The sequence below is a fragment of the Ischnura elegans genome, chromosome 4 (assembly GCF_921293095.1).
Source record: "Ischnura elegans chromosome 4, ioIscEleg1.1, whole genome shotgun sequence".
Lineage (NCBI taxonomy): Eukaryota > Metazoa > Arthropoda > Insecta > Odonata > Coenagrionidae > Ischnura > Ischnura elegans.
In genome coordinates this window covers 9,408,128-9,531,349 of record NC_060249.1, presented here as the reverse complement: position 1 = coordinate 9,531,349, position 123,222 = coordinate 9,408,128, and the positions used below count along the sequence as shown (strand labels likewise).

The window sequence follows — 123,222 nt, the reverse complement described above, 5'->3', positions numbered from 1 at the left end:
TTCCTCTCCGTCCATTTCACCCTCTCCATTCTTCTCCATACCCACATCTTGAATGCCTCCAATCTTCTCTCGTCTTCTTTCCTCAGTGTCCACGTTTCCGCACCGTAGAGAGCTACACTCCAGATCAAACTCTTCACTAACTAAATCACGTATTAAAATTGCCTATGGTCGGAAAATTTCCTTCGTTTGATATGGTATTAATATTCCTTATTTTAACTAACCTGCTAGCAGCCTGCATTGTAGCGGCGCTCATAGCCTCGTATCAAGGTGGCCTCACACGGCAGCAGCAGGAACCAAAATGATGTCACATGGGCTTTTCCCAGCATTCATACTTAGCCATCGCATTTTCGTGCACTTGAAAACTTTCACTTTACATTTAACAGCGAAAAATTGATATCATCATTTAAAAATCTACAAGCGTGAAATACGTACTCCAGGAGTAATAATCTTTCGATTAAGGCAATGAAAAAATAATAGGAAACCACCCTATTGGAGCATGTGGACTACCAAATCCATAATTTTAAAATTCTGGTATTATTCATCATCATTGACCTAATATTGGTTTGTTGTAGCTCTCCACTCCTATCTCCTAGTCTTTCCATGTGAAAGTATGTCTTCTCTTTCACATCCTTGATAACTTGTCCCGCATAATTCATTAGGAGCCTTCCTTTGCTGGTCCTTCTGTCTTTCAGACTCCTATTCACTTCCCTCACGCAAGCATATAATTTCATCATGTTCATATTGTTTTGGTGGATCAACTTTACAATATAGAGGCTTGGAGCAGGATAAGTGAGTTCACTCATCGAATATGGAGTCTTAAAAATATTCTAAAAAACTACATTTTTGTGATGCAAAAGTTTAAGAACTAGGTGAAGGTCTAAAAACTGTCCTAAGCTGGTATCTGCCATAATTGTCCAACATTTGTTAATTATGGAATGGCATTTAAATTCAAGAAACTGAAGGGAAAAATGAAAAACAAGAAAATTGATGGAAAGAAGAAAGAAATGGTGTAATAAAAAAAGTGCCTGCATTCCAAAAAGCAGATAAGAACAAAATAGGGGAGGTTATGACTGAAAACTCAGCAAAAGACAATTAGAAAGGTACATATTAGATGTTGGGCAAAGTAAGCTATGTAAAGGTTCTTGGTAGAAAAAAGTAAAATCAAACAGGAATGGAACATGGGTGAAGTCTTAGACATAATTGAAGGACGTAGTAAATTAAAGAATACGAAAACTGAAGGAGGGCTAACTTGTTAATAGTTGATGTAGAATTATAGTAGTCACAAACAGGAAAGCTAGTAAAACATGGATAAAGAACCTCAACTAATATGTACGTGCAAAATAATCTGGTTCATGTATAAGTGGAAGCATCTCTAGGTTACTAAGAAACCAATTCAAGAAATGGGATGCAAGATGCCTAGTCCAAAGGGTGAGCAGTTTGTTGAAAATGAAGACAGTTGAAACATGGATAGAATATAAAGAGGGCTATACAATGGAAACAACCTCAGCACCAAGGTACTCAAAGAAGAAAGTGAAATAGAAAAGGATGAGAGCAGTAACTCTATCCGTCACTTGTCAAGAATTCGAAGACTGGTTTGAAGCAATTCTCCACTCCACCCTAAAAACAGCTAACCTTCTAATATTCAGCTATTTCTCTTCTATAATGTACATATGTACTTCACTACTAGTCCTCTATGTACCTCATATTCTGGGCTCCTTTCCCTTTCTTCCTGTCCACTTGTCTTTTGACAAATATCTTCCCAACGTAATCAGCCTCATGATGTGGTTGGTTACTTAAGTTGTCCTGTCTTATTGCAAGGGCATTTTAAGGTCATCGCTTAAAGGAAGGTGGTACATTACTTTCTGCTGCTCCTTGATGGTATGCAATACCTCTCAGTGATACTATGTCCAAGGTTTGAAATGCAGAGAGCTTTAAGACTTCTCTTTTCTCTCACTGTTCGTATCACTTGGCTTCCTTATCACTCAATCATCAATTGGTTGTTCCATCTTCATCATTCTTCAGAAGCACTACATTTCAAATACTTCCACTCTCAACTTCTCTGCCACTGTTAACATCAATTCCTTGCTCCCACTAAGAAACATGCTCAATACATATGTAGCATCTGATGACTTGTATCCTTACCTCTATGCTTGTATTGCAGCAGAACTCTTTCATCTCTTCAAGGATAGTTTAATGTCTGTCCTGGTCTTCTCTCTTTTGCTGTACACAATTATTTAAGTTGTCTTTATTTGAATTTCTTTTGGCCCATTTAAGATCACTCCAATTTATTTCAGATTTCTATGCATTCCATTCCAATCCAAGAAGTGTAAGACCTTAACCAAGTCAACACATACTATGAACATCAGTACATTACCTATTTCCCCTAAGATTGATATTTGGAGATGAAATAAAGAGACATGAAGCTGAATAAGACGTTGAGTTTAAGAGCAGGAGAGAGAACATTGACTCAGTTCCACCATAGCATCTGAAACATGAGCAGGGGAGATAACAAGTGAGAAACAAAAAAGGGCATCTCTCAACATAAAAATGACTAATTAAAGTCGACAACATTATGCAATCTATATTAAGCCTTTCCTATTGTTTCAACATATGTATCTCTCCCTGTATGTAACCCTGAATGAATATAGCAGAAATAAAATACTACTTCATTCATTCACAAGACGCCTTACGTGAAAATATTAAAATAAATTCAGAGGTAAGGAAAGAAAGGGATAGGAATATATCTAATAGAAAAAAGGACGAGGACAATGGTTCTATGGTAGATGGAAAAAGACAGAAATCAGAGGGTAAAAATGCTGTCTGACTGGCCATATATTTCTTACTACATAATGGAAAGGTTTGGGAACAGATAATAAGAAAAGTTCTTGATTAAAAAAATGTCGCTGAATTATAAATTCCATTGACAGATGAGAGCTATCATTATTCAAATAAAATAATGAAAATATACAAATCCTTAATAGAGTGGATAAACACAATTAGGGAAGACTGGTACATATTACTACATAGTATAAAGAAATAAAACATGAGGCTATATAAAATGTGCTGAAACATTTATTAAAGTTCATCTTAGTTTACAAAATGAAAAAAGTTCACAAAAATACATATAAAACTGGATTTCTGTTAGTTACCGATAAATAGTATTCTAAATCACCATATAAAAACTTTATTCACTCAGACATCCACAACCTCATCAACCTAACCAACAAAATATGAAATAAATAACTCGAAAAATACAAATGAGCACCTTTGATTACTATGATGAATAATTATTTTCAAGGCACTGCCCTGCCAAATAGAGTTACACGTATATTTTGACTCTTTGATGATGAAAGCGAAACTACATTTAAAGTCACAATCTGTTCATAAGATCCTGGCGACAGAGGGAAGAAACCAATCCTATAAGCCTTAAAAGAATGATCTTTCACATTTCCTATCTCAAGTGGGACAATGAAGGGGTCTGATGCACCAAACATGGACACCTGAAAATAATAACCAAGGAATGTAATTCATACTTTAAATAATTACACAAGGCATTAGAAAAAAAGAACTATGTAGTTCACATTGATTTAACTTACTCTTTGCACAGGTATTACAATTTAAAATTTATCAATTTTCCCAGGAATGAAGCTGACACACTCATTTTTCAAGTGAACAGCTCTTGCCAGCAATACATAATGGACATAATAACACTTGATAGTAATACAATTGGGCAAGGAAAAAATATAATAAACATCAACAATCAATGATGATAAAAGCAATTTCGATTTAATCCACAGAGTTTTACTTCAACTAGTAGTATTGATGTCACTGCATCATCATCACTACGTACAGTCGGATTCAATATTTGCTCTCATACAACTATGAATTTTCAAACTTAATACATATATCCCTGGTTCCTGGAAAATTCAATCATATGCATCACAGTAAGACGAGGCCTAAAAGATCCAGCCATGAATTCTTCCTCCAATTTTTTTTAATTATGCTTTTGACCACACCTCACCTAGAATGGAGTTTACCGTCGTCGAAGGATCAGTGAATGCAAGTGATAATTTGGGCATTGAAACTACTTGAAATCACTACCGCTTTGGTGGTATAGTGGGTCAAGTAGCAAGCTGCAGACCAGAGGTTCTTACTTCCTATTTACCACCACTGAGGAACAGAAAGTGGTGTGTTCCCACATGAGTAATGCTTCCTCCAACTACGAGTTGTTCAATTCAGCATAGTTATGGATCATAATATACATGTGAAAATAGGTGGGACTAGAGTAAACATGGAATCATGTTTACTCTAGTCCCACCTATTTTCCACCTTCCACACAATGCATTTCACCTCACATTAGCATAGTCATCAGCACTACCCTGGCTACTGCAAAACAGCAATAAACCAAACCCTCCACCCTCTCCCAAAACAACTATGTACCTTGATCTGCTCCTGGCAACAGTGCGGGGAAACGCATTGTGTGAGTGATAACAATCAAATGGATCGATCATGTGAGCGATGACAAAGTCCAAAGAAGAGTGGGAGAGAATAGAAGATAGGCAAAAATTTGAATAAGGAGGCAGAGCAACTTAACCAGTCAATTTTGAGGCATTATGGGCAGATGAAGACGATGATGGAGGGACGAGTGGATGGCAAGAACGGAAAAGGAAGACCTCGAACAAAATATAAGGAGCAGGTAAAGAAGGATGAGGAAGAGAAGAAATGCTAACGTGTGAAAAGATTAGCTGATATGAGAATTGAGTAGGACGATGCATCACACACATTAATCATATGACTCCATTATCATCAACATCTTTACATTTTTATGATAAAAATAGTACAACATTTCCACTTACCTTATAAGTTTCATCAGTGGGATTGTTGACAACTAGTTTCTCATATATCAAAGAATGAACTTTGATCACAGGAAATGTTATTTTATTACTTTCCAAATAAATAGAATTAATTTTATTTCCATTTTTACGCAGTGGCAGTTTCTCAGCTTTATCTTGGTCTTTCCTAGAAGGCATAGCTTTATTTCCAGCATTCAATTGTTTAATTAAACCCATTTTAGAAGCATCATTCATCACAAAACCTCTGTTAAAGACAGAGCTGTTTGGAAATAAAAAGAGAGAAAGAAATTAAATACTATCCCATCAGGACATGTACTCACTACTTCTTGACTACAACTAATCACTTAGTAAACCCTTTGATTGACCAGTCGCAAATATATTTTATTTTGTGAAACAGCAAAGTCTTTTCTTAACCTTTGTGCATCATGAAGGAGTTTCACCATGTTACGCCAACCACCATCGCACATTGATCCATTATTTGTAACACTGAATTGGCTGTTAGGGATTTGTCATGATAATGGTGGCAATAGGACAACCTTCACTTAAACCAATGGAATTATAATAAAAGAACAGGGTTTCAATGTGCGCGCACATCATTATCCTCCGGTGAATGACAAGAAAATAATCTTTTTACCTGATTACGCATGCATTAACCTGAACGAGTTCAAGTTTAAAAACCACACATGGCATATATTTAGTTCTCCCAATTCAAATACAAATGTTTCCACACTATGGAAGACATTTTTATAAGTATAGTTCATCTTTAAATTAAATTGCAATGGCACAACCTGCAACACAATTATGAGCAATATATAGATGTCAACTGAGGCGACCTTTTGGAGATGAGACGATGGCGTAGTACGATACATAACCATGTTGAAAGTAACTACAAAACCACTAACTCCCTCCCTCGGTCCATTCCCCTGACTTTTTTTCCTCTCCAAAGCCGAACACGCCATAAATCACAAGCTTTAAAGGAAAATATCAAGTTGGATGAGAACAATGGAAACAGCTCCTTCCTCCCTACTCTCACTGACTGACCTTTTTCAGCCTACCTGCTTCAAATTCACCCTGTTTCTGAAGGCAACTGGTATGCGAGTCAAAACTATAGCTTTTGGCAAGTGGATGACATGCATGAGATTCAAAAAAGATTGAGACCAAACACGACACATTTCTGACAGTATTTATATTTTTTTGAACTCTAATTGATTGACTCAAAGCTTTCTAGTTACAACAAGGCTATTCCAATACTAGACACTGTCCAAACAGAACAATTTTAGAATAAATTAGCGTTGCATGAGCACAATCACTCAAGAGGAGACTGACTGGAAACACAAACTGCTTATGTCACATAGCTCACTTGGCTTCGCCTTGAAGCCTACGACATCACAAAGTTGCAAGATCATGCGTGTTGATCCCCTGGGCTCCCTTGTTCATAGCTTCATAACTTGAAAGATGGAAGGAGCACATTCCTTCCCCTCCACTTCTCCTTTGCGCACTTCTGCAGCCCAACCCCTTGCTGAGCGTTCATCTCATTCCAGTCACCTCAGTTGACATCTATATGTTGCTCATAATTGTGTTGCAGATTGCACCATTGCAATTTAATTTAAAGATGAACTATACTTATAAAAATGTCTTCCATAGCGTGGAAACATTTTTATTTGAATAGGGAGAACTCAATATATGCCATGTGCGCGCACTGTGGCACGAAACTATCGCAAGGAAGTTTAAAAAATCCAACACACCATTATTGAAGCACCTGCAATTGAAACACAAGTCAGTATGCAATGAGAAATTGACAAAATTCGGGGGAAACATATGTGTGGAGAATTTGAATTCAGTCAATAATTTCTCCGAAGATAGAAGCCTACCTTCATGTCTAAGCACAAAATATATAATACATCCAAACCCAATGGGTTCAATATCACAGCCTCTTCATTAAGTTAGCAAGCAAAAAAGGACTTTCTGGCTGTGTTGTGAAAGACATTGAACTGCACTTTTGTGAACCATCTCTTCCGACTTCTCGAGCAATAGGGTATTCCTACTATTTTTTTTATTGCCTAAATCAAAAGATTATTACTCCTGGAGTATGAATATTACACTTTTAGGTTTTTAAATGACGATATCTATTTTTTGCGATTTAATGAAAAGTGAAAATTTTCAAGCTCGCGAAAACGCGATGGCTAAGTATGAATGCTGGGTAAATCCCGTGTGACGTCATTCTGGTTCCCACTGTCGCAAAGTGAGGTGACCTTGGGGTGAGGATGTGTGTGCCGCTGAGATGCAGGCTGCTTGCAGGTAGCCGAGTGCCCTGCTAGCAGGTAGCCGAGTACCCTTATTATTAATACCTTATCAAACAAAGAAAACTTTCCGACCATGGTCAGTTTTAATAGGTGATTATTAAGACATGTTTCCCTGAGCTCTGTGCCTCATGCATGCATTGGTAATCTCAGACGATGTAAAACTCCTATCTACTTGTATAGAAACTAGGTCCCTGTGACGTCACGTGGAGTGGTATCGCATGGTCGCCAATCTGGCCTTTTTCAAATGCGGTTAAAATTGACTGTTGCCATTCGTCTAAACTGGGATTTCTAAAACCAAATAATTTGTGTATTATGAATACACTAATGGTGGGTAACGAATCCCAATCAATGCCTTTCGTTTTCTTTCATGAAGGAAACTACCCTATTGAATATTGGAAGACTAAGGAATCTCTTCCAACACTTGAGAGGCTAGCAACAAAGTTCCTCTGTATTCTCCCAGCTTCTGTTGCCAGTGAGATGGCCTAAAGCACCACCGGCTTTTTATGAGATACTAAGCATAACCAGTTAGATCGTGAGTGTGTAAAGACATTAGTTTAAAAAAATAACTTGAAAGCTTATAAAAATGATTTTTAATTAGTAAAATATAAAAATGTGAATGACAAGCAAAATAGCATTCCTTTGATTGTGCCGACCCAGAAGAAACGTGATCAATTACTCCGTTTTACCGCAGGCAATTAAAAATGCATTTGGATCCATTAATACCTGAATATAAGACTGGAAATCAAGGATCTGATTTGGATTTTTAAAAAATCCTCGATCTGTCAATCCCTAGTCTTTTGGAGTCCTGGAAACACTGAGAGACTAAGGGCCCAAGTAGAGTTAAGTTTTCCATTTAATACTAGTTATACTAATTGTAGTTAAATTAAGGAGCACAAATCATGTGTAAGAACGAAAGATCCATCGTCTCTCTTTGTCACAAAAATCTTTGAGGAAAAACACCAGAGTGATTTTGAGCCAAAGATTCTGAGCTTAGAATGTAAGGGGCCGAGGCTGGATGGCATTGGCGAGGATGGAAAGTTTTAAAAAGATTATCGTCAAAACCAAGGTCATAAAATAGCTGTGCATTACACCGTGGAGTAATAGAGCACACTCTGATTACACATGTGGAATAACAATATTTTAGTTATCACTTTTAATAATGATAAGTAAATTCCACCCTGTCATGTCTGAAACGATGCAATTTGTAATTAAATACTTGGAGTATCACAAAGCAGTATTAACTTTTACCAAAGGAAAATCATAAGTAGTATGTATTGTTGCAAATGGGCAATCAAATATTTCGTAAAAAAGTTTCTCTTTCATCCATAAAACCCATTGGCATTTAAAAGCAACACAAGGTTACCAAGAATGTCAACTTTCAATGCTAACGATTTGAAACTATAGTAGAAGATCAATAATCCAGAAATATAAATAGCGGAATGATCTAAACAACGGTTTCAAATTGATCTTTTGGAAAATAAAGCATGTACCCCCAAACTGTGGCTGCCAGCCACCTAACCACGGAAGCAAGGGGCCCCTCCCACCAAGTTCGATCAAATTCTGCGGAGAAGCAAAAATGAAGAAAAATTTTGCATTTCTCTGCCCTCCCCAGGATTTCTGGAGTATCAAGCCTGGAGTCAATTGTCCTCGCAACACACCCAAACATCAGATCAACATAAACTAATGCCTCAGTTGCACCCTTTTAATGTGCTTCAACTGGCCTACAGCATGTAAATAACTCATTGCTTATTAAGTTGTTGACTCAAATAATTTATACATACATTTACATTCTAAAGATTGGCAAAGGATATTTAGGTCTATCAGATGATATGACACACTAGACAGCTTCGTCTGGTTGGAAGTGCTGTTCAGACATATGTGCATATTCCCATTAATAAGAGATCATAAACAGCAACTCCGGCTAAGAGAGGTCCTTAAGAGTTACACATAAATCATTACATACTTCACAGTGGACTTACCTTTTTGGCAAAGCATGCTGGCCATTTCCTTTGATTTGGACATTTACCTTCAACGAATCATTTTCACTGTATACCTGAGGAAGGATAAATTTCCCATTAGTTTTTTTCAATGTCACATATATTATATACTTCTTGGCTACAACTTATGAAGTACAGATATTATCTCATGGCCAAAACTATGATGCACACTATTTCTCAAATGTGAATTAGGCAATATTTCTTGAATAAATCTTCATTCTAATGTCCATTGGTAAGCCATAAAATAGGCTGACAATAGAAAAATATCATTGTAACCAGCTTAAATGTCTGGGTTTGGACATATAACAGAGATTCCGTGAAATGCAAGACAGAAAAATAAACTGTCATCATTGGGACTCAAACCTGAGTCACCCACAAAAAGTGACAAGCCATATAGGTGGCATGCTCCAACATACATGTCCATGAAGAAGACAATGCTGACTAGGAGTGACACTGCAGGGAATCTTTGCTTTCATTTTTCTCTCAAACTCAGGACTGCAGGGAAGAAAGCCTTAACACTTTCTCTACACTTCCTCTGTACTTTCGGAAAATGAATACGTCATTTGATTCCTGCACATCACTTTGGCAATGTCTCCTCGTAAGTAATGTATAAAATATTTAGAATACATTCATGAACATGTATGTACATTTAAATGAATTTGGTTGAGATGCATTGAACTTACTTCTTTGAACGTAAGTCCATGGAGAAGAAAAATAGCACAGATAATCCACAAATCGGATAATTTTAGGAAAGTAAATAGGTAATATTAAAAATGTATCCCACCTGCATGACACCATTCAGAAGAGGGTACTGTGATTCCCTCTGCAGGAAAAGCTTGAGGGGTACAGATCCAAATGGCATCAGCTGACCTTGCCATGGTTCAACCATTAGTAAGTTCCCTCCTGCTTGGGACTGCCGATGTGAAGGTGGAATCCATTTTAAACGACCATCGGACTCCATCAAACCAAGTCTTATCTCAAATATAATACTGCTATTAGAATGACTACGAAGAATTAAAGTGGATGATGGTCCATGAGATGATCCCAAACAAACTGTGCCTTCTGGCTCAATAGACCACATTTTTGGACTGTTGATAAAAAAAATGCCCCAGAATTAACAATACATGAAAAGCAGCCATGTAATTTAAAGTAATGTTCATAGAAAATAGGAGAATGGCTAAAAAATAATTTCTCTCCTAATGCCCAACAATGATAGTCTTAATAAAAATGCCAAGTTTAAGAATAATTTAATAACAAAAAATGAAATTTCTAAGGACAAACATAATTAGATTAAAATGTTGTTTAGTTCCTAAGATATAGGGCGATTTCCATATTATGTAGATGGTACGATAACAAAAATAACTGTGTGGGGGTGAGGCATGCAACACACTGAGCCACTAGCTTAGCCTTCAAAAGCACTGTCCTTAATCCAGGCCCAAATGGTTCACTGACTGGCATGGCACATCCAATTATCTAAATACATGCATACATAAATATGCTCTCTGTTCCTTTATATTGTTGACTTCAAATTATACATTTACATGAGAAGGGAAACATAAACTAATTGATAAGTGCTTGATTACAAACTGAGGGGTCTCCAATTTAAAGGCTGGGTGAAGCCTTATGACAACCTTACAAAAACTCTCTCGGTGTGAGGTAATCCAGGGAAGGGAACTGCCTCAAATTTGTGAAATCCACATTTTTAGGGCTGAATTCTTGAAGACTTGAGGGAAAAACAGTAGAGGTCAATAAAATGCCTATGCATTAGCAAAGCAGTCGCTCACCATAATGTCGCATCAACAGAGGATTGGTCAGGATATAAAAAGGAGAAGTTTCTGTTGACACAAGGGCTAGCATCTTGGTCATCCATGAGAGGGTGGAATGATTCATTGCCTTGACCCTGAGCAATTAATGTAGCGTTGGCATCATTCTCAGATTCTTTTCCTCCAATTTCTTTTTCAACAGCCAGAAGAACCTACAATTGGAATACATATACATATTGACATGTTTTTAAATACAGTATGGAGTCATTGGAACTTCCAACATTATTTGATATATACAGTAAAACCTGTATGTAGTGAACCTCTTTACATCATAAACCTCCATACTTCATACCACCCGTACGGTCCTGTCAGATTTACATGTAAATTTATAGGCAAACCTCTATATAGTGAACCTCTTTATCTCATGTAACCTGCACTTATCATACCAAGGGGATACCCCCGAGACGACCTAACTACCTCTGAAAATTGTACTGACACAACTAGAGACCATTAATGCAGCGCGATTACGTACATGGAATGACATTTTCAGCGATAAATGTTTCACACTTATTTTTTTTCTTTTACACCTTTAATATGCTGTAATTTTCACGTTAACCATTAGTTATGGCCATTTCGTTCCATATGAGAGCATACCTAACAGTAAATAAGAAAAAAGGTATCCAACTATCCTAATCATTTTAAGTGACTGTTGAATTGAGAGAGATCACATCGTTTTCTCTCGAATCATGGTAAAAATATCTATAGCGCTCGCTTTCCGTAATTATTAAATAATTAATACATGTTCACTAATAAATGCATGTTTACTTAAACACATAAATACAACGGTTTAAAAGACATTTGTGCCTTTCATTTCCCAAGGATGTGAAAAAACGGTGCCTATCACTGAAACCTCTCCATAGTGAACCTCCATACATCAAATTGCCCAAATTTTGGTCCCCTCCATTACCATGTAAAGAGGTTTTACTGTACATAAAATGCAGCAGAGTGAGAGAGACCAGCCACAGCATCATTTTGATCTATTCATTTAAGTATAGGTAGAAAAAAGTAGTGCATTTTGCCCACTGCAAGAAAATTATTATTAATTTGACCTTAATGACCTTAGTGTAGGGGTCTGATAACTTATTAAATTTTTTTGTAAGCGGTTATATTCTTATTCGTGGTTATTTATTCTTTAAAATTTACGGTAAGTCTTACGCTTCACATATCCGGGGAAGGGGGAATAATGAATTCATACCCTTCCAAACCATCCTTGAAATCAAAGAAAAACTCTTTATACTCAATACCATGAGTGCAGTACCTATACTACACATATGTGGGGGCACTAGACTCCCATTGAGTGTCTCCCCAGGTGGCGGATCAGGGGATGCTCTCTAGATATGATGAGTACCAGGAAAATAAACACAGATTCGACCAAAACCAACACTGCTACCTAGTAGGGCAGTACGACATCATAAAGGCTAGAAGAAGGAAAACCATCAACAAAAACCACAGCCCTCCAATTCAGCACCCAAAACAATTCTTATTTTTACACAGAAATATTTCTGTTTTTTTAAAATAAAAACCAGTCTTTGACAGAGATAATGGCTAAGAACTTTTTAGAATATCAAGGAACCACAAACTACAGATTGTGATTTGAAACATAAGCAAAATGTTGAAGAAGAGAAATGATCTAATAGATTTAGGAGAGATAAGATAGCAAGGATGAGAAAGAATAGGTAAGACAAAATTCACCCTGTAATATGGTGAGCTGGAGTATAGGGAAGGAAGATATGGTACTGGGTCCATAGCCTCAGCCAAAGGTAAATGAAACAGACCCCCTCTCATATATTCCAAATTAAATTCCAACCAAATGGCCAAAAACTGTGCTACAGCATGCCTCATACACCCAAGATTGTCACCCAATAGATTATACAGGAATGCTAAAAGATATTCTCTAAAACGAGCAAATCCATGGCATGTTTTCAATATTTTTATGCTGTTTCTTTAGCAACAAAAGGGACAATGTTGCACCCTGAATGTAAATCTTTCAGTTTCTGACCATTTTTAATTTTGGTTTGGTTATTGGAGAATCAAGAGATTACAGGATGCTTCCCCTGTGATAGTCGGAGAGGTAGAAAGGAAGCAACTACTCTCATTTGGCCATATTAATAGGACGGATTACAACATAAGGCCCAAGAAAATATTGGATTGGAGACCTCCAAAAAAAATGAAAAGACCAAGAGTGCATTGGAGACAGGGAATAGAGAGAGCGATGGAAACAGAGGAATGGGAGAAGAGGAGTGTTACGATAGGGAGGAATGGAAGCTGAGTGCAGGAAAATGACTACAATTGTAAACAATCTCCTGTATCTACATTCATACATAAATAAGTTCATAAATATGAGCCTATGAATTATAGCTCTCGTGAAGTTCACAATAACGAGTCTACTGTAGCTCAAGGTGAAAAATTTACCTTTTTTTGTTGACTACCACAGGATTTGCAAAATAAAGAGATCCATATTTCTTTGTTTCTTAATCCATTGATTACTTCTTGAGCTATTTGCTGCAATAAATCAATGACCTTAACGCTTTTGCAGATAAGTTGATTATGCCACATGAGTACCTGCATAAAAACAACTCCTCAGTCTTGTGCAACGGCCTCACCTGATTCGTGGTTGTTAGCATTCTTCCTTCAGTTGTTCTTGATCGAGTAAATGGCCCTAAACTCGATTGATGTCATTGTCTCCAGAAAAGTGAGCAGCAAATTTCCTGTTTTCCTATTTGAAACTTACAAGAGAATGGCTGAATGGGGAAGACTTTTTTCAAAGTTCCTTATCTTGCACTCCCTTGTATGAAACTTAAAATGAATTGAAATTTTGGGTCTTGCTATTTTGAATGTTTTTTACCCAAGTTGTTACACAGCAACAAAAATAGTCCCAGTATGATAATTTATGAAGTTTCATTTCAATATCATTCATCTTGTCCTACATTAACAACAACAAAAAAAACCGAAGTAGGTACAATCAAACTGTTGTTTTCACGCCAAAAGATGCACTTAGAAGCTTCAAATCATTAAGAGGTTTGACCCAAGGTTCTTAGAGTAAAGGTTGCCTCATTCGCGACTCGGGCTCCCATTGGCTTGACGTCACTGTAGACCCAACTTCCAGCGCCATTTCAAATTCTAGCCTTTCCGCGGGCATAACTGCTTACCGCAGCGAGTTCTTGAAGTTACCCTCTATCGAACACTATAACCCGAATTTTAAATTGAAGGCCGATTTATGAAAATAATGATGATAAGATTTAAAAAAAGATAAATTCGTGTATTCAGACGCTATAATTTCCTGATGAAGTGATGAAATGGGAAGGTGTGCGAGTTAATTCCGTGTCCACTTCCTGTAACTCTCAAAACACTGTTTTCCTTGCTACTTCCGCAATATAATTTAAACTTAGATTAATATGGCTGGGAGGAAAATACGCAAAGAACGAATAAGTTGCTTCAAAAAATTACAGTTCCGCCACTTTTTAAATAGAAATTATGCTCGTTTTCATTCCTCGCCGGGCTTTGAACATATATAAGATAAAGAAAATTATGCAAGAAGACATTGAAATCCTTTACTTCAATGGGAAGAAAAAAATAAGCATATAGAGTGAAAAGTTTTAAATTTACCGTCATTACCATTTTCAAATCATTCGTAATAGGAATTCAAAGTGATCATACGTTAAGCAAAAAATCATGGAGATGAAACTGAATTAACTTCAATAGTATGCTGAGAGAAATACGAATTCCCCGGTAAAATAATTTCTAGAAATGGAAAATGAACCACCAACAATTGCCGTTATCAAAACAGTACCATAGTTGCCCGCTTGAGTGAAGAACAGCCTTCGAATCAGAGGACTCTTCTCCATCTTAAATCCCACAGAAAGTTTCCACTGTAGCCTTTGGTCAAAAAATCTAAAAGAAAAATGTTTCATGGCACCAAAAAGCACTGCAGGAAACAAATTTGATACTTTTCAGTGACAATTGCTGAAACAAAAACTTAGACTAATGCAGTAATAAGTCTGTTGTAGACATTTAGCTCCACCGTCAAGTTTAATTTTGAAGAGGGTATAAATTATAAGACTCAAGAATTTATGTAAAAAGATTTACTGAAAAAATTTTTAAATCTTTTTAGTGGCACTACCAAAGTTGCTCTTCCTTGTTGCATTTTTTTGTTCAAACATTTTATTCTTGTGAAGACCCTCTGCTTGGCGTAACATTTAATAATTGCTTTGTCCAAGTTGGAGACACAGCGCAGAACATTGGTAATTTGTCGAATTAGTCCTAATTAGAGGGTAGAGTCTACTTCATTACAGTTTGCAGGTAAATATAAACGCGAAAGAGTACATAAAAATATTATATGGTTTGACTCAAGTCAACATTTATAAGTTTATAAAGGCTATTCTTAACCAATTTACTAGTTCGAGAGAAAATATTATGATTAAAATTAACGTAAGTTTCTTTTATGTGAACTACGATTTAACACTTGATTCCTGATAAATATTTTTATACACGCTAAAACTTTTCTGTCCCTAAATTAATAAACAATTTTGCGCAACCGTGGCCTGGAAAATTTCTAAATAGCTCTCAAAGGCACACGAAAGGACTCAAATTTACAGACTTAGTACTAGAAATTCGTTTACCTGATATCTTACCATTGGCACACGATGTTACTCATAGCATACGAGGTAAACGATGAATTTGCAAAATAGTGCCTGCATGAATGAGTGCGCAAAATATTAAGTTCAATTTGCCTTAAAAGGGAAGGATTCCTGATTTTCCAATGCAATAGGGGCATCTAAGTTCTTGATTACGAAATCTTTAGCATATACACTTAGTTTGTCTGACTGATTCACTTTCACCACTTTTTACACATGTGTTGGGGGCGAGACACGGTCAATGATTCGATTAGTTAATATATACAATAAAAAGATTTTTCACTTTAAGCACCCGCCTGTGATATGAGACATTCCGTCCAGCTTCCTTCGTTTTCGACAAGCTGTTGGAGCACGTTGCCACAGTACAACGGGAGCCTGGCATATACAACGATTAAAGGCGCTCTTCACCCACAGAAAGTTCGTCTTATGAGTAGTGGATTACAAAGACGATTTCCAGTGAAATTGCAGGAAATGTGTTCAGATTCGCGTTAAACACAAGGCGCCGCAAGGTCTCAGGAACTTATTCTCTCTCAATTTCTAGCATGCAAACAATGAAATGGCTAGGATCAGCTGGGATACATGGTCTACAGTGACGTAACGGGACTTCTGCTGGCGCATGCGCAGTTACGAATGAGGCAACCTTACAGTCTAAGAACCTTGGGTTTGACCAATGAATGGATCTTCATTAGTAAAAACTAATCAAGTAGCCTTTATTTTTCACTGATTTCCCAACTGCCTTAAAAGTTTTCGAAACATTAAATGCACGCTTACCTCCATTGACTTCATGTTCTGAACGAGAGACTGGACAGCATCTTTGGTTGCTGGATCACATAAAGACGTCACCTGACTGTCTTCTCCATCACCATCAGGAGAATCTTCCAGTTCACTCACTACTCCTTCCTTTGATTCCACACCAATAAAGCTCAATGATTCACCATTATGACTTAGAAATTTTCCAATATCCTTCTTCGCATGAATGACCTCTGCAGTCTTATATATCCTTCAAAGTAATGAAGAAAACTTTTTAGCATGGTAATACATAAATAAATGAGCAATACAAATAAAGCAAAAAAAGTGCACAATCACAGCTCAAGGATTTGAATGCAAGATTTGGTTGCCTGTCACCACTAGCTTGCAAATTATCTTTTTTTGGCATTAAGTTGCAGTATGAACCTTCATGCATATACTAAATGCCCCAACAAATGAAAAATTATATAAAGATAAGTGTCACAATTAAAAGAAGAGAAATAACTTCTGGTCATCACAGGGATATGATTTGGAATAAGATTTTACATTTGAAGCCTGGTAGGGGTAGTAAGAAATTACTTTCATTCCATTTTGGACAGGGCCAGCACTAAAGTTATGATCAAGGCAACACACTACAGTGTGTTCTCCATTTACAGACATCCTAATTACTAACTTTCAGAGATACAAACATTCAAATAATTATGTGCCCAAAATTTCACATTTGGCGCCTTTGTAGTATAACAATGCGATGCAGTGTGGCATACAGGAACTTCCACTTGTATGCGACTAATTCTTCACCGTGACAAATTATTTTCCACGAGGAATGTTAAGCATGTTATCAGATTATGTAGATACATATTACCCTTTGGAAACGTGTTCGGAAATGTTGGTTGATAGACAGCATCACTAAGTATGACTGATAAGTGTATAGTGAAATTTATGATCGATATAGTCTTGCTGCATTACTATTGTGTACTCACTGTGATTAATATAAGCATGCCACCGTTTAAAGCGAACAATTTCTGAAGGCACATTTTGCAACAGGTTGACTTGCTCAGCTAGTTAGTGGAAAAGACTGTAACAGTGGGCGGCAATATCCCACCTTTCACACAGTTATTTTATATCATTTTTGAACATAGTATGCATTAATGTTATTCGGCATTTTGGCCAAATGTTTGACCTGCTATTTCTTTGATGCTTATAAATGAAGTACCTGCTGGATATTATTTTTTAATTACACATTCATGTAAATTTAGACTGAAATTTCAGTGGGTAGAAATATTTTGAAATAGGGTCACACATTCACAAAGATAATTTGGCATGCAATTTTTCTGATTTGAATTTTTCCTTCTCTGCTGTGCATGCAATAACGCCATGAAAAACTTGCAGGGCACTCCTCGTTGCTTGGGAAGAACAGTACTAGGAGAAGTGGGAAATTTGGAATTCATGGTCACACGGCAGGATTTTTATGTAAAGGAACAAAGCAGGTATGATGACTGTAAACATATGTAACTACAAAGAATTGAAAAAACTATTTCCATAAACCACACACGGGATCAACTTATACCCCGTTCAATAACATTGATCGTTTTGTCTCTCTGCACGTGCGTAGACCAAAAACACCATGCGAACACATACCCTAGCGAAAAGGTTACCAAATGGGGATTAACAGTTCAATCAAGCAATCTATAAATACTTTCCCAATAAATGTCCAAAAGCATTCATCTTGGCACAAACCATCCTCCAAAACAGATCTGCTTCAGAAAATTTCTGCTCAAAACGAGCAATTGGTGACTAAAAAATAGAGTCTACAGAGCCATTTTTCGTGGTTGTACAGAACATCCTCGATGTTTTGGAATAGGCTCATATTTAAAAACTAAAATCTATCAATATTTAATTCCAACCATGCAGCGGCGTAGCCAGGAATTTTGTTCGGGGGGAGGGAAGGGGGGGGGGGGGTCCAAAACCAGGGGTGAAAATTTTTGAAAAACACAATACTGAGTATAGGGTTTTTAACAAATTTTAACATTTTTCGTAATCGAAAAAAACTTCATTTGTCAAAGAAATCTTTATTATAGTCATCATTTTTCAATACTTTGTTTTCTTTTATGAAGGAAAATAAATGCGTTTTTATATTTTGGGGAGAGGGGGGGGGAGTCTGGACCCCCTGGGCCCTCCCCCTGGCTACGCCACTGCAACCATGTCCTCATACTGGAAATAACATAATGGATTGCTAAATGTCATAAAATTTAGAAATAAAGTATCCACTCTAAGGGCTTTGGCCCTCTATGCATGATATAATGAAATTAGTCATAGGAAAAAGGTAGGATATGACTTTATGAGCGAAAGTGGATCAATGGCTTGAATACATGAGTAAATAAAAATGAGAGATTTGAAGACATAACATTTTCATTACTGCATTCCTTGCGACACATGCTGCACACAAACACAATCATGGCAAAAAAACCGGCGTAATGTTGCATAAACCTACAGTGAATTAGTTTTAGTTACTATTTATCCATTTAATGTATCAATTTAAACATTCTGAAGTCAAGATCTGTTCAGCATTTCACCTCTCCCTCCTTCCCATTAGAAGGACATTTTTTTGGCTTCAGGTCCCTGCATTGCACACACGGCTTGATCAGTTCGTGACAATCGTGAGATAACATTAAATTGTGATGCACTGCTGCATGCAGCAGGATGACTACCCTTTCTGATTATTTGCCTAGGTTATTCAACTTACTAACAAGGTCTCGGAATGCACCTCGTTCGTGTGTGGAGGACCTACTATATTATAGATTTTGCTTGGTTTTGGACCACAAGGCACGAAATTACCCATTTCGCTAGTGACTGTTGGGATTTATCTATCAACATTGTATTGACTGATATATGGTTCTTATGTTTGTTGCTAATGTTAGTAATATGTTTTTCTGCCACTAGTGTCTCTGGTGCCTATTTTTGAAATGAGTGTCTCTTCCAGTACTTCTGGTGTGCGTATATGTAACATGTGACTGGTGAAGCATAATTAAACATGTGCCGTTTTATATCTAAGTTTTATTTCGCTAATCCACCATAAACTCCAACAGTAACAAATATGGTCTTCATTGACGGTCATTTTCTAGTCTATCACCAAAGTTCCATAAAATTTCATTGCACTCATACAAGGGACCTTGAAAGGAACAGATGATATGTAACTCCTTACTAAGTGCACCACTGAAAATGGGGACCACCTTGACCTTGTAATGCAAACGTACTTGTACCTTTTACATGGCATAGGGAAGATTAGCTGGCTCACATATTTAACCAAGGACTGAAGTGCTAACATCCATTGCTATTTGTTAAGAGGCATTCATGTGACGACAACTATCAGTGACATGCCAGACAGGACATCAAAAACAGGTGATTTGCAAAATAGTGGTGACGAGCAAAAACATCTTGCACCCAAACCCTCGATTGCGAGTCTGTATTAGTTTGTCTGGATTCGTTAAAGCATGAACCACATTTAAGTTTCCATTAATTCTATTTTACAATTTGCTTTTTTGGAAAAAATAGTGTTTTTACTCTAAAATATATTATTATTATTTCTTCTTGACAATACATTGAAATGCAAAACCAGGCAGAAAATGTCACGGCTGGAGCTAATTAGCCTTGTTCACAGTGTAAAATTCAATCTGAAAGACCTGTTTCACTCTCTCCTTGTCAGTCTGCATTCAAAACTTGCATTGCATCGCTTTCCTTGTACCGAAGTTCAACACCCTTTTCCTCAAAATGCACCCACGGCATAACCATCTACATATCAACACTTGGGCCTCCACACCATCCTCATATCAATGACATGCACCCATATCCATTTCTGCATCTGAGCAGCAAACCTACACCCAAAATATGTCCACAGAATGCATCCTCACCCTCATCGTGCACTTGCAATCCACACTCACGGTTTCCCCAAAGCAGATCATTAACTAAGAGGGTGTTCCAAAGTCTCTTACTTATTCATCAATCACCATGAAAAGACAACCAAAGTGGCTAAATTGAGAGTAATCATCACCACTCTTTCTCATGAAAGCTTGAAAATTTATAACTAACAATAGCATTAATTTCAAATAGAGCAACTGCTTATTAGGTATAAAATTGAACTGTTATTAGCGGAAATTATTATGATACATCAACTACACAGAACCTAATGATATATAGAATATAGTTGATGGGGGAAACATAGGTCAAATGTAATTTAACTCGGTAAAAAAAGCATTATTCTTTCATATGTATTAATACTTCGTATGAAACTAAAATATTTAGATTTTTTAAATCAAAATATCTAACAACCTAAAAAAAACACTTTTTCACCACACCATAAATAAAAATTATGACAAAAATACAATCACTACAGCAAAAATTCCACTCACTTTCGTAAACGTGCTCTCGTTACCACCTCTCCTGACAGTATTAGCAGCTTTGCCACCTCTTCCAGTGCCCTCTCACCTCTATTACTTGGGTCTCTAGAGCTCTCATTTGCAGAAGCATTGTTACTGAGGCCATGGACATAGCTAACCCATACATTAATTCCAGTGAGAGGTTCTAGTTGGAAGGCATCTGGACGGACTGTAACAAAATGTTCCCTTCCTTCCTCAAGATTAGAGAGGCTATCGGATTCCACACCTAGAAAATCAAACAGCAATTTTAAATTAGATCATATGAAAAAAAATTAAGTAATATGTAATAAGATATTTGGTAATATGTATGCAAAATTAAATTTCAGATTCATAAGACCACTCATGTATACATTATCCTAAATATAAGTATGTGGCCGATCAAGGCGAACGAACAAAAATTGTACTATATAGGACATGGCTAGAAGAAACTTCCAGGTGGGGATTTCATTTGGAGGAGATGGACTTAAGACTGTACCTCCCAGACATTTGCAAGCATGTATTTCTTTCAGTAAGATCATATTTATATTTAAATGCACATATGTATTTGGCAATCTATCAAGTCTGTGCCACAGAAGTTATTTCCGAAATATTCATGGAAAATCACACACATGAGGAGATTTCTCAATATTGCTACAACTGGGATGCCTGTTAAACAGATTTTCAAGTTCACATATCTACTCTCTTTGGATGCCACTTCTGCACTGCTATAATCAATATTGCGAGCCGTCTCATCAAATTGTGTTCAGCTACATCTGAGAGGCATAGCTGTTTACCTCTCATCGCTCTTCGATCTTCTAGGAGCAGTAACTTCAGGGCTCTGCATGTGTCCCCAAATCACTACCACAAATGCAATTAGGTAACTTTGCATACCCCTCATCAGCTCTAATTGAATCAAAGTTAAGTGCAGTATGAACAGGGGAGTGATGAAGTTATAATGATAGAGAAACGGCTTCTCTTCTCTTGTCTCCAATACACCACCTCCTTTGGCTAATGGCACATGCTCATATCATACACCATTCCCTAGGTTGTACATAAGTCGGCAGCCATCAGCAAACGTCTACTTTTTCATTGGCTTCAAAAATGAAATGTTAATCCATAAGTCAATTTTCACAGTAAAACGACAACATTTGACTAAAGTTTTGACTTCAATTTCTAATCCTTACAAACATGTGCTTCCCATGGTAGCAATATCGAATCTATTTTCTAAAACTGCTTTCAGATAATCATTTTGTCATTTGTGATAGACGTACCGCACTGTCTTAAAATAACACAGGGAACTTTTGGTTTCCATCAAATGCATCAAGCTGTTATGTAAATGGTGACACTCCATGCACAGCCTGATGTACATTTCCATCTGGTACAGCACAAAAAATGTATAAGGACTTCAAACCATAATGTAAACCACGAGTAAATTAAGACGGTGCACTGTCTACAGCACCCCACTGACTACAGGTCAGAATGGCTGCAAGCAGCCTGAGATTATGTATAAGTAAAATTATTGCAGAATTGCTACTTCTAAAAGTAAGATAAAATTACACAAGTGCCCATATGTGGATATGATTATCTAATGTGTACCAAGAATTTCCTACTAACAGGAAATTTTTATTTTCGAAAAAGTTTTGTACACCAACAAATGACCATAAACACAAACTCTAAATGAGACGAGAGAAATATTCTTACCGACTTTCAAAGGTATAATTTTTACATATGCCGCTAAGGATCCAGCATTATGAATGAGTAGTCTACTCTTCAATGATGGAGTGGATTGCGATGGAGAAGATGACCGTGAAGTGTTGGACTTCATTGGAGTGCTAAAATCAAGAGCACCAGGTCCAGATGAGTGTGAGAAAATTAGACCCAAGTTGAGCCATGGGCGCCCAGCCATATCTTTTGGCAAGGCAATCACTTCAATTTTGCTGAATCCCCCATATCCATACAAACTCATCTGAAAGTAAATCACACCAAATGTTAAAAAATTGCTTCTATGTGTAAGAAAATAGGATTTCCACACAAAACCACATGAAATTCCCTTAAATTACTTTCATGCTTTCCCAATGGGTACAGCACATTCAAGCAAATTCTGCGTAAATTAAGGTCAAACTTTTTATGCGAAAAATCCACAGAGGAAAAAATCATTCGCCTTGACTTGGATTCAAACCCGGATCCCTTGATTTCCAGCCTAGTGCTTTAGCCAGTTCAGCTACCAAGGCGTCATTCTCCCCTGTGGAAATTTGTGGACCATACCGGACAACGCCTCGGTAGCTTAACTGGCTAAAGCACTCTTTTTTTATTTATTTTTTATTTTTAAAGAACTAGGACCACATACAGCATATACTTGCCATTTTATAGTGGCCAGGTAACGATACATAAATTACAGGACTAAGGCGCAATATAACATGTAGAAAACAATAATTACATTTACAAAAACAAAAGGACAACAAGAAACGGCAGTGACAGACTACTTCGGTGACAGATAGGATAGGGAAAGGCTTATGAAGGATTTCAATGGAAGTGCAAAGGGGTCGATGTGTGGATAAAAGTGAGTTCAACACAGAAGTAATGCGGTAGAAAAACGAACGTTTAGTGAGTGAAAGTCTAGGAATGGGCATGTGGATTAGGGGATGAGAACGGGTAGGGCGGGGTGGAACTTTAAAATTGATAAAAGAGAGCAATGCAGGGCAGTCGATGGTGGAATTGAGAATCTTATAAATAAGTTTTAAATCAGCTGTGAGCCTATGAGTAGTGAGATTAAGGATGAAGAGGGAGGAGAGAATAGCATTAGTGGACATGTTGCGTAAATGCAGTATTCTATTTTTTACTATATCGGCAAAGAAATTGCTGACACAGTCCAGGGATGAGAGGTTGGTTTGTGAAGAGATAGACCAGATGGGACAAGAGTAGGTAAGAATTGGAAGAATGATAGATGAAAAAAAAGTTCGAAGTGCTTGGGGGTCTTTAATTTCAGTGAAATGGAACAGGAGTCCTAAGAGGGACATTGCTTTAGAATTGATGGATTGTATGTGCGGGGAAAAATTTAATTTATCGTCAGTGATAATGCCTAGGTCCTTAGATGTTGACACACGTTTCAGAGAGTGATTAAAAATACTGTAGTCAAATTGATGTGTGATCTTCTTTATGGAAATGGACATCACACTACATTTATCTGGGTTTAATGCAAGATTCCAGACATTACACCAATTCGATGTCTGACGTAAAGCATCTTGTAGGTCATGGCAATCAGATGGTTTTTGAATTTCCTTGAACAATTTACAATCGTCAGCATATAGGAGAGTTTGAGCTTGGGAAGAATGTAGCAAAGAGGCAAGATCATCAATATACAAGTTAAACAGATAAGGACAAGGACACTCGGCCGGAAATTGAGGGATCCGGGTTCGAATCCCGGTCAAGGCGAATGATTTTTCCTCCGTGGATTTTTCGCACAATTTGTGCATTACGGGTGACACCGTAAAAGTTATCACAGCGGCTAGTCCCAGTACACTTAAATCAAACTTTTTACTTACCATTTTGGATGCAATTTTCCTGTTTGTTTCTCTGCCATCATGAACAGTTATCTCCAGCTTCCCAACAGAGGGGCCTACCTTTTTTGGGCGGAAAAATACTCTAACCAATTGAGACTGCTCAGGTAGTAGGTGAAATGACGTCTTTCTCACCACTTCAGATTCATTATTCAAAAGCTAGAAGTCAAAAAACGTTGAACTCATATTAGAATAAATCAAGCTGAGCTACTGATCGCCTGAAGTCTGAAGATAGAAAATCCAAATTAAGCAAAACACACATCAAGAGACTCAAATGACTGATTTATGGGAATGTTACACATGGAGTCACTCTCAAACCTTTGAGAACCTTCCCCAGTTGGATGTGCTGATGTGAGCACACCCAACCCTTCAAATGCACACAACTCATCTGTAGCGCAACATCATCATCATCAGGATGGATGGGAATCAAGCCCATCACCGTTAGTCCAGCCTCTAGTCTAGGGGTTAACACCACTTCTCCCTCAGGTGGATAATTACCAAAGACCAGAGGTGTAATAAGGAGAAGGCTTGGAGAGGAGGGAGGGATGAATCAGATTGTAAAGCACACCAAGACAGAAAATAATCACTGGGTAAAGCAAGGCCTTGGGTTATTGATTAAAGAAACTTATTAGAATATTTTGAAAATACGTAATTACATAATTTGAAAAAAAATTAGAGAGGCAAAATTAAAACTAAAACATTTATTAACTGTATTTCAAACTGTAAGAAGGATTGATGAGACACAAATATATTTTTTACCTCTAGAGTTCTGGGCGGAGGGAGTAAGGGATCCATTCCCCTCATAGTCATATCACTACCTAAGACAATCAAAATACCAGTTTTGGAGATATTTTTCCCACCAAATTTAATTGCCATTTGGATTTCCTGCCTTCAGATTTATAAACTCAAATGTAGGATCAAAGCAAAAACCGTGCATGCACAATTCTATGACTGGATTTGACACTCACCTTGTAATCTTCACTGCCTGTTATAGTCAGAGACACTTTTTCAAGCACTTTAGTTGGATTCCTTAGCATAAACGATGACTTTGAGTACTCTTTGTTGAGAGGGGAGCATCCCCATACAAGTGCAGTGCGTGTCGCTTGGATTATATGAGGGGTTGAGTCCAACGATGGATTTGTTTCTTCTACCCTCATTTCCTCAGGCTGAATTGCTTTCTTGGCACCTTCAACCATCCAAGAATTACTAATCTTCAGTGGAACACAAACACCTTGCAGGTTGTACCTGATCATTGGCCCATTTGGATTCAATCTTAGACAAAGAGTCCTGAAATAAATAATTTACATTTTTTACATTCAATAAAAACATACCAAATAAAAAATAAATACAGTAGAATCCTGATTTAAGGTTTTTCAGGGGGGACAAACTTTAAAACACTAAATGCGGAAAAACACTAAATGCGGACCTGCCATTTTTTTCAGGTTTTAGGGTCTGTAATGATTGAAATGGTTTTTATGAATAAAAAGTATTATTTTACGTAACTAAAAGGTGCTGCATGCAGCAAAAAATTCATTGATTAAGTGTTTTCAGCCCTATGAAGGTTGGATAATACTTTTCAGGAATCAGCTAAAAAAAATGGGTAGTAAAAATAAGTAATGAGAGGATGACAATAGGGTAGTTTCCTTCATCAAAGAAAACGAAAAGCATAGATTGCGATTCGTTACCCACCATTAGTGTATTCAAAATATACAAATTATTTCGTTTTAGAAATAGCGGTCAGACGAATGGCAATGGTCCATTTTTATCCTCATTTGAAAAGGGCCAGATTGGCGCCTATGCGATGCCACTCCACGTGAAGTTTAGTTTCTATACGAGAAGATGGGAGTTATACATCGTCTGAGGTTACCAATGCATGTATGAGGCGCAGAGCTCAGGGAAACATGTCTTAATAATCACCTATTAAAACTGGCTAAGGTCGGAAAGTTTTCTTCATTTGATAAGGTATTAATAATCCTTATTTAAGACAAGCGCTACCAGCCAGCAGGGTACTCAGCTACCCGCTAGCATCCTGCGTCCTATCGCTATCAAGGTCACCTCACAAGGCGGGAGGGGGAACCAGAAATGCGTCGCACGGACTTTTTCCCACCATTCCTACTTACGCGTCGCGTTTTCGCGCGCTTGAAATTTTTCACTTTTCATTTAATCGCGAAAAATGGATATCGTCATTGAAAAATCTAAATGCGTGAAATATGTACTCCAGGTGTAATAATCTTTCGATTTAGGCAATGAAAAAATAATAGGAAACCACCCTATTTTTTTAAAGAAATATTTTAAGAAAGTTTTAATATGCATCAACTGAAAAGCATTCCCACACGGAATATTTTATGGACATTAGTGATTCCATTTTTACGTACATTTCAGTGGTCTCGATGAAATTTTAAATTTTTTTCTGTAAAAGTGACATGTAGGTGACTATAGCATTTCTAATATAATAAGAAAAGGTGTAAGTAAGTACTCGAAAAATCGTCATTGCATCTATAAAGATGAGTGAAATAAAGGGACAGCAGAAGATCGCTAATCCCGAAATCTAAACTACCGAATATCTAGTAAAAGGGAGATTTTCTGGAATTATACCAACTTAGCGTTTTCTGTTGCCTCGGCGAAACGAGGGATTTATGAGCCTTTAAAAAAGCCTCCCGTGCGCACATTTTGGATTTCGAGGTCATCCAAAAAAGGAGAATCTTATTTCTAGTATGCGTACAAGTCGATGGTGATTCAACTCGATGATGGCACCAGATTCGTTGTCATATATCCGCAGACTCATGCAGGTCGAATGGAACCAGGAGAAGTTGTTTACGCGGCGCGCTGATCACCTTGACTCCGACTCACCTTGTTTCTCTGCAGCTTTTAATGAAATTTGGTTGGACCTTGAATAACGATTAGCTAAACTTTAAGTTAAGTGAAAAGGTTTAATCTTCAACAAAACTGGATCTCATCAGAAAAATTGTCAGTGCCTCTGGAGTTTGGCAATTTCGTCAGGGTTATGATGTCGAAGTCAACCACCAAGGGATACCTGCCGGATTTTCGTATTTTTCCGCGCTCATCTATTCTACCGTGAGTATGCGGTGATTTTTTTCCAGTATGAGCGATTTATTTTGAGTCATGGACCGTGATAGTTCGTCAAAACTCCGATTGTCATTCTCTTTTGACATTAATTAGCACCAGATAGATATTTTTGAATCGACATCGATATCAATCAGCCGCATGTCGGTAAATTGGCTCCGGGATATGTAAATTACGATGTAAAATAATGTTGTTCCGCATGGAAAGAATGCTCTAACTCACGGTCATGACAGGGGAAACGCTTCCTCTGCTCTTTCGCTGTTCCTCCGTGGAAACTGACCTTGGAATGGATTACAGAAAGAATCTTCTAGTGAACTGCGCAATTGATATTGGGCCTCCTCTTTTGAAAAGAGAAACTAGCCGACTGGAAAAATATTGGGCTAATAATGGACTGCCCGTAGGGAGTAGAGTTGAAAGGGGCATAAGCCATCAATTGAAAACATTAGGTACGAGAAAACATTATTGTAGCGACCCTCGGAGGATAACTCGTGTCATCAGTCGTCACGTATCATCGAAGTCAAGTTCAAGAAGTGAAGGATAAGGTAGTTCGAGGTTATTAAAGGATGACTTTGCTCCATTAGATCGGATCTGATACAAAAAGTGCCTGGTCTTTGGATCAGAAGGGGAGCGAAACATTACGAGAAGACAAATCACCCAGCTTGCGAGTTGAAGGTCGCAGCGCTGCGCTCGCGGAAGAAAGCAATTGAAGAAGCGTTCCCGGTAGATTCTATCGACTCTTGGTAAACTTTCATGAGACTGTTCTTGTTGATGACCATAAATTCGAAGATTTGGATGAACCGTCATGAAAAAACGTTAAATCGAGCAAAAAAATCTTGAGCGGGACAAATTTTTACGACCATAAATGCGGAAAAACGCAAAATGCGGAAACACTAAATATGGATAATTTTTACATTGTCCTAATAGGGAATGAATCGGGACCCAAAAAAATAAACGCTAAATGCGGAAAAACATTAAATGCGAAGACGTTAAATCAGGATCCGACTGTACTTAATTACTACTAAGTACTGATTCATCAGCTTAGTTGCTATTAAACGACAAATACATGGGGATCAGGCTGGTGCAATGGTTATTGTGTTGGCTACCCACCCAGTAGGTTCAGCTTCAAATACCAGTAATGGCAGAGATTTTTTTAGGGACTGCCCAATCCCTGCTTGAGTGCTCGTAGAGGGCACTTGAAGGTAGACAGTTTGAAATGCCAGGAACAAAAGTGTACAGCAATAGAGTTAGCAGTACATATTTTGAATAGATAACTACAATATAGACCCCTTTGCTTGACTTAGTGGAGAGCTCAGTACTTGGTCCGTCACATGGAACAGTTAACCATGGTGCTCTTGGTGCCTATAATTATAAGTAGGCCAATGCCAACTCTGGGTTTCTCTCCACCCTTCCCTTTCTATTCTTCCCTCACGGCGCTAATGACCTCAGCTGTCGGTAGACTCCGCAACACACTATACTACCACAGTAATTACTACAGTGGAGCAATGATTATCAGAAATTGAAATAACTGCTCTTTTGATTATAGGTACATCAAACAGTCTCAAAAAAGTTCTCATTCTCATTGGATGAAAGTAGCATAAATGTACACTAAGTAATCACACTTGCCAAACATATCGATTGGGGTAAACCCTTCTCTGGATTCCCATCAGGTTAAATTCTCCATATTAGCCAGTGTTTCAAGCTCCGATTCGGGGCTCATCCTCAGGGCTACTGAATGTAGTTTTATTTGTTTATGGTTACTAAGTCTCATTGTTACACTGAATTTAGTTACTTAAACTATAAAAAAATAACTAAAAAGTATGATACCATTTCCTTAACAGCAGCTATTGTATTTTATAAAATTATCTATCTCCTTATATGACGTTTTGTAAAATCATGTTCTTTAACTGGATTAACAAGGAAATTTGGTCAATTGCATTACAATTGGCTAGCTCAGTACACTGGATGGAGTTAGTTCCGGATTATTCACCGCAAAAGCATCATTCATATTTCAAGTTGATATGCATTAAAGATATAAGTTACAGCTAAAAAGTAAAGGAGGTCTGCAGCCAGTGCATAGCACCTGGTAGACTACAACTTTTGCTGGTCAGTGCTCAATGTATGAAAAAAGAAATATTGGCTTTTCATTTTTTTCTATTTTTTCTCCCATTCTATACTCAAGATATCAGATTCCAAGTCAGAGCATAGCTTAGGGCATGTTGGGGAAAACTCATTCCCAATCAAATTCCCCAGAGACAGCTACAAAGAGGATATAATGCAGTGGATAACGGTCAGTTTTGTTCTATATTTCTCAGTTACACTGGTTCTTCAGCTTAGAACCGGAAATGAGACTGAAGCAAAAAAAGAAAAGGTACCAAAGCAATTCCTGTAAAACCCTATTTGAAAAGTTTCTTGAGCAAAATTGATGTTACATATTTCTTATTGAGTGATGTTATTCACCCAATCGCTTGCAAGATACCTTCATGTGTCATTTTGAATAGCTTAGATGACACCCCAACAAAACCATTGAAAGTAACTGAAAATGGAGAAATGAAATTGGAACGTATGGTAAAGAGCCAGAGCCAAGAACTGACACCAACTCATCCTCACCATGTGTACAAAAATATCTACATCAACGAGTGACTTTTTTGACTTAAAAAGCATTCATTACCCTTACTAATTTGAAAATAGAAGTCAAAGTTGGCAAAAGGCATGCCCTTCAAGGACCACATCCATACTTCCAAAATTCCTCACAAAATTAAAATTATTGGCTAAAAAAGACTAATTTTTCCTTCAATTCTTACATGTTCCATTACTGAAAAATATATACCCAACCTAACATGCACCACCATATTTTACTAACTTTTACTCTGAAAATAAATGCTTTCTTAAGGTATTTTTCAGGCCAACAATGTTTCCATGAAGATATTTGGGTGTAAATTATTGTAAGAATGAGACACCAAACAGTAAAGCAAATACATACATAATATATATTCTAATGGAACTAGCATTGATCAGCAACAAAATCTTACCGATTGCACTTGTACCCTGTGTCTGTTTTAGGATGATATGAGATACTGAAGGAAGAACGCTCCCCTGGTTGCAGATTTAGGCTGTCTGGAACAACAGTCATCTCATCATTACTATCCTGCAGATAAATCATGAGAGTCATGATTAAAAACACAAAACAAAATTTAAATGAGATAATGATCATTATTATGATTTCTCTCAATCTTTGCAATGGGTGACTGACTTCATATACATAAACTAAAATATCAGGAACTTCTTTTCCTATTCCATAGGCATGTTAAATTTAATTCATAATGTTCAACACAACACAGCATATATTTTTTTATTCTACCAGTACTGAGAAACCTCCTCATATCTGTGATTTGTTATGCATGACATACAGCGCGAAAAATTCATCACACTTACCTCGATGTTGTCATCATTGGGTAGAGTTATGCAAACTGTTATATCCAATGGAACAACTCCTTGATTCGAGATTGGAACAAGTTGACTCACAGGGGGATAAATGCTGGCAGAGCTCTGATGATGCATTGACGTGGCACATCTACCATCAGTGCTCTGTGGTACAATGTTTTTCTCCTTGGAATTGAGGATTAATAGATCACCTTCAATTCCAACTTCCAACTTGGTCATCCCCACACAGCCAAACAGACCAACTTCCTTCAGAACTGTTAACTCTGATGAACTATTTATGGGAACATCCAATTCAACTTTCAATTTGGCAGAGAGCTGTTGCATTTCATTATTCGCTAAAAAATAAAATTAAATGAAAAATAATAATATTTATGAAGTTACATCATAATTTTGCATGCTGTTTTAATTTTATCTCATAGCTGAAAATTTTTGGAAAACAGACATTGGCTATTTAAAATTAAAGTTAATGGGTATTTTACACAAATAATAAAAAATTCAACACCACACCAGAAAGTCAATTGGAGGAAAAGTTCTGCATATATTCTGCATTCTGTGCTAGCATTAAAAATATAGACGGATGTTTCCGGCTCCTTCTGGAGGAATTTTAACATATTGGCCAATTAAAAGGTACAAGCAATTTTCCAAAAATACATTTAAGTTGTGGAAAATTGACACAAACATACGATTTACCGCTATACATGTTTCAATTTCATCAGATTAACACTAGAACTACCGATGGAGTCATTTTGACTCCTCGCGATTTTTATTTCTCTGCCCTGACTAAAATTTTCCAAATTCCGGCCTGAAATTTCGTGACTTTTATTCATTTTTGACATGAAATAAAACTTTGCGATCAAAATAGTTCTAGAAAGTAAAATAGTACTTATTTTTTAAAATTTACCTTCGACTACCAAAGGGAGTCATTTTGACTCCCTATTGTATTTTGCTCGTCTTTTCGCCAAATAGTAATATTTGTTCAAGAGTTTATTTCTTCTTATGTTAATAATTAATTTAAATCAACCGATGGCTTAAATATATGTTGTGATTGTTTTTGTTTGAATATGGCTGGTAATCTCCCAACTATCGTATTACTGTATTCATTTGTTTTTGTTCTTCACCGGAAGTTGGTTCTTTTAATAAATTGCAGTTTCGCCATGTTATTCAACACGTGTGGTCGTGTTCATTTACCACTCCTCCTGAATCTAAAACCATCGTCCCCCCAGTAACTATTTACAACAGGTTATGGGCCCAGCGCACTTTCCACTGCGCTGCTGAATTCAGATTTCTTTATTTTTGTGGTAAACCGTGTGGTAGCAAAGATGCAAGAATCTCAGGTCACTTCGCAGGCGTATGGTTTCGAAAAACTCGTTGGGCGGGAAAACTATTATGACTGGTCGTTCGCGATGACGAACTATTTACGTCGTAATGGATTGTGGAGTTGTGTCCAGGGAAGTGATAATGGCGAAGGTAAAGAACGTAGGGACGAGAAAGCTTTAGCAGACATTTGCCTTATGGTGCAGCCTGTGGTATATCCCCATGTAAGGCCAGCTAAAACGGCAAAGGATGCCTGGAATGCTTTATCCAAGGCATATGAGGATAAAGGCAAGTGGCGGTATGTATCCCTGCTTCGTTCTATGTGCCAAATGAGGCTCGAAAAGTTTGAAACCATGGACACTTATATCAGCGAGGTGATAATGTTGGCACACAAGCTCGAGGGTATCGGTGAGCCGATGGCGGAAAACTTTGTTGCAGCAATGTTGCTTCAGGGGCTGCCAAATTCGTATGACAATCTTGTCATGGCCATCACGAGTGGGGAGAATGTCTTAAATTTGGATCGTGTGAAGACGATTTTGCTAGACGAAAGCTACCGGAAGAGCGTGAGTGCCGGTCAAAATGCGAGTGTTCCCGAAACCACTGCCCTGTATTCCAAGGGCAAGAAGTACAACTCTTCGACCATGGCTGGGAGTTCATCAGTTGTGAAGGCGTGGAAGTGCTGGAACTGTGGTGAAAAGGGGCATCTTAAAACACAATGCCCGCAGTCGCAGAAGAAGAGGGATCCGAACGAGAACAGAGCCGAGGTTAAGGGAGAGAAGAAAGGAGAAAATAGGAAACCGCTGAGAAGTCTTCTGTGTGCCCTGTCGGCTGCATCGTGTGACTCAGATTGGTTTGTAGATTCCGGAGCATCCGTGCATATGTCACCCCATGAAGACCGTATGCATGATTATTGTCGTGACGTTGACAGTCATATTGAGATTACTGTCGGAAATAACGGTAAGCTTAAAAGCAGAGGTGTTGGATCTGTGAACCTAAATGTAAGTGATCACATTTGTGAACTTAAACATGTTGTGCATGTTCCTGGATTGAAAGAAAATTTGATTTCTGTAAGTCAAGTTGCCGACAAAGGGATCACTGTTGTTTATGATAAAAAGGGTTGTAAAATGTATGATGATGACTTTGTCTGTAATGGTACAGAACTAGCTACTGCAAGTAGAACGAGTAATGGGTTATACCGTTTGGATGTTAAATCAAAGCAGGCATTTGTGTGCAATATTAATGATTATGAATTGTGGCATCAAAGAATGGGTCATTTGGGTATGCAAAATATGATATTGTTGCGGGATAAATTAAGTGATTGCATTGATTTCAAGTATGAACCTGCTGATGATTGTAATGCTTGTGTTCTTGGAAAACAGCACAGAAATCCTTTTCCTAAGGAAGGAGGTACTAGGGCAGATGAGGTACTAGGTCTTGTTCACTCTGATCTGTGTGATTTTGGTTCTAATGTAAAGTCATGGAGTGGGTCAAGGTACATTCTTACTTTGATAGATGATTTCTCTCGCAGAACGACTGTTTATTTCTTAAAGAGCAAGTCTGAAACCAAGCAGAGAGTGATTGATTTTGTAAATATGGCTGAAAATGTAACTGGTAAAAGGTTGAAAATTTTCAGGTCTGATAATGGAACTGAGTTCTTGAGTGATGAGTTACAGAATTTCTTTAAAAGCAGAGGAATCACACATCAGAGAACTGTAAGGTATACTCCACAGCAAAATGGTGTAGCAGAGAGACTGAATCGCACCATTCTGGAGAAAGTGCGATGCATGCTCTTTCACGCAGGAAGTCCTAAGGCGATGTGGGCAGAAGCAGCTAACACTGCTGTGTACTTATTAAACAGAAGCCCCCACAGGAGTGTCCCTGACAATGTCCCTGAGGTCCTGTGGTCAGGTAAGAAAGTCAGCTATGATCAGCTCAGGGTGTTTGGTTCTGATGCATATGCTCTAATCCCTGAGGAAATAAGGGGGGATAAACTAAATCCTAGGAGCAAGAAAATGGTCTTTGTGGGTTACTCTTCAGCTTCCAAGGGGTATCGTTTGCTTAATCCTGAAAACCCGAGAGAAATTCTTGTTGCTCGTGATGTTAAATTCATTGAAAATAGTTTCACTGCAATTAAGGCTATTGGTAAAGGGAAGAAGGGTTCTTTCAGTATGCCTGTGCCTGTAAACTTAGATGATGATTTGCCATTTACTTCAGTGTGTAATGTCAGTGATGATGTTCATTGTCGGAGTGAAACAAATGCCAATGTCAATCACATTCATGGAGCAGAGAATGATATTGAAAATCTGTCTTTTGCGGATGCAAATGAGGTGCAAATAAATCCTGGAAATAATGTCGATGAAGGTGAAAGGAGGTATCCTATGAGGGAAAGGCAAAGGAAGGAATTTCCTGGTTTTGAGTTATATTTAGCATGTGATGAAAAGGTAGAACCTACATCAGTTACCGAGGCATTAAATGGTACTGATAAAATTCATTGGAAAGAAGCTATGGAAAGAGAGATCAGTTCTTTTCAGGAAAACGATGTGTGGGATCTTGTAGACAGACCTAAGGGTGGAAATATAGTGCAATGCAAATGGGTTTTTAAATTGAAGCGGAATGGGGAGGGAGAAGTGGACAAGTATAAGGCTCGCCTGGTAGCTAAGGGTTTCTCTCAGCGTTATGGTATTGATTATCTTGACACTTTTGCTCCTGTGGTGAGACATGATACCTTACGATTGTGTTTTTCAATTGCTGTTGCTCATGGTTTGCATGTACATCACTTGGATGTTTCCACAGCCTTTTTGAATGGTTCACTAAGTGAAGACATTTTCATGTACCAACCGGAAGGTTTTGTTTCAGATGCAAGTAAAGTGTATAAGTTAAAGAAGGCCATTTATGGCCTGAAACAGGCTTCGCGTTCCTGGTATGAGAGAATGGATGAAGTCGTATTAAGTGTTGGTTTTAAGAAATCTCAACATGAGCCTTGTGTTTATTTTTGGAGAGATGGTGCATCCATGGTTATAATATGTGTTTATGTTGATGACTTTTTTGTATTCTTTAATGATGAAGTTCAAGCTGAGAAACTGAAACAAAAGCTCCACTCTTGTTTTAAGGTAAAAGACTTAGGATCAGTCGTGGATTGCCTGGGAATGAGGGTAGAAATGGGTAATGGTAAAGTAAAGTTGAACCAAAAACAGGTAATTTTGAACTTGCTGAGTAAGGTGGGGATGGCAGAATGTAAATCTGTGTCAACCCCTATGGTTCCTGGCACTCGACTGACCAAGGGTGAATCGATAACGTGTGATAGTGTACCTTACCAACAAGTGATTGGAAGTTTACTGTATTTATCAGTGTGTACCAGGCCTGATATATCCTATGCTACCAATTACCTCAGCCAGTTCAACAACTGCTATGGAAATGAACACTGGCAGTGTGTGAAAAGAGTGTTAAGGTATTTAAAAGGAACAATTGATGCAGGAATAGAATTCCGAAGGACTGAGAATAATCCGGATATTTGTGGTTTTGTTGATGCGTCATTTGCTAATGACGTCAACAGAAAATCAGTGACTGGGTATGTTTTTGTGTCTGCTGGTGGACCAATCTGCTGGGAGAGTAAAAAACAAAGTGTAACTGCCTTGTCTTCAACCGAGGCAGAGTATATTGCCATTGACTCTGCAGGTAGGAAGGCCACTTACTTGAAGGGGTTACTCTCTGAATTATGTGGTAGGAAGGGGCCAATTCTTTTATGGAATGATAACCAGAGTGCACTAAAATTAGCCTCTGACAATGGATTGCATGCTCGCACTCAGCATATAGAAGTGAAGTTTCATCACATCAGGGAACTTGTTAAGCATAAGAAGGTTGTCCTCAATTACATGGAATCTGAAAAAATGATTGCCGATGTGTTTACTAAGGCACTTAATGTGACTGCACACCGCAAGTGCATTATTCCTCTGGGTATGGTTAATTGTAAAAATGCAATGTAAAGTTGGTAGATTAAGGGAGAGTGTTGTGATTGTTTTTGTTTGAATATGGCTGGTAATCTCCCAACTATCGTATTACTGTATTCATTTGTTTTTGTTCTTCACCGGAAGTTGGTTCTTTTAATAAATTGCAGTTTCGCCATGTTATTCAACACGTGTGGTCGTGTTCATTTACCACTCCTCCTGAATCTAAAACCATCGTCCCCCCAGTAACTATTTACAACAATATATAATTATTTCGCTTTCAGGCCAATATTTGCGAGAATTTGAAGGCATTTCTAATTTTATGGGTCCGTGTTTGGAACTACAAACCATATGAATGTCCTGATATAATTTTATCCTGCGATAAAGCGGTGAATATGCTATTCATATTGAGCATTTTCAAATTCATGTGTTTAGAAGCCGTCGTGTCTTGCCCTCATCCCTTACCCCTCCCTTCTCCCCGCCTATCAGGCTCGCTACAGCTCAATACTGTTACACAGTATTGCACTGCAGCGCTTTTATTTCACCCTTGATCTTGTGGAAGTTCATTTTCAAACCTGAAAAATTACCTTTGTATCCTTCCATTGATACAAGGATGAACCAGGAAAATAAATCAGTAGAATGAAATAAAGTTATTGTCCTAGCATTGTCGGCTCTGACAGCGCTGGCTGTCGTGCGCCGCACAGGAAAATCGTGCGCTGTCCTTCGCATTAGTAAATCCAGTGAACTCTGGAATGGACTTCAGAACTCTAGTGAAGTAAGGCTTTCATTTTTCCTGACCAGCAGTATGACCAGAAGAAGTAGGCTAATGCGTGAAGTCCTTTCTATGTTGCATTCTATACCGGAAGGTAAATCGGAATGCGAAAAGGAACATCATTTCGTCTCTGACGAAGTCAAAGATTTTATTCCTCACAACGTTTCTAGCTAGTCTGAAGATTCAGACATAATACGTGCAAAAGATATGCAGTAATTTACATTTACTTTCCCTTTCATAAGGAGTTACAAAACAAAGATATTATCTACAATTATTTTTCGATTCGTGTATACTGACTCACATAAAGTGATGTAAAATTGTGGAAGCACGCAAACAAAATTATGAAGATTTTACTCTTTTCGGTGGGGAGCTAGATGCATGTATAGCCATATTTTATACCATTGAATATGAGGTACAAATGATCTCTCTATTGCAAGTATTTGGTCAAACGACTGGGGAATACCATTATCTAAAATGAACGACTGGGAACCGGTTTGTAAAAATTTTGCATTATCTAAGATTTGATGAGAAATCTAATCAATTCCAGCGGCTCAAAACTGTCATTTATGCCATCTTTTCAAGAGTGTAGGATAGATTCACAGATAATTACATTCCTTGTTAAAAACCTGGTCCATACATCACGGTTGTTGAACGAATTCTCCCCAGTAAAATCAGGTGTATTTTACTCAGTACATTCCATCTAAGCCGGACAAATACGGCCATGAATATTGGCTAGCTGTTAACAATGATAGCAAATATTTTGCAAATGCCTTCCCTAATGATGGAAAAGATTATTCACTTCATGCAGATTGCCGTTTAGTAGTACTGAAACTAATGCAAACGTTTCTGAAAAAGGCTGAAATGTTACTGTAGATAATTACATTACCTCAGTCAAACTCGCCGAACAGCAAAAAAGCTAGGGTTCTAGCATTATGGGAAAGGTAAATAATTCGAAGAGAAGTCCCAAAAGAAATGAAATCACATTATTACCACAAGAACATATACTCAGCGATGGCCTATCTACTCGTTGGAAAATACTTCCGACTTAGCAGGTATTCATGGGCAGTGTACAAGGAGACTACCTAAAACATTTCGCGCAAGACGCTTTTGAAAAAGCTCGATACAGAGTCGGCTGATACTCAAATTAGATCTCGACAAAAGCGTGGCGTGTGCAATGCTGCATATTCTTCTGATGGGATTCTGCAAAAAAATATTTCCAGGCAATACCAAAGTGCAGAAAGAATCGCTTAGTTTGGAATTGTACGACCTGCCAAAAGTATTTCTGTGGGAAACTGTGGACAATGAACGACAAGTCTTGAACTGTAAAGCACCTTAGCCAAATGCGTGGCTTATCAAATGCAGTTTTTTTGCTGTATTTACAGTAAACTCTTGATTTTACGAAGTCAGTGGGACCGGAAAATTGGCACTTCGTAAAATCGAGTTTCGTAAATTCAAACCTTTTTCATAAGTCATGAAAAAAATGTTCGCTTTTGTTTCTTCCGCCGTTTTTTGTCTTTAGTGGTCTTATTTAAACGTTTTCGGTGGTTATTCTCGGTATAATTCATAGAAAAGGCTTTTTGCTATCGATTTATGATGTGAAAAATCGTTAAATAATTATACCACCATAAAATTCCCATTTCTTGTTCATACTTCAACATCAACGATCGCTTAAGAAATTCCCGACCAGTTTAGAAAACGTAATCAAATAATGAATTGCAATGTTTATTATAAGAATTAACAGTAATAAATTTGTGGTTAGGAGCCAATAGCTACTATTAAGTATGCAAAAGATAGATATTTGTTTCTGACACCCACGGAATTTTAGCGGCAGCCGGCCTAACCGCCATTTATGTCGCCCTCTATCGCTCAGTGACGAGAAAAAAAGAAAAACAAGGGTCTTAGCCCGTTTCCAAAATAACCTTCGTAAGTTAATATTTCGAGTTACTTCGTATTTTCAGCAGAATGTGCTCTAATTTCACTGAGATTCAATTACGATCATAAATAACGTAGGATGTGATTATCTTCTGGCGAATATTTGAAGTAAATTCTGTTTGAGTTCTCCGTCCGACTAATGTGTTCCATCATCTTCGCAGACGTTGCCATAAAAGACTTAATTCTTCATCAGGACTGTATTCTTCATACCGGGTGTGAGGTGACCTGTTCATATAGTATGTTTCTCTCCTTTTATGCCGACAGGAGCAAGGTTCCTACCGGAAAACGACAGGGGAAACATCTTACAGTATCGGAGAAATATAGATAGAAACGTTATTATCCACATTGATTGTTTTCCTACAAGAGACGTTTTATCATTTCTCAACGTGGTTAAGTATCGGTTCGCTAGCGTGAATTCCCAAAAAATTACACGCAAAAACCTGTACCGTCACCTCATTTAGTTTTCGTGTTCCTTTCTCCGCTGTATTGAAAGTTAGGCAAAGGATCATTGACATAGAGAAAAGATTTTCTTAGTTTTAGCACTAAAAAATAGTCGCGCCATAAAAGTAAATAAATATAGTGTGGAAAGAGCAAAGAAATTAATTTCAATTTAAAAGTCAGCTGAGAAGAAGGGAGACAATTATAAGCGCGGCACCATTTTCCCGATAGTGGAAGATACTTCTTCCGCCTCTCTCCGGTTAATAACTTTCCCCCGTAGCAGGTAAAGATGAACCATGCCCTTCTCCACAATCGGGGAACGTTCCCAGTGGGTGGGGTGAATAAGAGTGGGATGGGGATTGCCTGAGGGAAGAAGTGTGGTCAGCCGTAGCCTACGTTAGGCTACGGGTCAGCACAAGGACTGGTGAAGGGGGCAGGACAAAGAAGGGTGGGGAAATGGCCTTCAGCTCTGCCTCAGTCTACTTTTGGGGGCCGTATGTTTTTGCGACGCACACAAGCTCAGTCTCCTTAGGGAGGGAGTGAATGGGAAATGCTGGGGAAGGAGGGGTTTGGGATGCGTAAGGGGGTGTCAGCAAGATCAGCCAAAGGCGGCAGGAGGGAAGGGACGGCTTTGGAAAGACAGAACCCCAGCATGGGAGAACGGGGAAGCGCGTGAGAAGAAAGTTCATGGTTAGACTTGGAAGTGCGTCTTCATTACGAGAAGCCTGAAATATAAATTGGCGGTAAATAGAGCCCAGTACTTAAGATATTTAAGTTGTTCATTCACAAAGGCCAATATATACACGGAAAGATATTATGGCGCGGATTGCATGTATCAACGTCCATTTCGGGATGTTATTAATTTCTGTTCCCATTTATAAAAGTAGCAAATAGATTTGAAAGAATGATAATCATGAATAAAAATATCTAAATCGATATCCAAACGCACATGAGCAAAATAGATGAATGTATACATACCGATCCATCGCAAGTAATACCGCTCAAGCTTCTTCCGGTATAGGACTTTAAAATCCTGGATAATGCCTTGGTCCAAGGGCTGGGACTTGCTAGTCGAGTTCGGGGGTAAAAAGAGGACTCGAACATTAGCCAATTTTAGATCTTCCACGTATTTATGAACGGTGGCATTATCCATTATTAAAACAATTTTGCTGTTCTCTCCAGCAATTTTTCTCTGTAGACGTATAACCGTTTGCTGGAAAATTTCTCGGGTCATCCAGCTGTTTTTATTTGCATGGTAAAAAACGGGGAGGGCTTCCAATTTTACATGTTTTAAGCACCGTGGCCTTTCAAATTTCCCAATGACAACGGGCTTATTTTGTCCGTGCCCGTTTGGTTGACGCACAGCCCCACAGTAACACGCACTTTACTCTTTTTCCCCCCATGGCACCTTTGCCCTTTGAAACCCAGGGTTGCGTCAGGTAATGCATTAAAAAATAGCCCAGTTTCAGGGGCCAGCGAGGGTGAGCTCGTCGAGGAAAGGGTCCCGGATTAGGGACCCTTCGAAGTGCTTCGGCGAAAAGTAGTCAAGTAGTCTTCGAAGTACGTTCACAGCAGTGCAAAGGGTTAATTAGGGGTGTACGAAATACTCCGCGCGACCTTCCTGACATGTTAAACTATGAATTATTGTCGATGCTATGTTTACGAACAGGCACGTAAATAGGGGCATAATGTCAGCCGCGATATTTTAACTTAACTCCTACTCCCCCTAAATTCCCACAGTGAGGTTTTTGGCGACCCATTTCTCTCCAAAGTTGCAGTATCATTTACGATTTCGCACTTTTGATGGACCACAGTTGGAAGCGCTGATTTGTTAGCTACTTACGCCGGCGTAACTAGTTTTGTTGACAAATTTTTCGCCGTAGTTCGTATAAACGAATGCCATTTGCTCCTAGGGACCGAGCCGAGGTTCGTAAATTCAAAAAATTTCGTATAATCGAAACTTCGTATAATCGAATAGCGCCATGTATTTAGCATAGGCTTTTCACCGGGACCGCAATATCACTTCGTATAATCGAAAACTTCGTAAAATCCTGCTTCGTAAAATCAAGAGTTTACTGTAATTATCTTCCCAACTTCCATATAGCCTAGGTAATATTTTTGATCATTCAAACATGATGATAAAATGTGTTGAAATGTCTATGTTTGCTGTTTTATCCAATTACTCTGTGAAAATCCTATTAAAACAACATAACATGTAGGAAAAAAGAATTTCAAAGCAATACAGTCGAAACTCGCATTTAAAAAAAAAATGATTTTTTTGTTTAAATAACGTCTGAAATAATGCTATAATAAACAATAATGATAAACTAAAGCAATGTATAAATAAAAACATAAATAAACTGGAAAAATAAACAATTATAAGGTAGGAGTCAAAATGACTCCATTTGGTAGTTCTAGGAGGGGTGTCAAGTCCGGTATTCCTAGTGTTAAGCCTGAAATAACACTTTGCCTCATTAGCTTTGATGGTGGTACTTCTATCCTAGAGAAAGAACCCTAAAACTTATACATAATCTAATTATAACAAATAGTTAAAATTCTCCTAAGCGAACCTCCCTATGATGATTATTTCTCAATGTAAACCTTCATATTACAATTCAATCACAGAGAACAGTCAAAATTATCTCAAGCAATACTCTGCATGATGATTATTAAGTTCAAGTCTCATGGCATGCAGGAATTGGGAGATCCACTCAGACCCTAAATCACAATTTCATGAAAATAATTTGGTAGGTGGAAGGGAAAGAGAAGTTACTATGAAAAATATCTCTGCCATTCAGCCATTTTCATTTTGAAAAAGAAAATGCAAAGGTTGTTGCCCACTTGACGTGAGTTGATGATGTCATCAGAGTTCTGATCTAGTTTTATTATCAGGGATAATATTTTATTGAGGGAAGAAATCAATCACAAGAGATAAATAACAATGGACCACATGAGGACCACGAAGAACGCAAAGGAGTAGCTGAAAAACTGAGGCACACTATCGGTGCTCCTCATGTCATCAACTTCGGAACTTCAACTTAAAACTTAGTTCCTCTTGAAATATCCAAATAACTTGTTTCAACAGTCATTTTTTTAAATTAAAATTATTCTACTGTACCATTGCCATTTGGCAGGTTACATAATTTGATTTAAATGTGCGTTTTCGAGGGAAGGAGAGCTTCATTTATTTGTCTAGTACTTTGTTTGACCGTGTGTGTGTGTAGTTAAGGGTGAATGGACTTGTGCGTAACGCATTTCTTTCACTCTTTCCCATTATTATCACTGGCCAGTTTGATGTTCAAAGCAGAGAAAGAAATTGAACTACAGTAAAACCCCTTATTTACACTTTTCTAGGGACCCAAGAAAAAAAGTGTAAATTGCGGGAAAATGCAAATAGCGGGAAATAGAGAATTTTCACTTTTATTCATATACTGGCTTTGGAAATGTTAATTTTTTAATTGTTCACTAAGCATTATTCCATAACATTGTTTCCCTAAGAAGCACAGTGTTTTTGCTGGCAGCAAAAATTGAAAAATAATCCTGTTTTGTCTGCATTGAAAACATCTTTTGGGCTGTAACCATTCCAGAACTCTAATATATTCAGATTCTTTCCACTGAGTTGCTGTCTCTTTGTTAACATCTTTGCTTTCACCATTCACCATCTTATATACAAGACTGTACCTATTTTTGAATCTATCCAACCAACCATTATAGATGCCGTGGAATCTTCGATTCCCAATCTTCTGGGGAAATACTTTTTCTCAAGGGCCTTTGAGCCTGTTTACACGATACATTAGCACGTACGATTGTAGGCAGGGGCAGATCCAGGATTTTTTTCTGGGAAGGGCACAGAGGGCCTGACAGGCAAAAGATCTTGTTTAATTGAGATTAAAAGCAAGATATAACGATGACTTTAAACAATTCTCTTCATTTTTATATCAAAGTTATTCTTATTGAATTAAATGATAGCCTCCTTTAGTAATACACAAAGCAAAGCAAACGTAATGATGACCATCAGGCGGATCCAGGATTTCTTTCTGGGGGGCACAAGCAATGCCATATCCAGGATTTTGTTCTAGAGGGGGGGGGGTACAATGATACCACGTCATACAAAAGGAACGTAATGATAACCGGACGGTATTAAAAATCTTGCATATTTTTTAAGTGTCTGGGGGGACACGTGCCACACCCCCCCATAGAGCCTCCTATGATAACCGTATGCAAATTTTGTCTATTTTTTTAAGCATCTGGGGGTGGGGGGGCACGTCCCCTGCCCCTAAATCCGACTACGAATGCATGAACCAAATTTGAACAGGTTCTATTTTCTGTTCATGCATACGCACAAGTTGGGTGAATACACGGTGCATTTTCGTGTTCATAATTTAGACATTAACTTGTACGGGTTAATGTACTATGTAAACAGGCCTTTAGATGACACCATTTGCAGGGACATTTGATGATCTTGCACCTAAAAACTATTCTTTTCGAATTCGTTCTATTTCTTCTTACCTGGAATTCTTCACATTTATTCTCTTTTTTGATAAATGGCCGCATATTTTGGCCGCATTTTGCATTATGGCCGCATGGTTTGCATATTTTACAATGGCATCGCGATTTTTCACCACGGTATTGAATGTTGAGACTGGGAATCCGATCGGATTGCCAGTCCCAACATTCGAGTTGCTTCGCCAGCGTTTGAATCGATGCGGGTTCCGGTGTGTGAATCGACTAGCTCTAAAATTTTCATTTTCTCGTCAATTAAAAATGTCCGTTTTTCACCTCGAATTCTCATTTTCAAGCCGGATAAATGCTATTTCCTGTACGAATTGAGGATAACTTGGCAACACACGAGTGTCTGAACTACTCCTCGGCGATCAAGTGCGTAGTACAAACTGTCTTGCGACTTCATAATTTTTTAAATTTACAATAGTTTGCGATACACTGCTACTTGAATGGGATAATTCAAGTTTAAATAAGTTTTTTAAGTATTTAATTAACCCATAATTGTTACGCAACTGTTGAATGAAGTCAGCGCAAATGATCCCAGTTGTCGGTCAAGTTTTATAGTTACGGCATTTATCACGTTTCATCACGTCTGGTTTCGTTTCAAACTCTCGTATCAAATTATCGACTACATGATTACTGTCAACATGCCTTCAGGAGTTCTTGCATTATAATTATTACATAGCTCGATTGCTCAAAACACCTACTTTCATATCATGAATCTTTTCGCCGCTGACCGAAAACGAGATGACGTAGTTCAACCTTTCGACGTTAGTGGCGTTCTGTCCCGCCACATTCAAATTCTTCCCGAAAAATAGTTCTCATTACGTCTCTCTCTCTTGGATTTTTAAATAAAAATGCGCGAAAGGAAGCCAAAAGACAGTTTTTATGGGCTGATATGCACGATTAATTGTTTTAACGCAAATATTTTTTTTTAGTCGGCACGTCGTGGTGCACATGGCGGGAAAACGAAATAAACACGGCGTAAATACAGGGTTCTATTTACATTGGAGAGATAGGAAATATGACGGGACCCAGAAAAAAACTTGCAATTTGCGGGAAAACGTAAATTCCGATAACGCAAATACGGGGTTCTACTGTATTTCATGTGTATTATGTGTGTTTTGCCCTGTTTTTTGCATTAAATTTTTTGTCGAATTCAAAATCTATGTTATAAGCTCTCGTTCTTTTGTGTACGCCAATCCAATCATCGCAGCGAGCCTCCCCACATAATAACCTCCCCTTACCCTCTCCCCCCCCCCCTCCTTCCCAAACAACAAGACCTTAGCTCAAAACCCCACTCCAAAACCCCCAACCCCAGCCAAACCAACCACACCCACAACCCAGACCGACGTCACACTATGTAATCCACTGCAAGAACATCAAAGACATTTCCAGTTTGGTCAATAAGAAAAACCATCGCAAGCAAATACGTGTCCAACAAATTTGGTGTTAAGTGTTTCCACTACAACTTGCTAGACCAACCCAAATCCATTCATGGATGAATCATTAGGAACATGCATAGAATGACTACTCACCAAAAACATGAAGATCAACACAAACTTAATTTACAGGTGAAATCTTACTCCTTAATAGCCACCACTAATTATTAACAATGCATACCAACTCACCTGTATGAGATTTTGCACTTATTCCCGGGGCATGAAAATACAAAGCAAAGGTCACCATGGAATTTGGGCCACTTCCACTAAGATCGCATGACAGGAGATCTTTCCTCTCAAGGTTGATGCCATTTTGGTGCAGTTCCTCAGCACCCATTTCGCAATGAATACCATCATTGTTTCTAGACAACCTAGAGGCACTGCAAATCCTAAAAGGTTGATAGGCTTCTGGCATCTGCAATTTCATGATATGAAGTTTCCATCAAAGCTATGAAATAATTCCTCAGTCAAATAAATTAAATCATGATAGTAATGAGGATAAGAGAGGAAAGTTTAACTCACGTAATATGAGCCTGAAAATTTACAATAGGTACTGTAAAAGGATCCCATGTGGAAAAATTTTCTGGTCCAGTACTGGATTTATACTGGGCCAGTAATAATGCAGTACTGGACCAGTATTAATCCAGTACTGGACCAGAACCGGCCGGTACTGGGCCAGTACCTGCCGGTTCTGTTCCAGTACTGGCCAGTACTGGGCCAGCATGGGTGATTATAACTTTCTACATCTTCAGGTATATTTAGAATTTTTATCTGTTGAAATACCTATTTATCAGAGGTGGAGGTGGAATTAAGAACCACTATCCCTCCTAGAAAAAGCTAGCAAAAAATGTTTTCCTGGATATCACACAATTACTTATACATACCACTAATTAGTGGCATAAGTAATTGTATGATATCCTGGAAAACTTATAATGGAATACCACAAAGTAAGTCAAGAGTTAGTGAATTCTGCTAGCAAAAAAAACTGAATTAAATGAATAAATTATGTTTGAGGCCTGTCCTGACTCTCAGTACATCCAAAGCTTATTAGATAAAATTAAATTATATCCAAAGAGCATGAAGTGCCATTCAGTCAACATATGACCACGGTATTTTCACATGTAGGTACCTTTCACACCTTTTCAATGGTGTCAAAAACGAGGAGCACGTCATTCACTAGGACCCACGCTCAAGCATTTCCATTTTCAGTAGTTTCCATAGCAATGACAAATGACTGCAATGCAATCATCAAGCTTCAGCTGAGGAATTACTTTGTTTCTTTAATCTTTCCCTCTGATTGCAACACCCAGAGGTGGGCCATTTTGCTAATGTGCAAGATGCACGAGCTGAGGTTGGTGGCCAATGTAAAGGTGACCAATTGTAAATTTCAAGTTCAACGTTTCTTGGGAAACAGTAAAATGATGCTGATGATAATAATATAAATACTACCATTTATCCATTTAACAATGCATGTTATCTTGTGCCAATTAAAAAAAATAGTTTTCCTAAATTCATTGCCCAAAAAACAAGGTCCGCGGTCTGCACGAGGGCACATGGTAAACAGCTTTACAGTGCACTAAATATGTATTAATTTATGATAAAGACATTAACACCAGTTAAGTCAAACATCACATCATCACTAAGAAAGAAGCAGATGGCCATCAATTTATTTGACAAATTTAAGGAGACATTTCACTGAAAATATTAAAAAATACGTATGCACTAAATGATAAAAACACAATTCCTGGATATCAAAGTCTCTAGTATTTTATAAGCAATACATACATATTTGAAAGCCATTTTTAAAAACTTGCTCACCTCATCAATGACTATGCGTATAGGTATATCATTTTTCCCAGCATTGAGCAAATGTAATGATATTTTGTCGGAGCATTTCTCAGGAAGCATTCCAAAATTTAAAGTTTCTCCATCTTTCAGTTCATTCATACCATCACTAATTAAAACCACCTGCAAAGAAAAATATCATGGTTGAGGGACAGGTAAAATGCATATAAAAAAACAAGAAAAAAGTAAAAATTAGTTAGTATAGTTAGTAATTAAGAAATTAAATGCAATTTCTTAATTACTAACTATGCTAAATGTTAATTTGAAAAATACTCGAGGAGATATGGCACAAGCAAAATGAATTTTGAATGAATGAAATGAAATTAAATGGTGTCATAGATGGTTGGTTCAAAGCATCTGAAGGCACTTCTAAAGGACCATTGTTATCTCTAATCACATAACTACGCTGTGAATATTGCACAACAAAGTTCCGACTGCCTCATAGCAGCCAAATGGTCAGCAAATTGGAAACTAATTTTTTTAAGTTTAACTCACTCTTGATTTTTCCTTCAGCCACCTAGCCATTATGGTGGATTGATAACATTTATTTTTCCGTAACCTGAAACAATGCAGCCAGAGATATAGAGCTGAGGATGATAGAGAGATCTAGAATTGTCTCAAATGAGGTTGAGTTTGCTTCTGCAGCTGCTGCCCGTCTCCCCAGCTCAAACAGCCCACTGTATCCAATCCATCAGCAATAGAACTAATAAAAACTGTGTCAATAGCTCAACTTATTCCTGTACCACAATCCTCCTAATTCAAGATGATCTGAGCATATTACAACACATCTGAATTCACAAACAACACTTAAGGCACCCCAACCCATCCACTTCAATCATAAACCATGTAAACATCCAAGATGGCTTCACTGAGGTGAGAAGTAAGGAAAAAAAATCATAACGATATGTTTTTTCGATATTATGAAGATGCATATTGGCACATGCCCCCAAACCAAATCACATTCCATTCGTCCCGCAGAAAGAATCTTATGCGTTTATGAATAGGTTTACGTCATTCATTACATCGTGACATCAAAGTAAGAGCAATAAAATCTGTGGCTCAGTGAAGATATGATTACTCCTTTCTGACTTGTTTCCCTTCAATGTCGTCACATACAATCCTTTGAAATTTGATAGATATATACCTTCACTCACAAAAATATAAAGTAGAAAGATGAAATATTTTCTTTTAAGTTGAATGAATTTCTCTGAGGGTTCTAAGCAGTGAAGAGAATATGCTATCAATGATGTGAAGTTCTTTTAGTAAAAAAAGTGGGTAACATATCCTCTTCAGTTCAAAATTATACTTGGGAAAGGGGCTTGAAAATGTTCATTATGGTATCTATTGACATTCTACAGTCTTCCTCAAGTTGTAAACTTGAAAGTAAACAAATTTCAATATCATTACATATTTAGCAAAAAAGCAGTAAGGCTTACTAAGTATTTCTCCAACTAAAATAAAATTATAAGGCCCATATCGTCAGTCGCTCCTTCAGATCTCGTCTTCACTTAGGATTCCTTCGGCGGCCTCCTTCGCGAAGGACGCGATTACGTTCGAGAGACGATCCTCAGTGAAGCTCTTCTTTATCTTCCGACTTAAGCTGGTCTTTTGGATCATTTTCGTTGCTCATGGAATGTCCGGTTCTGAGATCCGTTCATCCAGTCAAACAAAGACAAAGCATAACTCACCTAGCGTCACATGGGTCACAAAATATGCCGAAATGGAGCGAATGGGTAACGCGGAAAGAGTTTTTCTGTTTAATTTGGTAATCAAACATAGGGATATTCAAGAAAATAAGAAAACGGACGCAGTGACAGTTTACATTGGAATCAGAAATTAAATTCACAGAAAATTCATAGATAATTCATACTTCAAATATGCAACAGACCGAAGCGTGGGAAAAAAGCAACAAGTTTCCTCAGTTAGATGATTAGTAAATATCAACTATAGTCTTTAGTAGTCGAAACTTACACCTAAACAATCCAGCATTAACGTAAGCCAACATGATGATTAAATAATTCCTGGGGTGTAGGTAATATAATGCAAAAAGTTGTTTGCCAACGTGTTGTTTTATTTTAAAGCCATCATTCCCTTTCCGAATAAAATTCCACTGGATTTTGGCAATTCCTCAAGTATTGCCGAGATAAGTTATCATACGCGGAAAAAAGGTTTAGTTAGAACTATCGAATTCTGATGAAATTTATCAAACTTTTCGGTCGTCATATGGCTCATTGAAAAATTTAGTAACAATTACCAAACCAGTTTGATATAATTTATTGATACCGAAATGGCCACAGCAGTTCGATAAAAACTATCAAAATCAAAAGATAATAAAACCGACGTAGCGTGCACAGTGCGCGTGAAAGATTTTCAATCCAGAAAACACTATTCTGATTTAAAATCATAAAATTAATAGTTTAACGTAAGTTTATGCTAAAGAAATACAAAAAAAGCTAAAAAAAATTCACCTGCAAGCAGCATCGAACGTGGGCCCTCCGCGTGGTAGCGACGGGCGCTAACGACTGGGCTAAATCGGTTCCAATAACAATGCCATACACAAAGGCAATAATATTTTATTAATGTAAATAAACAACCTTTGCATTGAAATGTGAATAAGATGTGACTAAACTATCCCTTTCTAAGCTTAAGAGGAATACTTGATGCACACAATTGCATTATGTAGTTACTCCATATCCATTTCTAGTGCAGATGCGCAAGAAAACTTTATTTGTAGGCTTTTTACATCGATGTAGAGATGATTTTAACGTGCTGGGTGATGGATTGAGTCTAGTATGACGACTTTTATCACATGTGATTCAACATGATCGCGAATGATTATGCCTCAGGAATACCTCTAATTAAGGTTTTTATGTGTCGAAATACACAAACATCTCCTTACAGCTTTAATATCCATGATAATACGCTGTTCAATCATTGCCTTTGATGCACCGGCTTACGGATAACATTGCAATGTAAAGCAGAAATAAACAGAAAAATGAACGTAAACAAAATTAAAACGTTATCGCCATCACAAATAATAAAAACAAAATCATTTCTACCAACCTATCTTTTATGTAAGGCCTGTTTAAAAATCTTTAAAGTGATGAAATGGTTGTGAAGTGGATGTGAAGGTTGGGTCAGACCAACCTACGCTGACGAGGAGTCCTTCACCAGCAAAGTGCGCTGAAGAAGACCTTCGGACGTCTCTCGAACTGAAATCTATCCTTTGGGAACCGAGGAAGATGAAGGATGGCTAAAGAAGCAACTGACGATACGGGCCTAAGGCTCCTAAAATTGGGGGGAGGGATTGAGGAGAAGAGGGCATCTACAAATGAGGAAACATTATATTTATTACACCTTACACTATCTACTTCAAATGGTTTTATTGGTGTGATCATTAAAGCTCATGAAACCAAGTCCATATGCTCTACCAATGTCGTTAATCACGTTGTATTTTTAATTAATAAATTTATGATACACATGTCTCAATCGGCAATAGGGCTAAAGTTATATTCTCAATAGTCTCCTAACCATGTTATTTTTCAAAAAATTAGTAAGATCATCTGAATTTAATACATAGTTAAGAAGTATGTACATACTATGAAGGAGCATAAAACAGAATTAGAGTAGTGAAAGTAATTTTTGTTCAAACGTTAAATATTGCATTGAAACTTGAGCTAAACTTGAAGCTCAGAAGTTTTAGCCCAACTTGACTTGAGTTGAAAATTTTGTTAGAACATCTTACAAACTTGTCCCTATTATATTTACTCTTTGTTTAGTGATTGCCCAACAGAGGTGAGATAGCCTAAATGAAAATACATTCTATGTTCTGCAGTAATTGCTGAGGGTACTGACAGACAGGCAGTATTAATCTGTAGAGGTAGCAATCTGTAAGAGTCTTTATTCTGAACAGCAAACTGCCAAGGGCGCCACTGGTTTTCTTTTCAAAGATGTTCATTCCAAATCATTCTCTTCATGAAGTCAAATTCATGTAGTTAGAGGTTTTATTTACAGGTTAAAGGATAATATGTACTGGGCAATGCCTGACAATTAAGAAAATCTAATTTACATGGGACAAATGATATTGAAGGACATCCCATGTTGACTGATATTCCATTTTATTTGAAGCAGTGTCCCAGACAGCTTCAAATCAAATTTAAAACATTCCTTGCCCATCTCTAAGTGCTAATAATTTAATAACAGAATCATGACACAAAAAAATACCTTTGGAGTGCTACTGTTAAGAGTGAGTCTGGTATGATACGTCTGATTTGGAGCATTGGCTTCAGCCATGAAGTTTGTTACATTAACCTCCAATTCAACTGAATGCCTCCCAGCACGCATTGGAGCAATGATAACCTGGAAAGAAAAATGTATAAGGTTTGATATATATTCTCAATTTCACAAATATGTACATATTATGATTCCTAGGTAAAGCTCAAGTAATTAAAATTATGAATATTGAGACTGAGTTTGACATTGCTCTGGTTTGCAGAGGATGTTAAAGGAAACCTCTCTAATCTCGGTTTTTTTTAATGTCTAAAACATTAATTGTGGTGAGATGTAATTTGACAGATTAACCCTGAGAGGCAAAATGGGCACATCTGATAGGGGAGTATAGGGAGCAGGCATCTGTACATATTAGGTGGCTAATAAATAGAAGAGGGTTTTATATGCAGAAATACAAAAAATTGTGTAGCCGGTTGCTCGCTTGTAAAAGTGAGGCACATTATGCCATCATAAATATCAGTGGTGCAACAAGGGGGGGGGGGGTTTGAGGGATAAAACACCCCCAGAGCTAAGAGAAATTTTTAAGTTTAATCCATTTTACTTAATTGGATTGATATTACTAATGGAATAATGTAAGGATTAATAAAATATCCCTCAGAAAGCCGTAAAACTCACCATTTTGAACCATTTATCTTAAAATTCCGCAATTTATTAATCCCGCACCTACCGCTTATCCTTGTGGGCATTCCGTACCCCCACACACCCCCGAATTAGTTGCACCTAAACCCCCCCCCCCCAGCCTCAATTCCTAGCTGTGCCCCTGATAAGTATTGCAGTTACCGGGGTAGTTAACTTAGACCAGAAATTACTATGAAGGGGAAAACTTCAACGCACAGAAGGAAAAGATAAGTTGCCAAAAAAGAGAAATTAGTTTCAACTGAAAAAAAAAATTCCATCCACTTTAAATGAGTTGGTGACATGATTAGTGATCAAAGTCATGACATTGCTCCTTCCTCGAAGAGAATCACTCATTGAGGGAATGAATCACACACAAAAGAGCAGAAAATAACAAACCAAGTGAGGCTGATGCCAAAAGCAAAGGATCTGAGGAGTGGAGTGACCCCACTCAGGAAGTTTTTATGACATTAAGTCATCTCTGAAAGGGTTACAGCACTTGATATTTTTGCTGCAAATAGGTATTTGTCATATTACAGCTCAGAAGAACAAAACAATTTCAGACTGGTAGGATACGAGCAATGATCCAGTAAATCTTGCATTTAGAGGCAATAAAGCTAGTCATACCTTTCAAGTACATAGTTGTCAAAACAATCACTTGTAGCACCATTTTCAAATAAATATAATGCCTATTCACTTTGACATGAAAAATATCATTCACCAAATCATAAGACCCCTAAATTAAATAAAAATTGCACCCTCTCACCATATTCAAAAATATTTTTAAAAATTGGCTGTAAAAATTATAGACTGATAAATTTCCTAAAACACAATATGCTACACAGTTAAAATTACTGTACATATACCTACCATAAATCTATCCAAGATACTTTTACGTGATGCAATAGGAAGTTTGTGGGTGATGTAATCGCTCATAAACTTAGTCCACAAGAAAACGACAATAGTTGCAAATGCCATCAGGGTGAAACTTTACTCTAAGTATGCATTGGAGAAGGACTTACCATACCTATCAGAATATATGAGACTGAACTTAACTATGTAGTAGCATCATCATACAGATTGAAGTTTTTTTTCTGACTGATGGGACAAGTCATTCCAATACCCCAAGGTAGGTAAAGTTACCACAGTTAACAGAGATAATTAAACAATCTTTAAGCTAATCAGATGATTATCCATAACAAGTAAGAATAAAATCATAATACAAACACACTAAGCAAACAAACACACAAGCTTTTTTATACCTATAAAAAATCAACAAAAACTTCATCACAGAAACAGTTTCAATACATTTTGTATCACCATCAGGTGACTACAGCTCAATGCATCTTCTTTAAATACCCTATTGCAAACATGGGAAGAGGCAGAGAGGAGAGGGTAATGTATGGAAAGAATGTTTTGAGGGAGAATGGAGGACAAGGGTGGAGGATATGAAACATGTTTAAACCGGTTGCATGATAAAACTTTCTTTTGGACAAGTGCCCAAAATATTTAGACTTTCAAATGATAAAACATAAAAACACACTCTATACATACTCTTCTTACCTCAAACTCTGCATGACTTCCAGGGGCCAGAAGAGTCCTAATTGGTAGTTGCTGAAATATGATCTCTTTGTCACTTGATTTTTTTAAAGGATGGGCCTGGTATATCAACCAATTGTTGGTGAGATTCACAATAGGAACAAATGTAGAGAAACCTAGACCAACACAAAGGTTTTGTGGCAACTCATTTTCTCCAGCTATCAAAATTTCTTCTGGAATTTCAACCCAAGGTTTACTACCATTGCATTCTGAAAAAAGGTTTATGAAAAATTTTACTACACGTGTGTATGATGATGATAAACACAACTTTAAGTTGTGTTCTAACACGTACAACATCAGAGAAGGAGATCATTGAATGGGGTTGAACAATACATACACATAATGTTAATGAGATAAATAATCAGAACACAAAGACTGATTAAAACAATATGGTTAATCACTGGCACAGTGGAATAGAAATACTAACTTACAGCCACAGTCAAATATGTAAAACCAAATGGCTAACAGTTTCACAAAATGTGGCTTTCCTCCTTACCACAACTGTAATTTTCCTATCATTTTTCACATCAATTTTCCTATCATTCACAGGCCCGAAAGCACTATTTTTCTAGTTGAACAAAATATGAAAAAATTTATTTGACACTAACGCAGAATAGAAAAATACCAGCAGTAAGAACTGAATGATGTAAATTTGACATGATGACAAAAATGATGACAAAAAATTTGATGAGAAAAAGGCGGGAAAATGTGCCAACATTAGTATCATTTAGAGAGGAAAAATTTGTAAGCTTTGTATTGGCATAGTTACTTTTATCTTCATTAGTAAGTCCAAGACTGAAAAGAACATACGTAAGTTCTTCAACACAATTTGGAGAATTTTGTTCATGTGCCGTACTAATAGAAGAATATGTACATATATACAGAGAACCCCATTTTTATGTTCCCAGATTCAATCAGCTCCAGCTTCTGCTACTTTTATTTTTATCCCATGTCCCATCAAAAGTGAAAGCTATTGCCTTTCCCAAAATTTTACACTCCCCACTTTTTCGAATTATTTTAGGAGCTGTCGCAAATTTAAGGGTTCACCTGAGAATCAAAATGAGGGTTCACCACTACATTAACACCCATATGCTGAACAATCTCAAAACAAAATATGTGGCATGTATTACCTTGAGCCATCACTGCTTCTCTTTGTAGCTCTGAAACATTCTCAGGCTTATCACAGTTCAGTGGTCCTTCCATTATAACGTCACTATTCAAAGTTTCATACAAAGCTGAACAATCCAACGGACCAGCCACATTACTTTTCAATTTATCAACAATGTTTGACACATTTTTAAGAGCACTTTTATCATTCTTGCCTCGCCTTTCCAGAGAATTCAACTTCTTGAGCAGGTCTGGTATTTCACGCTTCACATTTTTAGGTTCTTTGGGTTTCGTTGAACTCATCCTAGCATAAGTCAATCTTCGTACATTTTCTTTATCCGATTCCTCACCCAAAACGATTTTTGGGGTCTTTAAACCACTTTTCTTTGACCCATTAAGCATTTTTGAGTCTTCCAAATTTCTTTCTATCACATCCCTCTTCGGAGTGGTACCTACAAATTGCTCTTCGATGTCTCTCTCTCCTAAATTTGAAGGAGTTGAATATCGAAGGAATTTGTTGGCCATAGTATTAGGTGTATCACTTACATTAATTTGCTTGAGAATTTTATCAATGTGAGAGAGACTAGGAATAGAGACTGAGTTTTCGATGATAATTTCTGGAGATTTATCATCAGCATCAATTTTTCCAGTAGGTGAACAGTGCGTGGCTTCTTTAGGTGTAATCACTGAAATTAGAAGAAAAAAATGGACAATTAATAATATTAACATTAAAAATTACAAAAAAGATTTATAAACTACAAATCAAATCATCTTCCATTTTTTATAATATGAAAAAATTTCAAAAACATTACCTAAGAGCTATTCGTACACTTATGATCTGTCATTGATTTATTATTCTATTTACATATTAATTTTTGAGAATTAAGTTTATACCATAGAAATATCTAAAAAATGTAATGCATATTAAAAAACAGATGGCTTATCCTTCAAAATTCTGCTAAACTTGACTAGTTTCCACTGGAATAAACATTTTCAAATGGTCCCGAAGAATTTATTAACGTGGGAGGGTGGGTTCCACAATTTCACAATGACATACATAAAAGTCAAACACTTAAAATCTAAATACCGAGGTAATGATAAAATTGACAAAAGAGAAGCCAGACGATCACCTTGAGTGTTATTTTGTTTGCTGTCACAGCCAAGGTCACGTGGTGTTCCTGGTACAGATTCACTCCAAGTATCTGCAACTAATGGGATACCCTTTTCCCTTCTCTTAGGACTGGTAATTTTCATTCCAAAATTCGGCTATAAATGAAGACACAAAATTACAAAATCAAATCTGTAAATATCAATACAAAATATCAATTTTCGAGGGAATTTTCTTCAGAGAGTGATGATTAGGATGTAGTACCAGAAAAATAGGAAGCACCCTGAAGAAGCTTCTCTGCAATTGAATAAAGGCTTTGATAAAGTGAACACAATTGACCTACAGTAAAACTTTGATTTTACGCAGTTGGAGGGACTGAAATATGTGCACTGTGTAAAATCAAAGTGTGTAAAATCAAGGGTTGGTATTGAGGAGGAGTATAGTTTTCAGGATAACACTTTGCTCATTATTTTTAGAAGGCTTAGTCGAACACTTTTGTACATGTAGTTCTTATTTAAGCCAGAACCGGAACCAGAAAAAGTCTCATATGTGAGGTTTTACGGTAAAAGAGCATGAAATCCTTTTCAATCGAATCAGATATAAGTTTCCCTGATTCAATTATTCATTTGGAGGTAAGAAAATGAAGCCTAATAATCGTATTTACTCACAAGCAACACCACAGATGACGTGTTGCCTTAAGAGAAACAACGTTGCATTCCTGAAAAATGTTTCTCATGGCTGAACAACATGGTTGAATTGCTAGCATTTCTGGCACTAAGATTACTTCTATTACCCAGGAGAAATTTCGGAATGGTGACACTAATTGCTTGCAAATTGCAATTGCTTGCATTGAGAGTAATGTGGAGGGCACTTCTAGTACACCACTCTGTCCAGCAGATGGGACGTTAAGTCCTGGTCCCTTTGGAGCCTATCATTACAACCTGGCTAATGCCAACATCGGGTTCCTATCCCCCCAGCCCTTACTTCATGGTACTAATGACCCCAGCTGTCAGTTACCTCCTTCCAAATAGCATACCATAGATAATATGGAGCACGCAGGACCCGGGATATTCGGAAATTAAGATTTGTCCGGTGTTTAGATAACTTTTTTTAAGTGAGCTATTTAAATAACCGCGCAACTACCATCATGCCGCCAGTGATGAATAAAAAAAATTATTAACAATCCGGAATAATTTTCCCACTTTATAATTTTTACGCATTAAAAAAGCATCCAATGAAATTTTGGTATTAGTAGATTGAATCTACCGGGTATAGCTTTTCTGTCGTCATTCTTCCGCGAATTCAGCACCGGGACCTTCGACTCACAAGCCGTGTGACTCATCTTCACGTAATATTTTGCTTCCCCATATCTGATAACAACACCGGACACTTTTTGTATTTCGATTTAATGGTGCTAAGCCATTCCTGAGTTTAAAGGGACTGCCTTATCACTCAGGTCTTGAATTTGACTTCTATGATTACATGATGATTGATGACGCGAGTTATTCTCCGAGGGCATAACTCCTGTTCCGTTAAAAATAAACGCTTTCCACCTAGCGTAGTTAAGCTAATAGCTATTTAAGTCCAACCATGTTTAATTTAAATCTGCTGCCAATGAGATACAAGTTGAGTCAGTTCTGATAAGCGTGCTGCGCAAGCAACTTTCCCTCGCCTCCATCTGTCCCACTGATCTTGTTTTGAAAATCCGACTGGAGCAATATGAAGTTAGGTTATTATTTCGTCTCAATGAGCTGCAAAAATAAATACAGGAACGGTTGAAACGACGTCGTGCTGTTGAGCGTGAAACTAAAAACATCGCGAATCTAATTATTGCTTCCCCCTGCGCCCTCTCAGTAATAACAAGAAGAACAAAAAAAAATGAAGGTAAGAGAATTTAAATAACACAGCTATACGAATCACAAGGTATGTACTTCAGGCAGTGGCAGGCATTCACCGTAATCTTTCATAAGTACATATTTTGAATTTTCACGAACAGAACAGTGGTAAAGCAAATTAAGGTAAGTGCTCTTATAATCACAAAATATATATTACGAAGTTAGTCGCACAGAAGGGGTGAAAAGTAATTGAATTATACACATGTGAGAGCATACATATGAGTTATGAGAAAAAGAAGTATACCATTAAATTATGTTTAGTAAACCATTAATGGATTTCATATCTTTAATCAGTTGATATGTGAGAGAAGAGAACATTAATTATCAATAACATTTTTTTGCATTTTAGAAGCTTGATACTTATCTTGGCAATTACATATGGCTTGCATGGCAATTAAGTTGCACTTAACTTCGATACAACTTAAGAAGAAAGTATTACATAAGCACCAGCATCATACAAACTACATATTATACATTCACAGCATGAATTAGAGTTATCATCAGCAATAAATACCAAGCGGTTCTAAAAGAGGCCAAGCAAAGAAGCCAACAATCTATGAAAGGATATAAGAAAAGGTAAATGTTTGTAAATAATAGTTTCCTTAGATAATGAGATTAGTCCTATCCTTTTAATTTTTTCCCTGAGTTAAAGAGAATAATGTGATTTTATTCATTCTAGAAGGAAACCATGAAAATCATGCAGTCTTGTGGTAGATAAAAACTTACCCGCTGATCAGGAGTGAGATATACATTGCTGCTTCTGGGTAACACATCAGTTTTTATGCGAAAATACTGTCCAACCGATATGTTGATGGGGTCGTCATTATTTCCTTCCAAACCAATCCAAGATGGCCTAAAAATATAAAAAAAAAAAGATTCTTTAGTTTTTTAAAGTACAACTACAAAAGATTCTACAGAATGTTTTGAAAAATATTATACACATGCTAGAAGTTTTCAAATACATCTTAGTTTTAAAAAGTACATCCTTTTCCACAGATATGCATGTATTACCAAGTACATATGAACATGCAACAGCCACTCTGGCAGATGTGGAATAGTGGATGCTATGGTTAGGTAGAAAGTTGACTAGCACTTATTAACATGGAAAAGTTTTATTAATGCTTCCACCACAGAAAGAATAATAATGCAAAAATCAACTGAAATATGCTCGTAATCGACATACCTGACCATAATTTTCTCTCCATCATGCACTTCAGAAAAAGCAGAGAGCCTAGTTAGATTAGAATCTGGTATATTATCCGAGTCGATTGGGGGTAAAAAGTCAGCCAAAAATGATTTCTCATCCTTTTCCAGCGCCTTCAACACTCCACTTTCATCTGTGAATATTTAAAATACAATTAGTAACTTGAAAAAATAGCCATTAAAGAGGCTCAATACATAAATAGAAAATGTGAAGAGCATAAAATAGCCGTGACTAACCCTCTATCCTTCAATGAAAATTGTATGAAATATGGTGCACTAGCACGCCACCTGGTGTTGCTCAGGAAAGATAGTGCGCAGAAAAGTGGGAAATGTGGAATTCATCATCACATAGTAGGATTTTAATGTTTTCTTTGTTTGTCAGGTGTGTCAAGAGGTATGCCTATCTATCTAACCGCAGAAGTTGTATGACATGGTGCTACAAACAGTAATGAGAAAAAGACTCAAAGAATGCATCCGAGATAACCGAAAGTAGCACTACGGGGTACTATATACAGTGCAACCTCGATAAAACGAGACCCCCACGGTGCTCAAATAAACTCTCGCTATAGTGAATTGTCGCTTCACCGGAGGTGGAGAAAATAAAAGCCAATAAACCCACTGTCAACACTGATATAGTGACAGGATTGGTGCGGCGACAGAGACATTTATATCCGATAAACTTAAGCATACATCCAGACAAAAGGCGATGTTTTTGTAGCATCACTAAATTTCCTCACCTTAATAACGAACTAGCCATTCAATTTATAAGCGCTGTATTAAATAAAATCATGCAAAGTATTGGTTTGTCAACATATTCCCCTATTCCCACAACCGACGAAGTGATTTTTCTATGTACGTGGTGCATTTACCTGATTAATCTATTATTTTGATATTTTTCTCTGAAAATTCAAACTATTGCTGATTAAACAGTTTCGTAGTTATTTTATGCCTCAAATACCTAAGTTCATTAGTGTATGCTTATTGTCCCCATACATTTTGCGGAAGTTATGTGAAATAACCTATTGCATTTGTTCTTGCATACAAAAAAGGTGGAAGGTGTAGAATGATCCTACCTCAGAAACATTTTCTATGTCATATCTTCTTTGTCTCCACTAAAAGTCTGTTAAATATTCTTAGTGATGTGATTGAAATTGGCTATGTTTCAAACAAGTTCCATTTTGAGTGTTATGCCCACGACGTCAATGAAGAATGCATTGAGTGTATCCACGGCACTGCAATAATTTGATTTGAATTAAAATTGGTAATATAAGAGTAGATATTAACTTGACATTATTTCACGAAAAATTTAACGCAGATGTGATGATGATGTCAGTAAAACAAAAGCAAGCTGCAAGAAACTGCAACTAATATAATACGCATGGGTAAGGTATGGAAAAAAAATGAAAAAAGCATATGCGCATCTAATGGACCCTAAGGCTAACAAAACTTACAGGTATGAATTGATTTAACATTCTCAATAATGACTACGAAAAATGAAAAAGAATGCAGAGTTCTTTAAATTAAATAAACTAAAGGCGCAGCATTACCTTTCCACATATGTCATCGCTAGCAGCTCGTATTACCTACACCTCGCAGCATTATTGCTAGAAACACCTGTACTGCAAGGGTTTTGTTGGGGTGTAGGTTGTTAAAGAATTCCCTTTCGTCTGCGTTATATCACACAGGGAATACATCTTAAGATTTCCCGCTAGGGTCTGAGTCCTTTCCTCCTTGGCTTTGGGTTTACACCGCAAGCATCACCAGCAATTAGGAAGGGAGATAACGCTTACGTGCTTTAAATTAGTATAACCAACCTTCCGAACACTTGAGGTTCTCGATTGTCATTTTATCACTGAAATACTCCGCTTGAGCTTAAGGCCCTTTTTCAGTAGTGCCCGCAGATTGAAGTGAGCAAAACCACCCAAACAAAGCTCCTTCTAACTCTTCATGTTCTGCATTCTCTAGGGTGATTTTGTTTTTTTTTTTTAATTGTGAAGCGAAAATAGCAAGATAAATTAATAACGCCACCCTCATATTGCTCCATTATTTTCATTTTCTCGCTTAAGGCTATTTTCCACGGGGCACATACTTGCACAATCTGACGTGTACGAAGGCGCAATCAAAATTGCATCGTGCAAGGCGGTGAATTGCTAGAACACATGCGAGAATGCGTGGATGCGAGACGGCAAAATAGCCCCTGTTCTAATTTCGTTCATGCATTTGTGCATTTCCACGTCATTTTAGAAATTATTGCAGCTCTAACCTGCGCAATTTCGTGCCCCGTGTAAAACGACCTTTACGGCCATGGTGTCTACCTTCACATACTTTCTATTCACGCAACTCACGGACGTGCGGGTACGCTGTCGACTGCTTTTGGCCGCCCGAGGAACAACAGAAGATCGGATATTCGCAAATGTTAATGCCACAGTATTTTCACCGAAATAACTACATAATTATCGAACGACGGTTTACCACATGAATTTCAGACTGAGGACTCAATGTTAACTTCATTTCTAAGAGATCGCCAAAAATTACTGAAATTAAGGACTCTTGATAAAGATTTTCCGGCGATGGAAACTCTCGCTATGGCGAGTACCAACACCAAAAGGGCCTCGTAAAAACGGATAATTTTTATATGCTAATCATGCGGTCAATTGACGGTGTTCCGGCTATCTCTCGTGATGGCGAGGGTCTCACAATAGCCCATACTCGCTTCAATGCGGTTCCACTGTATAGCTTTTTTAAATGTAGATAGATACACTTGGGTGAGCATGGTAGATGTATTGGCGGGTAGAGCGATTGGCTGCTGATCAAGGGGTCCAGAGTTCAAATCCTGGGTAAAGCCTTAAGACATCCCCATTCGAAATCCTCTGAAGGTAAGGTAGTCTAGGGAGAGGAACTGGCTCCCCTACCCTGAACGTATGAAATTCACATGCTTGCAGCTAAGTTCAAGGTAGGCTCCACTCTCAACTACCCTAACCAACCTTCGGGTTGAATAACTGAGTGATTGTCCAAATGACTATAAAGCTGTAAGTCTAATTTATAGTGCTTTTCCCACAGATAAGACTTTTAACGCACTGTGGAAAAGTTCAAGAAAAACAACCAGAAGCATACACTTTCATTTCCATACTAAGAACATTATTATCTATTTTTGCTGTATATAAATGATCTACCAGGTACTCTTAAATCTGTCACAGGTGTCAAACCTATACTCTACGCTGACAATACTAATGTTATTGTATCAGCCCCATCACTGAATAGTTTGTCCCTTACAGCAGTCACTGCCACTAAGCTCTTATATGAATGGTGTCAAAATAATTTTCTTAAATTGAACCTTGACAAGTCTGGTCTTATTTATTTTTGTAACAAAAATAAAGCCCCGGAATCAATACCAATTGTTGTAGAGGGGAAAAAAACTCCCACAAATTTCTAGTTAACAGTTCCTAGGAGTTACCCTGAACAAAAATATAACATGGGTCGAGCACATCAGTAAATTGCGCAACAAGCTTAGTTCAACATGCTTTCTCATAAGAAGCATCAGGAACACCGTAAATAATGATGACTTATTGTCTATTTACTACAGTGAATTTTATTCTCACATTATTTTCAGTATCCTGTTTTGGGGTTCCTCTCCCCATGCTACGAAAATCTTCAAAATTCAGAAGTGCATTATAAGGCAGATGTGCAATGCCCCCTATGATGCACCTTGTCTTCCACTTTTTAAAAAAACTGTGTATCCTGCCACTTTCATGCATGTATATCTATGTCACTAGTATGCATGTAAAAAAGAACATTCTTCAGTACACATCAAATGACCAATACCACGGCCACAACGCTAGAACTTGTAAGGACCTGCATCAAAACTTTATCATGACTCAAAATACAGCCCTAGGTCCTAAACTTATGGGCGTGGAGATTTTTAATGGGTTGCCTCCAGAGGTGAAAAATGAGAGAAGGACCTCGGTCTTTAAGAAGAAACTTCTGAAGTTTCGGAAAAAAAAATCTATTTTATTCGGTTAATTATATTCTGTATTTGTAACATTTTATCTATATATTCCAATTTAATTTTTCTTGATATAAATTGACGTGTCCTATATTTGTATTTTGTGTGCAACATACATATCTTTGGACAAATAAAAAATATTATTATTATTATTATTATTGTCCTGCATTATTTCCATTGCATTCTGTTTTCACACATAGGTGAAGGACCAATCACCTGTAATCTTTTTGGGGTAACTCCTGATTATCTAAATGAACTGATTGCATTGGTAAATATGTAGAGAGTAATTAACCCTATGACAACGACTATTGATAGAAATGCAACATAATAATTGAATGAAATAGAAATTTATTTGAATGAAACATTTTTAACATATTTTAACACAATCTATATATAATTTATAGCAAACAATTATTGTTTGCATCTACAACAAACATTTTTATGCTCAGTTTCATGCATTCTTAAGACAGTGCGTGTGCCTAATGTTATAACTACCATAACGAAAACTAAACGCTTATGTTGCCACACTTTCCTGATGCCAAAAGCCTAAGAAAACTGACCTGATATGAAGTTTTCATCTACTCCAACCATGTCAGCATTATCCATGTTATTCCAACTGCAACAAAAAAAATGATCAATGGAATTAATTGGTTACAAAAAATGGTACTACATATTCCTCTGTTCAAAACATACATACATGGTCATTCCATCCCCATTCAACAAATATTTGTCCCTAGGGGTCTGAGATTTCAATTAAAATGCCTGTATGAGTATATAACCAAATACCCCAAGACCATTACGCAAAAAAAGTGCCTTGAATCATGTAATTCCTTCTATGTCACCTGTTGTCGAGCCACAATTTATGGCTTATGCTAAAGCTAAGACTTTGTGTAAGTCACTAAATGTGTAAAAATTCATTGCATTTTTGTATTACATATTGTTATATTCAAACGAAAAAAAATGTTAATTAACTTTTCTCAAAAACTCAATCTCAGAATTGACCCAAACTTTTATTTCATTATCTAGACACATCCATCTTAAATAAAATTAACATACTATTAACTGTCATCGCTGCCAATATTAGTTATGTATCTCATTAACAACATGCTTTTGTCAAACTTTATGCGAGAGCCATATCAAAGATTTGAATCAGACAAGCAGCTGGTTTCACAATTTTCAAGTTTACACATGCCATCATGGTTCAGTAAGATATTGTTGTCTTGCAAAAATGACATATTATTTAAACAAATTGTTTAAACACTATCCAACATGATACTGAAATAGAAAGAACCACCTACCTCATCTATTTTAAATAAAAATAAATATTCACACTCAACAATCAGCTATAAAATTTTTGATTAAACTTTTCTAATGCTATTTGGTCTACTACACAATTAAAATAACAACCACATGTAATTAATTCTACGAATATGACATTTTATGAAAAATCATTTAAGTGCGATTTGCATATCTTCACAGTTGAAGAGCAAAAATAAAATGATATAAACTAAATCTCACCTAATGCGCTCAGAGCTGGCATTAGAACTATTTGAATTTGTGCTGGACATGCCTAGAGATGTAGAGCGGGCTGAAACCTCACAAGGGTCAAAAGATATCTGAAATATAAACAGTTATTAAACCACACAATACTATTCATCAGGACCAAAGATGAAAATCAAACAGCAAACTGAATTAGATAAAGAGTAAAGGCAAAACTGATTTGACAGCTGTCAAATAGTTTTACTATATAAATGACTAATTCTGAGGTAAAGACGAGATATTATTTATTAGAATTTTGTCGATTAGGATAATATGAAAGTAAAACTATATTTGATTAATGCACTGAATTGTTGAGGCCTTTACTTTGTAGAATTCCATATTTAATGTTTGGAAGGAAATTTCTTAGCTTTTCTACAAAAACACACACTTTATTGCCGACTAGTTTCGGTTACACTGTACCATTTTCAAGGACATTGTGGCCTTACTCACATGAAAAAAATTGTTATTTTCCAGAATATGTATTCAGTTCATTCACCTAGGCTAGTAGAAACTCCTATATAATATCAGTAAGAGATCTTAGAACTACACATAATAGGTGAAGCTAATACTTGCTCACACTATGAACAAATGGAAAATGAGAATGAAGTTTGATAAATCAATGAGCTATTGCATATTTTAGGACTACATAAGTAAAAATTACAGGCAACCAATAGAGAATATGTGAAAGCATAATAGATTAAGATGGGGTGTAACAGGGTGTCCAACCTATCAAAGTAGGAAAATTCATGCGTAATAGGGTAGTTTCCTTCATCAAAGAAAACGAAAGGCATTGATTTCGATTCGTTACCCACCATTAGTGTATTCATAATATACAAATTATTTGGCTTTAGAAATCCCAGTTTAGACGAATGTTAATGGTCAATTTTAACCGCATTTGAAAAATGCCAGATTGGCGCCCATGCTATGCCACTCCACATAACGTCACAGGGACCTAGTTTCTATAGGAATTCTAACCGCATTTGAAAAAGGCCAGATTGGTATCTTATACTATAGGTCATATGCATTCTTTGTGTTTTTGAATATTACTCGAGTCAAGAGTGCTAGACATTTCAATTCTGTTTTCTTGTCTGACATTCCACGATGCGGCTGTAAAAATTCTACTAAGCTACAGCACTTAAAATTTTGACATACTCATTTTATGCCAGTTAACTCACTTTATATTTTACTCAACTTTTTCAGTTCGAGGGCGAGCCGAGAAAATAAAGAGTTTCTTCCTCCACAATTGGAGTTTCTAAAGCTTCTATTAAGCAAGAGGTAACTTATTAAAGGCTCACGAGAAGAGCTTGGATCATAAATTTTTCTCATGTTTCTTCTAGTAAAGGAATTATGTATCACAGAAAATGGGTACTGAACTGGCAAAACGTAATGTGAAATGAATTTGGAATAAAAGAGTTTGAAATTCCCAGTTAGAGAAAATATTCATGAATAATTCACGCAAGATTCTTGGTTTTCCTAGTCACTGGACACCCTGCGTAAACAATCACTGCCCATTTAGAGTCTAAATTAATGGAACTATCAACACCCTAAGCTTACAAAGGAGTCTCTGTAATCTGCATCTCAGAATTTTATCAAACAGACATGAAATCAATTAACTGCAGTCCACTCATCACCCTCATTTGGAGTTATATGACCAATAATTGAAACAAAAAAGGCTTCAAACATTTTCAGCCCTATTGAATTCCCTTCCAAAAGCCTCCTCACAGTTGTGCATGTCCAGTAGCTCAAGGAAATTCTTTATCCACCCGTTTGCATTTTTCTTTACCACGTTGACAGCCAGAGTTTCAGTAAATATTTACTGTGATGCTATTAGTTTTTTTTACGTTTAGCATTGGTTCATGGCACACGGAAGTATCATTACAAATTAATCTAAAATGAATTTTACTCCATTTTGAACAGCAGTATTAATCCAGGATAAAAGAACGCAAATGGTAATTTCCACACCTTTTAATTCAAAAGTCAACAATCGACCATAGTTTCAACACATTGCGTCATTTTCAAGGGCAAATGAAAACGACACAATGTGTTGAAACCATGGTCAGTTGTCGACTTTTGAATTAAAAGGGTGGAAATCACTATTTGTTCTCTTTTATCATGGATACATCGAACTTCCACAAAATCAAGCCTAACACGATTTATAAGCAGTACTAATGACCAATTCGGTCACAATCCATTCCCAAACAATTGGTCTAGGTAACCCATGGCATCAGTAATACTCTGGGATTTAGTCACTCCTTGGCCGATCACTGTGACCAGCATGGCATGGTGAGAATCATCATTGCTGGTCACAATGACTGTTTTGGCTGTCAACACGTTCATGAAAGCCTAATATCCACCACTATTTTAGAAGTTTTATACTCTAACCTAATTTTTTTGTAAGGGAAATTTTTTACTTTGCACTCAATTCAATATTTTTTAACTTTTCTCAGTGACACAGACTTTGAATTATGTCAAATCCATACCATTATGATGTATTTAGGCCATATCTCTGCAATTCATTTCTTTTTTTGTTAGATTATGATATTATGATTTCATCTTTTTCAATGTGAGGGCAAGCTGAGAAAATGAAGTGTTTCTTCCTCCATAGTTGGAGGTTCTACAGCATCTTTTAAGTCAGAGGTAACTAAAAAAAACCCCTCTAGAAGTGCTTGGATCATAAATTTTTCTCATGTTTCTTCTAGTTAAGGAATTATCTCATGTGTGCCTTTCTTTTCCCCATCCACCCAGGGTTAAATTTTCGACAACAATAGCAAATTAGCATCTGCAATAATCCGATTTCTAACCTAGACTTGAATTGCAGGAGTATCCAGTCATTGATATCCAATATACTAGAACAAAAAAGGAACCAAGAGTAAAAATAGCACTTAAATGTCTCGGAAAGCTGCAGGTGTAGCAAAAATCAAATGTTGTCTCCGTATGAAATATGTATTAAGAAAATGCCTAAGATTTCAAAGGCAAAGAAAACACTTCTTTTAAACAAGAAAGTTGAAAAAATACAGAAATACAAAAATAGTGGTGCATTGCAGGCTTTCATGAAAGAAAAATGGCATAGAGAAGAAGAAAACGATACCTAGAGTGAAACACGAACTTCAGTTCTTCGCTTACAAGTCTGCCACCATTGCCACTGGAATACTGACAACTGAATGAATCAGAAGGGAATCCATTTAAGCAGCAATTGCTTGAATTCCTTCTTTGTTTTAACTATTGATTATAAAACACCATATTGATTCATGGATAGTATCCAATGGATTGTAAGTCTACTAAGTTTGATTGAATTCTGAGATCTGGATTTGGAACACTTCCCCTGTAGGAATCAGGTTGCAAATTGATATCATACCTTCAATAATACATAAATTTCCAATTTCAAACTCATTGCATATGGTTACATTACAGATTAAATTGAAAATTATCCAAAAGCAAATATAACATGGAAATTTTTCATGCCAAACAAAGTAGACATTACCCTTCCAGAATCAAAGGATGAATTTTTCCCTTTGCCCATTATGGTGGCAACTTCTTCACTGGCTTCACTCAAATAAGAGGCTTTCAAATTTCCAACTGAATGTGATTCTGAAAAACTACCCGACTCACTAACAGTATTATCAGCTTGAAGTAGAAAAGATGGCACACCAATAGCTGATCGTTCTTCATCTCTTAGATTGGGCTCATCTGAAAACTAAAGTAAACAAATGGAAGTACTTAGGACTCAGATTATGTACAGATGCATTCAAATAACTGCCCACCTAGAGAAAGTCAAAATTGATAGGTAGTACATAGATGTACATGTATTAACAGATATAAGTAAAGTAGGGGTACAGTTGATGCCAAAGCAATGATACTTAGCCCTTTCATGACAGGGCCACGTACTAGAAAATGCTAATTCCCTCACGAATGCCATAAAATAATTTTGCATTGCCAGTATGAAGCTTTCACTGCACTAGGATCTTCTGAGGTAGCTTTTTCCCTAACTTTGGCTTGGCCCCAAAGGTCAGAAACCAAAAGGCTGGAGCAGGGATGCAGACTTAGAAAAAAATATTGGGGGGGCCAAGCCGGGGGTCTTGCCCTGGGAAATTTTTTAAGTAGTGAGTTTTAAGTTTTTTAAGCATTTTAGAAGAGTCATATGATCAACACTAGAACCCTAATAACTCGAATCTCGATATCTGGACACTCCGGGGAAAAATCGACAAGCCTGACACATTTTTTCCTCACACCCATAACGAATTTTTGATGGGGCTCGGGCCCCCTCAGGCCCCATAGAGTCGGCGCCACTGGGCTAGAGAATCAAGTGATGATGATGATGATCACCACGGAGCGGTCTCTTCTTATATTATGGACAAGTTTATTATGGAAAAGCAAGAGAGAGAAGATTGCAAGAGGGGTTTCCAACTAGGGCTGTGCGATACTCTCGACCACCCGAGAGTCTCAACGGTCGAGACAAGAATTTCATTTCTCAGCATTGTCGGTACGAGACTCTCGGTGTGGCGAGAGTCTCGCCAGGGTCGAGAGTCTTGACGAGAGTCGAGAAGTCTCGCCCCTTCGAGATTTCTCGACACCCGGCGAGACTCCCGGCTCCTCGAAAAAAATAAAACTATGTATTTCTATTTTAGACATTAAAAATAATTTAACAAAAAGATTAAGACATCTTATATATTTCTAAAACTAGAAATAGTTGTAATATAAGATCGACATTGACAACTTAAGCATATTTTATTATTTAACTAACCAAATTGGCAGGTAAACGTGAACCTTAGTTACCATAAATAAACATTACAAATGAATATATAAAATTCTATAGAATTAGATTATGATCACTTCTTTTTTGTTAATTTACAAATGAATGTTTCTTTTTTATTATAGAACTATAAAAAGAAACAATGATGTAACCATTTAACATGCCTATGTATCAAAATTATATGCTCAATATCATTTTAGGCCCTGATAATGGTTTGTAAATGAACAGAAACATCGGCAAAATTTAAATTTCAATTTAAAGACCTACACTCCAAGATTCAAATTTTATATTAAATATTGAGGTCAGGAAAAGGAAATAATTTTTTCCACCACATGCCTCGTTGGGAACTCTATTAGCATTGTGCACACTCTTTAAAAAATTGGATGCAGAGGGTAAATCATTAAATAAAATATTTTTATTATGTGAATAAATCCATAAAAGTCGTAAGGGATACCTTAGTAAACTCTAACATCGACTGATTGCGGTATTCATTGGAAATTCTCGCCTTGCCCGGGAGTCTCGACCGATGTCGAGAAATCTCAAAGGGGCGAGACTTCTCGACTCTCGTCAAGACTCTCGACCCAGGCGACACTCTCGCCGTGCCGAGAGTCTCGTCCCGACAATGCCGAGAAATCAAATTCTCGTCTCGACCGCCAAGACGAGACTCTCGCACAGCACTAATCCCAACCCCCTGGCGCAAACTATCCCTGGCATGACCACTTCTTCATATATATAAAAAACTCTTGACTAAAGGATTGTAAAACCTTTATCTTACTGTAAAACATATTTCATTTCACCAATCAATAAATAATAATATGTAATGATAATAAAAACACACACAACATATTGAGTGAAGGTCTGACCTGGTCTGCCTGAGGATCAAGATAATTTAAAAAACAGACAACTAGAAGTTTGGAATACCAGAAAATGTCCTCAGTAAGCAGTTCATGTTAACTTGTTACAACAGTTTCACTCATTATCCTCTGATCTTCTTCAGATCGAAGTCATCATTTCAAACCAAGTCACTAGTCCATAACCATAAAACCTAAGCCACAAAATTCCGTACAATACAAACATAAAGTCTGCAAAATGAACAAAACTAAGTACTCTATGGCAGTGGTTCCCAAATTGGGGGTCGCGACCCCCAGGGGAGTCGCGAGCCGTTCGGAAAGGGGTCGTGATATAACGAATAATGTGAACTATGTAATTAAACTTAGATAACCATTTTTAGGGGGTTGTGGCTAAAACGCATGGGCTAAAATGGGTCGCAGAAAGAAAAAGTTTGGGAACCGCTGCTCTATGGTATCCTTTCTACAAATTTCCATACTTAAAGAGGTTAGAGATGTTACCCAAGACTTGAATTTGATCTGAAGAGAAAACAAGGATACTGCGCAAAACTGTCATAAAAGATCTCCACAAATGCTGCGGAACTTAAAAAAGGAAGAGGCCTTTATTCGGGGCCCGTATAAATATAGGCTGCAATATGTCATAAAATACCAGTATCAAAATAAGCACAATGAATCAGGTAAAACTTACCTTTGATGACATTGACTTTTGGTGGCTGAATTCGGATATTTTACCAGATTTGCATTTACCTAGAAGATCAATAGTATAAGAAATAATTCCAACAAATAGAAAACTTAGAGCCATATTCAATGATGGAATGAATTTATGCTGTGTCCTAAAAGACTTACCAGGTGATTTCCTCCTCTGCTGACTCTTATACAATTTTTCCATTATTTCTTGTGAGTTATCAAGTTGTTCATTCCCTGAAAGAGAATCAAATACCTAAGCAAATTGGCAACTGACACAAAGGGAAAGTGTTCTGGGATCATTAAAATTCCTCTTATTAGTTACAGCGAATTTTAAATATTTTTATTCAAATAAAAAAATCAGCTGAATTCTTTAAATCAAATTAAAAACCAATCACATACAATATCCTTTCCACAAATTTTATAACTTGAGAAGGAGAGATACATTAATCATGATCCACACCGAAACATCTTTTGGATGATATAACTTTATGTAAGATAACTAAGTAATTAAATTTTATTTCTCTCACATTTATCCACAGCATACATTTACATAAAGATGAAAAAACTAGCATATTATACTGCGGCAAAATATTTGATTTTATCATCATTAAAATTCCACTCATGAAAAATGATGAATGCAGGCTAGAGAATTTTATCTCATATAAATATGACCACGATAGTTGTGACCACACTCTGAGAATTCGATAAAGTAACTTGTTGGGGGACCAGTAGCAATATTCTTTTAATCTACAATTAATTGATGAGTGATTTCAAAGTTCAAGAATTCTTCACATTGGGACAGAGTTAAATATTTCCAAATTCTTTCCATTTCTCACCAGCAAACACAAATAGCACCATTTACTAACAAAATTAACAAAGGGGTAGTAATGCCAAAATTAAAAATAATTTCCGCTCAGTTCTATTTCCATGCTTTCTCGGTGTAATATATATTTCTCAGAGATTAATAAGTACTATGAGTATCAAATTATTATTCATGTGTGCCCATGCTTTTCTTTCATAGAAATGACACCATACTGCCACTTCAAAAGTACCCTCTTTTTCATTGGCTAGATAAGTAGATATGTACATAGATACTAAATGAGCACACAAATGAAGATGAGATTAATGTGTACAAAGGTGCAGTTCAAGAAATTAATGTAAATGAAAATTAAATGCTACTTATTTAGCAAGATACATAAAACATATATTGTAATATAAGACAAATTCTCAGAAGTAATGAGTTCTATTTAGTTGACAACCTCAAAATAACATTTACACCAGCTGGATGATTGACTGTGCTAAAAAAGTTGTAAGTTTTGCAAATCAATTCCACCTCCTTTGCACAGTTAGCTAAATTGTTAAACATGTCATGGGTGATTTCAACAGATTCAGGCTTCAATTGGTGGATGTTAGACGTACTTAAATAAATAAAAAATCATAGCACTTTTCCACAAGATTTTTTACTGCGTGCAATGCGTTTCCGCTCACTGAGCCATCATCTGGTACAAGACACTGCAAAACATTTGAAAATCACCTCTATACCCTTGAGAAAGGGGGTTGGGGAGGATTTGACATCTTTGAAGAAGAATCGTCCCCAACCTTCTTTATACCCTTTCTCAAGCGTATAAAGGTGATTTTCAAATGCTTTGCAGTGTCTTGTATCAGATGATGGCTCAGTGAGCCAAAATGCATTGTACGCAGTAAAAAATCTTATGGAAAAAAACTATGATCTTTTATTTATTTAAATATGTCATGGGTACTTCCTCACCTGATCGTATCAGATGCATGTTGGATGCCATTGTAACAGATAAATTCCAGACACCAAGCAATAAAAAGGTCTATGCAAGCACATGCAAAGAGAGAGAGCATTTCTAAGAAGAGAATTTTAATCCATGTGACCGACTAATGCCAGGTGAAACATGGACCTGATTTTTGCCATGACTTGGCAACACTGTATATTGTGACATCCTACTCGCATGAGTGTGTCCATAACACATAAGGCTGATATTCCAGTGTGACAGGGGATAGGTAGGGAGGCCACTTGCATGCCGGTTCAAATCACCGCCCTGAATTTGTGATTGCCATTTCTGTATAGTAGTTTAAGCATCGGCCGTGTGACCAGTGAAGAGAGGTTGGTCAAAGTGGCAGGCAAGGAAAGATGTGAGTTAGCTCTCCAGTGATTCGGAGTTGGAAGCTGGAAGATGGAGAGTGCCTGTTGGCCACTGATGACGGAGTGAAGCAGCTGGATTGGAGGCATGGGAGGCAGCCCACAAGGGGATTGGGGTGGATGTCCCATTCTGAGGAGTAGCTATGCTTGTGATGCAGGAAGAATTTACCTGTCAGCCCCGAGGCAAAAGATAACGAGCCCGGACCAAGGCTTGCTGAACTTAATTTGAACCTACTAACCAAAGGTACTAAACTGAGCCCTGTACGAAGACTCAACCTGAGGTGCAGTCTGAGAGGGAAGACCCATGATCCTCAGTGACTCCTCAGAGAAGTGGAAGAAGTGTCTTCCCTGCGGACTGATGCCAGAGAGTGCACCTAAGCCTTGGCTTGGGTTTCGATTGACTGCTAGAGTTGGTTGCGGCAAAAGGGAATGGAAGAATAAAATTGGCCAGCCTCTATATATTTGAGATCTCCAGAGGGTTTTTGGCTCCTGCTGGATGTGTCCCATCAAGGGTTGTAGTGCTGCCTTCATCTGAGTTTGCCTCACCACCAGGAACTCGTAAGCTTGGGTGTTCTTCTCTCCCAATTCCACTTTCATTCCTCCGCCCCAATCCTATTTTTCTGCGCAACATGGTTCTCATTTCATGAGCGATTATTTTTTTAAGCAATTTAAATTTTTCCTGGTGAATAATATTCAGGTATTCCTTTTGGGCTCTACACCAGGCTAATGCAGTCATATAGGCCGATGTTTTGGAAGACAAGTCGCCAGAGAGGAATACCTGATTATTTTTTTGTAAATAAACTACATTTATTTATTTTCATCTCCCCGAAAACAGCTCATTTAAGGCCTTTTACATAATGGGAAATAACATATAACATCGACTATCACCCACAACCATTCCCTGGGTGGGGGCAACCTACCCAGGCGGGACTTGGACCCACAACCTTCGGTTTGGCAGGCAAGGACTTAACCCCGCCACCACCGAGGTTATCTAAATTCATTGAAAGCTTCCTTCTCACTTGTGACACCACCCATTTTCTCGGTTCAATGGTAGCAGAGTGGTTTATGAGGTGCCAGTGCAGGGTTACATGATAGCCAAGGAGTTAAAAGTTCTGGATGGAACAAGTTGAATCAATGATCTGTCCAAATCGGAAACGGCTGATTTTTGTATTTTGTTCAGGATTAGCGGTGATGGGGTACTCGCCAATCTGAGTAAATGTTTGCATGAATACGTGCTGACACTGTCAACAGGTAGCAAAACAGTGTCCAAAAAAGAAAATTTGAATAAGGTTTAGGATAGGAATTAAAAAGGGACTTACATAAACGGTCACAAGGGCTGGAGAAAATATTGAGAAACCACCTGCCCTTAATTACTGAGATAAATAAAAGACTGGAAAGTCCCATGTCCTCGGAGGAACTACTCAAGATACTTTGTGGAAATTTAAACCCAAACTCTGCTTGGCACTTAGTTACTAGACCAAACTCCTTTGAAGAATTGGAGAAATGGGGTCAAGTGCTGAACATTAGAAAAATAATCATGGAGTCTTACTGAGAATCTCTTCCTGGGAATGAAATGGTATGTAATGAATTTGGGAACGCGAGTCAGAGAAGATGACAGCCTGATAGCTCAGCAGCATATGTACTCAGCTAGCCCACAAATGATGACCCCTTGTCATAACTGTGGTAGTTCGTTATGGATCAAAGACAGCAAGGCCAAGGGCATTTTGACCAGTCAGGCCTTTATTGAGAGATAAAGATCATCAGGTAAATGCCTAAGTCATTGGAGGAATAAGCTACATCCTTGCCATGGTAGACTTATAGCATTTTGTGGTCGAGTACTCGGGTTTGGTACCAGACTGTTACCCAAGATAAACATAGGTATTAAGGGGCTGAAGCCATTGCTCTTGATTTCGGTGTATTCTATTTGATGAGTTCTTAATATAAATCGTATTTTTTCTTCCTAGTTGGTTGGTGATCAAAATTTCCAAAACCATTTTGCTATGGATAAAATTAATGGCTTAATTAAAGAATACCGGGACTAGCCATGGTAATAACTTTTACGGTAGTCACCCGCAATGCACAAATTGTGCGAAAAATCTACAGAGAAAAAATAATTCGCCTTGACAAGAATCCTGGTCAAGGCAAATGATTTTTTTCTCCGTGGATTTTTGCAAATTGTACGAAATTGTGTGAAAAATCCACAGAGAAAAAAATCATTCGCCTTGACAAGAATCCTGGTCAAGGCAAATGATTTTTTCTCCGTGGATTTTTTTGCACAATTTGATGGCTTAACCTTGGACCACGAGTTTTTGATTTTTTCAGGGTGTCCAGTTTCAACTATTCTAGGGACAGATTTTATGGAGCATGCTGGTATGATCCCAAATTTCGTTATCAGGACAACTTCTCTGAACCCTCTTGAGATGATGGAGTTCTTGTCTTAGGATGACTGCTGTACTGAGCTGTACAAAGAGACTCTTCCGTCCCCTCTGTACGGAGCACTTTTGCAGGAAATTCGTCAAGAAGAGTCTCGCTGATAATCACGCACTCTCACCACCATCCTTTTTTTTTGACCTTTCCTAGCGGGGACTCCAAATTGTCTCGGACTCTGAGGGTAGCTGGGCTCCCTCCTTTCGCGGTTTATAACCCTACTAGCGGCATTGGTTCGCAGTCAATCATGCTTAGGTTATTCCACTTAGCTACATGGATAATTGTTGCTTAAACATAAATTGCAGACTTCGAATTGAATTCCTCGTTTTATTCTGAGAATAGGATAGTTTCCTTCATCAAATAAAACGAAAGGCATTGATTGCGATTCGTTACCCACCATTACTGTATTCATAATATACAAATTATTTTGTTTTAGAAGTACCGGTTCAGATGAATGGCAATGGTCCATTTTTATCCTCATTTGAAAAGGGCCAGATTGGCGCCCATGCGATGCCACTCCATGTGACGTCACAGGGACCTAGTTTCTACACGAGTAGATAGGAGTTATACATCCTCCGAGGTTACCAATGCATGCATGAGGCGCAGAGCTCAGGGAAACATGTCTTAATAATCACTTATTAAAACTGGCTAAGGTCGGAAAGTTTTCTTCATTTGATAAGGTATTAATAATCCTTATTTAAGCCAAGCGCTACCAGCCAGCAGGGTACTCAGCTACCCGCTAGCAGCCTGCGTAGTATCAGCGCTCAACTCGCCTCAAGGTCACCTCACAGGGCGGCAGCGGGAACCAGAAATACGCCACATGGAGAGATTTCCCGGCATTCATACTTACGCGTCTCGTTTTCGCGTGCTTGAAAGTATTCACTTTTCATTTAATCGCGAAAAATAGATATCGTCATTTAAAAATCTAAAAGCGTGAAATACGTACTCCAGGATTAATAATCTTTCGATTTAGGCAATAAAAAAATTAAAGGAAACCACCCTAATTTGTCAAATTGTCAAATTTTGAACGATGCTATACCGTCACTATTAATGCAGCAATAATTTCCATGTTGATTTTAAACTGAAAGCGAGATATAAGTTAATATTTTTTGTAGAATTTTGTTTAAAAATTGTAAACGCTGCACGAAAGACAAAGAATTCAATTCTGAGATTATATATTTTGAGAAAGGAATAAATATTTATTATGAAAACTGACTGAATGAACAATTGAGTGACCGCGGTCCCTTAACACAAAGAGGGGTAATATAAGACGAGGGGTCCGGATACATGCTCCCAGATTTCGAGGGTACGGCCTAAGTCCCGCTTAGTTGGGTCCCGAAACTAAGACTTTGCAAACCCGTGACCATCATAAAAGGGGGAGAGCACGGAAACATATACCTATTTTCAGCATTCGATCGCTTGCATAGAAAAATCTTCAACGAAAATTTGCAGCTTTTGTCTCCCGGGTCAAAAAAACGTCCTGCCGCATATTTTCGTCGTTCGTAGGGAAAGCGACATCCCAGAGAAATAGATTATGTAACTCCAACTGAAAATGAAGAGGACAATGCAGATCCCATGTTATCTTCTAGGTTAAGAACGGATCAGACAGAACAGATGAGAGAAATTATATGGGAATATCGCAAGGTAATCACCAAAAAATTGGGGTGTTGCGACCATCTAGAATATAACGTACAGTTTTCAGAGTGGACATCACCGCCTTCACTCCCCCTCCAATGTAATCTGGTTAAAATGCCAGAGATGAAAATGATAGTCAAAGATCTAATGAGAAAGGGATGATAAAGGAATCTAAATCAGCTTACACCAGTCCGACATTTAAAAGGATAAATCCTCATGGATGGAAGACCATTGTGTGCTCAATACAAAGGCACTTTTTCATGGCTTTCTTCTTTTCGCCACCAAAAATGCATTTCTTCACTTTGGAAAAGCCAAGTATTTTTCCAAGCTAGACCTGAACGCAGCTGACCATCACATTCTGATTATGTCAAGGATTAGGCAAGCTACCACTTATATCACACCATTTGAGCTGTTTCTAAATTCATTCATAGCTTCCTTCTTACTGCCACCACCCTTTTCTTTGGTTCACAACATGGCATGAACATTAATCACAGGAAGATAAAAGGCCTGCAGTTTTGCAAACAAGTTTCTTGATGCAAAACAATATGTAAAAATGTGGAAGAGTTTAATTAATAGGGCAGCAAGTAGATGAAAACAGACACAGTTGAAAGAAAACCAGGAAAATAATATCAATACCAAAGGAATTAATAGCTGGTAAAAGCTTGATAGGAGATGAGAGGAATATTGAGTAAGAGTGCTACAAAAAGGCATGTGAAGAGTCTGATCTGGAGGGTGTCACTACATTGAATGGAAATGGAGGCTGAGGGTATGGAGTAAATTGCAGAAGGCAAGATAGATGGAGAATAAAGGAAATCAATGAAGAGCTGCAAAATGGTGGACACATAGAGGAGGTGCACACATACTTCAATGAAAATTCAAGTTTAGAGGGTAGATAGAGAATCAAAAAAGGGAAGAAAATATTTTTTTTATTGAAACTTTTCTCTAATTTAACACAGGATTGTGCCTAATGACTGTGTGTCACATATTTGTAAAATACAACCAGAAACATTCAAAAGGAAGTTGGGATATAATTTCCACACATCCAAATCATTATTACACAATGGCCCCACTTTCAGTGCATAAAGATTACCTACAATTCAAGTACATGAGTTTTTAGTGTTGACAAAAATAGTTTTTCAAAAACCATTGGATTTTATTATGATGGAGAGCATTCTGTCATAATTCCTCACAGAATTCCCTATCCTCTACAGTCCCTCAATCTAATGAAACAAATAAGTACTTGAGATTCTGGGTATACCCTTGTTTTGATTGGGATCAATGATTTCACAATAATTTTACAAATGTTACCCTCACATTTTGGTGTCTTTTACATTTTAGGGTCAAGATGCCCAAGAATGCTGCATTATGCAGTGTTTGATAATTTACATAAATTGATTTCATTAAAAATTTGAATGGTTTAAGAGTATGCGCTCATAATTAATTGACCCCATAAGCCAAAAACAGGGGCAGAATGGTCACAGCAGGCTGACTGAAATCCCTGCGGGGTACTAGGGCTGAAGGCCCCAAGGCCGACGAAATATTTGATGATGATGATCTATCACCCTTGGGGCACAGTGAAATGTAAAAAGTTCACTAAGAACTTAAATTGTTCATACAATGAATATTAGGATTAGAGCTCTACGGCCTTGAATAGGATTTGAAAGATTAAATGCTCCAACAACCATAATGTATTGGATGAAATATAACGAATACAAGTTTTTGCAATCCGCAGCGTTAGGCAATCCTAACCTGTACCTTATTATACAAGTTCTGACCATTCCATGTACCTGGGTATCTTGAGAGAAACTTTTCTCTTAAGTCAAGATAATTAAATCCAGGTTGCACATCAATTTATCAAAAGAAAATTGAGCCCTATGTTTATGTGAGAGTTGACAGACTGTTAGCTTTTACACTAGAAAAAAATAAAATAGTTGACATGTTTTCTCAGATCTCAGAGCTAATATGATCATGACCACAAACTACATTGCTAGAGTCGACAAAACCTTATCAATTCTGGTGATTAAAGAAAAATATCGAATGCAATTAATTTCCATTTAAGACAGGGTGTATCACTTTTCATTCCTAGATTAATATTCATAATATAAAACAAAAACGTAAAATTACCCATAAAGAGCTAACAATATACGAACCTAACAGTGCATCCACATCAAGAACTCCAAGGGAGGCATTTGATGGTATTTTATCAAATGAGACGTCGGTGACACTCAAAAGAGAGTGATCTTGGCCATCCGGAGTTCTTCTTACGGAAGCAATCGCTTCCGAAAGTGTCTTCAAATGGTCAATTGTTCCAGTCAATCTACTTGACGATGCTCTCTTGATTCTCTGGTCCGAAGGTAAACTCGCAATACTGAAAGAATGTGTTCATGAATCACCCCAACGAAACTTTTATAATCACACTATTGAAATCTAAATGGTTAAGAATATCAGCTTACCTCGGGTGCCTATCTGCTTTGTTATTGACTGTAGAAGTTGCTTCAGGCAACGGAGTTCCTAAAATTGTTTCGTCGACAAAGTTGTTTTCGGCAAGCCTGAACTTCGACATATTGTCGATAAAGGACCTCCGCTTGGCTTGTAACAGACCCTAAATATATACACCCTAGCACAAGAATAGTATGCAAGCCATTTAAGCTCATAGGCATTTCAATGGGGACACCAATTACTAGCTGGAATTCCTGGGTGTAACCAGCCCATTCAGTCCCATTTGAAATGAAAATACCTGTCCCGGCAATATCCGTTAAAGAAACAAACAAAGGTGCAGTAGCGTATAAATTCGATGTTCATATGTTTTTACAGTGAATTGTGCCGCGACTTTTGAATGCGTATAAAGAGGAGGCACGGAAGGCTGATTTCTATTGCTACTTCAATCGCATTTCAATCGGATTTAAAAAAATGTCCGCGATACGCTGATGAGTGCAGTTCACTTAACTTTTTTTTAGCATTTTTCAGGATAATATTTGTCATTTCGAAGAATGGAAGTAAAAAGTAATATATTCGATAGATAACATCATCATGTGTACTAATGTCGGTTAAAACCCCCTAATCATACCTTATTTCCCCGTGAAAATCGGATCATTTTGCCCGTCAGCGATGTGAGTGACAACTTTTGTAAATTCATTTAAATCCGTGATGGGCGACAACACATTTAGAGGCGGCCTTGAGGATCCTCTTCTGTATCATTCATGGTATGAAGTGCGAGAGGCTGCTACTTTCCAAATAGGGTGGTTTCCTATTATTTTTTATTGCCTATATAGAAAGATTATTACTCCGGGAGTACGCATTTCACGCTTGTAGATTTTCGAATGACATTATCTATTTTTCGCGATTAAACGAAAAATGAAAAATTTCAAGCGCGCGAAAACGCGACGGCTAAGGAGGAATGATGGGAAAAGTCCGTGTGACGTATTTCTGGTTCCCGCTGCCGCCCTGTGAGGCAGTGGCGGATACAGAAAAATCTCAAGGGGGGAGCGCAATATATCTTGAGTTGTCTTTACTTTTATCGTAATAAAAGATGATCAAGTCGCAGGCAAAGTATATGAAAATTTTATTATATACATGTAAAAGACAATGCCATCTTATGATATAAAAAAGTTACAACTGTGGTTTTGCAATGTTTGGCAATACAAGTGGACCCGCAAGGGGGGGGGGGCGCGCGCCCCCTGCGCCCCCAACTGTATCCGCCACTGCTGTGAGGTGACCTTGAGGCAAAGCTTGAGGTACCAGAGTACCCTGCTAGCAGATAGCGATTGGCTTAAATAAGGATTATTAATATCTTATCAAACGAAGGAAACTTTCCGAACTTAGGCAATTTTAATAGGTGATTATTAAGAGATATTGCCCTAAGCTCATGCTCATGGAAATTTTCATGAGCCTCATGCATTCATTGGTAACCTCAGACGATGTAAAACTCCTATATACTCGTATAGAAATTCGGTCCCTGTGACGTCACGTGGAGTGGAATCGCATGGGCGCCAATCCGGCCTTTTTCAAATGAGGTTAAAATTGAGCATTCCCAATCGTCTAAATTGGGATTTCATTTCTAAAACCAAATAATTTTTATAGTATGAAAACCTTAATGGTGGGTAACGAGTAGCAATCAATGCATTTCGTTTTCTTTGATGACGGACACTACCCTATTATATCGTGGATATTAGAAATCGTGGGTATCATGGTTATATCCAAAGAGTGGGGTAACTTCGGTATTTTCGTTGTGTATGAGTAATAATTTTTATTTAAATTGAATTTATGTCATAGAATACTCTTTAATTATATCAAAACAATGTTAAATTGCACGGGTCGCCGTCAAAAGGCCCGCTCCTAAAATCCCCGGCCACAAAAGGCCCGAGACAAAATCCCCGCAGCGACAAAACGCCCGAGATAGAATCCTCCCCTTGGGTTGGGTTGGGTTGGGCGGGGATATTGTCGCCGCGCCTTATGTCCTTGTCCTCAGGCATGGCCACCTTTAATTCTATTAAATAGGTACTAGTAATAAAGGAGGCCATGCCTCAGGGGGTTTTGTCGCCGGGCCTTATGTCGCCGGGGATTCTGGACCTTTTCTCGGTAACCCAATTTGTACGAGACCTTGAATAAAATTAAGTCTACTTTGTAAATAATGTAAGGAATAATTTTATGTTGATTGAAACCAGAAAACAGGATCGCTGGTAGACTTTTTATGACATAATTTTTACAAAGTCAGATTTAGGGGGGAAACGAAAATACAGCACTTTTGTGTACAACAGAAACCCATTCATTTGAGCCTTGAGCCCAAGTCAAGAAGACAGATTTGCTGGTCATAGCAAATTCGCTAGTGCGCGCTCGACATAAACGTCACCCAAGCGGGAAAGGGGCTCGTGGGGGGCTGGAGGGGGGGGGAAGGAAGGGGGTTTGGCGTGGATGGCCTTAACGGGGCGGCACGTTTCCCAAGTGGGTTTGTTTAGGGACTTAAAGATTTTGAGCATGGATACCCAAATACCCTCACCACCAATTTTCAGCTTGTTTAATTAATTTTCTGAATTTAAGCACATTCTTCCAACGCTAGAGACGAGGGAGCATTGGCGACGACTCCATGGGGCCTGAGGGAACCCGAGCCAGTGGCGCAGCGAGAGGGGGGTTTTGGAGGATAAACCCCCCCCCCCCAAGAGCTCAGAAATTTTTTAAAGTTTAATCCATTTTACTTAATTGGATTGATGTTACTAATAGAATAGTGCAAGGATTACTAAAATATCCCTTAGAAAGCCGTTAAACTCACCATTTTCAACTATCTTAAAATTACGCAATTTATAAATAGCGCATCTACCGCTTATCCTGGTGGGTATACCATACCCCACACACCCTGGTGTTAGTTGCACCTCCCCCCCCAGCTTTAATTTCTAGCAGCGCCCCTGGCCCGAGCCCCCTGCAAATTTCTTTATTGGGGTGAGGGAAAATGTGTCAGGGTCGTCGATTTTCCCCGGAGTGTCCAGTTATCGAGAGTCGAGTTTTCCGGGTTTTAATTTTGATGATATGACTCTTCTAAAATACTTTTTAAAACCTTAAAAACTCACTATTTATAAACTTTACCGGGTCAAGATCGCCCCCCCCCCAATATTTTTTATAACTCGAGACTCCTGCGAAGGAGACGGGGGTGAAGAAGTGGAATAATGGAGAAGGCTCAGTTTTCTCATACCTGGTTTCCTGCTAAATACTGCACATTAAGTTCAATCATCAAAAACAGCTAAGAATTCCAGTTCGACCAGAGAGCAGTACTCTATCTGCTACCCTCCGTTTCTTTCCCTTACCCACTCTTTCCACTTATCTATCTCCATTGTATGAGGGGCCTAGTGAGGATCTAATCCCTACACTCCACTCAGGTCACAAATCAATCCCCACACAGCGCAATAACATCCTATATAAGATATCCCTATATCCTACCGGTATATCGTGACGCCCCTGGAATACACTCTATGTTCCACTGAACAAACTGGGACGTCTCAAGGGTATTCAAATGTTCTCAAATATGGTGTGGACGTCCATGGGACATCCCATGACTTCTCACGTACGTCATAGGGATATCTGAATGTCAATTGGAATCCTTAATTTCGGCCGGAACGGCGTTGTGGCACCTCTCAGAGCAAATTGGGAACTAGTATTAATAATAATGCAAAATCGCAAAAACGTGTGAGGCTACGCTTCAGCCTTTAGACACTGAAGTCGGGTGGCAGTGGCGAAACTAGGAGTATGCTTTGGGGGGATGGGGAGGACTTGGGGGGGGGGGGAAACCCCTCACCTCCTGACAAAGGGGAATCCGGGAAAATTTTTGAAAAAAAACGACATGCCTGAAAATACATTTTATCTCATTTTTGACACTTAAAATTAAAATTTAAGCAGATGCAGTTATTATTTATCAATTCTAGACAATGATTAAATTTTTTTACTTCTCTGAGACTTTGAGGGGGGGTGTCTATCCCCGTGTCATAATATCCCCATAGATACGCCACTGTCGGGTGGTGTCCATTTTCTACTCTTGGGGGTCGGATTCAGGATTTTTCCTGGAGGGGCACAAGTATCTGATATTTCTTATATTTGAGATTAAAAAACAAAATGAAACTATTATTGTATAAAATATTCTCTTCATTTTGATATGAAAGTCATTTATATTAAATTAAATGATTTGGGCTCCGTAATACACGAAATAAAACGAACGTAATTATAGCCGTATTCAAAATCTTATCTGTTTTTTAAGCTTTTGGGGAGGAGGGGCACGTGCCCCCATGTCCCTTCCAAATCCGCCTATGTTTACTCTTATATTTCATGTTTGGCCTTTTCTAAGTCCTTCCCCATTTTCATTCACTTCTGCTTATCTTTATGGACACCGTCCCTATAAGTCATGATTTTTTTTTACACATTTCGACTTTAAAAAGAGTCAGCTTTTCAATTCTGCCGGAAAAGTCATTCTGTTCGTTAAGTATAAGGTCAATTAAAACATTTTTTCTATCAATGCATCAGACTGTCAATCCAGAAGTCCAAGTCCAAGTATATTTCTCGTTGTTGTTTTCCGCAGTTCCCAGCTTTGCAGCTGTCTCCTGGGGTCAATCCAGAAGTTAAAGCTCTTCTTAAGGTAGTTTGAGCGAGATAGATCCGTAGTCACAACAGCAACTGTATCTTCTCAAATTTTACAAATATCAAGAGTTGTTAAGGTTTTTCATACAATTTTATAATTTTTTGTCGGGAAAATATTTGCTTCAGTTGCTTATTTTTCTCGGTAATGAACAAAATATACGTATTTTAAACTCTATCTTGACTTATTACCAAAGGTACCAACGGTACTTTTAGTAACATAATAATAAGTTTCCTTAATATAGTATGGACTTAATCCCGACTTGGAGTACGATATCCTGGCATCTGAAATGTTCAAACATAAAACTATAAGGGTTACTTATATTAGAAAGCAATTTTAAAGCATTGTATCGCAAGAAATGACATATGTATATATATATATATATATAATATTTATACATATGACATATGTATAAATATTATGACTTAAAAAACCTTTCATATAACCTTATTTGTAAAAAAATAAGCTAAATTTATATTTAAAGAAAATTTTTCAATTAAAAGCTAAATTTATTGACAAATATCGTTGTCGTTCTTATAAAATGAATACCGACAGTCTCAAAAGGCTACTTAATTCTGGCGCGTTTGGAGAGGAAAATACAGCAATTGAACTGCGATATCCGCCATCCTCAAATTTGGCCGTGTATTGAGCGAGCGTGAGCGATGTTGTCTTCGCTGGTAGTCCGACGATTTGCTTGTCCGTGTAGAAACGTACGAAAGGTGAGCAATTTTAAAACCAGATTCATTAAATACGAATTACCTTTCTACTCACAATATTTCCTTTTTTGACAGGCATTTAGCTCTTTGTCAATAACAGAAGATGCCGAGGTAGCGACAGGTAATACTGACTTCTTCATAAACATCGCAGTGATGATACTTATGAGTTGCACCTTTAAAACATTAAATATATCCATCGTCTCATAACAAGAATTGAGAACCTGTAACTAACGAGAGAGACTTATACCCCTTATTTTCATTAGCTGTTAAGGATGAAGATCGAGGCAGTACTAGTGTTGTCTCAAGATCTCTTCAACGTCCTCCGGTGTATAACTCGCCGAGGCAAGCCTGGGTGGAAAATTTCAACCAAGTAGAAGAGGAAAAATTGGGCATCGTGGACTTGCATCCAGAAATATTTGGCGCCCATCCAAGAATTGATATCATTCATCGAAATGTGGTGTGGCAGAGAAAGTACCGGTTTGTGGTTAGTATTTAGCAAATGGATTGCATTTGGTGAATCACCCTAATATGGTATTATAGTTTTGGTATACACCGTCTTTTTGGTAGCCTAAGGTTTAAATATCAAAACAGATTTCAAAGAGACCTATTACTAAAATAAATATTATGTCTTGTATGTTAGATCTTTTGTGTTTTTCCTAGTAAAGTAAGTGTGTAATAACAGTGGTTAATATTCATAAACCTGTAATAATAGTGGTTAAAATTCAAATTTGGTTAAATCAAAGAGCTTTTTTGCATGATGCGGTGCTTCTCAAGTATCTGGCACAATATTTAAAGTCCATGTGAAAGTTTCATATTGACGTTAAGTTCCGTACCTGGTTGAAATCACAATGTTTTGAAACGGGCTTTAATTTCGCTGAACAAAAATTTCCTGACACTTGAGTACATGCGACTTCCCTGAAGCCTTGAATGTAGTCTCTCAGTATAGGATGTGTAGAAACTGTCTTGAAATAGAGCCTTCATCTTCCCCGAAACTTTATTGTAAAACCACTTCAGTTGTGTATTAACCCAAATCTGAATTGATCTGCTGACTTCTGTGATAATCTTTATCAATTTTCAACACTCTTTGAGGGCGGTTTTTATGTAGTAGCTAGTACTAGAAATCTTCACGGCAGAGTGATTCTTTCATCTTACAGTTAGTGCGATTTCCATGTCAGTAAAATGTGTAAACTATATCCTGAAAATAATTTCTGTTTGCGATAAAGTCCAAAACTAGGAGAAATCGAGGAGAAAATTGCAAGATTAAATGTAGTTTCGCCTACTCCGTCCTACCAACTTCCTTGAGTATGAGTCATGGACAATATTATTTCTTTGAATAATTTTGTTATTCTGTTATAATGGGTTTTGTAACCAAAACTTCTTAAAGATTATGTAATAATAGAACAGACGCCAATATCCCAAATGAAGACGATGTTTATTAACATTAGTGTTGAATTTTTTTTCTACTGCTATAATTGTGTAGTTGATTGGATGTCAACAGCCAGAACACCGCAGATATTGTACCGAATGTTCATTTAAGCCAGGGAGATACTTGTAATCCAAATTTTTCAGTGGAGAGAGTGGAAGATTTGATCGGGGACTGTTTTATTTTTAGAGCTTTGCACACACAAAATCAAGAGCTGAAGTGAGAGGAGGAGGTAGAAAACCGTGGCCACAGAAGGGACTTGGGAAAGCACGCCATGGAAGTATCCGATCACCTCTTTGGAAGGGAGGCGGTGTGGCTCACGGCCCTCGTTCTCCAACCACTCATTTTTTCATGTTGCCTTACTACGTGAGGGTTTTGGGACTCACTACGACCCTCTCTGTGAAACTAGCTCAGGTGAGTTTAAGTCAGTTTTCTGCTTTTGATTTCAAAATCTTTGAAGCTTATATGCTTGCAAGTTCTAATTTTATTTTTGCATAATAGAATGTCTTATGAATTTTGAATCTGCATGAAATGAAATTAATTTATGAACTAGTCTTGCACATTCTCACTGTGAGAAACCATACAAAAGTACCTCCAATTTATGAAACCTCCATTCAGTACATTTATGGAGTATGTGCATGGAGTCTCTAGGAGTGAAAATCACCTCCATGAAATAAAATAAATTTCTGAAAATACTTGTTCTGCCAATTGACCTTAGCAGTGGAGTGTGTGGCCAAGTAGAACACACAGATGAGACGATGTCACTGCCCAAGCTTGGTCTCAAGAAAAAAGTAATGTTGAAATGAATAATGAAATAGAAACCGACAATAAATTAGATGGCCCTGGTGTCTAAGGTTAGAATAATTCGGTCATTATTTCCAGCCGAACAATATTTGCGATGTGAAATTTGCAAAGTTTTTTATTTAACATGAAGCAATTTCACCGAGTCACGCCTCAACCATTAATTTTAATATGCGATCATATTTTGCTTCTGAACTGAATAAATGCTGTCCCCTTCACTTGAAACTAATTCCTAAGCGACATAAACCCTAACATCCCTCCTGGTTTATTTCTTGCACAGGGTCTTAGTGAGGCTGCATGTATGTGAGCATTATGGCCCTTGGACTGAGGCATGGCTTGTCTGTGCTGCAACCTTAGCGACAACTCTGAACCAACATAAAATTTTGGTTTATTGGCTGTTATGTTTTTTTTAACAGAAGTTAACCTTTTAGCACCCATACATTTTTTGTGTCAGACCATGGGTTCTAATATTTTATTTATTATATAAAACAATGTATGTTTCGTTTACTATACAAAATAATGTGGGAATTACAGTTATGCCTGTGGAGATCGTAGATTACACCATAGAAAGTGGAGTAAATATGTTACGATGATTTATACCTTAAAAGCCAAAAAAGATTTATGCCAAACACCCTAGAGGTGGGCTCACAGGGTATTATGTAGATTTAGAAAAGCTTCTTCAAAAGTATCTCTCTATTTAAGATTTCTGTGCCCCAATATGGAGGAATAATTCTAAACAGAATAATTGAGAGGTGTTATAGCTGAGGTAGTGGTATTCTAACCTTGACTCATCTACAAGGCCACGAAAATCAAGGAAAATCAACAAAATTTTAGTAGAGATGTCAGGGTAATAATATTTAAAACAGGGAACATTGTCATCCACTCAAGTTCTTCATTTCCCCCTCCCTATCTTAACTTTCTCCTGCCTTCCATTTCTCACTTTTAAAAAGTATAAGGACAAACATCAGCTGCTGGTATCACTCCCAAGAATGATTTATAAGATAGTAAAATAACCCAAGCTAGGGCTTTTTGCCTTAATAGCTGACAAAGGTCCATTTAAGACATTAAAATTAGTCTTTGCCCTGTTGATTCCCATGATGAGACATACCTACTTGTCGTCTGAACAGATAAATAGGTAGCAAATGCTGATGAATACTTGCTTCACCAGTGAAAGGATTAATGTAAATAAAGTGTGGGGATGTATGCATTGCATGTTATAAAATATTTTACATATAGTCCTTTGCCCTGTTTTGATGCTCATATAAAATTTATTTTTGACTTTATTCACAGGATGATTTACATATTGTCGATTCTCTTGATATACCATCTGATGATCCAAAATTTATAGAGGATTTAGTGGAAAATAGAAACTGGGGTCCTTCAGTGCTGATTGTAGATGAGTAAGTCGTCAACATTAAAAAATTGACATGCTTACATTAAATTTATTATTCTCTCAACTGTTCAAGCTAAAATTTTCAGTATTTATATCATGTCTGATTTGTGTAATCCTTCATTCGTCAGTGGACGTTTGCTTGATTTAGCTGTCACCCAATTCTTTAAGTCTGTGATTTCAAATGTGACACTGAAGATGTTTTTTTTTCCATTTTTTCAGATCTGACATAATGCCAAGAAATATTGCTTTGGCCACTGATGATTTGGGCCACATTAATTTGATGCCTGTTTATGGTTAGTACATCTCTAGGAAAAATACGATATTATATTTATTTAAATGAATGAAACCATTGCAGGAATCATTTTTTTCTTTACAGGCTTGAATGTTTACAGCATGCTAAAACATGATACCTTGGTGTTGACATTAGCTGCCGTAAATGCCATTGAGGAGAAGCTATTAGAAAGTTTGCATAGAAATGATGGTGTTGATACTGAGAAAAAATTCAGATTGAATCAAGTTTAAAAATTAATTTATGAATAGTGAATTTTGTTGTGCAAATTAATCACCTGTTATTAGTTATGTGATTGTAATTTTTACCTGATAAGAATGTATGCATTTCTGGTTCTTTTGGACCATAAGAAATTGAATAAATGAAGAAATTTATGCTTAGTAAATTGATATCACTAATTTTGCATCTAGTGTATTTCTCATCTATAAAACTAGTTAATCTGCATTATTCTTTCAATCTAAGTACATTAATGAGATTCTGTAGATCTGCATTGGTTTAAGGATGAAGAGCTTGCAAGTGTTTGCGGTTGACGTTAATACAGGGGCATTGAAACTGTTGCTTTGCATTTGCTAGGGAGTGGTTGGACTGCGTGTAGCAAACATGTTTGGGGTATTCATTCTATTTAGAAAAAAATAGCTGTCTAACTTCTTCGATAGTTTCCTCTGACATCCCCTGTTGATATCGTCCCTCAGGCCATCCAGGGACTTATGTATAGTTAAAGATGTAAAGAAATTTGCCACCACTGCAAATATGTAAAAAATATGATATTTAACTGGTTAAATACCCATAAATCCTCTCTCAAAGCACAATTTAAATATAATTCTTTTGTAAAAACTAGTAAATATAAATATGGAAATCAATCGCTAGTAAATGTATGAATGAATTGACCATGATGATCCTGTACCATTAATGTCTAGAAGTTACTTTGCACATCATCAACATAGAATGGGAATTGAACTCGTAGCAAGAATATTGGAAAAGAAGTAAAAAAACATAGTACATATTAGTTAGAATAGTAATGCAAATATGTATTTTAAATTGATTAGATTTCGCTTGGTTGTGACTGCGGGATTGGTGCACCTTGTGTCAATTAGCTGTTAGTCATTTAGTGGTGCTCCCTGTTTTTCCCATAATAAATCCCCTGTTATAACATCACATGTCTCTGCAAAGGTCATTAATACAAATTTCTGTCTTCTGGAGTGTTTCCTCTGAGAATTGTATAACAATAAAGTAAGTCAAATTTCTAATAGAGCATAGGAGAGACAATTCCACTTTTGGAAAACTTTTTTGTGCCTTAGTTCTTGTTTTCCCGATGTCTCTAGGGATAATCATTCATGAGTAAAAACTAGGAGGCACAATATGGCGTGAGAATAACCAATGTATAAATTGCCTGATTAGCTTAAAGCATTTTCTTATCTCGTGGTCACAAAAATTAATGCTGATAACTGACCAGCAGTGGCAATGGAGACATTCACTCAGATTCAAAATTGCAATTCATTGACAGAATTCAGTTGATGCAAGGGAAAAGCAAGTAACCACAAGAAAGAAGGCTTCCTCATTCATCCGTTCACTCTTAATTTTAAAATAAAAATGGGAAAGTTGCAGCCCAACTTTCATAAGTACATAGGTGACGTTTATGGAATTCGGCTCAGTGACTCGTTCAGACAGACACTGTTTGAGGGAATGGATCCATGCCATGGGCCACAGAAGAGAAAGAAATGAATTTCAATGGACTTATGGTTTAACTCGAAAAGTATTTCAGCAGGGGTGCAGTATTAGAAAGTGTGGTCCAGGGAAGTCCTGGGTTGTCGTATTTTGGGTGCTCTGAAGACAATGTTGGGGGATTTGGAGTGCATTAGTGGATTGGTCAATGAAATATTTGTGATGGCAATTGAGTGGATGGTCGTTAGTGGGAGATTCTCAGGGAATGGAGAGGTTGAAGTCACCATCGAGAATCACAGGGCACAGGTTTATAGCTCGGAGCACTGATTTAAGTCAATTTTCCAAAATACTAATGCCACCTGCGATGGTAAAAACTAGGGATGGGTCGAATAGCAGATTTCTCGAATTCGAATATCAAATAATTGCTCGAATATTCGAATATCTCGAATTTCGAATACCTGGAATACTAAACGATGAATGCAGGAATGTTTGACTAGGTCGCCTATGCAGCAGGAAACCCAAGATTTTGGCGAGTAATTGTGATTTCCTTTAAAGGATTCAAACAGGAATTTAGCAGATTGATGGAATATTTTAATTTTATGTAAACAATAGGGTAGTTTCCTTAATTAAAGAAAACGAAAGGCATTGATTGTGATTCGGTACCCACCATTAGTGTATTAATAATATACAAATTATTTGATTTTAGAAATACCGGTTTATACGAATGGCAATGGTCAATTTTATCCTCATTTGAAAAAGGCCAGATTGGCGCCCATGCGATGCCACTCCACTTGACGTCACAGGGACCTAGTTTCTATACGAGTAGATAGGAGTTTTACATCGTCTGAGATTAGCAATGAATGCATGAGGCACAGAGCTCAGGGAAACATGGTCTTAATAATCACCTATTAACACTGCCTAAGGTCGGAAAGTTTCCTTCGTTTGATGAGGTATTAATAATCCTTATTTAAGCCAACCGCTACCAGCTAGCATGGTACTCAGCTACCTGCTAGCATCCTGCGTCGTATCAGCGCTCAGAACCTCGCCCCAAGATCACCTCACTCGCGGCAACGGGAAGCAGAACAACGTCACGCGGAGTTTTTCCCGGCATTCATACTTACCCGTCGCGTTTTCGCGCGCTTGAAAAGTTTCACTTTTCATTTAATCGCGAAAAATAGATATCGTCATTTAAAAATCTAAAAGCGTTAAACATACGTACTCCAGGAGTAATAATCTTTCGATTTAGGCAATAAAAAATAATAGGAAACCCCCTATTTGAGCAATACGCCAAAATGCTAAGCCTCCGTCGTATTTCTTTGTCTTTCCAGCATTTATTTTCCAGCGTAAAATGCTTAAATAAACTCAGAAATATGTCGTGTTTGGTCGTATTCTTTTTTAAATTACGCGTGCATTACTAATACTTCAATCCAATAAAAGTGTAATATCAATTGCCGAAAGTCATTGTTAGACAACTTTTGGGCTAGTAGATGACTCATACAGCAGTTGACCTCCAGAAATGGGGAACTTCGAAGCAGGTCGCCAGAAAAAGGTCAGTGGGTGAGTAGAGGGGGGAGGGCGTGAGACACGTTTTTATTGTTCTCGTGTAATTGGATATTTTTTTCGAAGCTAAGGTCTTCGTAATACGATCTCTGCGCGAGCTGGGACCTTTTGTTTGATTTCGGAGAAAAGGAAATCGTCGGAGGGGGTGGGGCGAACGCTGAATGGAGGGGGATTGCAGATCGTGGGAAATGCGCCAATGTCACTATGCCACGGCCCTGAGTAAGTGCACATGGTAAACACCCCGTCTCATTTTTTTCAAAAGATGGATGCGGGAAAATGGTCAGTGGGGGAGAAAGAGTGAAGGGTAAAACGCGATTCTATTATTTTCCGGTAACTTGATATTTTTTCGAAGCTAAGGACGTCGTAATACGATCCCTGCACGAGCTGGGACCTTTTGTTTGATTTCGGAGAAGAGGAAATCTTCAGATTGGGTGGGGTGAATGCTGAATGGAGGGGGATAGCGGATCGTGGGAAATGCGCCAATGCTATCCCACGGCATTGATGCTCTCCTGATGGGGGACACCTACTGGGATTTTCGGATTTTTTTCACCCGATCAATTTCAGTTCCCCACGTCGAACTCTTTTCACTGCTCTAACCGCTCTAACCCACGAATTTGATGTAGTTCGTCAGCTTGCCTAAAACGGCGCTGCATGCACTAAACGACCAGAGTTCTCTTAATTTTTCCGAGTCAACTACCAACGACGTGCGAGCGACAGTATATGACGCGAAATTCAAAGTATTCGAGGTATTCGAGACGGTATCTTTGGCATAACTATTCGAGATCTCGAATATCGAATACGAAAAAATTCATCGGAAGGAAAAATCTGAAAACTTTGAAAAATCGATTAGTTTTCGAGATATATCGACTTGAATTAACATGGGAGCCTTATGGGAATAAAACTTTTTCGCTTTTATTTTGTACTTTTAAAAACTCAAAGAAACAATTGTCACAAAATTACGAGTCATTTTCAATCAATATCTATTAGAAGTAGAAATATTCAAAATCAAATTATTACAGAAAACAACGATGATAACTTGTGATCCCATAGGAAACATTACCAAAAACTAAGTACAAGCTGTATGATTTTGCAGAAATCACCTATCTCAACCGAGCCATCTATCCACCGCCAGGGCCAAAGCAAGAGAGAGCTTACGATCTCCGAATCGTGTCAGGGTGGAGGGGAGGGAATTTGCAAAGGAGTGGAGGGGTAATAGGGCGATTTTCAAGTCAGCTGCAAATCTGCCAGTAGGCGCCCCTGTTTACTGGCACCAGCAAAACGTCCGTCATCCAAGCCGGGGTTGGGGGAGAACCGCGTACCGCTGGGTTTTCTCTCCTCTTCTTGCTTCGAGGGGAGGCGTTTTAGATGTCTCTTGAAGATCAGGCATTTCCGAGAAATTGCTTTCATCTACCCAGCACACTCCTCCACAGCTGTACTAGCAGGATTAATTATAATTATTCTCGGTAGTACCCTCCATTCCAGATAGATCGAAGGGTAGGAGCCTGACGAAAGGTAGTCCACGTGATGATGTCACATAGAAAACACTGTTGTAATGGAAGTGGGAAACCCTACCAACAATTTCTTCCCTGAAAACATGGAATTTGATCGAAAGAGCCTCAGATGGAATTGCGGGACCCAGCCCTAAAAGGCGGGAGTTGTCGGTGGCAGCGAGGTCGGCAAGGTCTTTGAGGTCCATATCAACGGAATCCTTGCAAAGAAGCAATCAGAAGCAGCAAATGAAAGAAGCAAAGAAGACCAATAAGATGGAGAAGAAGAAGGCAGCAATAAATGTAGGGACGTGAAATGTGAGGACAATGATGAGGGTGGGTAAACTAGAAAATCTAAAAAAGGAAATGCAGAAAGTGAGGATAGATACCTTGGGTCCATTGGAAGTGAGGTGGAAGGACAATGGGGACTACTGGAGTGACGGATACCGGGTTATGTATAGTGGTGGGGAGGAAAGTCAACAAGGGGTACCTAGCTTTAGTATGAAACGGGAAGGTGGGTAAGGGTGTGGTAGGTATAGATTAAGGAAAGCGATAGGATTCTGGTGGTAGAAATTGAGGCACGACCCACCAACCTTGTGGTGGTTCAAGTTTACATGCCCATTAGTAATCATAGGGAGGAAGAAGTAGATGAGGTGTATGAACAGCTCAAGGAAATCATTAGAGAAACCCCGCGTAAGAAAAATCTAGTAGTGATGGGGGACTGGAACGCCTTAGTTAGGGAGGGGAGGGATGGACACGAAATAGGAGATTTTGGACTAGGAATGCGGAACGACAGGGGAGAGAAAGCAGCAGAATTTTGCAGGAGAAACAAATTATTCACTTCAAAAACGTGGTTCAATCATCATAAAGGGCGAAGGTGCACATGGAAAAGTCCAGGGGATGTGGGGAGATATCAAATAGACTACATTATGGTAAGACAGAGGTTTAGGAATAGTGTGAAAAACTCGCGCAGCTTCCCTGCAGGGGATGTGGATTCGGACCGCAACCTAGTGCTCATGAAATGCAACGTAAGATTCAAAAAACTAATGAAAGGCAGGAGGGCGAGAAAATGGAGTGTAGAAGTACTGAAGGGAACTATGAGGAGAGAATTTCAGGAACTAGTGGACAACAGGATCCGGGAGACTGGAAGTACACAGACTGTAGAGGAAGGGTGGGATAATATTAAAACGGGAATAGTCAATGCAGCGAAGTCAATCGGCTACGTTGACAGCAGAAGGATAAAGAAGCCTTGGGTTACGGACGCAATGGTAAAAGAAATGGAAGAGAGAAGGAAGTGGAAGAACAAGGACACAGAGCAGGGCAAAATAAAGTAACTTAATAATCGATTACGAAGTGAAACTAAGAGGGCAAGGGAGGCTTGGTGGAAAAGACAGTGTGAGGAAATGGAAAAGTTCCAAAAGGATGGAGAGGTAGGCGCGTTGTACGCCAATGTTAAGTCGCTATCGGAGGGCAAAAGAGGGCAAGCCATGTCTCAAATGAAGGCTAAAGATGGAAGGATACTAACCGAGCGATAAGTGGTACAGAGTAGATGGAAGGAATGCATAGAGGATCTGTATGACGGAAAGAACAGGGCGGAGAGATTCAGTAGCGCAGCGAGGGGGGGGGGGGGTTTGGGGGATAAAACCCCCCCTCAGAACTCACAATCAGAGAAATTTTTAAGTTTAATCCATTTTACTTAAGGGGAAAGGATACTTCGGGACAACTCCGCGATAACGGTCGCTGGCATTTAGTTGCGAAAGCGACCGCTGCAGTTTGAATTCGATGGGAAGTTGTTAGAGCGGAAGGGGGGCATCGAGAGGGAAGAAAAGCATGGCAGGGGGGGACTGGCATTAATTGTGAGCTCTTCCCTCTGCGGTGTCAGATTTCGGTCCGATGGCGGTCGGGATCTCGGATGGCCTTGGGAGGCCCCAAGAGTTTTTTGTGTTGCAAATATGCGTTGCGTTGGGTGGTCAGCCCCTCGGTCGGTATCTTTTGCTTTGGGTAATTCCTGCATTGATTTCCTTTTGCTTTCTTCGTGGTCCCAAGGTCTTTCTTCGTTCTGCACTTCGGTGAAAGCATCAATGTATCGTAAATAAAAGACTGCATTATACAATTATTAAATTAGGACGCATGACGAGACTTATTCCACGTCGGTAAGCAATACTGCACAACATTTATGTATTATTATAATAGATCGCAACGAGAACGCGATCGAGTATGGCTTTCGTAAATTGCTGTTTCCTTTCTCTCTCTACCGTTTGCTGTAGCAATCCATCACAAAATCCACAGTTATATTACTTCTTTAATACGTATTATTGCGCACTTGATTTTTCCTTAGATGGCAACGACAGTATCATTTTTATTGTGTCAGTATCATGTTTATAAATTACCTCTATTTCGATCGCTTCAACTCCAATGGTGAAAGGTTTTCACACGCCTTGTAAACTCCTTGTTATACTAATAATTAGGAAAAATATATTAAAATTCTAAAATTTTTACAATGAGAGAATTTCATAAGAGGCATTAACGTGTTGATAATTACATTCATTAAAATTCTTACATAGTTAATAAGCTGAACTCCCCTGAGATCCTCTCAATTTCATTTTTTTCTTAACTATGAAGTCTGTGGTGCTGTCATCGGCATTTAAATCTCAGTAAGCTGAAGAGTCATGGTATCCTCAATTTTTTATCTCACTCATTTGAATATACTCGGAGAAAATGAAAGTCTTGCCGCAGCATTTCATCTTTTCTGGGAGAAAAAAATTGAATCGGTTCATAATTGGTTGAGGGTATTTCAAGGTGGTAGTAGTACGTATATTGCGATCTCATTACCCTGTTGGAATCCCATCTCAAAGGCCATGTCCGGAAACATTTGACCCGCATGTACTTGCAAAAAAATGTGGCTCGCGCGGCTGTAAGCTAATTATTATTTCAATGTATAGCATATTGTAAGAACTTACGGAGAGAAGGTCGTATTTAAATTGTTACAATTTTGATAATTAAAAAATTGGTGGTGAAGAAATGCGTCCAACACTGTAATGCCACATTTGCGATAATCCGGGAAAAGCCAGTTGAGGGGGCAGGAGGCTGCTGTTGGCCGCACCGCGATATACAGGGATAAATATACCACCATATTTTGTCTCCAGAAGGCCTGTGGGCCTGTAGAAAATTAGGGATAAATATTTGAAAGGAAAGTGTTGGTTTCCTAAGTATATACCACAGTCATTATTCTTACATAACTGCGCTTCTGGCAAAAGCACTATGTATTAGAAATATTTTACTGAACAAACAGTACAAAAACAAAAGCAACACAATTTAAACTTTTTCCCAACCAAAATGCAACAATTAGACTTTCAGCAATAAATAAGTTCCTTTTTCCATTCACTATCTGACGAGTCCTTATTACTTTCACTATCTGTGCTCCAGAATTGTTTTTCTATTTCAAGAACAGATCCATTAAGTTTTTAGGCAAGTAGGAAGTTTTATTGAACCTTACAATGCATACATTTTTCTAATCTAAACAGAACTGTAACCTACACATCGAATTTATTTCGATCGCAGTTTTTTAGGCACTATTTCCGATTCTAGAAATGTAAATCCTGCTATGTCTTTACATCAGACTAGTGCAAAAACATTTTTGCTCACGTAAATGCAGCAAAAACCAAAATGGCAAAAGCTTTCTCGGGCATTAGGCGAGTGGTTATGTATAAGTAGCAAAAGTTTTTGTCGGATTGACACCGTCGGGTGTTTGAATAAGAAGACGTTCTGATGTGTCTCACTCTTGTCTGAGAGAACTTTAAATGTATCATTCTCTAGGAAAACACCAAAAATTAAAACGCATGCCCCGAAATCGTTTTTATAACCTTGCCCTTGAAAACTATATCGCTATCGCTGTTCCACTATTAGATAAACTATTATTTTGTAACGAGCCTCCGATGCAGCTTTGCGATGGGTTTTCGTATAAATGCCCATGAATGACTTTTTCAGGGTAATCGTCCGGTATAATAATCTAATTTGTGGAAACCCCGGATAATTAGATTAATACGAACGTTTATTTTCAACTTATTAACAAATTTTATCAATTACGAAAGTACCAGTATACAGGTATTTTTTGGCTGGTACAAACGAGAGAGTACTCTTATTGCTTTTTAATACCACAAAAATACCGGTACTTTTTGTAATGTCTCCTAGTCTTTCGCTCTCGAGGCACGCTTGAACACGCCCTTCTAGCAAAACATAATATATTTCCTATCTGACTAACACACCGAAGCCCGAACGAAGCAATTGAACAGTTGGTGGGGAAGATGGCAAGAGAAAGGTAGAGGGAGAGAGAGGGGGGGAAGGAGAGAGACCGACAAAGAGAGGGGAAGTGGAGGTGGGGGAATCCTTCTCTGGATGACAGCAGCGCCAGCTCCCTGCTGGCACTGTGGAAGACGTCGAGCCGTAGAAAGGCCAAAACATTCATCGCGCTTATGCCTGTTCTACACGCTCGGCTCAGCGCCTAGGATGAGCCGTCCTGGCGGCTGATCTTGCCGTGTAAAGACGTTGCCACGGCTCAGCGGAGGGGGTCGGATCATCTCGCCTGGGACCCCCAGCTTAAGTTAAACGCTGCGCTGTTGTCATCAACTCTCTCTCACATGGCGCGTGTATTTGGATGCGTTTGGTTTTCTTCTGAGTGTGGTTCTTCTCACTGAGCTCATAAATGACAAAGTTAGCGGCGCGTGCTCGAAATTGGATTGTGGATGAGACCAACGCCCTTACTGGAATATTATAATACGTTCCCAGTGAACAAGAAATTTGAAAGCCTATACCGTCGTTGCCTTCTCGTCAGCGTTTTTGCCATCTTCTCGCGGTCACCTTCATAAACATTCCATTGATGACCCGAAACAGTCGTAATATTTAATTAACGGAGGCATAATATACCAAATATATATTTAGGATTTTTTTCGATGTAAAAACTTCAAAATTCTCTACTTAACCTACAACAAAATCTGAAGAAGCAATGTATTATCGTCCTAGTCGACGAAAAATCATCTTAATTATTGCAAATTCATCTCCTTCCGAATAAGTACCTCAGATATCAACTCGAGAATTCACTGATCCGCCAAAATAAATCCGGTAATTATCTGCTTTGCTAGAACTTTTCCCGACTTTTCCCATAAAATGCTTCAGCGCTCGCCGATTCTCAAGTGTTCTTAGGCTTTCAGTTATTGCCATCAGATGACGAGGGGTCGACTTAAGCCTCTCGTTAAGAATGGGTTCGCGCTTAGCGATTTGGCTGAGCCAAGCCGGATGAGCTGATCCGAGCGTGTAGAACAGGCATTAAGGACATACGCGAATATGGTTGTATGCACACACTACAGGTAAATATATTTGAAAGTATCAAAGAAAGAGCTTTGACTCAAACGTTTGATCAGTTCTGTATCCTATTTGGAGCGGAGTAATTCTCACGAGAAAAGGACCATATATTTGGGAAGTTAGCAATTTTTTTCCTCCCGACTGGTTTCACATGGGTAACTGTAAAAACATTCAAACCAAGGCTACGTATATCCCACGGTTTTTAGTTTAAACAGTTCCTCGATATATGCAAAAATGGCCTCCTAGCGACCTTAATGGTAGCGTCCTGCAAAGGCACTTTCTGGCGTAGTATCCAGTCCGCTTAATTGGATTGATATTACTAATAGAAAAGTGTAAGGAATAATAAAAATATCCCTCAGAAAGTCGTAAAACTCACCATTTTGTACCATTTATCTTAAAATTCCGCAATTTATTAATCTCGCACCTATCGCTCATCCTGGTGGGTATTACATACCCCCACACACACCGCTATTAGTTGCACATTTACCCCGCCCCCCAGCCTTAATTCCTAGCTGCGCACCTGATTAGCCTAATATCTCACGCAGCAAAGGTAGTACTGAGGATAGTGCACAGACGAATGGAGGCGAGGGCAAATGAGTATCGGGGCGAAGATCAGTTCGGTTTTAGAAAAGGGAGGTCAACTCGTGGGGCAATAGCGATAATCGGGTCCCTGGTGGAGAGGAACGTAGAATATGACGAGGACATGCATGCCTGCTTGGTTCATTTTGAAAAAGCATTTGATGGAGTGAACTGCGTCACGGTAAGGGTGTTCTCAAGAAAATTGGTGTTGATTGGAGGGATAGGCGACTGATTCGTAATCTGTAAATGGCCTAAACTGCGTAAGTGAAGGAAGGGACACAGAATCTGGGTGGGAAAGCATTGGCCGAGGTGTGAGGCAAGGCTGTCCTCTATCGCCGCTGCTTTTTAGCGTTTACGCTAAGGGGATGGTAAGGGAAGAGCGGGATGAGTTGGAAGCTGGAGTAAAAGTGGAGGAAATCATGTTAAAATCAGTGAGGTGCGCGGATGATCAGGCGTTGATCAGTCAGTCAGCGAGATGGCTTCATACTCTGGTGGAAGCGTTAAAACCAGGGATGGCAAGTGAAACGATACGAAGATGTTACGTTTCGACTCGGAGGGAAACGAAAATACGAGGCCTATGTTTAGTTTAGTTCCTGCACGAAATTAAAATCACCAAGGAGTTTAGTTTCGATCCGGGACGAAGCTTTACACCTGGGAACGAAACAAAATTACTCGAAACTCCGCTGCTCATAGTTAAGTTTCGATCCAAAAAGTTTAGTGAAGGGAAATAAGAGGGAATAGTTTCGACCCATTACGTTTGACATACGTGCAGAGAGGTCAAAACATTTGAGCTTAAAAATGAATGGCCTGCTTGCGTCCACCGTTCTCCTGTTAGTGGTAAAAATATGAGCCCCCCATACATCTAATGGCAGTAGGCCGAACCTCTACTTCATTCAACCATTTTTTGTACTCGGCGGGTGGCATAGGCATGCCCAGCAAGGGGCAGAGGGGGGGGGGGAGAGGGGCAGCTGCCCCTCCCTAGAAGCAAAAGTCTTTAAGCAAAATGATATATATTAGTATAAAACATGTAATTAAAATAAAACTATTTTATCCAGGAAATAATCTCATAAGTCCCATGGCTTGCCCCCCCCCCCCATGGTTATGATCCTGGTTATACCCCTGGCGTGAGGGTGGAAACTAAACTGACCCGAGGGAGGTTCCGAGAATTCTTATTGAGTACCTACTCCATGGAAACCTACCTTAATCGGTAAAATACTTTAATAATAAATATTACTATTGTGCAATGCACGCGCTCACTAGCAGCCTTTTCTTCAATTTCTCCTTCACTTACATTGGAAAGGTGCACACTTGTTCCTTACACTCTTGATAAGTTATTTCTATTTACAATTCTTCAAACTTTAATTTATTCTCCAATGCTTTTTTCGCACCAAAGGCAAATTCAGGAATACTGAAATGCAAGAGCGTCACAATACAAAAAAAGTAAACACTGAGAATCTGAAGACATTGAAGTTAAATTGGCACGAAAAAAATCGATAGCTAGAACCAAAAATTAATATCCCTATAAAAATTATTAAAACCTTAAAATTCCAGAAAAAATTAAGAGGTGGCAGATTATGCATTCTGGGGAACATTAAATTTTCATCCAACTAATGGGCGTTCGGTAAAAATAAAAATAGCTGTTATTTTCCATTCAATATCCATTTAAGCGCATGAGGCATTAAAAATAAAACAGCTATACAGTGTAAACTTTGCATTCATCCATCACCTTGAACGACATCAATACCCTTTTTTTCCCTCTAAATCGAGTTTTTTTTCCTGAAATTCAAGAATTTCCTTTTCGTCCTTCTTTTAGTGGTCATGTTTCTCCGCACAATATTGCACGCGAGGGATGGTGGAAAGGGAAAGGGCTTACCCCTGTCGTAAATTCTCTTTTTTATGCGTAAACATCACAACCCGCCCCGTCCTTCCCTCTTGTCACACGGTATTCCTAAACAAATGACGAAGAGTGCAACAATGATGAACAAAAACAATCGAAGCGCGACAATAGGGTAGTTTCCTTCTTCAAAGAAAACGAAAGGCATTGATTGCGATTCGTTACCCGCCATTAGTGTATTCATAACATACAAATTATTTGGTTTTAGAAATCCCAGTTTAGACAAATGGCAATGGTCAATTTTTATCCTCATTCGAAAAAGGCCAGAAAGGTAGAGCAAAATAAACAAACATTTGCCGCTCGCATGAACCCTGGCGATCAACAAGTTGACAATATCGGTTTGTTTATTTTGGGCATACTTGGATACTAATACATCTTAGCAACCATGCTGCTTATGCCATCCCTTTCACAACGGTGGTTACCACCCCTGTAACCTCATTAGGGCCACGGTAGTTCTCATTGCTTTTAAAAGTAGTGTTTTCATCTTCTCAAGACCTTGAACCGCGGTTGTGTCATTTTCACCTAGGTATTCAGACGTATTTGAAAACCAGGAGTAAATAATAATTATGAATTTATCAACAATAAATGAGACACAAATAATCCTTCAATATTGATACTCTCAGCGGAAGCCATCAACATGGATGGAAGGTTAGACACTCTGACTGGGCACATAATAACAGCATCGAAGAAAAGCCTAGCCAAAAAGGGATTCAAAAAGCGCAGTACTTCAAATGTTTATTAATTCAAGCTAATGCAGCATATACTTACAAAAAAATATAAACATTTGGTGATAGAATAATTATTGCCATATTTTAGCACACAGAGACTCATGAATCATGCATATTACATAAAAACCCCAAAACCAACAAAAAAGGAGGAACAAAAATGTATTTTACAAAGAAAATGCTTAAATGGGAATACAATTTAATATTTAAATTTACAGAATATACAAGAGCATTGAAAATAAATAATGATAGTAAATACATTTTAAATTACTTTAATTCCTTAAAAAGGACTAATGTTTATTCAACATATCATAGTAATGAGAAAATATAAAAAATCAATACCAAAAATTGGTGGATAAAATCAGCTAAAATAATAAAAAAGGGCATGAAAAATAAATCAGCAATATCATGATGAAACATATTTCAAGCAAAAGCATAAAACCAACAAAAAATGAAATCATTATAAACAACAAATTACACGAGCCAAAAATTGGATAACATTCTAAACCTCCTTAATACAAAGCACATCTACAGAATTTCAAATTGCACTAGGACACCACACTGCTTTAGCCAGAGGAAAGTCCAACGCTATGATTCAAGCAGGAGATAGCATATATTATTCATTTAAATCAACAATTGATTGGTATAGACTTTCCTCTGTTTATCCCCCTCCCCACGTAGAGGGAGCAGTTTGGATTTTGAGGGGGAGGGAGGGAGGGGAGGGATTTTTAGTGAAAGGAAGGGGCAGTTAGTGTTAGTATTGCTACTAACACTACCATTAGTAGTACTACTACTACAAGCACACAAACTCACTCACTCACTCATACCAAACAACATTCACACACCTACGCTAACCCCATGATAATGTAAAGTGGGTACCCATCATCGTAGCGATCCCTAAGGTCGAAAACAATACGGACCTAAGTTCCTGTTCCTAGCTAAGCCACCTAAGTACGGTAGTATCGAATTCCCAAGTAGTTACGCTACGCTTGTCACGACCTGAGATTCTAATTTTCTACTCTCCTGCCTATATTACCCCAATGCTGCAAAAAAACAACAACACATTACAATAAATAAATACAATAAAGCACACAGCAATAAAAAAGCACACCCAAATATTTCACAGTCCAAACAACACGACTCCAGGCCTTTTGCTTCTTCAATTTCTTCATTCTTCATATCTTCGGCTCTTGAGAGACACTTCGTTGCACCTCTTCTCCTCGACAACGCAGCATCATGCAGAGTCACCTGTTGCAATAAGAAGCATCACTTGTACTAACAGTACAACTAACATCCGAAATGAGATTTTCACCTTGGTAATAAAAATTCAATTTGAATCAAGAATAAATAAAGATGGACAGGGTTAGTCAGAATTGGAAGAGGCAAAATAAATGAATTTCCCAATGCACATGAAATTATACATTTGAAGGTAACTGGAATAAATTAGTTCCTAATTTAAGAAAAAATAATCCGAGTGTAGTATTTAATTTCAAAATGAATTACTGTATAATTTGTTTCTCTGATTACTTTAAATAGATTCACTGTGATAAACTTGCGTTATAATGTAATGTAGTATTAAGGTATGTAAGAGTGACGCAAGGCATCATTGAATTTATGCATTAATGAGGATAGACATATTTTCACATTATTGACTTAGGTAATCGTTAATTCTAAAAAAGTTATAAAAAATAGAACATTTTAAAATATTATATATATCCAAGGAACTGAGAATAAAATTCAATTGAGGAGTCTAATGTGAAATAAGAACAAATGTAATTGAAATATCTATATGAGAGATTACATAAATTACCAAGTAGGTCCCTATATGGAAATAACAATGACAAAGATCCATCCACGATCCATTTGAAAAAATGCAATCTCAACTAAGAATATGTAAGGGGAAGAAACTTTAGAGAAAAAAATAGTTAATCATTATTTGCTCGTAAATTTTGATATCATTACGGAAATGCATTACGCAAAGAAGGAAGTGAGCGTAAGAAAAGGCCATCATTTACACTAAGCCAAAGTTATAAATTATTAAAAAGAAGCTTACTTGATGATCTTTATTCGTGTGCAGATTTTATTTTTTTCATTTTCATGTGATGCATCTAAACGCATAAGTGTAAAAGGAAATATATTTAATTAATTCCTACCTCTTAAGTGATTGGTCCAATCTGTCCAGGAGTCTTCATAACCCACAGCACTTCTGTTTCTCCCAAAATCCAATTCCCCCACACTCGAACATCTAAGAAGAGAAAAATGCGCAAGTTCGCATAAATGCAGAATTACAAATGCGAAAAGGCTGACCAAATATAGCCTAAAAATCAAATAAATGATGCAGTTATTTTAAATAATAAGCATCATACAGGGGGTAGCCATCAACAAGGGGATAGACCTTTTATTAGATGTAGGTATTTATGATAAATCGTAAAATACAAAATTAGTTTAGGGTATATAAATACAATTATTAATTTCACTCACAGTTTTTGCAATGTAATTGCGGAATAAATATTTCTTACATTTTCCCATTAACGTTCACTTTTAACTGGAAGTGTAAAATGTGAATAAAAAAACGAAACAAAGTGCTTGTTCAAAATCTTATGACTTTTACTGGAAAATTTCTCGATTACTCAATTGATTTTTTGAGATTCCCTACGATAACGATTGATGGAATGAAAAATATAAGAAACAAGTGAGTGCATGGAAGAATTTCCTTTCACAATTATATTAAACAGAGTACCATAGAATTATGACGAAAATAAATTTTAAAAGCTAAAACAAAAGCACAATGAAAAATATTTTAAAACTTAGTTTTTACCGTTTTGAGTGGCACCCCCGAAAGAATTTCTGCGTTGATGGGTTACTTCTTGAGTTGTCTGATGGTATCACTCTTGCGACGTCTTCATTTCCTCGGCCAAACGCAGGTCTTGACTCTAGGTAGAGAGCGGGTTAGTACATACAAGGAAAATAAATAACCCTTCCGCCAAGGAATAGCATACGCCCCATTACAATATGCGTGAAATCACCACGACACCTGCAGGAAATCACCACTTTTCCGTCCAAGTGACATAGTTTCGTCCCCGTATACTGCAATGGTACACAGCGCATGTTAAACCTCGGTTCGACACAAAAAAACTAAATTTAACGCGACTGAAAAACCTAGCCTTACTCGACGCAATGATCTCGACCCTAAGGGCCCAAAAGCTAACCTAGTTGTGATGCTGGGGTACTCTTCACGTGAAGTTCCGATGTCTTGAGCCTGGGGAGAGAGTAAATACAAAGAAAATAAATGACCCTTCCGCCAAGGAATAGCATACGCCCCATTACAATATACGTGAAATCACCATGACACCTGCCGGAAATCACCACTTCCACACCCAAGTGACACAGCTTCATCCCCGTATACTGCAATGGTACACAGCGCATGTTAAACCTCGGTTAGACACAAAAAAACTAAAATTAACGCGACTAAAAACCTAGCCTTACTCGACGCAATGATCTCGACCCTAAGGGCCCAAAAGCTAACCTAGTTGTGAAGCTGGGGTCCTCTTCACGTGAAGTTCCGTTGTCTTGAGCCTGGGGAGAGAGTACATACAAAGAAAATAAATGACCCTTCCCCCAAGGAATAGCAGACGCCCCATTACAATATACGTGAATTCACCATGACACCAGGAGGAAATCACCACTTCCACACCCAAGTGACACAGCTTCATCCCCGTATACTGCAATGGTACACAGCGCATGTTAAACCTCGGTTAGGCACAAAAAAACTAAAATTAACGCGACTAAAAACCTAGCCTTACTCGACGCAATGATCTCGACCCTAAGGGCCCAAAAGCTAACCTAGTTGTGAAGCTGGGGTCCTCTTCACGTGAAGTTCCGTTGTCTTGAGCCTGGGGAGAGAGTACATACAAAGAAAATAAATGACCCTTCCCCCAAGGAATAGCAGACGCCCCATTACAATATACGTGAATTCACCATGACACCAGGAGGAAATCACCACTTCCACACCCAAGTGACACAGTTTCATCCCCGTACACTGCAATGGTACACAGCGCATGTTAAACCTCGGTTCGACACAAAAAACTAAAATTAACGCGACTAAAAAACCTAGCCTTACTCGACGCAATGATCTCGACCCTAAGGGCCCAAAAGCTAACCTAGTTGTGAAGCTGGGGTCCTCTTCACGTGAAGTTCCGATGTCTTGAGCCTGGGGAGAGAGCACATACAAGGATAATAAATTACCCTTCCGCCAAGGAATAGCATACGCCCCATTACAATATCCGTGAAATCACCATGACACCAGGAGGAAATCACCACTTCCACACCCAAGTGACACAGTTTCATCCCCGTATACTGCAATGGTGCACAGCGCATGTTAAACCTCGGTTCGATACAAAAAAAAACTAAAATTAACGGGACTAAAAAACCTAGCCTTACTCGACGCAATGATCTCGACCCTAAGGGCCCAAAAGCTAACCTAGTTGTGAAGCTGGGGTCCTCTTCACGTGAAGTTCCGATGTCTTGAGCCTGGGGAGAGAGTACATACAAGGAAAATAAATGACCCTTCCCCCAAGGAATAGCATATGCCCCTTTACAATATACGGGAAGTCACCATGACAACAGGAGGAAATCACCACTTCCACACCCAAGTGACACAGTTTCATCCCCGTATACTGCAATTGTACACAGCGCATGTTAAACCTCGGTTCGATACAAAAAAAATCTAAAATTAACGCGACTGAAAGCCTAGCCGTACTCGACTTAATGATCACGGCCCTAAGGGCCCAAAAGCTAAGCTAAATCTCTCGCTTCTTCCATGGTGTTGTCCTCTTGTCTTGGTGTCTTCTTTCTTCTCCTCCTTTATACGGAGGACACACGAATCACACGCATAATTTGATCGTTCGTCGATCCAAACGCAAGTTTCGCTCAATTACGCTGCGCATCGGACGAAACGCAAAGTTCACACGCATATCGCTCATTTCCTTCATACTTCGAGCTCCAATCGTTGTCTTCTTTCTTCTATGTCAACCTGTAATAGAAGTGGTTAGTGCACACATTCAGATTATACAACACTCACAGTTACCCCAAAAAACATCCCGAAATCAAAGAAATCATAATCGCACACATCATTTTTCTCAATATGGTACCTTTATGCTTGCGTTCATGAGATCTCTACGCCGGCTTAACCTTAATATGAAAGGGACACTTTTCCCACTTATTGGTACCTTTGGTGTTTTTGTCGACTTTTCGAATGTTGCAAGCATTCTCTTTTTACCAAATTTTTTGTGAACTTGTAGTTCACGAGAGCTCTCTAAAATTACCCAATTAAACCATATACACCACTTCGATTATCACCAAAACTCTTGTCTTAAGAGATCGGGTCGGATCTCTAGATAAACTTTATAAATAAAGATCTCATATAACCTTAATACCTCGGTATATACCAAAATCATATGAGTTTTTAGGAAATAACTCTGTTGGGGAAAATACAACATATTAAACCACTGAATGCAATGGAAAAACCCTCAGTGAATGGCAGCGTCCTGCACATCACTGCAAACCCCTGTTTGTTAGGAGATCCATCTGCCGCAAATACGCCTTCCGTACTATCTCTTTCATTGTATCGGTAGTCTCAATGCTTTGATAACTGCACAATCTATTTACTCCTGGTAAAAATGTTCTCCGTTCACCCTGAAATATATAAAAAAAGAAATCACAATGTAATTTTGAAGTTAATTCGTTTATAAAAAAGTCACTGACAAGTAAAGTTAATTACTACATTACAGTTATATGCCAAATTTTCATTGCCATGTTACCCCAGTAATTCTACATTAGTTTGTTTTTAATATTTAAAGTATTCTTGTCTGATCAACTGAATTCATTACTGTCACGTAACAAGCAAAGGACAAAGTCAGGAATGTGAAGGAATCTTTAAGTTCCTATATCATAAATTCTTATCCGTTGACTGAATATCTTTCAATTTTCAAATTTATGACGCTTTCAATGACATGCGTCACTAAAACATTAATGGTGCAAGTTTTTTCTCAATAGATGTGCAGGATTTCAGAGGGAAAATTAACGTTATTTCTAGGGATCGTCAGATCGGATACCTCGGATCCAAATATCCGCGGATATTGCTCTTCATCGGACCCAAAGTCGCGGAAGACATTGGATCTGGATCCGAAATTTAAATAATAGCTTCAGTGAATGCAACGCCCGTAAGGGTGGAAAGAGTTCCGATTTTATCTTTGAATTTGAATCTTGTCCTACTCATGAACCAATTTGCTAGAAAGCTCTCGCAGAGGTTTCGTAAGAGAATTTCAGCCGTGGAAAATAAAAATAGCAAAATACGACTGGCACATAGTGTGACTCTTCCCAAGAGATTGAACAATCATCGGGAGAATCTCACCGTCCGGAATTTGAAAATGCATTTGGATCCGAAAATATCCGATCCGAAAGATCCGGCTCTGAAAATCAAGGATCCGATCCGAATCCGGATCCAAAAAAATCCTGGATCCGTCCATCCCTAGTTATTTCTATGGTTAGTAAGAATGACAATACCGTAAGTAATTTATTTATTGCTAAGCATTATCTATCTTGCAATTGCAAAATAATTAATGGACGTTAATCAATACGGGAGAACGTAAAAATCGTGCTAATTAATTTTCAACAAAGACCTTGATTCAATAGTTTCGCAAATAATATAGCAGATGTGATAAGTATTGCCATTCTTCTAAACTGGGAATTATAAAACCAAAAAATTTGTATATTATGAATACACTAATGGTGGGTAACGAATCGCAATCAATGCCTTTCGTTTTCTTTGATGAAGGAAACTACCCTATTAATATCATTTAGATGGACTACTTATTCAGACAATTGCATTCCAACTACTATGCTAATCATGAAATTGAATCTAGAGAAATTTAGATGGATCCTATTACCAGCGATGGTCGTTGACGCCTTCGTTGCTACTGTGTACTACTAAAAGATATTTGTGAGTTTTTCATGTAATGACCATTCCAAATTCAGTTTCACCGCTTTTAGATGTTGTGAACCAATAAGCGATTTTATCAATATTTCAACAACTTAGATGTGTCGATGTAACTTTGAATCTGTCACCAGATGTAAACAGAAGCTGCCATACTTAATTCGAACGTTACATCACACCATATTATTCCATCGGTATCAAAGGCTTTCACTGATTGGCTTACTGTTTAATGGCAAACTGCCACCTAAGGCAGGTACTATCATGAGTATACTCTGTGGTACCGTCTAATAAAACTAAAAAAGGCACCAATTCTATGAAATAATCATTATCGAGCTCAGCACTTTGCTCAAGATGCGATTATGTGAGTGAGGAGCAAAAATGTGATTTTGAAGAAACTTTTGTTAATAGTTCAATAAAAGACATATTCTGCAATAAAATACATATTGTCTTTTATTGCTAATATGGAGCCCTTCCACTACGCACAAGCTTCAAGTTTCCATTTAAAATCAACTAATGGCCATTCCGTGTCGATGAGACACACGCACTTCTGTTTTCTCCACGCTTTTATCTAACTGACGCCGACCTTAGTGACACGGATTTCCATCATTCGCAAAGTGTCGAACAATGTACCCAAACACATTCTTGTTACAGTTGGGGTGGGAAGAAAAAATTCAGGGTGTTGTAATGGGGGAATGACGAGGACTTACGATGTATATGACGCAAAAATATGCTAGCGAAATAACAATTAGCTCACACACACAAGACACCAGATCATGGGATTAGACCAACAAGGTCACACAAGGGAAAGAAATGGTGGGTGACTAGCTGATGATACTTTGAGGAAGGTTTACTCAAAGCAACGGTTAGCAGAATTCATTAACATAATCATTTAAAAATAAACATCCGTAAATAGCCGTCTTCCCTTGTTAAACGACCATGCAAGTTTGATTTAAGAGAGGAAAATTATAAACTTGTGCGTGTTCTTCCGTCATCACGAATTCAAAAATTTAACCTAATTAAACCCGATTCCAATGATTATATTCAAAGTCGATTTACACCGCCGGATAAGTTACAGTTAACCGGTAGACGCATTTCAAGTTTCAGCAACATAATTAAACAAAATTAAATCGGTTCAGTTGTTGCCATAGCGAAGTAGATGCAAGGTCAATCAAATTTAAGATCGTTGGTAAAAATATGTCTAAGTATGGAGTTGGCAGTGGGAGGCTTAATTGGTAGCCGATAACTATGTTTAATAATGAAGGTCGTGGAAGGAAAGTTGGAAATCGGTCGGCGGGGTCGCTGGCCAAGTTAGCGAACTGATGCAAAGAAATGAAACATCGAAGAAAATGGGCGGAATCCGTTAAAAGAAATACTCCGGGCGAACAGATAGCGCTAATAGCTTTAATAGATAGCTTTAACAGATAGCTTTTAATAGTCTCGAATTTAGTTGAGGGCCACTCAGGGCCATTCAGCGATTTCGCTCTAGTCTTACGTAGCTTGGAATATTGAGAATGGCCTCCTATCAAGAGCGAAAAAGAGGACATAGTGCAAGAACTGGACTATATTTTCAGGCCGTAAAGATACATTGCAGCGAGAGAGATACTTTCCGGAACAGACAGGTTATGGAATTTGATTTTCCGCGAACAGGAAGTTATTATTATAAAAAAACTAGGCCACCATCAACACACCCACGACATACACATAAATCGTCCTCCAGGATAGGGTGTATTTAAATAGTATTCATAGGGTTTGAACCCTATTCATCCCCCGCCACACGCCTATTGAGGCATATTGCCATGTGAAATGTAAAGAATGGTTTGTACTAGAAGATAAGAAGACTGGAATGTCTCCGAAATAAGAAGAGTAAACTTCTCTCATTCCTTGCTTTCATACAACGGTGCCGGGATGCAGAAACGATTCCTCCTGGCGTGAAAGTGAAACATCATCTGCAGACTCCAAGAAAATCTTCAAGCGAACCTGCTTAACTATCTTACGGGAATGTAATCCTACTTCACGTATGCCAATTTTTATTGCTGCTGAGAAGTTATGTCACCTTCACTTGGAGCTCTCTGGAATATTGAACCGTGAGTACTGGTACATCGTCGATAAAATAACAAATGACTCATCTGTAAATACTCTTAATGCTACTACTCTCAAGCATAAGCGCAAATTGGAAAATTTTGCAGTGAGGCAGAAAAAACCGCAGGCTGAGCTACCAAGTGCGGCATTTCGGTGAGACAGTGCAGGTCGTGGCGAATGTTGACGTCAGCGACGCCATGGACCGTGGATCCGAGGAGATGCTGCATTCCTTCGGGGAATTGGACTCCAGAGTGACACGGATAAGTGGTGCCGATGGGGTCGACATGTCGCTGGCGGTTTTTAGTCTTGTCCCGAGGATCGATCGTGGTTCTCTGGTTTGAAGCCGAGTGGAAGGCATAAACCAGAGGCTGCGTCGTTTCTGCACGGACATCGGAGCCTCCTTCGTGGACAATAGGCCGGCAATCCGATAGTGTCGGACCCCTCTGAACCGTTAGGTAGTCTATTACACGGCCGAGTCGACTAGCTGTATAGCGAGTAGCATATTTGAGGACTGTAGGTCTTTTTTATAGTAGGGATTAGGGATGAGTGTAGATATAATAGTGGGTTGACAAATAAAGGGGTAAATTCAAAAGTTCTCACAGGCAAAAGTTCTTCCAGAAATGAGAATATAGTATTAAAAATAAAGATCAGCGTTTCAGAATCAGCGTTACCAATTCATAATAATACAGGATATAACTTTAAGCCTGAGAAACGTCAGTTGAGTCATAATTTAAAAGGCAGTCAAGGATCAAGCCATTTTAATGGTGAGACAATAAAATCTGCGATACCAATTATCAGGGGTACTGAGCCTAAAAATATCCTGATCGACAAGAGCAAAAGAAATAGTCCCGAATCGCAATAGTACTAGTACCGAAGTAATAACCCTGGCTGCGATTAATTTCTGCATTTTAAGAAATAAGATTCCTGAATTCCACCATTTAATTTGTACTACAAAGTCTTACGTTATTATTGGAACTGAAAGTTGGCCAACAGATGATGGTTCAGACAATGAGATCTTTCCAAAATCGTTCCCCGTTTATTGGAAAAATAGAATTAATCAAGCTGGAGGCGGAGTATTTATAGCTGTAAATAGTTCAATCGTCAGCCAAGGGGTAACCGTAAATGAGACCAGCGTTGAATCTGTGTGGTGTTCAATTAAATGTCCAAAATTCAAAACAATATTATTATGCTCGTATTATAGACCACCTAACGCAGGTATAAAATCAATATTTGATTTTTAAACCCAAATGAACAGCATAGCATCCAATAATCCAGAAAGAAACTTGATTGTAGGTGGAGATTTCAACGTACCCTCTATGGAATGGGAGACGTATAGATTCATTTCGATTGAGAGGGTTATAGTGATTTGCGAGGCCTTATTACATACTTTTACATCAAATTCATTGTATAAAATGGCATCCGGTCCTGTCAGAGAATAAAGTATTCTTGATTTATTAGCGACAAATATACCTCATTTGGAAATAAACGTGAGCACCGTCAAAGGAATAAGTGACCGTCAAGGGATGCGTTTTGCGATTAACTGCAAAGTTTCATTTAAATGCAGCTGAACGTTTAAAAGAAAAACGTAAAGTTTTCATTTTTAAAAGAGCTGATTTTGATGGGTTTGAAAGTCATCTGAAAAATCCTTTCCCCGCGTTCCAAGAATCATTAATAAAGTTTAATGTAAAGGGTAGATGGAAAACTTTTCTTTCGCTTCTAACACTGGGAATAAATAGCTACATCCCTAGTAAAACAAAAAAGAAGAAAGAGAATCGAGATGGTATGACGCGGAAGTGAGAAAATCATTGAGGCGACAGAGAGCGTGCCATGCTAAAATGAAAAAAAGTCATCTCGTATCTATCCGCTAATGAACGCGAGTTAATAATTAAAAAATATAAGTTGTATAAAGCCGCCACGAAGGAAGCGTCCAGGAATGCATTCACGAATTTAAAGAAAAACACTAGTAGAGCAGTTATGGGATAACCCAAAGACATTTTCGTCTTATGTTCGGGAAGTTCAAGGTAAAAAATCTACCGTATGTTCGCTGAGAAACAATAATGGAGATGTGTTGACAAACAGTTCCGATAAAGCCAATTTATTAAATTCCTACTTAAAAAACGAGTTCACCGAGCCTTCTGAGAACTAATTCGGGACAGTTGACAATCTCTGCATACGTAATATGCCGCCTATTTGTGTGAACGGAATAGAAAATATATTGAAATCACTCAGTCGAAATCCCGTCTCGCGTATATAGAGAACTAGCCTCAGAAATTGCCCCCTTCTTGCAGTTAATATTCAGTGAATCCATCAAGCAACACGAAGTACCTAATGACTGGAAAATTGCTAATGTAACGCGCATATTCAAAAGTAGAGACAAGGAATAGATTCTAATTACAGGCCGATATCTTTAACGTCCATCTCATGCAAAGTCTTTGAACACTTCGTAGTCAGCTCAGTAATGAAACACCTAGTCGCGCAAAACTTGTTAATGAGAACTCAGCATGAATTCAGGAAACGTAGATCATGCGAAACCCAGTTAGCGCTTTTCGCCAACGATATAATATATTACATACCATATATATTTATAAAGTACCATAGGAAATTTAATAATGAAACTGAAATCTTACGGTCTAGATGAAGATGTCATTTCCTGAACAAGAGAACTTTTGAGCGACCGCGTGATAAGAGTAGTATTAGACGGCGCAGTCTCCAACGAGGTTAGAGTCACTTCTGGCGTCCCTCAGAGTAGTGTCGTTGGCCCCCTCTTACGACATTGGTCAAATAGTACACAGTAAGCTACGATTATTTGCAGACGACGCTGTAGTTTACAGGGAAATCCGTTCAAGTAAAGAAGGAATGAAATAACGAACGAACTTGCTGCTAACCAAGCGTGGTGCGATGCATGGCAGTTTGAATTTGACTGGTTATAATCAACGCCTGATCATCCGCGAATCTCACTGATTTGAACATCATTCCTCCCACTTTTATTACAGCTTCTAACTCATCCCACGCTTCCCTTACCATCTCTTCAGCGCACACGTTAAAGAGCAGCGGCGAAAGAGGACAGCCTTGCCTCACTCCTCGTCCCATTCTTGCCCACCCAGAATCTCCGTCCGCTACCCTCACTTGCGCAGTCTGGGCCATGCCTTGTTTAAAAAAAAAAGTATGATCACTTCGGACTCGAACACTTCCCGAACTCCACCGCAACTACCGCGCACAGAATAGGACTACTCGGCTGCGATGCAACGTATTCTTTAGACATAAACGGTGAGTCCAATTATGAATCTAAAAATAGGAAAACCTCGTCACGGAGCCCGAAAGGAGACACTCAACGTGAGCGTGGATGCGGGTTTCCTCAGTGCATTCCATCTGCTTATCTCAATTCCGATTGGGCTCTTACTCCTGGAGTTTGACTCCCGTTTCGCTAGTCCGAGTGCATTCGCTTCCGTCTTCGTCGGCTCTTGGTGCCGTGAAGGCAAAGGATGCAGGTCGCTTTATGTGCTAACCTTCCAAGTTTCGCTGACCCGGCCCCACCAGTTAAGTGGGCAGTGGTGGCTCCTGAGTCAAATGCTGGGAGGGACACACTCCACCGGGAGGTCAAAATTTTTTAATATTTTGTGTATTTTAGTGAGTTTTTAAGGCGATCTAGAGACCATTATGATTCACTAATGCACAAAACAATCACTGAAACTAAAACACCAACCATCGCTTTAAACTCGATTAACTCATCTACAACTAAGCCTATTTTCATTAAAACAATTTACACATAATAAGTCAAACATGTTACCGCAAAATTTGCGAGATTACCTGGGCATTTTCCGTCCTGTAAAATGAGAATTATACCTTGAGAATCACGATAAATATGACATTTAGTTATATCGAGACTACTTTTGGAGTCATTATCAAATGAATGGAGTACCTAATTTAAGACGGTAAATAAAGATAAAAATATAAAAAAGCCAGATAATATTAGCTATGTGAAAATGGCGCCATGGTCAGCAAAATAACTTGAAAAAGTAATGCTTTCAACAAAACAATTTTTTTCCGTTTTCCTTAAGGTTAGTTAAAAAAATCATTTGGTTTCATCAGAGAGGTTAACGAGACATGCGTCGCGAGTGTTTATCTTTGTAGACAATAGTTTCGTCGGCATTGCAGATGACTTGTTCAGGTCCAATTGTTTCGAACGCCCTTTACACATATGCGTCGTGGTCGACGGACCCGACGCGACTATTTAAGGGCTAATGATGCGTGGATAATAGTTCTTCTCTTTGGCCAACTACTTTTGCACAGTCATGGTAATACACTATCTATAGTCAACACAGTAAATAGGCAACACCCCAGGTGTACTCAGCTGCGTCTGAGAGGTGCATTAGGTGATCTATTTTGGCTTTTTAGTGTTTTTGAAGCCGTATCTTTAGGTCTCTGTATGTTTTCCCGATGTATGCACTGCCACAGCGGCAGTTACCTTGGTATTCCCCTTACTGGATTTCTGCGGTAACTATATCCTTTGCTTTGCATATGAGGTGCGCAGTTACACTACTGTGGTCTTCACTTAACTACTGTGAAAGGAATTTCGCAAAATCGGCAAAATTTTTCCGAACCCGAATATTATCGTATTCCTTCAGTTCCTTCCAATGCACATTAAAATACGTTCCCTTGAACGGCGCTGCCACCATACAGAATTTGGTGAACTAAATAGTTCACTGAAATCATGGAGCAAAGAGCACGTGAGCAGGGCCGGCACTAGGAGTTTGGTCAGTGGGGGGCAAAAATTATTTTGCTCCCCCCTTCCCTTATCCCCCTTTGCTACTTGACTTCTCCTCCACTTCCACCAATACTGGAATATAATACATCCGTTAGCTATTTTCTTAGATGTGATAGCTGAAATTACACACCGTATGTTTGCTTTTAAAAAGTTTTATTAATCGTTCAATAATTTATAAATAAATAATTATTGTTTAATAAATTATAATGTAATTATTATTATTGTTGTTAAATAATTATTACATTATAATTTATGTGTGGCGAGGTGAAATGCATCTTTGACCCAACGGCGACCTGAATTGTTGACAGAAATTAGGCAAAAGGCAACTGAGACGACTGAAGCTGAGCGAAAGATCATTATTAGACACTTTAATCATTTTAAGTCACTGAATCAAACTGCTGGACTTGTCAGACGACCTAGATAAACTTCTAAGACATAATACATCGGTTTGGGAAGACCAAGACTATTCTAAACAAGCCCTTAAGCGGACGTCCACGGAAATTGTCTGACAGTGACTCCCGATTCATCGTGCGGGAGATCAAGAAGGGCCCAAAAACCAGCGCTTCCAAGGTAACTACTGATCAACAGAAGTGTGATGTTTACGCATATGTAGGTACAGTCCGGAATGCGTGGAAGCAAAACGGTTACCACGGCCGAGTACCAAGGAGGATGCCGTGTATCAGCGTGATCAATCGCAAGAGACAGGCAGATTTCGCTCGGGAACATCAACCTGAGCCTTTAGAGTAGTGGGATGGCATGATTTTCACTGACGAGAGCAACATATTCTGATCCGATGGTCATCAAATGATGTGGCGTCGGAACAATGCTGAGCTTGATCCCAAGAACTTGAAAGCAGCAGTGAAACATGGGGTTGGTCCTGTGATGGTGTGGGGGTACATGGGCTCGTCTGGGGCAGAGTAATTTGCACTTTTTGAAAGGGATCATCGAACGCACAGGACATTGGCCCAAAACTCACGGCAAATAATACAATGCTGTGGATCAAGCACAACACACTCACAGAGTCGACAACACTCCTCCACAATCACCTCATTCCGATAGAAAATCGATGAAGTATGCTAGAGATACGAATAAGGTAAAGGCAAATATAAAACAAGAATGACCTCAAGATTGCCTTGTTAGAAGAATGGAAAAAAATATCCATAATGTAACTTCAAAATTGGTCTATTCAACGTCAAATCGCCTTCAAGCAGTCCTGAAAATCAAAAGGGATACCACAAAAAATTTTAATTAATTATCGCGAAAGCTTATTATTTGTTGTTGTTTGTGCAGTGCATACATAAATAAAGAGTCTACTGTGTACACAGAATCAGTGGCGCAGCGAGGGGGGGGGAGTTTGGAGGATAAACCCCCCCCCAGAGGTCAGTGAAAAATTTAAAGTTTAATCCTTTTTACTTAATTGGATTAGCATTACTTATAGAATAGTGCTTGAATTAATCAAATATCCCTCCGAAAGCCGTAAAACCCGCCATCTTGAGCCATGTATCTTAAACTTTTTCTGGAGGAGGGCCCTCGCACCTCCCGCTTACCCTGGCGGGTATGCAATACCACCACATCCCAAGTATTAGTTGCGCCTAAACCCCCCCTAGACGTAATTTTCAGCTGCGCCCCTGCACATAATCATTTCAAGCCGAAGACGTTAGTGCACGAGTGATGCAAAGGAAGCAAAATATGATCGAAGAGGAAAGTGACGTAGAAAAGAATGGAATGAAAGCGAACATCTTAATATCAGCATTTGACGTAGAAATGAGACCTGGCAAATAATATCACTAAAGGAACGGACGATATGTGTGCAGAGCTAATTAAAAATGAGAAAAAAAAATTATTGAGAAAGATTTGGGTAGCATGTTGTGATATGCTGATGACATAGCAGTCATAGACAAGAAAGCGGTTTTTAAGAATACCCTCAAAATGGCAATGAATAGAAAAAAGCCCATCGAAAATCAATAAAAGTAAATCTAAGATAAGCATCAAAAGAAAGGAGACAATGTAAATATTAAAATAGAAAAACCAAAGCCTGGAGAGGTGAAAGAGTTCTTTTATCGAGGAATCCGATTAGCCAGCAATGGAAGAAGCACAAAAGAAAATAGAATAGACTAACTAGACCAGAAGTAGAATAACTCGGGTAAAGGAGGATTTCCGCGTAAAGACGAATCTACATAGAGGCACAGAGTACACAAGTCTTGTTTGGACTGTAGTACAGGTAATAATCATGCATAAAAGCAAGGAAAGAATTCATCAGATGAACCATATGGACTATGTTCCTTTATGAGAGGCAAGCATGGACGAAGAAAGCAGCAAAGAAGTCTAGAGTGGAAGCATTCGAAATGTGTTGCTGCCGAAGATGATGGAGTGGGTCACTCGATAAAATAATGAGGAAGTGGTAATAAGAGTGAAATCAAAGTGAAGCCTTCCAAAAAAAACCCTTAGAAAAAGACCTGTCAACTTAATCTGCCACACCTCAGGAATGATGGTCTGAGGAATGCAATAGTTTAAGAACTAGTGGATGGGAATCGAGGCAAAAGAAGAAATCGAAAGAGAAACAAAAGACGAGTGATTAACGCTCAAATGATGAACTCGTCCTGAACTTCCGATGCCAAATCGATTTATGACGAGTGTAGATCATCATCGGATTTTTCCTAATTTTAGCACTATTTAGGGGAACAATATAAATATTTTTAAAGTTTAATAATGTTGAGATAGCCATAATTTAAATGAAGAACCCGTATTTCATTAAATACATTGTCCAAAAAATACATCGGCGAAAGCGGTCGCTACGTGAAAACAGGAATGGAAGAGAATAAGCTGTTCGACGAAGGTTGCGTTCAGCAGGGACTGTGGTTTAAAAATCAGCCACACCTGGAATACTGCTCTGATATTATTATTCAAAAAATGAAATGACATCTCCTTCACCCCCTCCCCTTTCAATCTCCTTTCCTCCACGAACCCTTTTAAATACTCTCCACAGGAAATCCATCCCTATTCAATGAGAAAATGTGACCAGCAACGGCCACGAAACGTAATGAAACAAACCGCATAAGTACGCAGGGCACACGCGAAAAAAACATCACCAAGGGTATTTTTAATATTCAGGTGAACTTTGCTGATAATGACTCGTGCATACACAAAAATGAAATAGAGTGCCCACTGGACCAATAAGTTGGCATCTATTTTAACAACTGTAGTCTGGTATCACCAAAAACAAGATGGGGATATTATAACTAAATCCTTTGCTTTCGTCTCTGGCTGTTCAGATAACGATAAATACAGTATACATGTTTAAAAACTTTAGCCTCTCTTTCGTTAGCTTAGAAAACCTTTCCAGGGAAGAAACTCTTCGTAGTAAATTTCAGGGTTCATGGTACTTTGATGGGGCTCAAAAGGTCATATATGTACACGAGACCCGAGCCAGGTGCAATTAGTACGGTAATATGAGCAATGTTGTTGATACTAGTAAGAAAATCCTGAACTGTTTCGTATGGAGTGTGATGACGCATGCATGTGAGAATGGACACCAAGGAAGAGCGAAAAAACCAAATTGAAAGCTGCATAAATATGGTTTAGAGAAAGATTATAAGAAATAACACTAGATTAACCGGTACACTGAAGAATAATGACATACGTTCCTCCGAGGTCAAAGAAAGTATAGCGTTGGCAATGAAAACCATCAATTTAAGGGAAGTCTCCTAGTAAACAGCGTTATTTTTTAGACTGGGGAGGAATTCTCACAACATTCTGTATGGATTGTGCTGACGCATGGATTTGAGACACGGACAATAAGGAAGGGTGAAATGACCAAACTAAAGGCAGACGTGTAGTTTGTGCACAAGGAGTAGGTGGACAGACAGAATTCTGAGCACGTACCAAAAGAAGAGAAATAACGAATGGAAAAAATCAAATAAAGAATAAGAAAAGCTCATCGGGCAATTACTGAAGCAACACGACTTCGTACAGAATATGAGTTAAATCACTTAATCTTCATGAGTATTGCCGATGGAAATGGGATGCACCTCTCACAAAAGCACGAAGAGAAAGGCTGAAGATAGTTTGTTGGAAGTCATGGCAACATCAACAAGGCCAACCGTCAATGGAAGAAGAACCTAAACAAAAGTCTTTGGAGCAGTGAATGCATTGCGAATGACAAAAATTCGCGTCAATAACTATGATGATCTACGGCTCAAGAAGTATAGACAGACATCAAAAGACAGGGGAATCCCCCTTTGAATAGATATGGAAAACGAGAAAGTGACGATAAATGTCAATAATGCTAAAAGAAAAAACAGTTGGATGGGTTATTTAGCCATTAGATGCGAATATCTATGGAAAGGCTCTCCTAACTACACAGGATCCTAAATTGATTTCATAACTGAACGCATTCGGAAGAAAAGAACTAGTAAGTAAGGAACCTTTGAAATACGTTGAATCAAACTGTATATACCAACGCAAGAACGTATCAAAGGCTGCCGGGGTTTCGAAGAAGAGAGCTCAGTAAAGTTTAATAGGTGATCAGTAAATGTTTATCAGACAATACTACGAACACTATTTTATAAGGTATTATCGAATTATAGGAGGAGAATCACTAACACGTAAACATGGAGACATAAACATGATAATGACGCAAAGTTACCAATTTACTGCCCAAAAAATATAACAATCGAAATCAATAAGGTCAATCATTCACCAAATGCCACTTTATCCAGGTGATCACTTGTCAATCGTATTCGGAAGACGCTAAAATTTATGACGAATACTCAAGAGTAGGTAAAATTACAGAAGCCACTAATAGGTGTAGGGTAAATTTTGAAACTAGTAAGCTATGCAATGAAAATAAAAAAAATCGCCATCTCTATCTTCAGATCTGCATATAAAAATGTAACCGCGCTAAGTTCCATGAATATTAAGTGGTATTTGAATTTTTTAAGACTTCCAATCACGAAGGAACAAGCCAAGCAGAAATGAAACTTCTCATTTGTAAACCACAGTATATAAAACCATGCGTCAAAAAAACTTGCTCTTATTTCAAATAAAAAAGAAGAATCATTAGCATACCAATGGCAACTTTTTCGCATATAACATAATATAATGTTGTATATAAGTGAAAAAAGAAATTCAGGTACTTACCATTCACTGCGCACGATCTCTTTCCAAAATGGAAGACATCCACGAATTATCACTCGCATAAATAACACACCACTAATTTCACTATCTCGGACTCGATTTACTGGAAATAATGAGAAAAGGACACACATTAACATAATGCTGACATCATGCACGAACCAAAAGCATAAAATGCATGAAAGCTGAATTATGAAATATTATCGCAGCAACATCCAGCTGCTACGATGACAGAATGGTTAAAATAGTAAATGTAATGAGTGGAGAATGATAGTTAATCCACTTACTTATTCTATCATCTTTCCTTATTTATTGCTATGGCCACGAAGACAAAAAGACGAAAAGTGAAAGGTCGATTGGTTGGTCAAATTCAGAAGGAATCCCTAATAATTGCGATAAGCGATTACAATCAATTGCTGAATAAACAAAGAATAGAATTTTTCTATCTCTCTTAACCAAATAATAAGAAACGAGTCCTGTAAGCTCTCGGCATAACACATGTCACTGATTGCAGAAAGGTAAGGCAATCAGCGGTCAAATGGCAAAGTCTTAGAGGAGGAAAGTCATCATGGTGACAAGGCCCCAAAAAATTCACTCAGAATATCCATACGTCAAGAGCTCCGAAGAGGTTAAAACTCGATCACAATCGCTTTCAGCCAAGTATGGGAGGCAACTCATTATATTCAAACTGTCCTCATAAACCTTAAGAAATCACCCGAGTAGCACACACGAATAACGTTGGGGAAAGCACTTTTTCCGCGATTCGCAAATACACAAATCAAGCACAAAATAATAAGAATCCAATTTAGTGACAAAATGATCGCGACCTGAGACATGCTGAAAAAACATTACTGGAACTTTATTACTAGCCATATCGCAAACGATGATGAACAATTTAGACGTATACCGTTTCATAATAGCAATCTGAACCGTGGATGTGATAATAAGCGATGACCATAAGGGACACATACGAAAATAAAAACAAAATATCCTCACTATCCTCGTATCTTTGGCAGGAACGATTAAAACGAAAAATTTTGGCGAACACATCACAAAAACACTTCCTTCGAACGTTGAGATTCTTTGCAAAGGGTGAAACATGATCCTAAACTTGGAATAAATAAAGCTTAATAAAGCAGTGAATTCACGAACAATCATCGGCTTAATTCACACCAAACTGCCTGATTTCATAAACACTGAGATGAAACAGTAACGACGTGGGTATATCACTGGGAAAAGAATACTTGCACATGGCTTCTGTACTTACGTCTTATCTCGACGACGGTTGGCACGAAACTGAGGAGGGGCGAAGCTCCGCGGAAGCGAAGAGTCACGTGAGTGAAGGACGTCTATGACGTCACAAAAAGAATTCTGATTTATTTTCGAATTAACTATAAAAATAGAGTTTAAGTGTCGAATTAATAAAGAAAATAAATTATGAATTAATTTTTAAAGGTAATATTTTTTTATAAATTCTTTTAAATAAATTATTTTTCCAAAATATTGGTTGTTACCGATCCTTGGCGCTTTCGATTTTGCGACGGTTTCCATGCCCTATTCAACCAGACGTCATTGGTTTCCATTTTAAAACCCTCCCCACTCCCCAACTTTCGCGATACATCTGCATCCCCTCCTCCTCCCCTGCATAACGGCCGTCACCTGACTATGATTCATTCCCTTGTGTCATTTCAAACTACTTGCAGACTGCTAGCATTGTCTGCAAGTAGTTTGTAACATTGTCTATATCAACATCGGTGTGGCGGTCAATGGATACAAGGATGCCCGACGTGACTATTTGGTGCACACAGGCCACGCTGGAGAAATTTATAAGGAGCGAAAATTTTGGAGGTTAGTGTTACAAGATAACTTGGCGCAAACAGCGGCTTTTTGGGACGAAATTAATTGTGTGTGGATAATATTAATGTGGATTTTTATTGCCATCATGATTTGCATTCACACTAAACTGCACCAACCTAAACAGCTGTAGTAAATTTCCAGTCTATTTTATTCGCTCATCCGGTTTCAAAGCTTACTCGTCATTATAAAGAGCTGTCTCTAATAAAGTCTTGGTAATGACGTGTAAAATTTGTAATCGGTTGAGCTAATAAAAGAGCGTGTAAAATCACTACAGCTGCTTCAATTTTATTACTATCGATGAATTTCCATTAAGTGAACTCGTCAACAATCGATCAAATTCTCAGGACGATAAAAATACCTTCTAAGCGTCTGTGTCTAATGAGCATTTTTATCGAACTTTATACTGAGAAATGATCCTATATACCTGCGTTGTGTCTGCTATAATGTTTACTAAGAATGCGAGTAGGTACGGAGTGAAG

At 38.1% G+C, this 123,222-nt stretch overlaps 2 protein-coding genes and 1 long non-coding RNA gene across 4 annotated transcripts; 1 reads left to right on the top strand and 2 right to left on the bottom strand.

Annotated features, from left to right (window-relative positions):
- Positions 1 to 3,057: 3,057 nt before the first annotated feature.
- On the bottom strand, positions 3,058 to 79,663 carry LOC124157050. Of its 2 annotated transcripts, XM_046531525.1 has the most exons (27): positions 79,368 to 79,663; positions 79,065 to 79,282; positions 70,845 to 70,919; positions 70,687 to 70,745; positions 67,882 to 68,094; positions 64,380 to 64,477; positions 63,422 to 63,477; positions 58,839 to 58,992; positions 58,382 to 58,508; positions 55,783 to 55,918; positions 54,676 to 55,338; positions 53,510 to 53,754; positions 51,266 to 51,400; positions 47,015 to 47,164; positions 45,386 to 45,611; positions 30,843 to 31,186; positions 30,440 to 30,555; positions 25,295 to 25,613; positions 24,312 to 24,485; positions 22,471 to 22,735; positions 20,764 to 21,016; positions 16,382 to 16,610; positions 10,938 to 11,128; positions 9,938 to 10,241; positions 9,136 to 9,209; positions 4,857 to 5,112; positions 3,058 to 3,500 (listed from the first exon to the last, which is right to left on the bottom strand). In XM_046531525.1, exons 1-27 carry the CDS (start codon positions 79,475 to 79,477, stop codon positions 3,294 to 3,296), a joined length of 5,397 nt encoding a protein of 1,798 aa, XP_046387481.1. In that variant the 5' UTR covers positions 79,478 to 79,663; the 3' UTR covers positions 3,058 to 3,293. The 2 variants fall into 2 exon arrangements, with proteins under 2 accessions (XP_046387481.1, XP_046387482.1); XM_046531526.1 differs by lacking the exon at positions 67,882 to 68,094.
- Positions 79,664 to 84,638: 4,975 nt separating this feature from the next.
- Positions 84,639 to 89,053, top strand: LOC124157049 (39S ribosomal protein L4, mitochondrial). The gene is made up of 7 exons (XM_046531524.1): positions 84,639 to 84,747; positions 84,820 to 84,865; positions 85,008 to 85,228; positions 86,357 to 86,581; positions 88,259 to 88,368; positions 88,581 to 88,654; positions 88,738 to 89,053. Exons 1-7 carry the CDS (start codon positions 84,691 to 84,693, stop codon positions 88,881 to 88,883), a joined length of 879 nt encoding a protein of 292 aa, XP_046387480.1. The 5' UTR covers positions 84,639 to 84,690; the 3' UTR covers positions 88,884 to 89,053.
- Positions 89,054 to 107,157: 18,104 nt separating this feature from the next.
- Positions 107,158 to 120,986, bottom strand: LOC124158287. The gene is made up of 2 exons (XR_006864758.1): positions 120,893 to 120,986; positions 107,158 to 107,609 (listed from the first exon to the last, which is right to left on the bottom strand). It is a non-coding gene; the product is annotated as an uncharacterized LOC124158287 (long non-coding RNA).
- Between the last annotated feature and the right edge of the window lie 2,236 nt (positions 120,987 to 123,222).

Coding starts and splice junctions, on each gene's coding strand:
- LOC124157050 (XM_046531525.1), bottom strand. CDS start 79,477: ATGTCGAAGTTCAGGCTTGCCGAAAACAACTTTGTCGACGAAACAATT. Junction 30,556..30,842: donor CCAATGATGACAACATCGAG/GTAAGTGTGATG, acceptor ATTTATCTGCAG/GATAGTAATGATGAGATGAC. Junction 9,210..9,937: donor TTCTGAATGGTGTCATGCAG/GTGGGATACATT, acceptor ATCCTTCCTCAG/GTATACAGTGAAAATGATTC.
- LOC124157049 (XM_046531524.1), top strand. CDS start 84,691: ATGTTGTCTTCGCTGGTAGTCCGACGATTTGCTTGTCCGTGTAGAAAC. Junction 84,866..85,007: donor AGATGCCGAGGTAGCGACAG/GTAATACTGACT, acceptor TATTTTCATTAG/CTGTTAAGGATGAAGATCGA. Junction 85,229..86,356: donor AGAGAAAGTACCGGTTTGTG/GTTAGTATTTAG, acceptor TTTTATTTTTAG/AGCTTTGCACACACAAAATC.